The sequence below is a fragment of the Centruroides vittatus genome, unplaced genomic scaffold, assembly GCF_030686945.1.
Source record: "Centruroides vittatus isolate TY-2023 unplaced genomic scaffold, ASM3068694v2 contig_15, whole genome shotgun sequence".
Classification (NCBI taxonomy): Eukaryota; Metazoa; Arthropoda; class Arachnida; order Scorpiones; family Buthidae; genus Centruroides; species Centruroides vittatus.
The window spans coordinates 1-119,553 of record NW_027120927.1 but is presented as its reverse complement, the minus strand read 5'-3'; the positions used below and the strand labels follow the sequence as shown (position 1 = coordinate 119,553).

The following is a 119,553-nucleotide window of genomic DNA, read 5'->3' as shown; positions in this document are numbered from 1 at the left end:
GGATGCGCGGGACAAGTTGGAAGAATGGCAAATAATAAGATACCTGGAATGAATGCTAAGAGAATGGAAGAGGAAGAGATCATCCTATCATCTTCTTTACTGTTTTCTTCTCTAGAGGGAATCGACGTCATCTCCAGCATCAGGATTCATATCCTGCATTGAATAATTATAACTGCTGCTGATAATGACGATTCTTAATTTTCGTTTAATACATATCTTTTATTTCATTTATTTATTTTTGTTTTGAATTGTTCTGCACGTGCGTTTGATTCGAAATCTTTCTCAAAAACTGGTTATAATCTTTCAACCCGACTGTCGAACCTTTCCTTCAAAATGTAGCACAAGTTCACTGAACTTGGAAACATTTCCATGTTTGAGTGTTGACTCCATTACTTTCTACTATAAAATAAGTACATATTTTGTATAAAATTTAAATAATTATAGACTATAAGGTAAGTAAACAATGAATTTTGTAAGTGCTATGTAAAGCAGGAAGTGTTCAAACGGGAGAGCTTACCTACCTTAGTTATTTAGTTATGTTATATGTAACAGGTGTATAGCCACAAAGTCTATCACAGTCGGTCAGTTGATCGTGTTAAAAGCAGTTTTAGTAACGATCAGTGCCGTAACTAGGATTTGGACGCCTATGGCAAAAAATAAAAATGGCGCCTTTTTTAATTTTTGTTATTAAATAAAAATAAAAATGGCGGTTTATTTTTGAAATATATGTTCGTAGAAATTACAGATCATAAATACTATATAAATATAAATATAGACGTTTTTTTGTGTTATTAATTTCGAATACATATTATTCCGAAACCTCGTCGGCGTCTTTATTAAATCGGCGCCTATGGCGGGGGCCACGTCGGCCATACCCTAGTTACGGCTCCGGTAACGATGTATTCTGTGAGAAAATGTGTGGCTATGCTTTGTTTCGAATTGCAGTAGAAGGAAACAGTGTAAGCTGATACTGTACAAAGAACACGAGGAACTGGAACGTGTTCTTTACATGGATGGTAGACAAATTGAAGCCCGAGGCTTAAAAATCAAAAACTCGGCTCTACTTGCTGTTTGAATTAAAATGTACAGATGGAATGATTGAATAACTGAATTAAGTATAAGTGTAAAGAATATATTTAATTAAAAATAACAGAAATTTAGGAATTGTTGTTTTTATAACAAAAGAGTGTTTGTTCTATGCATACTCTACCATCACTTCGACGCCATCTTTGAAATAGAAAGCTCAACTGTTTACAATGCGCGCTTCTGTCAATATTTATGTTCAATTGAATTAGGAAAATGTGTATTTTATGAAACAGCGATAGTAACAGAAAACAATTATGTATTGGCAGTAAACTGCTGCAATAATATGGCAGACGTAATAGCTTTTCTTCTACAAACATGGCGTCGAAATGACGGTAGTGAATGTATTAAGACACTATAAACCAGAGGTCGCCAAACTTTTTGATCTCACGGACCAGTAAATTCATAATTTAAATCCCGCGGACCACTAATAGGATTTTTTAAGTGTTAAATATATTTATAAAAAAAAATTGCGATCTATGAACACACAAAATGTACCTAGTTAATAAAATGAAACTATTAATTGTAACCAGATTATGAAAGCTTTATTAATAAACCGTAATAAAATAAACAAAAACTGTAAAGAAAACAATTAAGAAATGGTTTAAGTATATCAAACTTTTAGCATTATACATTCCTAGTGTGACGGATGTTCCTGCTTACTCGAAATAAGATTATGGATATTTGGATCCAATGTTGTTACTGCATGACGGAGAAGTGCATTTATTTCAAGCCGAGATCGGTACCGTGTTTTGATGGCTGTGACAGATGAAAAGGCCTTTTCACATAAATAAGTTGTGGCGAATTGAATCAGAATTTTCATCGCTTGTTCACTAAGAAAAGGGTACTGTATTCGCTTTTTACGAAAAGCCAAAACTGAGATCTTGATAAGGATGAATGAAATTTAAATTTGAGAGTTTCGTCGGACGATAGGTCGACGAGGCTTTCTTTTAGATGCACGCTTAAATCATTATCCTGAATTTTCGCTGCAAACGGATCTATTATCCACATATTACCACGTCTGCGATCTTCATTCTTTGGGTAATAACGAGCAAAAGATTCTGTGATTCCAAGTGCTTTTTAACTAGGGTTACTACTTGCTGGTTAACACCATTCTTCTTCGGGTATTCATCAAAATTAGAAAACATTTGCAGATCGTCTTCAACCAACCGCGTTTGCCGCAGTAATATTTTCTTTTGAAACGCATCCATTTTACTTCGTAGTGTGAACGCGTCCTTAAGTTGTCCTCGCAAGGATATGTTTAGTTCATTTAACAGGAAAAAGATATCTGCCAGGTATGCAAGCTTTGCTAGCCATTCATTGTCGGACAAGAATTTTTGCAATTTCGGTTTATTTTGTTCCTAGAAAAATAATTTGACTTCTTCCCGCAAGGCGAATAGTCGGGTCAGTATTTCGTCCTTCGACAGCCATCTCACCTCGGCACGACGAAGAAGATGAGTATACTCGGAACCCATTTCTTCACAAACTGTCTCAAATATTCGAGAATTGAGTGCTTTGTGTTGAGTTTCCTTTATAATTTCAATGACATTTGATAATACTTCGCGTAGTTCTGGGGACATTTTTTCGCTGCAAGTTGTTCTCGATGTATAATGCAGTGTGTAGATAAAATGTCTGGGTGACCAACCTTCTTCACCTTCGCAACAATTCCCGAAAGATGTCCAGTCATATTTGCGGCACCGTCTGTGCATATCCCAATACATTTTTTCCGGTCAATTTCATGTTCCCGGAAATAACTATAAAGAGCTTTAAAAATCTTAGAGCTGGTTGTTCTACCCGGCAAATTAAGCGAACAAAGTAGTTCTTCATATAACTCTCCTTCATACTCGAACCTTACAAAACAAAGAAGGAGTGCTTTGTTTGTAATGTCCGTAGATTCGCCTAGTTGTATTGAATAAATTGATGAATTTTTCACCATTTTTATTACCTGATTTTCAATGTCTTCGGCCATATCTTCGATTCTTCGCTTGATAGTATTAGCAGATAGGAATTACTTTCAATTTCTGAACAGCCTGCATTCCCAAAATCTGTTTACAGGCTTTTAACATGCAAGGCTTAATTAATTCTTCTGCAATCGTGTACGGCTTTTTGCATTTCGCGATCTGATTTGCCAAGAGATAGGAAGCCTTTGGTAATGATTTATCTTCCATGGTCATTTTTCTTAAAACAGTAACTTGCTTTTGCATATTTTTATGAATTCTTTTAAAATATTCTAGCGGTGTTTTTGCTAAATCCGGGTTTTTAAATTCGAGTGTCTTTCAGGTTTGGAAGGCTACAATGCATCGTTAGATAAGCTTTTAGAACATACAGCACAGAGAGGCCGTGGATCCAGCTCACTGTCAGGTTCTTCAATGAATCCAAATTTTAAGTAGTAGGAATGATATTTTCTTGATACTTTGCGTTTATTCTTCTCTCCATCTCCCGTTCCAACGTTTCTCCTAATGGTGCCTGATGAAGACTGTGAAGAGTCTGATTTATTGATCAGTTCACGGTTAGGTGAAGTACTATTAATGTTTTTATTATCGTTGTCAATACTTTTTGAATTACTAAAGAAATGCGGAATATTCTTTTGCTTTTTTTCACTCGTTATGGGTTTAATTTATTTGAATCTAAAATAAAAAAAGAGAAGAAATTTAGAAAAGTCAAACTAATTTTATCTCAATAAATATCAAATAAAAGAAAATATGCACATGGTTAAGATTTAAGATCACACCTGTCTTAAAAAACACCGATATACAAAAGAAAATACACAACAACTTCCTTAATAAACCAACTAATATATCGAATATATTTTATATTGAACTCGATACGTCCGTAAGCCCACCTTTAAATGCTTCAACTGATATACATAAGCGACATACAGGAGAGTGAAACATTAGAAGAGTGCGAAACGAGACGAGACAGAACATGTAACTAAAACAATGCAGCTACAGCGGTACGACTTATTTACCGTGGCGTTATTCTACGCGACAGAGATGGAAGACCGCTCATCCAATGGCCCGTGTGTACAGTATTTATAACGAAAGTTTTATACTTTTCACGTATTGTTACGAATTGAATTATGTTTCGATGCATATTAAAACATAACGCGATGAGTAAGTATATTCCGCATTTTTCTGCGGACCACCACTTTGGCGACCTCTGCTATAAACAATTGATCTTACTTTTTTGTTGATTTATAAGAATATCGTCGAGATATTTGAATATTAAAAATATAAGTATAGAAGTATACGAAATGACTCAAAACGAAGATGAAAGTGGACCATAAGTATACCACGTGACTATGGATGTTACACAACTGCCCTTAGCGACTTTTAAGCGCGCCACTTATTCCGCGCATTCTTTTATTCAGCAGTGTGCTGAGCAGTTGCTACCGGAAGTGACGTTTTTGCTGCTGACGGTCGAAAACACTTTTGCTGGAGAGAAAGCTATCTCAAAATGGCCGATGTAAACGATGATTCTCTTACTGCTATATTTACGCGCGTTTGTTCAGTATTATTAGAAGAAAAGCCATTAAGTTCGATGTTTTTTATAAGAAAACGTAGAAATGATGATTTATTTGTGTCATTGGCGTTGACTGATTCTATTAACACTTTATGTATTTTTAAATGATTTAATGATGATAAGTCTACTTCAGAAGGCAAAATTTTATTCTCTCTCAAATATTGCAGTAAATTGCTAGAATCTGTAAATAAAAATTAGAAACAGTATTTCATAAACCAACTTTTAACGGTAGGTTTGACTTCATAAACAAAGACAATAATAATAGATTCTTATATTTCGTTTTGTTGTTATACATTTCACATTTATTAAAAAGATACTTGAAGCAAAGGAGTTAAAAATCTGCTCATTTAATGTAGCAAAAAAACTGTTTATCGTTTGGTAATCGAAAAAGATACTTCTTCACGGAGGCGTCCATCTTGTAAGCAGTATTTTTAGCGTGGTCGAGAGGTGCTGCCAGTGCGCTGAAAGCGCAGCTTAAGCGCGCTGGCAGTAGGCTTAATAATTGAACACATGCGCTAAAAGCGCTGCAAGCGCGCTGAATAAAAGAATGCGCAGTCTTATAACTCGAGCCGCACCTAAGCGGAACTTGTGTCGCCATCTGTTAGATAAATTGTAAACCAACCTATTCTTGTTGTTATAAATAAGTTCGATAGAAAATTAGTACAAGTTGGAGAAATTTTAACGTCGAATTAATAATTATATTATAAGTCAAATAGGTGAAAAAAGATATAATTAGTTGTAAATCAAGAGCATTTATTATTTATATAACTATTATGAAAATGTTTTGTCACTCGTACCATTTTTCTACTGACCCATTTATAAAAACATCTGAAAAAACAGTTAACTTTGCGTCTTGAAAACGAGTTTACGAAATAATCTTTGAAAATTCAACCTGATTTTGACTGACGTAAGATATTCTGTAAGGTTTAAGAAATATTATTCTCAGTTTAAGATATTTTCTCCAAATGAACATCCAGGACGTAACTTCGGAGTCGTAGATCGACCGATTCTAAGAACTGATTATTTTTAATTCTAAAATGACTTTTTTTCACTTTGTAGCAAATTTTTAATACGGAAGAAAGAAAAGACGAGGAAATGTCGTCAAGATCCGAAGAACTTGCTTCTTGCGTGTTGAAAATGCCAGAAATTGTTCTCGGCATATTTAAATACATGAGTGACGTAGACTTACAGCAGTGTGGCCAAGTATGCGCCTACTGGAAAGAGGTTGTCGATGGCATGTTATATAAGAGAATAGCAGTGTTTCGTAAGGTAATTATCCGCTTTTTATTCTTCTAAATTTATTACATTTTTAACTCTTATGTACGGACAGCTCGCTTAACTTTAGTTATAGCAATTGAATTGTATAAGTAACACGTAAGCGATCCTAAGAGATTTTTACGGAGTAGGCCTATATGTTTTATATATTCTATTAAAATTTAATGAGAGTATGAAACCTTGTATATATTCACTTAAGAATGTATGAGGAGAGCAATGAATACTGCACGTGTGTACAGTATTAAATGCTTTCTTCATACATACATAACGTCTTCAGAGCTATCCAGCTGTACTTAAAATAAATGTCGTAGACTGTTAGCAACTTAGAGGTTTTCCCCTAGATTAGATCGGAAGAATTAAATATCGAACTTCATCAGTGTAGTAAGATTAAGTGCAATATTATCATTCATTTTTAAAAAACCTTTTTGTAAAACTGTTCGGACATTTTTTCTTCTGTAAACGAAGCGAACAGAAGAAAAAAGGGTTCCTTGCCAGCGACTTAAGTTGACGAATCGCTGAAAAAACATTTTGCCAAGCAGTGACTCGACCAATTTAAACGAAAGCTTGCGTATTAATAAAAGTAATAAAATGGCGTGTCGCGACTGTGACCGCATTTTAAAATTTGACGTAGGACGGGGGATAGGTATGGGGCTTAAATGTCATCCTCGTGTTAAGTTAATTGAAAAATTTTGTTCTTAAAGCGTAAATATTTATGACCAGCGGATGAGCCCGGCGTTACTCGGGCAAAAAGTAACGATAGATTAAGATTATTAGATTTTAGCCGATCTTACCCGTTTTTACTAGGTGTAAGAATTAGGTTCTCCTCTTCCGAGACTAATTAAAGAATTTTAGATAGGTCTAAAAATATGTTCGATTTCTCGCAAAACCGCATCTAAAATTGTATAGTAGAAGCCAAGTTTTTCAGGGTATCCAAATCCTCTCCCTCTCTCCCGCGGGGGGGATTTCGAAAAATCACTTCTTAGTGTAACTATGTACGAAATTTCAATTTTTAACTAACCGTTTGGGCTCTGCGATTATTATTATTATTATTATTATCAACCCATCTCGATTATATTATAATATTTGCATTATAACAATGATGATGCTTTTAAATTGTTGAAAATATTACAATGAACCATCAAGATATAGTATTAAGAAACAAATTAAATAAACGAAATAAAATTAAAATATATAAATATAAAAGTAGTAGGATAGAAAGAAAAAATGAGTTTTTAAATGATAACAAATTAAAGTTAATTAAAGCTGATAAAACTAAACAAATAATAATTCGATAGTAGACGAGACGTTAAATAATAATATTTATGAAAAACTTAATAATAACCCGTTAAAAAAAGTTAATAAATAAGGTTAAGTCTAAAATTCAAATGTTAAAGATAAATAATATATATTATCATTTATCTTGAAATCCGAAATTTACATCGAGGGCTAAAACCCATAAAAAACTGATTAAATATAGACCCTTACTTGACCCTTACTTGAGTATTATCTCTTGTAAAATTTAGAATTTATTTGTTAAAAGTAAATTGAATTTACATGATAATTCTAAGTATAATATAAACAGTACAAATGTATTGTATCGGGGATTGAAGACGATAAAAATGCGTAAAAGTGTTACGATGATATCATTAGACATCAAGAATATGCACTGATCGATAACATGCAGGTTAATAAAATTAAAGATTGCTTAAAACGTATGAACTGTCCAGGTTGGCTTTTAAAATTTGTTTCATATAATACCGAAAGGGGAAATTTTGAAATTGAGATGCCCAGACTGTTTATAAAATTCTGGGCACACCGATGGGAAGTTGTATTGGCACAAAATTGGCCGAGTTAATTATTCTTTAGGTCGAGAATAAGACAGTAGAATTTAAAGGAGTGACAGAATATTTCTGTTGTGTTAATGATTCGTATTTTTTGGGCTGCAATTTCAAAAGATTGTAGACCTGTAAATTTCCACTGTCTGTCTGCCTTTCCTTAATCTCGAGAATGGAGTTAGATACACGAAGGATAAGACCAGATGTAGAAACGATAGAGGTAGGAGGCCCAGATTAACAGTTTACTATCTTCCGATGCGAGCCGGAAGGCACGTTATTTGAATTTAAAAATTTTGCCCCGAAAGGTGACAGATGACTGGCACGAGTCCGTCGGTAAAGGAAAAATACGATGTACAGAGGCGAGCCACTACTAATTTGAGGAGGAGAGCAAATACGAGGTATTTTAAATGAAATAAATTAAAAATACAATTAAAAATTGCAGCCCGGCATTGTGACGATGTCACAATAAATAATTGCTCGTTGATAATACGGTATCATAATTAATGAATATAATTTATTACAGTTAATTAATAAATAAAACGGATAAGCAAATTCAATTCTAACTAGAAAGTGAAAAAATGTCAAAACCGCTGTTTTTATACATAATATTCTGGTGGGTCAAAGATATATAAAAAGTTATAAATTTTTATTCTAGTGCCTCATTACGTAAAGAAAAACACTAAGATGTATAATACCACATCGTAGTTTGAATGTTTTAAATTAGTCGAAAGTATTTCTGACAACAAGTAATCCATGTTTACGTATATTTTTAGTATTCACCCTTACACTGTGTCTGCCATATTAGACTAAACAGGGGATTGAATTCTGGTCTCTCCCGAAACGCATACCGCAGTATTATGAAATTGTAGGAATTGGTTTTGTTAATGAAATTATTAACAGCAACATTAGAATTTAAAAGTCTTTTCATTGGGATACGACAAGTCCTAAATATTTAAGCAAAAAGATGAGCTTAAAGAAAAATAGTTATGTAAAGATTAGAAGCTTATAGAAAGGGGAAGTTTTGGATTGTAAAAACGCAAGCGAAAGAGTAGGCGATACACGACGTTCGAAATTTGTGATGCTCTTTCCACTTTTTCAAGTTCATCAACCAGTTCCATTTGTACGTTATGTGTTGTTCACTAAGTGAAAGTGGGTTTAGAAAGGCGAGAGTGCAGTTTTCTTCTTTAGCAAAATCACGAAAACGACTTTCAAATGTCCCTCGCAATATCTTGATTTTTTCGATATATTTGATCAAATTGCTATTACCCTCAGCACATTCACTCTGCTCTTTCCAGCATGCATATTGACTCAAATCCTCGTTTTCTAACTGAGAGATGAACAGTTTTAATTTCGTTTCAAATGAACCGATGCTATTTACTAAGCTAGGAAATAATTTAATCTTGCCTCGTAGTTTTAAGTTTAGATCATTGAGATGGCTCGTAATATCGACTAAAAATGCCAAATCAAATAGCCAGTTCTTGTCAAATAATAGGATTTTTCATTAGGTAGTTCATTTTCCTGTTTTAAAAAATTAAAAACGGCATTTTTCAATTTCCAACATCTACTCGGATCCTGTCCTCTAGAAAGCCAGCGCCCTTCGCAATGAAAGTTAAGATCACCGTAGTCCAAATCTAACAATTCACGATATTCTCTGAATTCTCGTCTGTTTAATGCTCTTGCTCGAATTTTATTTACACATTTCACAACCGGTAACGTAACATGTTGCTCATTTAAAGTTTTGGTACACAGTGCCTCTTGGTGTATAATTGTGAGGTTTGCCGATTGGGTGAAAAGATGTCGCGACAGTCGAGCGGTCAACACTGCCGTGTGGGAGTGGAAGAATTTCACAGAGACAGGTTTTCCATCTCAAAACCGTTTAATAAAATAAAAATTTCTTACAATATTTCCTTGAACAAAGGGGTAAAACAGCACAAAGCACGAGAATTAAGTCCAAATAAAGTTCGAATGTTCGGGATTTCTTTTCCTACAGTTCGGCGTGGACGGTGAAATGATCGTAGACCCCGAGGCGTTGGGCACGACTTCAGGTGATTTTCTCCGAGGAACCTGGATGGCACTAGGCGACACGACAGAGAGGTTGTTTCCACGATGTCCGAAAAGTTCCCTCCTACTTTTACGGAAGTACACACGTCCAAGATAGGACGAACCAAGAACTGAGAGAACTAATAACCGAGAACGTCATCACCTCTTTTTCTTCGGGTTTTATAACTTTCCTTCGAGTCCCAGATCGAACATTCCGATAGGCCAATGCCGACTTGCCTCCGCTCTCTAATTGGTCCCCCCTTCGCTACGAATTGTAACGAGATCGGAACCCAGGTCGTTGGATGAGTCAACATCGACTGACAATTCGATTCCTATCGAAGATGTTCGATCTAAGTACTCAAATTTATCTATTGTTTTAATCTGAGAAGTCCGACTTTCTTGGAAATCTCTACAGACATGCTCTTTTATGGACATAAAACATTCATTTTTCGTTTTTCCCTTTTTTCTTGTTGATGGTTTTTTAACATAAATTTATAATAATAATTATTATTATTATTGGCTTCTATTCCAAAACAACGAAAAAAAAAATTTCTTTTCCCCTTTTTGCACAAATTCTAGACCTATTTCCGAAGCTTCATATAATGCAATGATATTTTAGTATAGAACGATTTTTAAAATTTTCGAGCAAAGTTACAGCGCTATTGACTTTATTTATCATCGGCGCTGCGTCAGTACACACACTGACGAGTTTGCTGCAATCTAATTTTAAATTTTCTAGGCACGATTTTACTTTTTCAAATATGTCCGATCCTCTTGTATTACCACGCAATGGCTCCGGACTGGCAAGTTCTTTAAAGACGTTGAAATTATCATCAATTCCTCTTATAAAAATGTTTAACTGCGCAACATCGGATACGTTCGTCGATTCGTCCAAAGCTAGAGAAAAAGTACAAGAGTGGACGAGGTCTTCCAATTGCTGGGATACATCCCGAGAGAGTTCCTCGATACGTCTCGTAACTGTCTGCCTTAATATAGCAATTTCGTCCGCTTTCCTTTCAATACCATTATTGTCAAGATGGCGTGCAAATATTCGGAGACAAGGCTTAACAATTTCTTCTCCGTCAGAAAAAGGTTTCTTTTTTTCGCCAATGGTAGAACAATTTCGTACGACGCTTCTGCCATTGCTAAGTCTTTACAACTTACTTTAGCAAATATATTTTGTCTTCTTCCGATTTCTTCCTTTTTCTTAGTCACGTAATTTTTTCGCAACTCAGACCCAAGAACAAACTTCATTTTTTCTTCTATGTAAGTCTGATGCTGTGTTTTATAGTGTCTATTAAGATCATATCTTCTATTATGTAAAAAAAGTACTTTCACAAACAACACAAAACGGTTTTCCTGATAAATTTGCTACGAATAATAACTCATTTTCCCACTGTTCATTAAATTCACGCATACTATCACTTTCTGCTCTTCTTTTGGTCATTTTATTTTGTACTGTAATGGATAAAAGGAATTAAAAAAACATAGAAAAGTACAAAACTCTAAAAAATGTTGAAAAAACAAATAGATCGCAGTTACGTACATCGTATCGCACAAACTAAAAAAAACACACAAACACACAAAACGCTCTCGACACCACTTTGGCCGCAGGAGTGGCCAAAACGTGTATATGGCCACTCCCGTGTAAATACGTGTATATGTAAATGGTGTATATGTTTGGCCACCCGTGGCCTAACGTATACACCATATATACTTTTAAAATATGAAAATGTTCCTAATTTTTTGCTATTATGTGAACATTGTAATAATCTTATAGTTGATTTATTTTCTTTTCCTTTCACTTTCGCATATCGAATAGCTTTTGCTATTTTTCTATAGTACGTACGAATTTTTGGAGGATTTCGACGTTTACTGTATCATCGACATCGTTTATAAATTATGTAAGTTAAGAAAGATTTAGAACAAAGTTAAGAATTGTGTTAATTGTCAATAATAAAAGCATCGAGAACGAAACATAATCGTAAATTCAAAAATATATTTGTTCTTACGAAGATTTAAAAACCAACAAAAAATTTCGTTTAATTATGCCTTTGCGTCCTCTATCGCAATTTCAAATTTATCTTGTACACTAGTACTTTTTCTTTTATCAATTGACGGGACTTATTATACTGGAATTATGGGTGCAGATATTTAGTCTTACAGATCAGAAATAATATTTTTTATTTAGTTCACCCGAACAAAGACTTTAAACTCGTGTGTCGGACTTGTTCGTCCCTCCTTATTTAGATATAACCATTGAAAGAAAAAATAATAGATTAATTTATAAGAAAGAAGTTAAACCCATACAAATACCCAAAATAATTAATCATAAATCTGTTATCCCGGTTAGTATGAAATATAATATATTTAAAATGTATATGAATAAAATAGGACAAAGAAGAAGAAATAATTAAAATGTTTATTTTAAATGATTACCCAAAATGTCCATTAAAGAAATGGATTGAAAAACTAGATAATGACAAACAATCAAAATCAACGGATAAAGAGAAAGAATTTGTTAAATTAAGACATGTTCCAAAATTATTTGAAAGAATTAAAAAAGTTGTAAGAAGTAGAATTAATTTAATACCTGAAACAATAAATTCAACTAATAATATTTGTGTTATAGAAAAGAAGAAAAATATGATATAACGGAGGAAAAAGGTGTAGTGTATTCATTTAATTCTAATTGTAACCCAAAGAAAACATATATTGGAGAAACAAAAAGAAAATTAAAAATAAGATTAAGTGAACATATCCGAGCAATTAAAGGAAAATGTGCAAATTCGGCAGTGGCTGAACATTGTAATACAGAAGGATGCGAAATTGATTTAAATTCGGTGAAAATAAGGAAAAAAGAAGAAAACAATTATATGAACACACAAATATAATTAAACAAACTGATAGAATAAATAACATCGGAAGGGGAGATCCACCAATCACGGAGAAGCATTATAGAAGGGGAGAGAGGGAGAGGTATAGAAAGAGAGATGGGAATGAATTGGAATATAGGCACTTCGGAGGAAAGGCGAATCGCGGCTAGAACCTCCGTATGAACCTGAGAGGAGGAGAAAGAGAGAAAGAATTGGAATTAGGCCCACCAGTGGCCGAGTGGTCTCCGTTGCCGCTCATCGATGGTGACCAGACCCCGAACACGGAAGTTCGGTCGTGGGTTCGCGCCGCGACTCGGACAGGCTGGCTGCTAGGAGTTTTCCGGGTTTTCTCCTAGCCAATAACGACTGAATAGGAGGCTAGTTCTCCATAAAAGTCCTCCCGGAAGGCACTATTTCCCGCGCGTGCGTTTAGGCCGTTCTGTATACAGCTGGCTCTTCGGTCGCGTAGCGATCATATATACATGTCTAGTCGGAGAAAGAGCCTATCTGAGCTAAAATCTCCGTATCAAACACCTGTAGAAGAGGAAGAATTGGAATGTAGCCGAGTGGACTCCGTCTCCGCTCGTAACGGCGGTGACCAGACCCTAAACACCGGAGTTCGATCGGGGGTTCGCGCCTCACTCGGACGAGCTGGCAGCGGCAGTTTTTTCCGGGTTTTCCTCCTTGTCAATGACGTTTGAATAGGGGCCAGCTTTCCCCAAGTCCTCCCGGAAGGCATTTCTATCTCCTCTTCTCGCGGTGGCCGTCTCCTATAAGGCCGGATTCGCGTCCGTCTTCCCGGATTGGCTGCGCGATCATCTCTTGTTTCTTCTGGAGTATAAAGCCACGTGTGAGCTACAGACTCCTCTCGCATACCAATGAAGTGAAGCAAATTGGAATATAGATTAAGTGAAAAAGAATAATCAAAGATGTAAGTTCTAAATAAAAATTAAATTCATAGATTTAATCTGATTAATTATGATGTATAAGAAAATAGGAATACGTATCAAGTTATATGGTTAATGTGGATCACGAGTTTATTTGGAATTGTGAAGAAGTTCGGAAATATAGAATCTGTAAGAATTTTATTATTTTATTGTCGGGAAATTATTGTGATTAAATTAGTTTTTTAATTATAATTGTACCAAAAAACTTTTAATTGTTAATTGTAGAAAGTGTCTTTTGAAGAGGGACAAACAAGTTTAAAGTGTATGTGTTCAGGTAAATTAAATCACAAATATTTCTGATCTGCACTCATAATTCCAGTACAATAAGTCCCGTCAATTGATAAAAACGTACTAGTATACGAGATAAATTTTAGATGATGTGATTTCTTGTCCAGATTATTTTGGATCTTCTTGTTTCTGTAGTGATCTGAATCTTTCCCTGAATTTCCACTTGTGACATGTTTTTCGAAGTACAGTTCTTGTTATGTTTCCAATTAGAGATTGTCCTGAAATTATTATTTCTAGCACAGGATATTGTTAACCTGGAGATAATCGAACCTTAGGAAAACACCAGTTTAAGAAATACTACATCTTTATTTTCTGCTATTCCCTGACTGAAGTTTAATATTTCTTTAATTATAAATGCAACCAGCAGACTGAACTGATATTAGCAGTAAGTTTTTTACACCAATAAAAATCGCATACTAAAAATCACTTTATTCCGAAAAGAAGTGCATAGGCTTTTCCGGACTGCAATAAGGATCCATAAAACACACACACACAAATAGAAAAATAATATATAATTAATTAAATTATCGACAACCGTGAGGCAGATAATAGTGAGGGCTTATCAGACCAATGATGGGCACAAACGCTCAGGGATCGAGTGAAAACAATTTAATGAACACAAAAAAATTACTACATAAGTACGGAAACGAAAACCCAAAATGCATTTCGGACTATCCCTCGTCAGTTGGTACGAACTAAGGGTAAAGCTATATTAAAAATTATACCATAACCTTTAGATAATACCGATTGATGATGCTTACTACTCATACTGTTACAGTGGTGTTTTCATCTTTATATTGTATAGCATATTTTTAAGTTGATTGTTACCTTGTATAATTTTTAATATAGCTTTACCCTTAGTTCGTACCAACTGACGAGGGATAGTCCGAAATGCATTTTGGGTTTTCGTTTCCGTACTTATGTAGTAATTTTTTTGTGTTCATTAAATTGTTTTCACTCGATCCCTGAGCGTTTGCGCCCATCATTGGTCTGATAAGCCCTCACTATTATCTGCCTCACGGTTGTCGATAATTTAATTAATTATATATTATACCAAGGGCTAGAAGCGACCTTTGTAATAATTTCAGAAAAATAACAGCTTACATTTAATACTAACAAAAACATGCATTGTTGATTTTTGTGAAACCGTGTTGTATTATTCTTCGAAGTATCAAAAAAATTTTTCTGGATTCTGTCTCAACATAAACGAGCCAAAAGTGCTCGAACGACCTTTGAAAATGTACTGTGTATTAACCATCTACTAAGAAGTACAAGAGAACAACAAAGAAAGAACTTGTCCCAGTTTTATTCACAGTTAATGTAAATTTATTGTTATACTAAATAGTTGTACTTTTTAACTCAAAACAGATGTAAAAGAATTTTATAACTTTTATCCTCGAGTTTGTAATGTCCAAACTTACCGTGTACAAGTGCCATACTGGGGGAGGAACTGTTGACTGATGAGGGGCATAAGGCCCGAAACGTGTACCGTATCAACTAAATAAAGGTGGAAAAAAGCCAAGTGGTTGTTATTAACACGGATTTGTGTTTGATACTTCAAAAACATGCATATTAAAATTGCTCTTTTTACTGTCTTTAATCCATTTAAACTATTTAGCTATTTGAACAAAAAACGTACTTTTGGAGTGATAAATATACCAGTTTTTTGGTGTGGTAAAATATATGAATAGAAAGAACTTTTGTCTAATTAATTTGTCATTTTTTTGACAGAAAATACCAATTTCAATGCTGAACACTTTAGCAGACAATTCCGAAAAACTACGTTCTTTGGTCGGGTATAGTGATAACTTTCACTTTCAATGGTTCTATTTGAAACCACGTATCGTTTGCCATTCTATGTGTCCACGTTGTCCCAAATACTTAATTCCACGGACAGACGATGAATTATTCGATGCAGTTACCTTCTTCAAAGAAAATAAAAACAGTAAGTACTTGCGTTTTTCACAACTATCGCTTCTATAATGAACAGTATTCGTGTTTAACCATTTATTTAATTATAAAAGAAAACGTCCGACTACCATTTAATGTGCACCCATCGACAGAAGATGAAATCGATCTAAATATTGCGATGTTTCCATCAGTTTCGGGCTTTAATATTCGTCATTTTTCATTTACAATCGAAGAAAGAAATACAATTAATAGAGAAAAAATGCCTTATGTATCAAAGCTACTTAAGATACCAGAAGAAGAACTGAAGTGTGTCGTCGGAATTAAGGATTATGGGATCCATTTCTACGACGATGGAACCGGTGCACACACTACTTACACGCTGGAAAGGGAAATAAGAAGGGGCATTGCCTTTTACGGCGAGAGAGTTCAGGCAGTTTCTTTATATATCGAAGCCGACGAATGCGATTATTATAGGGTCAAACAAAAGTTAGAGAGACTGAAGGTTTTGAAATCCAACATGGTGCAAGAGAGATGTTTCGCATACATTTTTCGTAGGATATGCAAAAAACGATTGGGTCCTACGCTCGAAGCTTTCAAAGCAACATTTCCTTTCGCTACCTTCGTCGATTATATCTTTTCTCCTCAATTTGAAGTGTTGAATCCACTGGAAAATTACAATTTTGATTGCATTAAAGATGCTTGTCCGTGTACGCACGTTGCAAGAATGGTTTTTATATGGTACGATTAAAATGTTCTAAGAAATGCAATATTCTAACTCCCGAATGAAATTAAACGATACTGCAACGATCTTCTATGTGAAAACGTAGTAATAAAATGCAATATTTTTCATCTGGAAGCAAATTAAATCACGTTGCAACATAGTACATTCTTCTGTATTGGGCTAAATTAATATTTTGCCCAATACATTTGTTCGATATAGAAATGAAGAGTGTGATAGGAGTAAAAACCTTTAGGGAGATCTCAGCATTTATTTGATTAGCGTTTCTAAACAGCGACATCAATGAAAATTTAGCTTGGAAATAATAAATTATAAAATATTATTCGACGATGACTCGGGATATCTTCTATTTGAAGTTAAGACCATTTACAAAAATAAAATAGTTCGGAGTGTTTTCTTTATCTTTTTACACAACCACAGATGTAACAGTTAAAACTTCATTAAAATGACAAACAATAACAGATAATAAAAATTGATATCAAACGTTAGCCTTTTATTAGAGGATCTGACGTTTTTCACATTAAAAACAAAGGTTATATTTTCTCACCTTAGCCTATTTATGACTGGTTCTCGCCCTCTAGTGGTGGACATAACAGTAATTGTGAAAAAATGTAACCTTTGTTTTTAATGTAAAAAGCGTCAGATCCTCTAATAAAAGACCGATGCTCGATAATATCAAATTTTAACTTTGTGTGAATTTTTATCTATTATTATTTGTCATTTTAATAAAGTTTTTTCCTTCGAGCCGTTTTAACTGTCACTTCTGCGCTTGTGTAAAAGAGTAAAGAAAAGACTCGAAGATATTCTATTTTTTGTAAATGGTCTTAACTTCAAATATAAACTATTAGTTGTTAATTAAAGTTAAATTTTATAAATGTAAAGTAAGATTGAAAAATTATTTAAGAATTAAAATTATAATCTTAAAATTGGTACTTTACTGTATCTTTTATCCGAACTTTTGTGGGTGGCAGGATTACCATTTCGGAATTTAAAAACCAAATTCGTGTTGAAAATCTCTTTATTCATTAGTAAATTCTTCGTCTGAAGTTTCTGCCGACAGTTGACAGTAAATAAGTGCTACCGTGTAAACTGTAAACTTTCAGATTTTTTCATTTACGAATTTAAATTTATTTTTTGAAAATAAATAAAGCTGCTTTTTACTATGATGTGAAAAACTCTTTATTAATTTAACAAATCTTGTTCAAAAAGCAGATAACTATAGTAAAGATTAAATTCTTAATTATAATTATTGCAAAAATTGTTGAAAATGACCCATTTTAATGTTTAATAAACGAATTACAGTAACTTGAAATCATAATATTATGCAATGCTTCAAAATATAGTAACTTTTGGTACTCTACTTGATTAAGCATCGCTTTTCGTGCGTCAGAAAGTGTTTTGTTTCTGATTCAAAGCAACTGCGCCATCGTTAAACATGATTTTTCTTTTTCCGACTGTTATATATAACAGACGGAAAGTATGACCTCACCCTAGATTTTCACATTTTTGGACTCAGAAACCTCGAAACGTCGAGAAATGCAAAAATGCAAAATTTCGTTCATCCTTTTTGAAGCTAAATAACTCCTGCGCTTTTTATCGAAAATTTCTGAAATTTTTCAGACAGGTTTGTTTATTAGGGTGATTAAAGATCAAGGGAGTGGAGATATAAGGGGATCGTGTGTATCGTAGTATGGTCGGATATAATGATTTCACTCGTTATTAGCATTTGCAACTTTTTATAAAACCCATCCCTATACTCAAAATTAAGGTTTTTGCCGTTTTATAATAGTTAAAAATAAAATATCGGGTAACAGATGGTGCCACACACGCAGTTATAAATGTTGTTAGGAAAGTTAGCGACTCGCTGCTGGATTTCTTACGGATATACACAACTCGACAAAGCTGATGTAGAAGACGGAAATTTGAAATTTCGCCTTTATACGAGGGTAATCCCAAAAGTAAGGTCTCCTATTTTATTTTCAATAATGTTCACATTATTTTAAAGCTTGAACATTTATCTATTTTTCTAAGTAATCGGGCATATAAAAATTGAACAGCGCCTACAAAAATGCATCGACAGAAATGGCGATTACGTAAAAAAATAGATAAATATTCACGCTTCAAAATTATACGAAGAAACGTTTATTTTCGATAATGTTTATATTTTTTTAAAAGTAAGAGACTTTACTTTTGTGATTACCCTCGTAGATATTGCGGGTAAAATTAATGTAAACTCCACGAGGGGATGACAGCTGTAAGCTCATCGCGCGATACATGTCAATCGAGATAACAATTGCCGTTAATTAAGCCGAACTCTTCATAAGTCAGGTTATGTTTTGTCTGTGATAGGAGTTTAATCCTGTCTCTCGGGGGAATTTCGAAAAAATCCTTTCTTAGTGTACATTCTCTCGACGTACCCTGTTAAAAAGCAATCAAAAACGCAAAAAACCGCATATAAAATAGAAGCCGAGTTCTTTACGGTAAGCCTTAATCCTGTCCCTCTCCCCTGCGGGGGGACTTTTGACATTTATATTATATAAAAACACGCGCGTATTCGAATGCAATGTTATGTCAAAATTTCAAAGCAATCGGTGAAGAACTTTCGGAGATTAGCTGTTAGGAACAAACGAACATTTACATTTTTATGTCTGTAGATTAAAGTTCGTAGAAAGCAACTGCGTTGAATAAATTTAAGTAAGAATTTATTCAACACTACGAACTCTAAATTTGCATTAACATATTTTACATATCGGATATTCATAATATTAATTCGTAATATATAAAATTTTAAAGATAGAGAAGGTTTCGAGATTACGTAGTTGGTTATTGGGTCTTTAATGCGGCAAAATTGAAAAACGTAAAATGACGCGCGTATTCTCTGCTCTTGTAGAACTTTTTATTGGTTCCATGCAGAAAGTCCAATATTCCTAACGCTCCATAATTCTGATTAAACCTAGAAAATAAACAGCGTATTGAATTGCACAATAACAATATTTAACTTTAAATTCTTCTGCACCTACTTTAAATGATGATAATTATGGGCTTCCGGCGACGGAAAGAATGGAAAATGGTAACCGGAATGAGCATTTAGAGTAGTAATAAGACAAATTATAAACCATATCCACATCACTGATACGTGCGATCCCATAAAAATGGGGCCCAAATAAGGTGGAATTACATTGCTGACAACGTGCTCTATGGGATGGCAATACAATGCTCCGATGGCAAAAGGTGATATTAACTCGTGGTGCCTTTTATGTATATACTTATATAGTTTCGGATGATGCAGAAGTCTGTATAAAATCACGGATTTGTGTCAACATTTTATTAACAATAGTATATGTAGAATGATGATTAAAAGACAGAAATAATTTCATACCTATGACTATAATAAAACGCTACTTCTTCTAACAGAAGAAATATTAGAAGTTCAAACAAAAATCTGGAAAATGACGGTAGTTGAAGCCTATTGTCGTAACACCTCCACTTCAGTACATCATACCCAATGATGGCAATTGGAGTACTAATGAAGATTTGATTAAACAATACTTGTTTTGCAACATGAAAATATTGTGAAATTTGTATCTGAAAGGAAATTGCAAAATTTCAGTTTTGCGCTATAATTTTTATTATTTAAGAAGAATGCATAAGAAACAGCTATAGAAACAAAAGAGAGGTTGAGGCGCATGTACAAACGTTAAACTTGTAAGGCAAGCAGAAGTACACGTTCGACGTTTGAAGTTTAAGTAAAAGACCTCGCGGCGTTCGTTCAAATCACGTCGCGCATTGACTCACGGGAAATTTGTTGAAAAATGGCGGATACATTTAACATGAAGGGTTACCAGCGAAGATAAATAAACAAATTAAACTGTTTAAAAGTATTTATAGGATGTTTAATTACACTAAATAATTATTTTAAATTCTTTTACCGTACGATCGCACGATAGGACTACCTCATAGTTTTGTCGAGAGAAGTAGTGGCTTATGTAAATTCGAAAGCAGCTCGGAAAATTAATGTTTAGAAAATTTACAAACCTATTACGCCGTTGATGGTAGAAGATGCTGTGAAAGAACAAACCTACCTTAAGATCAGCTATTATGAAGACAAATATATGTAAATTCTATAGGCACTTCGCATCACTGGCTAAAAAATCGAATAATTAAATAATTTCTGGATTAAAATCGTCTGAAACATAAATGCTTAAACAATTATTATTTTAATAAAATAGGGCATAATTTTAACCACAAACACAAAAGAATGAAGAAGTTTATGCCGATCGTCTACTCGCTATTCTAGACGTAGCAAACGCCATTATCGACCGTATAGAATTGCCTGATGGCGGCGCTCGCCTGTCCGCCGTTCACGTTTTGGGCTGAATACGTGCGCCTCAACCTCTCTAATAAACTTCACAATTGTTATAGGTTATATTTCTCGGAAGAACACTTAGATTCTAAAAACTATATAGTTTATATATCAATTGATTTATGATTTGTGTGCCTTGTCCTCGGTTTAGTTACATGGCAAAATGCGCAACCAAAAAATAATCCTGTATGTTCAATGTTACCTAGAATCGTACAGTAAGTAAATGCTGTTTCTTCGAGGTACAGAAAAACTAGTTATCTGAATTAATTGGGTTTTCGAACGGTCCGGATATGGACAATATTCAGATAATTGGAACGTTGCCTTAAAATAGCTATTGTTTTTTATTCACACACTCTGTTAACAAAATATTATATGTGAAAATTCACCTAAAAACAAATGTAATTAACTTCCTGCATTTAGGAAAAGTTATTTTTTGTGTATATACAACATTTATACATATGTACAGTGCATGCCTGGTAATTTTCAACGAAGTCGAAGGGCAATCCAGATAATCAGATCCTGAAAAATTGGAATTGTACTGTATTAGTAGTGAATTTATTCACTGATCTTTAAGAGATTTTGTAAACAGTACACTGTCAACAGCGGACAGTTCACAACTGGAATTGATCAGTAATTCCATTAATAAACGGTGAACGAATGGCAGTTTAAATCTTTCCATTAGTGGAAATTATTAATTTCGTGAAATACTTTGCTAAATAAAAAATATTCTTGATAAATTAAATTTTTTACAATATAATTCTTAATGTTTAGTCACGACAATTTACTTACCGGGTAAGATTTCACATCTTGTATTTTATAACGAAGTAAAAGCTCGGGTTTTCCAGTTAAGTCTATTAACGAATAAATCAGACCTACGCCCCAATATACCGAGAACGTAATAACAACAGTACCTATAATAAGTTACGTATATATATTGAACTATATGACACAAAATAAAAAATGCAATAATGGAAACTTACCCCAAACGGCGAGAGAGAATTCGTCATCAAGAATGTTAACTACTTCATTCCATAGATTTTGAAAAATATTATCCGAATCGAGAACGATAGAAAGATTTCTGTAAATTAATTTTATTAAAATCATCTAAAGTATATGCATTAAAGTAAAGATTCATCATTACTGTTTCTCTAACATGGTTTAGATATTCAAGCGAAGGAAGTTTCTGTTACATCTTCCTGCATATTATTAAGTGAAGTAATTTGTATATTCTTTCATAGTATTGCGTGTAATCATATTTACAGTTTATACGTAACTTTGCAACAACATTATAAATTATTGTATAGTTTGCTTTAAAATGTTAACACTAATACGGAGGTAACTTGTTACGTTTGATTTTTAGTGGCAGGTAAACCTCTGTATATTTTCCATATGTGCAAGATGTCAAGACTCGATTGCGTTTTTAAAAGTAATACCCTACCTCTCTTGACACAGCGACTGCCAACCTTTTCCTACAAGTTTAAAAAGTTTTTTGAAGCATCCTGTTTATTTAAACCTGTATTAATTGGTACAAGATTGTCTGAAAATTTACTTTAACCTTTACATTTATTTTTAAAATAAACTATAATAGGAAACAAAAGTTATGTACAGTACATATTCTTTTTCGTATACAGGTAGTTATATGTTTGTATCTTTTTATACGAGTATATGAGGTCAAGTATGTATATAAGAATCCTTCTTCATAGAGTACATTTAGTTCCTAGCATTAATTCACTATTTATATTTATGGATGTATAGAAAATTAATGATAAAGTTCACTTAAATAAGTTATATATGAAAAATAATGAGATAAAAATAAAGACGAGTTGTTATCACATATAAAACTAGTTTTACCGAAAAATTTAAGAGTAGGCGTACATACATAAATAAATAAGGGTTTGCAAAGATTTTATGATCTATATAGTGTCCTAAATCTCGGTAGTTTTGGAACCGCCAGTGTTGCTTATTTATATGCATTACCATTATAACTTCATTCAAAATAATTGAATGCATCTTAGAAACGAAATCAAAATTAATTTTAAGAAAAGTTCTATTATTCATAAAAACAATGAAATGCTTATGTTGCTGTGTTCAGAATGACAGCACCGCTCGACTCTTGAACGAAAAGTGTAGCAAATGTTTGAATACTTCGTGATGAACGGAAAAGGTATGGAAGTTAGATAATCGAAAACAAAAATTAAGTTATAGTATCTCATACATAGCATTATTCTAAAGAAATTTAAAGATATCTGCTTGCAAAATTTTTTAAACAACTGCCTTTCTAGGCAGTTATTTAAAAAATTTTGAATCGTCTCTGTACAAACAACGTTTAAATTAAGAAAGTGTTGATTTTAAATGAAATTTAGCAGTCATCACAGATTATTCCGTGTACCAGAGATTGGAAGACAATGTACTAAAAAAATCAAATTTTGGAAGAAGTATGACTCAGTTTACGTGACTGCGATAGTTGCTAGTTTATACGCATATGACCACATAACGCAAAGGCATAACCGACGGAGTTTGATAAAGGCCGCATCGAAGACTGGTTTGCATATAAATAAAGTTTCGAAAAATTGTTATTATCAACGATTTATAATGAAATCTTATATAATAATAAATTTACTTAATGGGTATGAAAATAGTAATCATATGCGCATCAAATTTTGTAATAACTTACATATAAAACTGTGAAAATCGAACAACATAAAGGAAAACAACCGAATGATGATTTCATCTGAAACTAGTATATGTCAACTTTCTGACCCGAGAGAGTGTCAACTTAGGTTTACTCACAGTCGATAGTGACACCTTATGACACCTTTCTCTCGACTTTTAGTCATCTCTGGGAAATTTGCACCTTTGAATATGACTAAGAACGAAGATTTGAGTTAGTCGTCGCCCGTTCTTACAGCTGTTAGGATTAGTGTTTGTGTGCCTTTTCATTCAATTGTTGGGAATTGTATTTGGGTGCTGCATCTGCGTGTCTGCTTGGGTGCTATTCAACGAGGAATATGCCTTCTGAATTCGAAGCTCTACTTCGTCGAGAACCGTTTTCCTGTGTTTTCCAACGTGGGAAATATTTGTCAGAATTCGTAAGGAACAAAAATTTGTAATTTGTGTCCCTCCGAGATAATAACGTGCATAACTGCGACTACTACGTGTTACTTAGATATAGACTATTACTGTACGAAGTTTCGTACTGTCTAATATATGTTTAAGTGTAATTAATTGTTTTGAGTGACTTCCTCCAACTGAGTATTGTCATTTCCTACTCCATCCTTTTACCCCCCGTCTCACAGACAAGACCAGGTTATTGCCATGTAGAAAAACGCCCAAACACGCGAGAAGTAAACGTAATCTATTTGGTGTCATAAATTTCCGAGTGTAATCGCTTACATTCGGCGATAACGAGGCTCTAAAGGCCTCAGAACTTTAAAATAGGCGTGAATTTGGCCATCCTGGTTACCACAAATTTATAACAATAAAACTATCAGATGGTTAAATGGATTACGGGAAAAATGGTAGATATATAATAATCTTTGTTCAAATTATACCTTATCATATGCTGAAGCGTAAACAATGACAGGTAAAGAAGAAAAAAATTCAACCGTTAAGAGTAAATTTTATGGAGATCGTATAGGATTTCATTAAAAATAGAATAAGAAATGAAAAAAGTAAAGATGTGATAAATATAAATGAAATTATTTCAGCAACGGTATAGAAAAAACAACGAATACGGTATGTGTATCTATAGAAAAGGACAATGCAGCTTCCAAAAATTGATAAGGAGACAAAGCTAAAAGAAAAAAGAAGAAAGAAAGACTAAAAAAACAAAATGCGGTGTTATAAGTGGCAGGATAATAATAACGTGAGAACAAAAGGTTAAGAAAAGTGCGTGGATTTATTGGTTTGGCTCATAAACCCGCGTGTTTTCAAAATCGCAAGAGGATGGCGATGAAGTGAAATAGATAGCATGTTTTACATATATCAATTAACGATATAATCAAAAAATTTTAAATAGATAACTAACTTTATACTTACTCTACACGGTGTGTCATTATTACATTATATCATAAACTACCCGAAAGATCTTTTGACATTTTCTACCAACATTACATTTTATAGTATAACTACAAGGTCAATCCAGTAGCTATATTTGTATAATTGACACTTAAAAGTTTTCTAAAAAATAAAGAATATCATTAAGGACATCGGAAATGACAGTTTGCGATATCCTTGATGTTATCGGAGAATCAACAATATCGAAAACTCTGAAGGAAATTCATTCGAGTGTACATTCAATTAAATTTCTTTCAAAAATACCTTTATTACTTTAAAAAAATTAAAACTTAATATTTTCCGAATTTTAAAAATATTTATTATGAAGTCTAATCTTGTTTAGACACGTAATGGCAGAATGAATTTTCATTTCGACATCGATATTTGTCCCAGTTATATTATAACTAGCGGGTGGGCCCGGCGATACGGAAGACTAAGATTATTACCTTACCCGTTTTCACAGAATGCGAGAATTGGGTCCCTTTGTTTCCAGACTGAGATACGAAATAATTAGAGAATTTTTAGATGTGTGTAAAAATATGTTCGATTTCCCACAAAAACGAAAACAACTGCACCTGCGTCTTGCACGTCGCTTTCTCTTAACAATTCCATTGTTACGTAACACTTTCATTGTTGACAATTCCATTGTTACCTATCACTTCCATTGTTGACACTACCATTGTTACTTAACACTTCCATTGTTGATGGAAGTGTTAAGTAGTCCCTCTTCCCCGTGGGGAGGAATTTCGAAAAATCCCTTCTTAGTGTGCATTCTCGTGACGGACCCTAACTGTGTACTAAATTTTAACTTTCAACTCCTAACCGTTTGGGCTCTGCGCTGATTATTATTATTATTATTATTAACTCGTCTCGATTATATATATACTAGCAGGTAGGCCCGGCGTTGCTCGGGCAAAAGTAATGATAGCGAAGATTAAGATTATTACGTTATAGTCACAAAAGAAAAAGAGTAATTTCATCAACGGACTAAGTATTTCTAAAGAAAGGTCGAATTTGAAAATCGAATGTTCTAATACTGTTCGATTTTCACGACGTGTTCTGATTATATCGTTCGATTGTCATCGAATGTTCTAAAGAAGAAAAGTCGAGAAAAACCGAATCAATCTGTTTAAATTTGAAAATCAAATATGTTCTAACATATTACTTTTTTTTTTTTTCCTCCAGCGCCCGTGAATCTTGCACGTCGCTTTCTCTTGTTCTCCATTGTTACTTAACACTTCTATTGATACTTAACACTTCCATTGTTGATGGAAGTGTTAAGCCTCAATCCTGTCCCTCTCCCCGTGGGGAGAAATTTCAAAAAATCCCTTCTTAGTGTGCGTTTTTGTGACGTACCGTAACTATGTACCAAATTTCAACTTTTAACTCTTAACCGTTTGGGCTCTTAACATTTTCATTGTTACGTAACACTTCCATTGTTAACACTTCCATTGTTGACACTTCCATTATTACTTCACACTTCCATTGTTACGTAACAATTCCATTGTTGATGGAAGTGTTAAGACTTAATTCTATCCCTCTCCCCCGTGGGGAAAAATTTCGAAAAATCCCTTCTTAGTGTGCGTTCTCGTAACATACCCTAACTGCGTACCAAATTTCAACTTTCAACTCCTAACCGTTTAGGCACGTCTCGATAATGTATATAGAAGCTTTAATCCTGTCCCTCTCCCCCGTGGAGAAGAATTTCGAAAAATCCCTTCTTAGTGTGCGTTTTCGTGACGTACCCTAACTGTGTACCAAATTTCAACTTTCAACTCCTGACCGTTTGGGCTCTGCGCTGATTATTATTATTATTATTATTATTATCAACTCGTCTCGATTATATATATAGATAGATAGTTCTGTCTCAATCATTGAATTCACTGTGTAAACTTCATTCATTTCGTTATATAATTTCCTACACCGTACTTTAAATAATTTTATTATATGGAGGAAATTTACATTTATACATGAATTTTAGGCTGTTTTATATTTTGTTTCTCCTATATTTTAAAGCAGAGAATAAAGCAGAGAAAGCACAGATACAAATAAGACATCGATATAACACTGTACAATGAATTGAATTAAAAAAGTATTTTAAGAAAGATAGCGAGACATTTTTTGTTTAAAGTGTTTTAAAAGAAACATTACACTTGTTGTTAATGCGAGAATTACATGGATAATTTCTTCCTCAGCTTTTTCTAATCCTGCTGCAGCAAAACAGTTTTGGATTGCTTTAGGATAGACTTCGAGGCATCTTTAATCATGCCTTGATTAAGACGTTGGAACTTGCTACTCGCATTTGCAAGCATAATTCTAATCTGTTTTTCAAAGAAACACTCTTCTGGTATGCTGGGCAATTATCAACGAGCAGAAGTACCCGGCGAAAACAATTTTCCCAAGCTTGAAGTCATTGAATAAACTATATAGTCATTCAAGCACGTTTTCGTAAATGTAGTCACAGAGTAATGACTCTATCTTACTTGTTAGTTTGGCAGCTTTTCCAATAACTAAAGAACTTAGCTTGTCAGAATGGTCACTGTTAGGCATTCTTTACTCAGTTTACTCCGTTCACTTTTCGGTGTTTTATACGTGTTCAAAGGAAATACTTCATTAAAATTTCTTTTAAATCTTCATACTTTCCACATTTCACTTTCTTCCTTTTTACTACTTCTGAAGCAACGTTTAATTCTATTTCCTTTATAATCTCGAGTATTGTTCGCAATATAAATGGCGTGTTCTCAATAACACCACAATTTTTTTTCGAATCACACACTGTATTCTCGTTGAACTAATGTATAATTGATCTTTTTTTCTTTTACGGTAAATGTCTTCCGAGTTCCAGGCTCTGTCGCAAAACTCAAGTCTCAAAATGGACACAGTTTTTTGGGTCCGATATCAGTAATACGTGAAATACCAAGATTAAACCGAAACACTCGACGTTGCGGTTAAATGCACATTATTTTTATTGTGCACGTGATTTTTCTTGTGTATGTGCACAGAAAAAGTCGTGTTTACCGTTCTTGTTTTCCAACGAGAAGAGCAACGATCCGTAACGATTTTCAGAGGAAGTGGAGAAGTGCTGTAGTGTTATAAATAGGAGAAACATTTCGTGGGACTGAAAAAACGTAGAGCGTTATATGCCTGAAAATATACTGCGGTTTCCAATGAAAACGAACAAACAACTAGGAAACAGCGCGTTAATTGCAATATTGAAATATTTTCCAAATTTCTAATTAATACATCAAATTATGTTACGATATGAAACAAATATCTTGCAAAATGTCTTCGAACAGTTTACAGTAAAATATTAACAATTAAATATATAAATTAATCATCAATCATACAATAAATTATCAGGAAAAATATTTAATATTCTCGGCAAATTATCGCGTAATTTATATACTTTAAGTTAAGAATTGCATTATCTTTTGAATTATTTTTTAAAGTCTATTTTTACATAAAAATGGAAAATTTCTTTTGAAATAATTAAATTAAATATACATATATTTTTTTTCTCTTAGGGTAGTGTTTGGAATAGGAAAATCATTAATATGGCTCAACCGTGAAATCAATCAGATATAATCAGTTTAAAATGTCTTAATAAATATAAGACGGGCGAACATAACTTCCTTTACTTTTGTTTCTAGGTCATTACTCAATAAAAAATTTCTTATTTCCTTATAGAAAAACATGTCTATAATTTAATTCTAAGCTTGAAAGTTATAAATAAAGATCTAATTACTTAGAGAAAACAGCAAAGAAGCGATATTAATTTTATTTTTCAGGCGAAAACTTTCAATTTTTCTTTTTTCTTCATTTCTACAGTAAAATTTTCCCCGTATTTTTAGAAATTTAAAATAAAAATTATACGTAATAACATCTCCGATATCAGACAGAATAAATGAAAATTAAAAAGATAACCTGTTATTAATGACAGGTTATATTTTAATTAAAGCGAAAGCATTAGAATATTCACGTAAATGAATTTTGAATTAATATAATAATGTTAATTTATATTGTCATTAATGTGATTATAACTGCGTTAATTACGAGTTGTATATGACTATCCATTTGATGTATTTATTTACATTAATTACAATACAACATCATCTATACTATTATTATAATAAATACAATATGTCAGTGTACTTATTCGTAAGTCGTAAGTTCATAAATTTATTTCTTTTCTTATCGGGTTATATATAGCCTATACATAATCACAACATAGATATTATTTTATCTACGCTGCGGTTAATAACACAAAAAAGTGGTTACGTATAATTTTATTTTCAAAATTATATGTTAAAAGTCAAATTTTAATATATTACACAATACTAAGAAATTTAAAAATTGCTTGTAAAATTATAAAAGTTTTTAAATTCATTTTGAATAATTTAAGATTAAAATTTATAACAAATTTGCTGTTACAGTTATAATTTTCATGCCTAATTATCTTATTTGTAATTATGCGTTTGTTGTAGTATAGTAAATTATGTTCTACATTCACGAATTTGCAATAGTAAATTGCCATAATTAAACATTATTCACTGATCTCGACATTATAAAATTTTCGGCCATTCGTTCTGAATAATTTTATTTTATCTCTTGGGTTTTCGGGAACTTTTCTCTGTTTTTCAATTCAAACACCCGAAATAATTAATTGATTTTTTATTAAGTACAGAGAAATTCACGACATCCTTCCAAAGAGTTTCTTCTCTAAGGAATTTTATACAGTTTCAAGTTACAATTGTAATTATGATTAATATTCTATAATGACTATAATATTCTGCGATATTCTGTAAAGTTGCGTGTTATCTACACTCTTGCGTGTATAAATCGTGTGATAGATAGTATACGATAAATGTTAAAGAAATAAGATGAATAAGATATAAAGACTAGTCGCGGGTCAATGATACTAATCTATTTAAAATGTAAATTATTCCGAAATGGAAGTCACCTCTCCAAACATAGTTGTAAGTTGTTTACAATAACAACTTTTCACATCCATAACTTCAGTTTTATAAATCACTGCCATTATGAACGATGCAAAATTTTACTGTATATATTACTGTATTTAAATGCGATATCTTTTTGTGTTCTTTTCAGTGAGATATTATAAGCTTTGGCTGATTTACCAAGGATGAAATCTGAATATAAGACATTGAACTTGTGGAAAAATAGGACGGCTCGCTTAACCACGTGTTAGGTCGTAATGGCGAGGGATATTATATTGTATTATTAAGATATGGTTGAATAATTTAAAAATAACTGTAAAAACAATTTAAAGTGATGTAGTTTCACAAATGACTTCTTTTTGTCTCTTAATTTTCAGAAAATGCATTTGATGAATGTTGAGACAAAGATATTTTTAGCGCAGGGTGATTTAGACGAGAAAAGAGAAAAATTTAAAAAGGAATAATTAAAACTAGTTTAGTGATAAAAAATTAAAAGCGCTGATTTTATAAATTTATTTGCTGGGAGAAGTTCGTGAATTTATTCTTTTAGCCTGTCATCTTCCTTATCAATTCTTTTCTGACGTGTTAATATCAAAGTTATGTTTGTTACGCGTGTAACAACAAGAAATCATTTAAAAGTATCGTTTACCTTTCTTTCAATTATTAACTTTGTCTGAGGATATTTTTAATTGATGTTATTTCTCATCGACTGTAACATCTCTGATATACAATATAAGCGTTTCTTAATGCAGTATCCATTAAAATAGGAATTAGTTAACTAATTACATTACTCTATTGAAAATGTATTGCTTTTAATTGATCTAAATTTGTCACAACATTTTATTTGTGTCTATTATTAATGTAGTAAGCAATTTTTATGGAATGAAACAGGTTGAATGATGTAGAAAAACTTGTCGTGGATCAGTGCTGAAAACGTAATTAAAACATAAATTGCTGTTAAGTAACTTCGGTTTCTGAATTTGTTAATAAGTTTGAGTTGTTACAAAATTTCATTAATTTTTGTAATTAATAAATGTATATTACAGCAATTTAATTGTCTTCAAAGAATGATATTTTCAAGGAGTTAACATTTAAAATTAACGTAGCAGACCCCCCTTTTTACGTTTTAATTGTTAAATGAAAAATCGTCGTTAACGAGTGATGCAAACTATGTATTGTAAAATCAGTTTTCTATGTTAGGGCGCCATTTTGGAGTACAGTTTCAGCTTATTATACTATAATAGATTTAATGCTTGCATGCCATATTATAGAAAAAATAAGTCATAAACTTTATGATTATTTAATAAATTGTAATTGAAACTATACCAGTAGTAGAAGTGGTGTTGTAAAATAAGTGGCAAAGCAATGTCTCTATACTTACAGTCGAAATTCATTATCACCAGTAAAACTACAATAATATTTCTTAATGTACAAAGCGATAATACCTCGTAATAACGATATTAACATAAATTATGAAACAGTAATTATGATTACAGCGGATATTAATGTATTAAATACCTTAATTCAGTGTTCCGCAAAGTGTGTGCCGCGGCACACTGGTGTACCGTGGTCAATAGTTGGTGTGCCGCGGAAAAATGTCAAGTTTTGTGAAGATAATGCACCTACACATAGTTGAGAGTTATGCGAGCGAAGCGCTTCGTTGCACGAGGAGCGGGACAGCCCACCCGCGCGCCGCACGCACGCGCGTGTCAATGTGATATTGTAACGCCGCGCCCCGCTTAGTCATCGTTGTGCGCTTTTGTAAACTGAAACAAATCGCTTTTCGCCAGTAACTAGCCGCTAGTTTGTGAATGTGTCGTCGCGAACGTAATTGACTTTTTTATTACAAATAAATAGACCCTAATACACGTATGCGTATATAATGGTGTATATATGTATGTGTATATAAATTCCTTAAACCTACCGCAAGTTCGTCAAGTGAAACTAATGATTCCCAAGAAGCAGAGTCAACGAAGAAAAAACCTAAGCTTGTTAATCGAAAATATGATGAGAGCTATGTACAGTACGTTATGGCTTTATATATTGCGGAGACAAACCATGCCCAATCCCAAAATGGAGTAACTTTGGGTAATGATTCGATGGTGCCCAGTAAACTTTAACGACATTTAACTACTAAACACCCATCGGTGGCTCAAAAAGACAAAGCCTTTTTTCAACGTTTGAAAGACCAGTCTAAGAAACAGGTAACTCTTACGAGTTCGTCTTTCGAAACATCAGACAAAGCGCAGAAAGCGAGCTACGTGATCGCTAATATGCTCGTTAAATCCAAGAAGCCTCATTCTCTCGCTGAAACTTTAATTTTACCTGTCTGCAAAGACGTTGTCAAGATTACGATTAGCCAAGAAGCCGCTAAGAAAATCGAAAAAATACCTGCGTCGGCAGATACGATCTCACGTCGAATTAATGATATTTCTAGCGACATTCAATCAACGTTAATTGAAAAATTAAGGCTTAGTGGAGTTTTTGCGATTCAAGTCGACCAGGCTACCGATATCAGTGGTCACGCGCATCTCGTATCAAATGTGAGGTACACTGACGAATACGAAATAAAAGAGGACTTTTTATTTTGTCTGCCACTACCTGGTTATACCACTGCGGAAGAAATATTCAAAGTAACAGAACAGTACTTCGGCGAGTATAATTTGGAATGGCGCAACTGCGTAAGCATTTGCACGGACGGAACAGCAGCTATGACGGGAAAAATTAGGGAATTTATAACCAGGGCTTCTGAAAAAACCCTAATATTAAAAATGTAAATTGCTTTTTACACAGGGAAGCACTGATGGCGAAGTCTCTGCCTGATGAATTATTGTCTGTCCTACAAGAAGTCGTCAAAATTGTCAATTACATCGAGTCGCGACCGCCGAACTCTCGTCTGTTTAATGCAGTGTGTCGGGAAATGGGAGCAGATCATCAGTCATTTCTGTCTCATACAGAAGTACGATGGCTTTCTCGCGGAAAAGTGCTTTCTCGAATTTACGAGCTAAAAAATGAGACCCAGACGTTTTTAGAGGCCTAGGGTTCAGATTTTACTTTTCTGTTTAAAGAAGAAGAATGGGTAGCAAAACTTGCATATCTGGCGGATATATTCCCCAATTTAAATGAGCTCAACAAAAAACTGCGAGGCAGGAATTCTAATATTTTAACGTTATCGGACAAGATTGAAAGCTTTTGCGCTAAGTTGGTGTTATGGATCGGCCACGCTACCGATGGTAGTAACGAAATGTTCCCAAATGTCGTGGCTGCCGATTCAGAAAAAAGTGCAGGCTTTGATAGTGAAACACTCGGAACTATTAGGAGAAAAAATGAACTCTTATTTTCTTAAGTGTGACCCGCAACTTATGGACTGGGTACGAAATCTATTTTCGGATAACATTTGCATTGGACACCTACCGATAAACGAGCAGGAAGAATTCGTGGAGCTATAAACTGATCGGACATTAAAACTAGAATTTTCCGAAACAGAGCTAGAACATTTTTGGCTGCATATAAAAAATGAGTATCCACTGCTTTCAAAGCGTGCTATTGCAATTCTCTTACCATTTGCCACGACCTTCTTACGCGAATTGGGGTTTTCGACTCTCACTACGATTAAATCGAGAAAAAGAGAACTCCCGAGGACGATCGACCTCGGGATGAGAGCAGCCTCATCAACGATTGTTCCAAATTTTGATCGCCTGAGCTCAGTTAAGCAGGCTCACATTTCTCATTAAACATTGTACTGATTTTTATAATAAATAAATATTAAATAAACATTGGTTTTTCCTTTGGTGTACCCCTAAAATTTGATTTGGTAGTTGTACCTTAAACACAAAAAGTTTGTGGAACACTGCCTTAATTAATTTGATCTCGAATCAACAGTTTATTGTTTATATTGATTTTAATTATTCTTTTTTAATAAAAAAAATAAAGGATATAAACATACCATACTTTATGAAGTAAATTTTATTTTAACTAAATTAAATTACGCACAATAATTATTTCTTGACATAGGTATGTTCTTGGTATACAGGAACATTGTACGTTGGAATATTTTCACGTTTTTCTTCTTCATCGAAGCATTTCTAGAATGATTGAAAATTATTAGAATTTATGGTAATAAAGTAAATAAAGTTCATTTACTAAATTAGTAATGAAGGAAGAACATCATTAAGTCTACGAAGTATATATACAGTGAAATCCTCCTGTAAATGGCTACCCATCACGGTGGTTGCAAAGTAGGTGTTTTACTGTATACACATTTTTAAAAAAGATAATTGAAATTTATCATAATTTTATAAATTTAATCAAATTTACAGACGATAGTCATATCTATTTTTAATGATAAATATTAAACGTCATGTTATCACTTACCAGTTTAACTGGTAAAACGGCTGGATTATCCTTATTAGCAGCCGTTAAAGCGGGATAGAAACACTCTTCAAACCGTGTTAGTTCCTTCAAAGAGTAAAGTCATTTTTAATAATTAAGTAAAAAATTACAGTATCTAAATTTATATTTGTAAATATTTGTGAATAAATTTAGAATTACCTCTTCTGTCCTGGTGAAGCAAATAAAATGATCTACTTCTTCCCAAGTTTGATAAAATTTGATTTGTTGAACACAGTTTTTATATATATCACGTTATCCTAGAAAATTGCGTAATATAGAAATAAGCATTTGCTATATATTCTAAATAAAACAAATAAGAAAAACTGGAAAAAATCTTACAACGTCAGCTCCATTTTCCTTCAAGCAATACCGAAAATCATTACGTCTCTTAAAGGCTAAATTGAAAGAGATTAAGTTAATTAAAGCGGCATTATCTCCATAACAAATATATTAGAATACAAACACATAAAATTTCGGCTTACAGCAGTAACGACGATTTAAATCATCCAACCAAAGTTTAGCACTCTTCGTGAGTTTAGTAGAACCATTCGCACAGTCCATAGAAGACAAGCTTATGATTAGTGAAAGTACACACACAGAGAGTTTCATATCGATCGATTGTGCTAACGTTGCCACACGTATATCAGTTTATATACGTTTTCAAGAAGTTATAGGTCAATATCCATTCGCTAAAATTAGTAATCGAAAGGGAATTTAACCCAATTTTTTGAGTACGAAAGCTTTTTCTAAATACTTGATAATTATTATCGGTAGTTTCTGATAGCATGCAAATTGATTGCGCTGATGATAATTATCGGCTGTGAAAAAAGAACAAAATTTCTAGACAGGAATTAAATATAATATTTTTCTTAAAAATAACTTGATAAACAAAAGATAAAATTTTAAGTAAAAATTATTTATTTTAATCTTTTAATAACTTTCAAACTGTAGACTGAAACTTGTAACGTGTGCTCATCATTATATACACTTCTTAATATTGGGTACAGGTACTTCAACTCCATTTAGTGTTAATTCGAGAGGCGAACAAATAGAAATACTGGCGCTAAACCCATGTTTCACTATATGTAAATCATAAGATATGATTATAAACCGATCGATATGGGGGAAGTTTTAATTTGTCCTTTGCTTTCGTTCTTACACTGTCTTCGATTTTGGTGATAAAAGAAAAACAATCGTCTAAGATGTAAAAAATTACGTCAAGTAAACATTTATTAGAAATTATATGATAGTTAAATTTTTTTCTTATAAGTTTTTCTTTGGTAAAAATAAGCTTGGCATTCACCAGACTTTTATCTGTAGCGTATTAATGATTCTAACATTTCGCTTTAAAGTGTAGCTAGGTAGCTCTACTGGAACCCCCGTGAACTTTGAGCCGTAGACTCGGAAGTTTCGTGAGCACGTTACAGATTACGAGAGAAGCTTAAGTTTAAAATTTCTACACTCCTGTACTTTTCTCTCTGGGAGCGACTGCAGCGTCGAGTGAAAAAATACATCTCTTTCACGATTTTTGCACTTTTCAATTGCTCATATTTCAGCAATCTTTTTACAGAAAAATCTGAAATTTTGCACACTACCTAACAAAGCAATTATGTTTCGAACGAGATATTCAGAATTTCTTTAGAATACTGATTCCTGCATATATAGTCAGTCAGTTTTTACCTTTTACTTGTCGTGGAGTTATTACCGTGATTAGCGATTCTTCGTGACAAATCTAGCAGTTATATAGAATACTCTCTCATAAATTATGATTTTATTGCCGGTAACTCGATATAACGTGGTCGTGAGATGAACATATGATGCCACATTATAAGAAGAAATCTTTCCGCTGCCACGTGTAAAGACAACCCGTGCCACATGGCAGCCAGTGTGTATCAATTACCGTTTATTTTGTTTCGACACTACTTATTTTCTATTAGGTATCACTACACTAAAAATTAAAATGTTCGTGCAATGGCAAGTACAAAGCATAGGCATGGCCGGAAAAGTATTGACAATTAAACAACTGAATTTGAACTGTGTTTAATTTAATTTTAATGTGATGCGTGATTTTCTAACGTTTTCTGCTGTTCGCGCATTCTTCCTCGAGATACAACACAAAATAGAAATGGTGTTTAATGTAACTTTAAAATTGAACAATCTATTTCTGTTCTGTTTTCTATCCTTATGAAGGCAGCGTGAACAGCCGAAAACGAAAGAAAATAAAAAGATTCTTATAGTAAAGGGTTATTTTTTTGGACTTTTTACAAATGATGTAAACCAGTTTTTGAATTTCAACCCACAGTAATATGGAATAAAAGCAGAAGGATCTAAAGAACTGAACGATAAAATTGAAATCTACAGGCTGTTCACGTCGTATCGAAGCGCATTATATCGTGTCACCAGTGTATCAAATGCAACTTTACTTTGTGCGGAAAATACTTGTTACCAAAATTTTGATTTCCTTATTACAAGATACGTGTTCTTGCTATGGAGTAAATGCAAATAAAAACATATATAATTGTGCAAATTATTTATGTATTTTAAAAATTTTATATGGCTTCCGTATTAGAATAGTACTTATGCGAGACTATATAATATTTACATACTTAAATTATTTAATTTGTTGTATAATTCAAGAACTATAATAATTGATGACCTACATTTACACAAAATAGAAATGAATGGTGTAATATAAACATCCGATACTCGTACAAAATATTTGCAAGTTATTATAAGCAATTAAATGTTAAGTTAGATTAAGCAATATGTAAAAAATATAAGTTTACGTCAAGGAGATTATGAAATTCAACCATTAGATATCTTGAATCATTAATAAACGTATAGAGTAATTTTTGTGATTAATTAATTCTTGAATATAGTTCATAGTCAAAAATATTTTACTCTAGAAACTTAATTAAAATTTTAAAATTAGCATTTATATTTAACATTTAAAGTTCAAATCAACATTAATTTTAAATTCACATTAATTTAGCATTAGTGTTAATGTTACAGTTATTGTTACTGTTACTGTTACTGTTAATGTAATATGTCAAATAATTCTTCTGTAAGCGCATAGTCCAAAATACCATTATTGTGTCCCGTTACTGGCACAATTTTTTCTTTGCCGTCAACTTGAATAACATTATACTTTCTTAGTCGACAACAGTCAACATTTCCTTTTTTCTGCTTTGCTTGAGCCTGTTTAACGTTCTGTATAATAACGCCGTATTTGTCTCTGGTGAGGATCCCGCTATTATTTGCTTTTTCTTGCAGCAACGCATTCAAAGTATCCGAAAACCTGATTTTCATATCAAATGTTGGTTCCGCATTTACACGTTGTCCAACGTCACCCATCATATTCGTCCCTTCAGAAGTAGCCAGGGAGAGCCTATGGAATAACAAATATGAATACTTGAAATTGAAATATCGTTATATGGGATAAATAGTGTATAAATTGTGTATGTTGCTAATTTAGCACGTTCCTTTAAAGGAAAACGTGTCGTAGCAAACATTCCTTTATTAACCTCAGAATAACTACTGTATGCTCCTTCCAGCAATATGTGTCATCACACGTACCCCACAACACATATACGTGCCTTTCGACTTAACCTTTGAACTAAAAGCATTCATATAGAATACTATAGAAATACGAGGAATACAGTATTCACAATTAAACCGCTATGTCAGAATAATAAGAACAAGTCAAAGGCAGGATCTTCTCCGAAAAGTAGCAGACATACGGAATATTTTCGTCACAACATGGCACCTTCCTTGCTAACACACGCAAGGTCACCTTTACACCGCAAGAGAAAGATGTGCCGCCCACCTGATAGTCTTGCACATCAAATTTTGACCAGGAATTTTCCGCCACTTGGCGAAATGCACTGCCAAAGTAGAATATACATTGGCTATTTCAAGTACATCGGACTTGAAATAGCCACAACTCTCGGCCAAAGTCCGATGTACTTTTAGGCCAGTTCCCAAATGGCCAGCCAATTTGGTAACTGACTGAACTTCGGGCTTTGGCCGTGACATATATATAACAAGGGAAAGTAATGAAATCGTCAAATTTGACCCTCAGAGTTTTTCTTTTCAAATCTCCATGTTTTAAGACCTAAACCCAAGAACGTCAAATAAACTTACAAAAAAAAACCCGTAGATATATATATATGTGTGTGTGTGTGTGTGTGTGTATGTAGGTGTGTTGGCATCTATTTCGTCTAATATCTCATAATAGGGTAAAGATTAAGGAACGAAATTTAGCACGGCAGCTTGCGTATAAAGGGAATTGCTGCTATTAAATTTTGGTGGTAAAGGTGAAGGGGGTAAAGAGATAGAGAGGTGTCATCTGTCATATCTGGAGAGAGGTCGGACTTAATGAAGCTGTTATATTATTAATATTTACAATTTTTTATGGAACTGATGACTACCCTCAAAATTAAGCTTTTTGAAAATTCGATAATAATTGAAAATTTAAAAATTTCTTATATCAGTAAAAAAATCTCATAACAAATGACGCCGCACAGTTTTATTTATCATTATATTGTAATTAGAAATATGAAAGTTATTTTTTAAATAAAATCTCATAACAGCCGGGAAAGTTATTTAACTCGTTGCTGAACTTTTTAATGATGATTTCACTCGGTCATTAGAAGTCAAAAAATTAACTAAAGCGAAAACATCGTTCCTGAATTGGCAGATAAACTAAACTTGAAACGTTTGCGAAAAATTTATAGGTTTTCAATTTCCTGCCTTAACAACTGCATTAAATTTACAAAATGGCATTTAATTTACCAATATCAAAACTTACATAAAACATTTTTTAAGAAGTACGCAGCATATCTTTATTGGAAAAAGTAGCTCATAATCAAATTATCTCGGACGAATTCATTAAATATTAAGTACATTAGATATGAAAATATTTCTACGACATAATAATTAAGTTCTCAAACTTTACGTGAATTTTAAGACTTTCTAAATGGCAACACAATTTCGTGTATTCTACCGTTAGTTGTGATAACTTGTTCTTCTGTATTCTTTAGTAACTATAGATCTTGTTAATTACAATTTACATCTATGGAACTTTTATTTGATATTAAAAGGTCACTAAAATAGCGTAGGGTGCATCGAAATCAGCCGAAACTAATATATACGGTGTATTTTGCTTTCAGTATTTACAAATTTTAAACTGCCGAGGTTACTAATTTGTTTTGTGATGAAATTTAGGCTAGTATTGTTAACAAAAAAGTACCTGTTAAATTTACATTTATAATATTAATAATTATGGTTAGTTCAAATGTATAAAAATTTATTTTCTCTTTTCGTACTATTCCTCCTAATACTGTACTTTCTTTAGAAAAGACAGATACCTTCTTGGTGTCACCTTGATCAAGCAATTTACTGGATAGTTCTGTTATAATCTAACATTTTTTGTTAAAGTCATGTATTCGTAATTCTCAAAATATCTGGCGAATATCACCAAAATTGGACATAAGTAATTAAGTGAATTTTTTTGTTAACTTTGTTCAAATAAAATAAAAAAAAAACTCCGAAATCTCAACTACAATAACTTAAATTACGATCAATATTCGTTTAAACATCATTATGAAAGAACATTTTTATTTACTACGATAAGTCAATTGACTTGACTAAAACACGCTGACACGAGTAACGACCATTCTCTCTCTCTCTCTCTCTCTCTCTCTATATATATATATACATATGTTACAGTAAAACCAGCTCTTAGTTAGAACGCGTTTTAACTAGTTGAAACTAGTTTATACTAGATATCTTTGTTATAACTTAAATTTACTGCTATAAAAAATGAATTTGAGTGAAAACTAGTTTTAACTAGTCAAAACAGGTTTGAACAGAGACATCCAGTATAAACTAGTTTCAACTAGTTAAAACGCGTCCTAACTAAAAACTGGGTTTGACTGCAACATATATATGTACAAAGTTTGCGTAATGTGACAAGAGAGCTGTGACTGGTTTTCATCCTGTTGCCAATATGTACGAAGTAGTTCCCGATGAAGCTTCTAAGGCTCTTAAGCAAAGCCTGATTACTAATAAGTGCCTGTGCGGAGCAGGGCCAGTTGACTCCTTTGGAATTTGCCATTATCCTGATTTCCAGGTGGGATTTTTCCATAATTGGGCACTCATAAAAGTAACGAATAGAACCATCCTCCTCCCCACATAGTACGCAATCCCTGTCGCCCTGAATATCAGACCGGCACAGACAGCTGAAAAAACAACAATGCCCAGTGATAAATTGAATTTCCTTGTGAGAGAGAATGCCTTTTTGCAGGTGCCTTACCGAGTCTACTGTTGGGAAAAAGAGACGAGTGATTTCTCCAGTGCCCTCACCTTTCCACATTCTTTGCTACAGATGGTAATTGTGAGTATTTATCCGAAATATCATGGAGCTAAGTGGCCGAGCACTTTAGATACAATCGCACAAAAACATGCCTGCTGCCTCGTTAGCAAGTTTATCTGCTCCGTCATTGCCATTATTCCTTTCGTGACCTGTAATACACGTCAAAGAATACTGATTGTTGGAATTAATGGTGCACCAATTTATCCTGTTAACAATGCAATGAGTATTCCTGTCATCGTTTAGTGCAAAAACAGAGGTAGCTAAGTCAGTATAGATGTTAATGCATCGTCGATGATAGTAATTATTGCATCATTCGACAGCACAGAGGATAGCAGACAATTCAGCCTGAAAAACAGCGCAGCTATGCTGAAGATGCCTTTGCCGGAAGGTAATCTCCAAGTAGTCGGTATATGCCTTAGAAGGACAGCCAACCCTGCCAACCGGTTTTTAGTTAGGACGCGTTTTAACTAGTTGAAACTAGTTTATACTAGATGTCTTTGTTATAACTAGAATTTAATGCTGGTCGAAAATGAATTTGAGTTAAAACTAGTTTTAACTAGACAAAACGGGCTGTAACAAAGGCATCTAGTATAAACTAGTTTCAACTACTTAAAACGCGTTCTAACTAAAAACTGGATTTTACTGTAACATATGCGTATATAGCCTATATATATATATATATATATATATATTAATATCAGTGGCGTGCCGTGACATTTGACGATAGGGAAGCCGTGTTTCTGTAAGAAGCCGACTTACAGGGGCAATCGAATTAATTGCGCGTCAGGACCCATTCGTATTCATTTGTTCGATAAGCCAGTAAAAACCGTATACTTCTTTAAACGTATTTTTAATAGATTATCCGACGTACTTAATAAATAAGAAAGTTCAATATAATTACCTCCGTTATTAAATTCAATAAATTCCTTACGCCCTCTAAATGCCAATTCTCGCTTCGAGAAAAAACATATAACATCTATTCATTTAGATGTATCTATTAATCGTAATTATCTGGTTATAATTTTCAATATTTATTTTATATCGTCTACCAATGTTAAATTCTATTCCTCTTCGATTTCCAAATTGCTTCAATTTTACGAAAGAATCGTCATTCGTCATAAATTTTATCGTCAAAATGTCGAAATTTTTTGTCGACGTATTTATATTTAATTTAGGATAAGTCTAAGGATTCTTCTTTAATTTAGGACGTCTAAGGATTCTTAATGCCTCTGGCATGAGAAAATGCAAAATTGGATTCTGGTATGACGTTGATGTAGATTGTATATTTATATATTTATATTTTTGTTTTTAAAAGTAATGTCTAACTAATTTTTAATTATTTTAATTATTTTTTATTCTTTTCATATAATTAATTTATGATTATTCCTCGCTTATTAGGCGATGCAAGTTGGCTTTTTTTCACTTTTACTAAGTAATCAGAAACTTGTGAAAACAGTCTAGCTATAAAATTCCGGGAAATATCCTGCCCCCTCGGAAATGATCTTGGTAATCGAATTTACACAATCGCTATAAATTCTTTTGTTTTAATCGCGTTATGAGCTATAAATTGCTAATTAAATGTTCGACAGTGTTCAGATGTGTAAACATTAAGGAATTAGATATAAGGAAAATAATTACAACTACGCGACAATCATATCGCATAGCTATAATTATTCTATAATCTAATAATCCAGATTAATCTGATAAAAATATTTTTAATTATAATCTGCTTTTATTATTTATTCATTTTTCATCGCGGCACAACAAAACAAACCTAAAAAGTTAGCCCGATCTACGTAACAAGTAATTATGAATGAAATCGCTGCCTTTGATCGCGTAGCGACACAAAGCGCGACAAAAAAACTCAAAACTAAATTATGATAATACAAATTGTGAAAATTATAAAATTTTTGATAATTGCATTTTGATAACATTCAGATATTGATATGGATGCCTTTTTAAAGTTTTATTATGTGAATTTTTTATATTATAAAAAAAACAAATTACAGAATCGAGAACATGTCATTAATTGCAAAATTTTTGATGGTCCTCTCATTATTTTTTCGATCGATTCATTTCGTGCAGAGAAAACATTTATATCTAAACTATCGACAAAGAATTTTGATAGATTGAATAATATTTTGACCGATGTCAATTTTTGAATTAGGTGATCGAGTTAAGCCTAACACACGACTATATCACATTAAAAATTAAAAATAAAATTCATGTGTAAAAATCTAACAGAACTATCTGTTAAATCTTGAAGAAGACATTCTAATGAGTAAAACAAAATAGAACAGTTGTCAATTAGTCGATTTGAAACCCAGAAAAAACATTTTTTAATAAAGCCATAAAACAATTAATGTTTATTGACTCTCGCGATAGGGGGTAACGCGAGGTCTATTATAAAAATTTTTAGCAGTAGTACTGAATTTCTACTGACTTCACACGAATGAGTGATCTTTCTTCCCCATTTGCAAACAAACCCGATGACGATCGGTAAAACGTCAGATAACTTACAGCGAGTTGAAATTTGATATGTTTATTATTTTGTGTTTTTTTCATCAAATTACGTAAAAATAAATATTGAAAAGACAATTTTGTCAATACAAAAGTAATTTATACTACTAAATAGAAAACAAAGCGTAGAATTTAACGGAAATTTGTAGTTCTTCTACGCGATAGAAAAAATTTATTAATTTCAAAATAAAAATGGCGGGTCTGACAGACCCATGCGACCTAAGTAAGAGAACGATTCCTAGCGATTCACACAGGGTTAACGATTAAGCGGGTTGAATTCCTGTGCAAAATGAACTTCAGAGCAAGCGGCTCTCAAACTACCACGCCCGTCACTGGTCGAGTGGATGACACCATCGAACACCAGTATTGTTCGCCACTCACGTGCTTCCGTGTTGTTTAACCACGTGGAATTTTCCGGGTTTCACGTATCAAATATCTACATAGGAACCAATTTCTTATAGAAAGTTCTTCCGATAGGCATCTCTTATTGGATGATGGTCCAGGCGTCACGTTGCCTTATCCCATTAATAGAATCGCTTGTAAGGAGCTAATCGTATAAGGCAATCGGTTGCACTTATACTTAATTCTATGAGAGGAAAATAAATTAATAAATAGAACAAACCATGGAAAGTTTTCCACGAGCATTGACAACTTTCATTAAAATTTGACAATGACTTGACAATTAACGGCTGTTTGACCCAAAAACGATAAAATTTGCAGAATTAAAATAGAAAATATATTTTTAATTTTAAGGAATATTTTATAATTCCAAATTTTTCTTAAATATTCTTTAATCTAAGATTACCGCCACACTCGGAAGTAATATTTTCTTTCAGTACAGTTCATCTTTGTCACTTTAAAATATGTTTTAAATGATATAAATTCAAAAGAATTTTAAATTAAGTCAGTTCATCTTTTTTATTGATGATAAATTAAATTAATGGATGCACAGAAAGTAAAAAATGGGGTAGTGTTATCGAGAGACAAATTATTTTCTATAATTTGAAATCGTGTAGTTAGATAACGCTTAAAAATGATTGAGGATTACCACCTATATATTAATAAATGGGTGTCCATGCGTGTATATAAACATCATATTTTCTGAAAAATTTGTTTATATTAATAAGTATATTTTTAAGCAAAAATGCACATTACCGATCTGAGAACCTCCAAGATTTTTTTGTATTTAATTTTATAATAAAATTATCATTTTTGAGCGTCCATTAATACTATTTTTGTGTTTATATTTTCTATTTTAACTCTCCAAATTTTATCGTTTTTGGGTCAGACAGCCGTTAACTGTCAAGTCATTGTCAAATTTTAATGAAAGTTGTCAATGCACGTGGAAAACTTTCCATGGTTTGTTCTATTTATTAATTTATTTTTCTATCATAAAATTAAGTATAAGTGCAACCGATTGCCTTATACGATTAGCTCCTTACAAGAGATTCTATTAATGGGATAAGGCAACGTGACGCCTGGATTATTTGCCAATAAGAAATGCCTGTCAGAAGGACTTTCTATAGGAAATTGTTTCCTATTTATATATTAGATTCGTGAATAAAACTTGAAAACCAGTGGCGTGCCGTGACATTTGATGATAGGGAAGCCGTGTTTCTGTAAGAAGCCGACTTACAGAGGCAATCAATTAATTGCGCGTCGGGGCCCGTTTGTATTCGTTTGTTCGATAAGCCAGTAAAAACCGTATACTTCTTTAAACGTATTTTTAATAGATTATCCGACGTACTTAATAAATAAGAAAGTTCAATATAATTACTTCCGTTATTAGATTCAATAAATTCCCTACGCCCTGTAAATGCCAATTCTCGCTTCGAGAAAAAACACATAACTTCTATTAATTTAGATGTATCTATTAATCGTAATTATCTTGTTATAATTTTCAATATTTATTTTATATCGTCTACCAATGTTATATTCTATTACACTTTGATTTTCAAATTGCTTCAATTTTACGAAAGAATCGTCATTCGTCATAAATTTTATCGTCAAAATGTCGAAATTTTTTGTCCACGTATTTATATTTAATTTAGGCATCGGTCTTTCTCTTTTAATAACGTTTTCTTTTTCATTATACGGTCTCGAGCCGAAACTTTTTAAAAATAAATTTTTGAATCACTAGCCACGATATAAGGGCTAAAATTAAAATTATAAAAAAAAACTTACTTAGTGAAACAAAATGTGTGACGAATATACATGCTTAATAAAAAAAAATTTTCAATTGTGCGAATATACTTTTAAAGAAAGTTATAATTAAATATAACTTTGTGAAGAAACGTACATAAAAATGACAAAATATTCTTTACTTTTTAAATCTTAAAACAATCCACTTAGCGAAATAGCTCTCTACGAGTGGCTAATGAATGGAATCTGAGACGGTCCATGTAGGTGTGTGCGTGCCAAATCTCGAGGGTGCCGATACCGGTCGATGTCAAATGCCCTTTTTGTCGCATTGCTAGTATATCTCAAAGGACGCGACAGGGTTGTTGTAGATTTTAAACGTTTCTCACCGTAGCCGTAAAAATCTAGATATGTCAAACTTAACAGATTGTCTGTCGTTCGTTTTCTAACTAATAATTTTTAGGACGGAGTGTTTGCGGAAATTTCCAAAATTTACGACTTTACGGTCATTTTCGTTGAACTGGAAAAATTTCTGTCTTTATTACATCTAATATTACGAAGAGATCAGACCCCGCTGTACTCGGCAAGAGATTGGTTCGGTTAAGCTTCCGTTTAAGTAAAATTTCGGCTCTTTCATCAGGGCTTTATATATGTTTCTAATTCCCTAATCGATTAATTATTTAACTACTACTTAAGTAGAAATAAGTCGAAACCGGTTACTTTGTACCTGAATATCTGTAGTCTTGGGAAAACAGTGGAAAGACAAATTTTTATGACAACGGATATATAAATCGTAAATTTAAGGAAAATAAATTCTGGAGCTTTTTTTGTACCATTGTACGTCTCATTCGTTAAATTTGGTTGTAAATGATGCTGCCAAAGTAACAGTTAATTTTTTAACACTGTACTAGAATTGTACACGTTTTTTCTGCATCCCCTTACAGATCGGGCGTACTAAATCGTAATATCACCGGTTTAACATCGAAATCCGAAAGTAATATAAGACGGGAGAGCGGAATAAACGCAGAATAAATATATCAAATATTTTAATGGATTTTTTTTAAACTCCTGTCAACTATACAGACTATCGTAAAAACATTCCAGTAAACTCCTATCGGTTGGGTTAAGTTATAAATCTAGTCTAGGGTGGACAACCGTTTTTATAACACGGACCAGAATAAATTTTACGTTTTTTTCCGCGGGCCGTAGTAGTTAATTGACGCCTTCTTGTGACTCGTAATTTTTTAAGTCTGCAAATATGAAATAAATAAATAAAAAGTTAATTACTACATTTATTTTTCTTATCGTTTTCGAAAATTACAAAGAATTGGAAAAATTACTATTTTTCCAGTTTAATAATCTATTAAAGATCTCGCGGGCTGGATAGAAACTTTTCGGGAGCCGTAGCTGGCCCGCGGGCCTGGGGTTGCTCGCCGTTGATCTAGTCTACTCGTGATTCACATAATCGGACGAGGGCAGCCGAATATCTAGCAGGCAGGCGGCTAACAGCCCACAACCGCTCCGGGATATAAAGTCGGACTCTTTACGCGTGTCGCTTCTACCAGCTACACCGGGTGACGTCGGTGCTCTGTAAAGCGCATGCGCCAATGCCTATAATCTGGCTGCTTGGAAGTTGACAGGCAGGCGGCTAACAGCTCAGAACCGGTCCGGGGTATAAAATTGGACGCTTTATGCCTGTTTCGCTTCTACCCGCTAAACCGGGTGAGGTTGGTGCTCTGTAAACCGCATGTGCCAATGCCTTTATAATCTGGCTGATTGGAAACTGACCCGGTTTCGACATTCCTTCCGCCACTGAATTATTCGAATATACAATAGCAAGTTTCTATACTACATGTGAAAAAAACGATAAATGTGTAAAAGATACATATTGCAGTTATAATAAAATATTAATTTTAATTAATGCAAAGTACGTTATAATATGAACATTTATATTTTATAAAATACAAGGGAAGGTCATTGAAAGGTGGAATCGGCGCTTCCATCGCTTCCAATGACGGCACGCCATTGATATATATATATATATATAGAGAGAGATATTATACATATATAATTTCTCAATATAAATATATATATATATATATATATATATACACATGTAGATTTTCTATTGAGTTTACAAACTATTTTTACAGACAATTAGTTGTTATATTTTATGTTTTGTATAAAATTCGAATACTGAAATTAAATATAATTTGGGTAGAGGAGACGTTAATATTTTATCTTTGGAATATCGTTACTTCTTTCAAGAAAAGAACACAGGAAATTGTGATATAGAATACGAATTTGTTTGTTTTTCTCCTTTCAGGGATAATTATGATTATATAAATTGTTTTCCATACTTTATTTCTGTAAATATGGATGATATCAAAGCATTTATTAACAATAATTATAATGAGATTATAAGTATTTCTGCAAAGTATTACTGTGGCAAGAAACTAACACAAAAATTATAGCTGAAATAATTTTATACAATTTCAATATGTGTTGTCTACTTTTGCTGAATATCTTAAAAACTGAATATCAATTACTGCTATATTTCTTTGTTTAAATTAATTTTTCTGAATTATTTCAGAGAAACGTAGGAAATTTCTTGCTATGAAACTGTGAATAATCGATAATTGACATCACGAAAATTTAAGACGCTGTTTTAAACATATTATGCCTATTTTATTCACAGATAATATACCAAAGAACATGATAAAAATAAAATAACTAATACTGCAAATGTTGTTACTGTTTATTTAGAAAAAGAATGAAAAAAACATTAGACTCTTATTTATCCTCTTGGTTTTCTCGAATCGGCAAATTTGTCGGTGAATATCCTCAACATTGCATCGCTGCCACCTTGATGATCTTGATTTTAGGGACTGGATTTCTCAAGCTTACTATGATCAAAGATTTGTAGTATCTGTACAGTCCGCGAAACGGAAGAGTTTTAGAAGATAGAAAAGTCATCGAGTCTCTATTCTCCAATAACAGCTTGCTCGAAGGCAATTCATTGAGGATCTTCACATACAAAACTACAATTTATGTCTTTGCCACGGCCAAGGAAAACGGATTCGGGAAGACACCTCTTCCATAGAAGATTTAATCGAGATGGATGCCATCGTCCGCAACATCAGCATCATATTATCGTAACGAATGTTCAGAAAATTTCGTTTCTTCCTCGAAATACACGATGCAACATCCCGGAAAGTTTTCACGAGGTAACTTCATCTTTGTAAACAATAAAATGCAATTACTTCAAACTTTGCAATTTCTAATATTTTTAATCATTATATTGTTAGGATTGGGTTGGTGAGATACGTGTCCGGAAAGGAGTGTATCCGGGAAAAGATTTTCAGTGGGAAACTTGCTTTTTTATAGGTATTACAAACGTGAGAGAAATCCCGAAATATTACATGTGGCCAGTCCGATGTTCGGACCTGTGGCCAACTACTACGTCGTTGGTATCTATTCGACTACTGGTGGGCGATATCGTTAGGTATGACACTTAAAATAAAACTTAACTAAAAGCATACAAAGTTGATAAGAAATTAAAATTTTAGTGTTAGAAAACCAGAACTCACGCGTATAACGGACAGTAAGCGTATTCGATCTACTTAAATTCTCCGATAACAGATTGTGAATACGAGAAAAAGTTTACAAAAGTACGCGAAGCATCCTACCTACCTCTTTCCCTTTTCCGTGATCAAGGAGGATTACGAGAGGAGCCGGTGATCCTCTTCCTGCAGCTCGATCGGGAGAAGTTGATTCCAAGGAACGATCGCCCCGAAGTAGGGACGAGTCGTCCTTTTATTCTCTTTAGGCCTGGGAAAATGATCAGGTGATCGAGGTTTTGGGAGACGAAGGTTTATTTTGCAGGTGTGTACCCGGGGAGACAATAAGAAGTCGTCGAAATGGGACATATAGTGTAATCTTTGGTTGGTGAAATGTTAGATTCATTCTGTTTATTCGGGTGAATGTTGACATTCTCATTTTTTAACAATAGATTGTCATACTTTCTTAGCGTTTGTTGATGAGAAGGATGACATTCAATACTTTTTCTGTGCGATGTTCTCTTAACGATCGCGTTAGAGAAATATGTTAAAAATTCCCTTATAATACAGCAAAATCAGATGTTTAACCTCACAAATAACTTAATCTATTTTATTTTCTTTTACATTTACACGTCGCGGCTTGTTTTCGCTATTGTTCCCGTACTTGTGTAACCTTTTGTTAGCTTTTAGTTATTCGTTAAAATTTACATTTTAAGTTGTTAATGGTGTTCGTTACTCGTGTATCGCCCGCGCTTTATCGACGACCCCTCTCACCCTTCCACTCGACCTGACAAGCCGATCCTGAAACGCGGGAAAACGCGCAAAGAAGAAACAGACAACGTGAGCGGTTTTCGCCAAACTTCACCGGTCAACGGGTTAACTCCGGCTCCTCACATATTTCTGTTATAATGGACCGGTTAAAATAGATTCGTAATTACTTAAACTGTGGCGCTATTATGCGCCATTTTTTGTATTCAATTAAAACTAACCAAACACTCTGAGACTTTTTGTAGTATAGAGATATACGAATTCAATTGTCACTCGCATAGCTATAATAGACATTGTTACTAATTTTCAGGTAACATTAATTTCGTTGTACTTTAATGCATATATGTAAATTTTAGAATTGTAATCCAGAAACTTTTAATGTTTTAACCGGATACGTATTAATCTAAAAAGACTGATGAGAGATGTATGGTCCGAAATGCATTTCCTTCGTAGTTAATAAAGCCTGTAAAATTTACCATCGTTGTGTTCCTACGGGATTAGTTTACCGTAGTCTGCAATGCTAACAGCAGGGTTTCTCATTTCCCGATCTTTTGCTTGTCCCGAGATTTCGAAAAAAGTGAAATATTTTCTGATTTAACGTCCGATACTTTTTAAAACAAGTCATACGACTGGTTTAAAAAAATATATTGTAGAGATGCTAGAATAATTGCTTTTATGCGATAATAAATTTTTCTAAATTTTGGCAGCAGATTGTGTAAACTATGCTGAAAGTGTGTTTTCGTAAATATTGCGGTTATGGAAAAATTGTTGAACGGCAATTTGAAAAAATTGTAGACCTATAAATTGTCACTGTCCTCAGCTATCTATCCGTTCTTCCTTAATCTCGAGAAAAAATTGATGAAAGTCGAGACCAGATGTGGGAAGCTTAGGACAGGTGGCCCAGATTAACTATAAACAAACTTCCGGTTTAGAACGGAAGTAACGTTACTTTAATTCAAAAATTTTCCCCAAACGGAGTTAGATATACGACCGACACGACTATATTGCTAACAGGAAAATTTGACGTGACCACCACTAAATGAATTGAGAACATTGTGACGAATAGTTGCAGCCTGGCATTGTGAACAAAGTCACAATAAATAATCGCTTGTTAGAATTGATTTTGGTTATTTAGTTACGGCAATGCGACACGTCAGCGATCTGCCAAAGAGGATGTTTCTCAGAAAGACGCTTATGTAAAGTTGGCCCCAATTGAAGTGTTACTAACGCGAAGAAAACCCAGAAAACTCGACGTCGCCAGTCCTTTGGCCATGCGCGGACCCACGACCGACTAACAGATGTTCGCTGGTTTTATCCACTCGGTTACTGGACTGCACTTATTGGACTGCAATTTAAAAAACTGCAGTGCTATAATTCTCCGTTGTCCGTCTGTCTCTGACCTTCCTTAATTTCGAGATCGGAGTTACATCTATCTAACTTCGATCTCGATCAGACATGGAAATCGTAAGAGAAAAGAACCACATTACATATATATAAACTTCAGATTTGTACCGCAAGTCACGTTATTTCAATACAAATATTTTTCCCCGAACGGAGTGAGATACGTAACCGGCACGACTCGTTTGCTAACAGGAAAAGTATCATGTACAGAAGCAAAACACTACACTCCACGCAGGCAAGTGCTATGTGCTACTAGACGCAGTAATAGCGTAATGGCGCATCTATTTCGCGCTATATCATTGTCGCAGTAATTCAATGAATATAATATATAGATTTTAAAACTATATCCTTTTTTGTAAGAATTACTCTACACTACTCCTTGCCATTACATCCCATGAAGGGCCTTAGCCTCTCTGACAACGGCAACCCAATCTTCAGGATTTTCTGCATGTTTCCTCCGATCACCGATCCCATATTCTTCAAATCATCCTCCACATCATCGCCATGGCTTCCGTGGTCTTCCTCTACGTGGTCTTGCCAGCGGATTTCCTCTATAGATCTTCTTGGCAGCTCTATCATCTGACATTTGCTCAATATGCCCCAACCATCTTACTCCGTTGCTCTTTATTTCCACAATTATATCAGTATAACCATACAGTTCTATTAATTCACAGCTTTTCAGCATCCTATATTGCTTCGCCTCACACACTTCTCTTTAGAATTTTCCTCTCCCATCTTCTCAAGAGTTCCTCCACAGCCACAGTCATTGTCCATGTTTCCGAAACACACATCACTACCGGTCTAATAACTGCAATAAACTGCCATCTTCAATCTTCTACTCAGACTACAGGATTTAAGAATTCTGATCAGGGTCCAGTAAGACGTATTCCCCGCTGCAATCCTCGCCTTCATCTCTTCTTTTAAGTTATTATAACTAGTAACCAGTACTCCCAGGTACTTGAAATTCTCACATAGTTGACACCGTTTAACTTGATGACTCGCAGCAACTTTCCTAGACAAAAGCATTTTACTGTGGTTCACACGAAGCCCCAATTTCTCCGCCTCACATTCCAATCTACCCAATTTTTCCTCCAGTTCTCCCAGGCTACGGGATAGCATACCAAACTCATCGTCATAAGCTGAATTTTGGCTAACACAGTTGAACAGATTGCCAGTTGGTAAATTGCCCCTCTCATCACTCTCTCTGGAACTATGTTAAACAGCAGTGTGGATGACACATTACCTTTCTTCAACATTGATTAATTTCAACTACTTTAGTGAGATTTCCCTCTACTTTGGTTCGACATTTCGTGCTGATGAAAGTCATTTGCACCAATGTGATTAATTTAGATGGAAACACCATATCTATCAAAATCTGGTACAAGGATCTATCCTAAGCCTGCTGAAAACCCACATAGAGCTGGTGAACATCCACATTAAACTCATAGCACTTTTCCATTATTTGCTTTATAGTGAAGATGTGATCCGTCGTTGATCTATCTTGCCTAAATCCACACTGGTAGTCATCCACTCGTTCTTCTACTAGCGGAGTGAGTCTCCTCGCCATGACCTTAGCTAAAACATTATACACAGTACTAAGTAAAGATATACCACGATAGTTTTCACATATTGTTCTGTCCCCCTTCTTATGAATCGGCACACAACGGCCAGCCTCCACTGACCCAGCATCTTTTCCAAGGGCGTCGCCAGAGGGGGGCAGAGGGGCAGTTACCCCTCCCTAGACATGCGAAAAAAATTATTTAAATGCTAAGTCATTTATTGCCCGATTTATAATTCCCGCGCGAAAAACCCAAGAAGATTATGTTTTAATTAAAATAATCTTCTTAAGCTTTTTAAAATTTATGAATCGTTTTTATTTTACCTACATACAATTCATAACCTCTATCAATTTATATCATCTTGCCCCCCCTGGCCCATTGGCTGGCGACGTCCTTGATCTTTTCTCTTCCTTTTCCCAAATTTCCACTATCAACTGGTGAACAAGCAGCGTCAACATTTCACCCCATACTTAATCATCTCTGCTGTAATATTAATGCTCCCTAGTGCCCTATTATTCTTCAGGCCCTTAATTGCCAGTCTAACTTCCTCTACCGTTGGCGTGGGTATTGGTGTAACATCACAGCCAGCAATCATCCGCTGTTGCTCATACTCAGTTTCATCTTGTGCTGGTGTTATAGTTTCTGCAATAGTATTCATCAATTCACTAAAATATTCAACCCACCGATCCAGGATCCGTCCTAGTCCCTCTGTTGATTTCCGTATTTATCTCTGCAAGACACAGCGTGAGGCTGAAAACCTTTCTTTTGTTCCTGTATTGTTTTATAAAACTTCTTTACTTCCTAGTCATTGTATTCTTCCACTATCTCTGTAAACCATTTCTTCTGCAGGCTCTGTCTACATCTTTTCTTTTCTTCGGGAATTCTTCTGTGTTAATACTTGATGCCCTATTTAACATTTTTTTCTGACCATTTCTCTCCGTTATTACCCTTTTACAATTGTCATCAAACCATCCTGGTCTTTTCATCCCTTCTTCCATCCCCAAAACCTTATTTGCTGTTTCCTGTAGTCTTCTTCATTATACATTATTTTCCCTCAATATTTTTCAAAGCCCAGTTTTGTTTAGCCTCAAACTTCTCCTTTAATTCAGCCTCGTACTTCTGCGCAGTTTCCCTACCTTTTAATTTTGAAGCATTATATCTTCTTGGAACTTTTCTTTTCCCTCCGGATTTTTGTAAAAATTATATTTAGTTAATTATTTTGTTAACTTTTTGCCGATACATGGCAGTACGCGTAATTCAGAAAATCGAATGTAAATAAAAATTAATTGATGTATAGAAGTGCATCGATATTTTGGGGTTGGATGTGCGACATGATCTAAGTTAGAAATATGTGAACGTAACTGCCGAGTTTCGTAGCAATCGGTCCAACGGTCTACGCGTGCTTAGCAATTGCGGGGTCCCGGACATGTTTGAACTGTCACTAAATTCGCGAGAAAACAGTTAATTTGGAGAAAAATTTAATTGTTTTAAAAAGGCAAGAAAAAACAGTGGTTGTAGTCCGATACCTTTTGTTTATGTCAAACTGCGACGCAGAAACCATAAGTCGTAGAAGAAAAGTCGTCTTTTGATCGATGAGAGATCGAATTCAGCTTTAATTTTGACCTCTCTCGCGTTCCAACTAAGGAATTCCGTTACTTCGTAACAAGGAACCAGCCACTCGGAAAGCGTGATTGAGGGAGAACGACCAATCAGAAGGGACGAAATGAAGAACGGAGATTGATATAATTCCCCATCTTCAAGGACATACTCACCTTCCATAAACTGTGAAAATTATGCACTTGCACAGTTTTCACGGTTAGTCAACGCACGTAAAACGCAGTTTTCCGTCTTTGTGCCATCCCGAGAGCCGTGTCACCGAGCCAACCAACAGATTATTAACTGATTTCCCCTAAAAGTCGGCTACTTACACAAACAATAAACAAACAAACATTATCATTTATATATTTACTAGAAATTCCCGTTAAGCATGACGGAATACTTTTTGTGAGAAAGTAGAGATTGAAGCTAACGGGTGCCTTAGATCGTTACCTCCGAATGAATAATAGAAAGTCACGTGGTCACTATGGAAGGAATTTTTTAAAATGGGTATAGAAGCGAAACGATGCGGCTATCTTTTTTTAAAGTTTAAATTTTAAATTTAATAAAGCATGGTTAAAATATACCATTTGCTAAAATATTTAAAAATGCAATTTAATGTAAATTCCGTCGTCAAGCATGAACTAAATGCAGTCGCTGCAGTAAATGCAATGATCCTAAATCTATATAACGTTTATTCCATAGCTAATATTTGCGATAATAAGTAGCCTATACTTTCTGTCAGAACATAAAACGAATATAACCATCTGGATTAGACAAAAACTGTACGAATTATAAGGAATTCATACACACGCACAAGACTGTTTTATATTAGTAGGCCTAATTACATAAAAGAATTTATTATTTTTAATAATCAAAAAAGGTGAAACATTTTTAATACTTTCTGCTTGTCTGACTTTTTAACAAAATTAAGGAATTGATTAAGTACTGTAATATACTCTAGAAGAAAAGAAATTAAGTAACTTTAACTATAAACAATATAATGTACTGTACATACATCATCTCGATCACTCTAATTTCTTTTTTATAGTTTGTATTAATTTTATATTTTTTGGAATAATAAATATCTGTAAGCATTTGTTGTGAAAATAAAGTTAATGATATTTATATATTAAACAAGCAATTATTTATTGTGACCTGGTCACAATGCCTGGCTACAATTTTTAATCATATTTTTAATAATATTCTAATTTAAAATATTTGATCTCTGCCTCAAATTAGTAGTGTCTTGTCCCTGTACATCATATTTTTTCATTAGCAATGAAGTGTGCATTAGCATCTATCTAACTTCTTTCGGGGAAAATGTTTAATTCAAATCACTCGATAACTATACAAGAAGTTCCGGTCTGAAACGGAAGATTTTACATAATTATCTGAGCCTCTTGCTCCAAGGGTTTCAATATCTGGTCTCTGCATTCATCTATATAATTTCTTTCTTGAGATGAAGGAGGGACAGGCAGACGGACGGAAGGACACGGGACAACAGTAGGAATTTATAGGTCTACAGTTTTTTCAAATTGCAGCCCAATAAGAAATTTATATAACGCATTGTTATATTTTAAAATTTCTTATGCTTTTATTAAATTATTAAAAAATAATAATACATAAAGTATTAAAAATATTTTATTCTTATTAATAAGATCTCTCTGAAAATCTTTATTTGTCATTAACAAATACGTTATGTATAATATAAATTTATTCTCACCGTATATAAATATTTCACTTTAAAAAATAAGGTGTTTTTGTCATACAATCTTTAGTATTTATTTTTAACATGAAATAATTTCTTTTAACTGTCTTTTAATGCCTGTTGATAAGCACTTCCTTAAAAGAATCTCAACTTTTAAAACTTGTTATAAGTTGTACACTGAAATTTAATATTTTCTCTTTTAATATTTCGATATTTCAGCTTAAATATATTTATTACAGTAATATTCTTATTTTACATTATGCCAACTCCCTACTTTGTTGTAGTAAGTTTCCTTTTACTATTTTTCTCTAATTCTTTCTTCATCTTCACTTTGTGCTCTATTACTGAAATAATGTAATGTATTTTCATTAATATATCAATTATAGCATAAACCCTTTTCGATATTTAGATAAGTAACTGCATTTAAATTATACGGTGGTTACGTTACTGTTAATCTAAATTATATTGAAAGTTTAACCACCTGTTTTGTAGAAATCATTTTTAAAACAGTTTTTATTGTCGCATAGTGATTTCCTTTTATTTTTTATTAATTTTGTGGATATGAAAAGCAAACCTGTTTTTATAGATTAAAAAATGGCGGTGTTTATCCGGATAGGATAAGTATATTTTAAACGTGGCTTGTGATTTAACGCGAATCCAAGGTGCAATGTGCTGCTATCGATTATTACATGCTGTAAAAAACGAAATAAAACATGATACAATAGCGAGGTTGAGGCCGAAGTTTTAAACGCGAAAACGTGGATGTCGGACGTTCAGCGCCGCTTTCCTGTAAGCCTAGAAGTTTAAGAATGGCGTTTGGAATATCGAGCACGACATCCAAATTTACACGGACGGTTCGAAGACCGATTGTAGGGTGGGCTGTGCTTTTGTGGCATACCAGAATGATCAAGAGATACACTACAACAAAAACAAGCTATCTAACTATTACTCCGCTTTTCAGGCAGAGCTTACAGCTATCAATACGAGAATCAGCTGGGCCATGCAACATTATGACCACACCGACATTGCTATCGTGATGATAACAATGTTAGTGACCTCTCTGACCGACTGCCTCTCTACTATTCCCATCATCAACAGTAATAAACAACATCCAATCGCATCCAATATCAGAGACAACCTAAGCAACACCACTTACCTCTTCTATATTACTTGGACACGTGGCCTTCAGGGCAACATCGGTAACTAGAGGGCCGATCTTCTCGTCAAAGCGGCAGCTACCAATGACACCTTGGACAATGTCTATGACAAAATCAGTCACTCCACTGTCAAAAAACTGCTATATGAAGATGTAGTACACTCCTGGCAATGCGACTGGACAAGGAACCACAACACTACTACATATAATTACATCCCGAACATCAAAGATTACTACAAGTACAACTGGATTAAGCCCAGCAGCCACCTCTGCCAATTTCTTACCAACCACGGGAAATTCTCCTCCTATCTCCACAGGTATGCAATTAAAAGTACCCCCTGTGTGACACTTGTAACCTGGAGGACAACGCCGACCATAGACTTTATAGCTGTGTGTGTCTGGAACATGAAAGGTTAAACATCAAACTCTTTGCCTGGAAACACAACATCCCCTGCCCGTGTCACCACAAAGACTTTCCGGAAAACAAAGAACTATATACAATCTTCGAAGCTCTGATCAAAAGACACTGTGTTCTTGTTACCAGCATCTCCAGCCAATAACTTGCTCATGTTGTCAACGATAGATTTGTTAAGCTTCATGTACTGTACATTTATGTAATCCACTGTCACCTCTGCAGCCTCTAGCTGCACTTGCACTGTATATATGTATTGTTCTTACGCATTTATTTTATAATTATCTTCACTGTCTTGTTTATAGTTTATTATTGTACTCTTATCGCATTTATATTTTATTTTCCATTTTATTGTATTATATCGTATTTATTATTGTACTCCATTTTACTTACTTGTACTCAAAACCTCTGTATATACGTTACTTTATCTGTTCTTTAGAAGCCAATGTATATTGGATCTTGATATTTGTTCCGTTATGATTTACTTTTGTATTTACTACTTTTAATATCTTATCTTTTGTTTTCTCTGCTTCACATTTTGTTACCGCGATACAATTGTCATTTTACTGTATATATTTAACTCGGCAATGCTCCGTGATACCGAGTATGTACGTTGTACCTGAATAAAATTATTGATTGATTGTCGAGCATGATTCCACTGACTTTCCAAACGCCATTGTCAAACTTCTAGGCTTACAGGAAGGCAGCGCTGAACGTCCGACATACGCGCTTTCGCGTTTAAAACGTTGGCCTCAATCTCGCTAATAGCTCAGAGAAAGCGTGGAGTTTCAGAATGAACATATATTTATTATAATTTGTAACACGTTGGGTATTGTAAATAAGAATAGACATAAAATGAAGGGCAAAGCAAATTTAGTATAAATTTTGTCAATTTGGATTTTCCAGACATTTAGCAAAACAGGTGTTATACTTAATTAAGTAACTTGCAGATTACAGAATAATATGGAATTGAAATTTTATATCGACCGTGACAAATTCCCCGTCCTTTGCATACATCCTGCGTTGTTAAAACAGTTATTTATCATAATAGCCAGTAGACATCATAAGACGGACAAGTTTGTACAATATTATACATTATTAATATGTAATAAAATAACTTTCAAACAGAAGAATATCTTCATAAAAATAATTCATATATTGAAAAATCCATAACAATTTCTTACTTGACAATGGTATCGTTCAAACGAACACTTTTGGTTTCTGGCAAAGGCAAAATACACATCCCACACAAAATAGTCAATACGCCAACAATAACAAAGGGAATGCTCCAATTAACCTTTTCACTCTGATCAATAAGATAATATTATATTGTATGATACTATAAATAAATTAACTAGCATTAAAGGGACGACTTACAAGATCCTTCATAAAAGGTGCAGCAATGGCTCCAATTCTGCCAACTGTAGAACACGATCCGATACCAACGTTACGAACTACAGTCGGATACAATTCTAAAGTAAATCCATATATTGTGTTTGATGCAATCGATATACAAAATCTGCATAACACCACGAAGACAATCCTCAACCATAGAAGACCTTAAGTAAAAATAGTAAAAAATAAACATGGCCGCTGGTTACTACAATTAATAAATACTGTATACAATAAATATAAATACGACTTTTTCACAAAGATAAAACCTTTGCTTCTGTTTTTCTTCCGTCGTTTTTGTGAATTTTTATGGACTGCTGATGGCGCGAAACGACAGAAGAGAAACAGAAGCAAAGGTTTTGTCTTTGTGAAAAAATTGTATTTATATTTATTGTACACTTATTACATATAAGACCTGTCTAGAAAAGACCATAATATTCAGAATTAAAATAAAATTACAAAATGATACGACATTTAATACGAAGTTACGTTGTTTTTTGAACATTAACATTACATTAATTCCTATTGTTCAGAATAAAAGTAAATTTAATGATTTTTATTTTTGACTAGCAGTCTCGCCACGCGTTGCTGTGGCTCAAAACGTATTTATTATAAATGTATAACACTTCCCGCGGAGGGGGAATAATTTCGAAAAATCCCTTTTCAGTGTACATTCTCTTGACGTACCCTATTAAAACGCAATCGAAACGCAAAAAACCGCATCTAATATAGTATAATAGAAGCCGAGTTCTTCACGGTAAGCCTTAATCCCTCTCTCCCGCGGGGTGGGAGGAGAATTTCGACGTGTATATTATATAAAAACACGCGCGTATTCGAATTCAACGTTGTGTCAAAATTTCAAAGCAATCAGTGAAGAACTTTCGGAGTTAGCTATTAGGAACAAACGAACATTTACATTTTCATTTATATAGAATTTATAGATTTACCTTTTGGGACAACTGTAATGAGCAACGAAATGATGCCAACCGAAAAATATCCAAACATCAAAATGTGTCTTCTTCCGAAGCGAGGTAGAACGATGTTCAACACTCCAGAAACGCAAGAAGTTAATAAAGAAAATAATACAAAAAGAAGAAAGATATTCCCTCCTGTGATATCCGCATTCAAAGATAATGAGTAGACGTCAAATACTATCACTAACCTGAAAGTAACGAAAGAGGTTCCATATGTGTAAATAATGAAGAGAAATCGCAAGAAAGAAGTAGCATCAGTTGATGTATGTTCACTTTATTTTTGTAAAGTGTAAAGCTTCAAAAATACACTAGATAATTTTATAAGTTAAAACTACAAGTAGATACTGTAGTTATATTGTAATTTACTAAATTTCGTTTTTCATAGTTACATTATTACTAACAGATGTACAATAATTTATTACTTTTATAAATGTGAAAAATAAACAGAATTCGCTCTTATAAATGTGAAAAACTTCTCCTTACCTCAACATTAAATAATCTCATAAATAGTGCTTACCATAAGATATACATAATGAAAGTGATCTTGCGTAACTCTTTCTTTCGGATCAGGTGTATAAAGGTAAGTTTTCTTTTCTTCTCATTCTGTGACAATAAAATCACATACAATAATGAAAATCGTATCTAGTAAAGAAAATTCTTCGTAACTTATATATATTAGTCTTATATTTTTTTACAGATTTTATGATTCGTTTAAAAGTATAAATTCAATCTTTTTGAAGTTAAATAGTCACATATAACAACTTAATCCGAAAGATTTTTCAAATATATTTTCCAGTTTACTAACGGGATATACGCATTTTTTATTCTTGACTTTTTTTAACCTGTAAGCAATAAGAACGATCCTTTTGGATCCGTAGTAAGTTCAACTAAGCTCAAAATTAGAGGCAAGGAGGTCGAAAATTAGCCATATATGTGGCCGCACACGAAAAATTGATCGGGTAGACCTACGATCATCCAGTATTCGGGATTCCCAGGATGATAGGACGACGCCTTTATCACCTCGGTTATCTTGTTGGCGCCATCTAAGTTATGATGGTATCGTTACCAAATAATAGCAAAACTGTTTTGTGTATCGGAGACGACAGAAGCGAAATTGCATGAAATTTTACATTTGCCAGAAAATATTTTATTTAAACATTTTAGAGATTCACCATTCAATGTTAAGCTTCAAACACTTATTATAAAATATTAAAATGAATTTACCGTTTTAATTTTCCAATGAAGTTCTTCAATAATTTCGGTTAAATCATTGACGTGTCTTTTATTTTTATTCATTATGTTTTGTATAACATCTTCGGCTTTATGTAATCTTCCATGAGTTAGCAGCCATCTCGGAGACTCTGGTATCAAACTAGTTGAAAATCGTATTTTAATAACACAGAAAGACAATTAAAATAATAAATAAACATTACCCGATGAATACGAGTGACATAATTGAAGGAAAAGTGCAGCACAATTGAATATGAGACCAATCTCTCAAGAACCAAGATACTCCGGTAAGTAGAAGCATTCCCAATGAATAAGAGAAGCATTGAATTACGATGACTCTTTCTCTGGACGTTGGTCCGACCACTTCCATAACTAAGAACAAAGATTATTTAGTATTATTAATTAAAAAAAACTAAGTGACACTACATTTAGGAAAACATTGTATCAAATGTTCTGTTTTTCGTTTTATTCTGTATCATTAGAAGAAAACTATTATTGAAAAGTAGCATTAAACCTAGCATTAATCATACATTATTAATATGTTGCAAAATGAATTCAAATGATTACTTACCATACACAAATAACGTTAAATGAGTGGCAGTGACTCCTACAGATAATAAGAAACGAGATGCAACGAACATCCAATAATAAGGAGAAAATGAGCAAAGAATCCCAAAAGTTATATGAATCACGAGACCCGATAATATTACTGGTTTTCTGCCACACCTATGTAAATATAATTAATATGCTAGTTAAGATAATAAAACATTTTAATGAAAATGAAAATTCTCACACCTATCGGAAATCTGTCCAGATACAACGGCGGATACGAAAAATCCCAGGAAATAAGCAGAGCCAGCGAGTGAACTCAACCAAGAACTTTCACAAACTAAATTCCACTGAAAATTTCAAATAAAATTAAACTCGGAATTGCAATTTAGTAAATTCGCTCTATTCTTACCTTTTCGATGACGCTACTTTTATATCGCGAATGATCGTATTCCCACGAATGACATCGAATCTTCGGAAAATTCTTTCCATGTTTATCATCGTTAATATCGTAAGTTATACATCGACTAGATGAAGTTTTTCCTTCTCTTGTCTCCAGTGGAGCGCTGATATTTTTCCACTCTTTCACGGTCAAGTTGATATATTTCGGTGTTCTCTCACACCAATAATCTACCTTGTATGCCAAGAAAGGCCAATTCAAATTGTTTAACGCAAAAACAATAACGGACCACGCTAATATCCAGATTAAATTCTTTTGCCATCTTCCAAATTCACCGATAACATCTGTAAAGTCTTTAAACTTTTCCGTCGTTTCCTATCATAACATATAGCCTAGTTAAAGTATTATTGAGATGACACGTGTTACACAATGTAGTATTATTATAAATGAACAATTTCAATCACAATAAATATATTTTGTAACCCTAATATAGTGTGTTCCATAACGGCTTGACAAAGTCATTCTGAAACATACTGTATGCATGTGTTCGTATCTTACACTCTTGGTTTAAATAAGGTAAACGTTTTCACATCCATTCCAATGTAACGTTTAATTTTGGAAACTTGTCTGTTCTTCGTGTTAAACTTATGATCACTTTTACTAGTTCTTGGTTATACATAATCATATTTAAGTATTTAATGTTTATCGAGTTTGTATATCGGCTTCTAGAATGAGGACTTATCACACCTTATGGTGACAAGTCCGGAAGGTTTGATAAGTCTTCTCTTTGTCAGTCAACCAAATATCTAATATATCTTTAGAAATGGACTCAGATAAAACCAATTAAAATGAAAATGTAATAAGAATAATAAAAAACAAGAATGTATATTTAATGTATAGTCTTCAGAAATGTGTAAAAGTAGTTGTAACCAGAAAGTATCCGCTTTAAAAAAAGAACATACTATCCGAAAAATATATTTAAAGTAAAGTAGAACTGCCAAAAACTGTCTTTTGGTATCCAAGTAAAAATATCCCAAAACAGGTAGGACAAGTCCTCAGAATAGAAGCGAATATGGAAGCTTCATAACCATTAAATTTTAAAAGGACAAGGAGCAAATTTTTATCACATTTATGTAACGTTCGATGCATTACTTTTATGTATATTTCTAATTTACAAATGTTCCGTGCATGCACTTCTGTGAAATATTCAAATGTGAAGAATTTATCGGTATAATTTCTGTGATTGCTTTAACGAAATCACCAGAAATCGCTCAATCTCTTAACGCTGTGAAATTACTTATACAAGATAGATAAGCTGTAAAATAAAAGACAACGAAAGCAAAGGCGTGCTTTGTATCTACAAAAACAGTAGTAAATATGTAAATAGATGTATCTTTGTGTACCGTGAGTTCTAGTAAATCCTTATTGAAAGATTTTTCTCCGGTTTTGCTTTAGGCGATAACAAGAAAAGGGTACATTTGTGATTTAGGTAGGACACACTAAATCTATGTATAAATTTATAAATAAAATATAATTATTATTTTGTGAAATCTGACGTTCTCTGTACTGCGAGACCCGACATCACGTTGGAGAAGATTCTGTCGCTGTAGTCTTGACCCTGGAAGTTCCGCTTTATTCTTTGACAAGACTAGATCTTGAATGAGATCACTCAATTTCGCTTAATTCAGTCTGCGGTGTATCATCTTTTATCTCAAAATCAGGGTCATGGAATGTGGAACGCTTGTTGGGTTCTTCTTCTCCCACACTTTCTTCATTTTCTACTTCAAGCTCATAATGTTGGAATGGAGTAGGAACTGGTAAACTATGTGAATGTGAAATAGGTCGAATTGCGGATGGAATATTTGGGTATTAAACTGTTTCTTTTTTCTTCATTGACAATCCTGCCTTTATAAGTGGAGTCGAGCAGGAATAGCAGTCATCCGTATGGTTTGAAGGTTCCCGCCAAACCTTAGGCACAGCAAAAGCCATAGATCATTTTTTATTTTTCAGTCATTCTCGTAGTATAACTGAACAAGAGTTGCAACGTGGAGCCCATGACTTATCCTGCCCCTACCTTTATACCCAAATAATGGTGATAGGCAGTCTTCAGAAGAGGCGTCAGATTGTGTTTCTGTGACGAAAATGTCATTTCACTACGAATATAACAAAAATTGTTCACTAAATTTACACATTTTCGTGGCATTTTGGTATATCCAGTATTACGCTTCAAAAGTTCTCCAAAACCAGAAATTTTAACCAAGAAAAACAGAAGCAATATTAAACTCAAAGTCACAGCTACATTTATTATGTTTATAACCTACAAACATATGGAGAACGTTTTGCTATTCAGTGTGAGAGGTGTGACAACTCCCAAAAAATAAATTTTCTCCAAAATACAAATGCAGACTCTAAAAAATAACATATCACTGTATCTCCAAAGCAAGAGCTAATCGGTCATTTTTATGGAGATTTTTGAATTCAGCCGATGAAAATACATAAGAATATGCTAATTTTGAGCCCGAAACAAAATCATTGTTGTTTAGTGTTATTTATAATTCCTACTGATACGTTCCTTTTCAAAAATAATGAAATTTACTTTCTACCGTTTTCGTTTATAAAAATTTTATTTTGTTAATCAGTACAAAAAGTCTGCGATAATTCTTAAATATATAATTAAATTTACATGATTAATATTATCGAATTCTCCTTGCTTTCGCAATTCAATGTAATGAAAACACCATACTGAAAATTAAAGGATATATTTTTCATTTTTATAAGAGAAATTGTGTCAAAATAACTTTATGTATTCTTAATTATTAATACTTATTAGCTATGGAAATTAAGTAAAATTTTCAAAAGTAGAGTATAAAAACCTTTCGTCTGTTAATGTATTGAAAAAATATAAATGGTGTACGAAATCTCAGTCGTTACATAAAAGTTTCATATATCAAAATAATAATTAATATTAAAATTGAAATAAATTTGCTATTCATAGAGCCAATAAGTCTCACCTCAACCTCATCCGATTCTGATCCGAGATTTTTCATTGTGAAGACAGAATTCATTCAATTTATGTCGTAGACACCTTTGAAATAAATAGTAATAATAATGACCTATTTCTCAACTTCGATTTACACAATAAAAACGATATTTTGTTACTCAATGTCGCAATACCGCAATACGCTGAGTAATGAACAGAAATATTGCCAATATGGAAATATAATGTGTTGTAAAAGTATTTATAATGGAGTATTTTAAGGAAAAATATTGCATTTGTTTTATTTACTGTAAGAAAATTTAATACACATTACTAACGTAAAAAACAGTCGCGTGTGTGAAAGAAAGTAAAAATGTAATCCCTGTGTGCTAAGTCACCAAGACATATTTTATATTACACCAGCTTCACATTTTTTTTGGTCATAGGTCACCGTTTTGTTTGGTCTGCTACGTCTCTGTGTGGCACGGTGTCTCCCCTCGTCCAGCTTTTATTCGTGCTACATATAACTGTATATTTCTGTGCATAGTTGTTTTTTTATTTGTGGTTTAAGGCCCTTTACCACTCAAAGAGAGTACAAAAAGGCCCCTAATAGTGACAGCAGCACCCGGTATTCCCAGGTCGTCTTCGTCCCAAGTACTGACCGGGCCCGACGCTGCTTGACTTCGGTGATCGGACGAGAACCGGTATTTTCAGCGTGGTATAGTTAGATTCGTTTATATGCTTCATTTCCTGACAGTGTATTTGTACACAATTTTTATACTCAGGGTGAAAAAATGGCAGCCACAAATTTATTTTCTTCTACTTTCGGAAGCAATACAATATTCGCCGTTAAGTGAAAGAACGAACACGTTACACTGTGTATGAAGAAGAATAGAATACATATGTAAGAAACAAAAAAATAATTGTTAGTTGCTTGTTTCTCCTATTGATCTTTACAAAGAAATATGTGCTGCTTACTGCAATCATTTGACAATTAAACTATCTTTAAGTATTTAATACTTCCGGACTTGTCCTGTACATCATTATGTAGATTTTCTTTCCTGTTGCATACACAAGGTGAATGCAATAGAAAAAAGTTCTATTTGAATATTTGATTTTTTAATCACATTCTTTACAGAACAACACTTATAGAATCCCCTTACTAATTTCAATTTTTTCAAATTGAGAGTAATAACTAATTGAAATGTTTTGTCTGTGTAATCTAATACAAACACACTCTTTAATAAGCATCATTCACTTAATTGGATTATTCCTTCACATTTAAATGTCTGACTTCTGCTTTGAATTAACAGACAATTTCCTCTCAAACATTTGTCTTGTGAAACACTGTACTCTGTAAAATGCTTCTTCTCTGCGTACGCCATATCAGATTCCTGACGGCGGCGACACCTGGCGTAGATTAGCAAGTACTTAGTAAATACGCCGAGGTGTTTCTAGGGAAAGTTACAGCCAGAGTGGTTTCCCGTTGCCTTCTCGGGCGCGACGTTACGCGAGGGGAAGTGCCTTCCAGGAGGTATTTTAAAGGAAACTTGCCCCTATTCAGGTGTTACGAACGTAGAGAGAACCCGGAAAATTCCATGTGGCCAGCCCGTCCGAGCGCGGCGCGAACCCGCGAACGAACTCCCAGTGTTTAGCTACAGAACCGCTCGGCTACTGGTGGGCTTTAAAATGCTACTTTAATATAATTTACACCAAAAATAATATATAGTTATTATAAATGACACAAGTAACGTTTCAAAATAATTTTATGGTTATATCTATTACGATACTTTAAGATTATCACTTGGAAATAATTTTTATAATTAACCTATTTCAGGTCTCCTTTCTAAATGTAGGTCAACAGATTATAAATTTATACTCAGTTAATAAACGATTAATTTTTTTATAATAGCATAATTCGATTATTAACGATAATAAAAAATTAATAAAAATGAATATTTTAACAAAAAGTTTTGATGAAATAACCAACGCTCGCCTGTAAGATCGGGCTAAAATTTGGCTAATTAAATGGTTATTTCATTATATATTTATCGGGCTTCAAGATGTTTATTATATATATATATATATATAAAGTTTTGTTCGAATATTTATAATTTTTAAAATGTATTCATTAGAAATTTTCGAAGAAAGAATTTATTTGTCTAATGTAAGTAAATTACTTTATCAATTTACAGTAGAATCTATATACATATAATCGAGACGAGTTGATGATGATGATAATAACGTTACGATGATGATAATAACGTTGATGATGATAATAATAATAATAATAATAATAATAATAATAATAACAACAACAACAACAACAACAACTCTCCCGTAGTCACCACCTGGTCCTGGTGGGAGAGCCCAGTAATTTTACTGATCCATAGGGCAATGCAGGCTGAAGCATAAGCTCCTGGTAGGAACACCCATGCCAGTAAGGTCTATGGGGAGAAATGAAGCTAAGAGTGACCACACCCACATTCTGTGGAGATATTTATTATGGTAATAACCAGATCAAAGTGTGATACCGGCTCGGACGTCGCCCGAGTTAACAAGGTCCGCGTTCGTGGGTTAGGCAGAGGCTCACGTTCGAAAAATAGGTCACAGTCTCCCTTGGTTACCGGTGGAGAAAGCAGCACCGGCCCAAGCATGGCTACTGCAGTGCCCTCAACGGATGTGAGGAACCAACCCAGCCTTGGTGTTTCTGTGGCAATGCATCCACAGACCACAAAGGCTAAAAAACCACGCCAACGGATGAAATGGACAGTAGAAATGAACGAGTTTATCATTCGTACTTACTACACGATCACAAAACTCGAAACAAACATGACAGCATACAGACAACTACAGCATAGATTCACACAACAATATCCTCACCTCACTGTCACCAAACAAAGGGTTGTTGATAAAAAAAGAACAATTATCCACAACAACCTTATTCCACAAACAACACTTGAACTTATCAAACAACAGGTTTCTGATCAAATACAACAACAGATAGAAACATCTAACATTAATGAAGATCATGTAACCTGTAAAAATAATCCAGCAACAAGCATTGATAATAACACACATACAACAATTACCACTAATGATACTACAGACACTTCCTCATCCATCACTGATAACATAGACATGGATTTAGTTAATACGCTCTCACTTATATTTCAGGAAACACTCACTAAATACAGTCAAACCTGCTTTTATGCGGTCTTTTTTGTGCGATTTTTTATTTGTGCGGTATAGACGGCGATTAGTCTCATGCGTTTTGTCATGTCTCACGTTGACTTATTATAGCTAAATAAACTTATTATAGCATAAATGAACTTATTATAGGAATATTATTTCATGAATATGCGAAAAATGAAATAATTTATTTTTTAAGTCAACAAAACACCACCTGGACAAAAATATGTAAAACAGACGATAGACGAGACGATGCAGTCAAGTGCTGACATCTGTTGTCAATAAATTCTACGTCTGTTTTAATTACGTTAATTAAACCTTCAAAGTGCTTTCACATTCCTGGACCATTAAGATAAGATTCATTTCAAAGCGTAAATTGAAGGTAAATATACTGTATTATTTACGTATTTTCTAAATCAGATTCCAAAAGGTTTGGCGAGATTCCAAGTAGCTGCCAAGCCTCGTCGTAATTTCGTTTAAAAAAGCAATTCCTAGTTATTTCGAACGGTTTTGAGTTATTTTCTATGTGAGACTTTTTTTATGCGGTCCCTATTGACCACATAAAAAATATTTTTTTAATTGTGTTGCGAAAACTATCTTTTATAGCCACTCGTGAAGTTTCGTGCGATTTTTTTTATGCGTTTTTTTATGCGGTTCCTATCCACCGCATAAAAACAGGTGTGACTGTATACAGGTACAGATCCCACACGACGACAACGAATACCAAAAATCAACACATCAAATGAAGTAGGAAAAAAACACTAAATTATGTAAACACTCACTTACTACCACACTACATTCATTCAATTTCTACACTCGCATACATTCATACATTAGTTTATGCTGGGGCAGTCACAGTAGTGACACACCATGGACTGAAAGTACAATCACAAACAAATACGCAGAAAACAAAATTCTATCACAAGCCTGCCTGGCAGAAAAGAATAGAAACACAAATAAATGACATTAGACAGCAATTAGGCAGGCTGACACATTACACTAAAAACAACATAACACCCAAATTAAAGAAACAGCTCAAAAACACATACAAGAAAATAAAAACACACACGAAACATGAACATCACAACACACACATTACAGAATACATTGATACACTAAAACAAAAACTTGCTGCCAAAGCACGTAGACTCAAACGATACAGAACATGTACACTACGAAAACAACAAAATAAATTATTTACAATGAAAAACTCTTTTACAGACAAATTAATAACAAAGCAAACACTGATACACAGCACAGTGGCACACCAACAGAAGAAGAACTCACAACATATTGGTCTTCTCTTTGGTTCAGTGCTGTCACGCACAATGCTGATGCAGGCTGGATCGAGGAGGAGAACAGAAACTTGCACAACATACCAACTATGCCCTGTGCTGAAATAAACATACATGATTTCCAATACACTGTTAACAGAACACACAACTGGAAGACACCTGTAGACGACATTCACAATTTCTAATACAAAAAGTTTACATCACTGCACCAGAAACTAGCTAAACACCTAACACACATCATTATCAATCCACAAGACATGCCAAATTTTTTTACTCAGGGCATCACCTACATGAAACCTAAAAACAACAATACCACAGACCCCACACAATACAGACCAATTACATGTCTTCCAACACTCTACAAATTATTGACATCCTGTATCGCAAACAAAATATACAAACATGTTGAAGAACACGACATTCTAACGGAACAACAAAAAGGTTGCCGTAGAAATCATAGGGGATGCAAAGAACAGTTACTCATAGATTCAGTCATTCTACGGCAAGCACACAAACAACACAGAAACATACACACGGCATATATAGACTACAGAAAAGCATTCGACAGTGTTCCACACAGTTGGCTGCTACATATTCTACACATGTACAAAATACATCCATCACTCATTGCATTCTTCCAAAACACTATGCAGCACTGGAGAACAACACTACATCTCAGGATTCATAACACTTCCATACAAACAAACCAAATTTTTATTAGGCGAGGAATTTTTCAAGGAGATTCCTTGAGTCCTCTCTGGTTCTGCTTAGCCCTGAATCCATTATCCAACATGAACAACACGCAATATGGTTACAATATCAGACATGAAAAAACAACACGTGACCACATCTCATGTACATGGACGACATAAAACTTTATGCATCCACACAAAAACAACATCAACTCCAACAAATCACACATTCATACACCAAGGACATACAAATGGAATTTGGCCTAGATAAATGCAAAACACTTCACATAGAAAAAGGAATTCTGAAGAAAGAAGATTTTGCACTTGGAAATGGAGACGTTATTGAATCCATGGAAGAGGGCGAGTTCTACAAGTATTTAGGATTCCAACAGGCCAAACTAACAGAACATACACAAATAAAGCAAAAGATTAATTAAAGAATACCAAAGTAGGTTAAATGCTATTCTCAGAACACAGTTAAATGCAAAACACACAGTTAAAGCAATAAACACATATGTTTTCCCAGTACTCACATATTCTTTTGGAGTTATTCATTGGACTCACACAGATCTCGAGCAACTCCAAAGGAAAACAAGAACTACACTTACTAAGCATAAACAACATCATCCTAAATCTGCCACAGAAAGATTAACCCTTCCACGTAAAGATGGCGGACGTGGCCTGATTGACATAGTTAACCTTCACTACAAACAAATACAGTCACTGCGAGAGTTTTTCTATAAAAAACAAGAAACATCACAATTACATAAAGCAGTAACTCTAGCAGACTCAAATAACACACCATTAAACTTACACTCACATCATATGGACACAACACAACATATAAAAAGCATAGACATTATTAAGAAATCGTGGGCTCGAAAAACACTCCATGGCAGGCATCCTTATGATCTGGCCCAGGATTTTGTTGACAAAACTGCGTCAAACAGCTGGTTAGCTCGGGGATGCCTCTTTGGGGAGACGGAAGGATTCATGATCGCCATACAGGATCAGGTCATAAATACTATAAACTACAGAAAACACATACTCAAAGATGCAACACTCACAAATGACACATGCAGAAAATGTCACATTATGCCAGAAACTATACAACACATCACCAAGAGCTTGCAAAGAAACACTAATTAGTAGACATCCACGAACCATACTACAAATACATTCCACAGACAGTATTGGAAAACAACACGCACAAAATGTACTACGACAGAGCCATAATCACAGATAAAACAATTTACCACAACAGACCAGACATCACACTCATTGACAAACACAATAAAATCACATACATTATAGACATATCCATTCCAAACACTCACAATATACAAAACGCATGCACTGAAAAAATTAGCAAGTACACAGAACTCGCCTAGGAAATAAGGCATCTGTGGAGGATGGATAGGGTGCTTATTGTACCTGTTTTTCTCTCCTCTACAGGTGTCATACCACACACACTACACAAAAGCCTGGGCACATTACAATTGAACAGAAACACACACATCACACTACAGAAGGCCACTATATTGAATACATGCCATATTGTGAGAAAATTCCTGAATACAGACACACATTGATACACTTCTTTAATTTCTGTTTTGGTTACTATGCCTTGACTTTGGTCCGGCAAAGTACTTGTACAATACACAGCCACCGGTGTTAACCCAGTATATCTTACTTAACCCATAATAATAATAATCGGTGCAGAGCCCAAACGGTAAAGAGTGGAAAGTTGAAATTTGGTACACAGTTAGGGTACGTAACGAGGACGCGGTCGAAATTCCTCCCCACGGGGGAGAGGGACAGGATTAAGTCTTAACACTTCCATCAACAATGGAGGTGTTAAGTAACAATGGAAGTGTCAACAATGGAAGCGTTAAGAATGGAAGAGTCAACAATGGAAGTGTTACATAACAATGGAAATGTTAAGAGCCCAAACGGTTAGGAGTTGAAAGTTGAAATTTGGTACGCAGTTAGGGTACGTCACGAGGACGTACACTAAAAAGGGATTTTTCGAAATTCCCCCCCCCCACGGGGTAGAGGGAGAGGATTAAGGCTTAACACTTTCATTTTTGATGGATGTGTTACGTAACAATGAAATTGTTAAGAGAAAACGACGTGTAAGATGCAGATTAGTTTTTTTCGTTTTTGCGGGAAATAAAACATACCTTTAGACCCATCTAAAAATTCTCTAATTAGACTGGAAACAGGTGGACGTAATTCTTGCATTCTGTGAAAACGGGTAAGATTGGCTATTGGCTATAATGTAATAATTTTAATCTTCGCTATCGTTACTTTTTGCCCGAGCAACGCCGGTTTATCTGCTAGTTATTAATAAAAGGAAAAAAAGTACTTTAAAAAACTTTGTATTTACGAGTGAGTGTAGTCTATCTAAGAGTGAGCGTAAATGATAAAGGTAATTTATCATTTACACTCACTCTTCACTTCTCTTTCTGCAAACAGATTTGATCTCATCCCTAAAACCGATTGAAGAAATATAAGTTGAAGTTCGTCTTCAACTTATATTTCTTCAATTTTCACTTACAGTTATCAATTTTTTAATATTTATAAAACATTTTTCTGACATACAGTAATAAATAAATTTCATTTCTTTTTATTTTCGAAGTAATGTATAATAAATAAAGTTATTTTTACCAGTCAATGACATGGAGCATGACATTCGTGTTGCTAATTACTGAGTTAACTTTCTAAATTATATCATTATATTTAGAAATATACTAAATCCTTGTTTTAAATTTAAATTTGCTCCAAAGATCTCACAAATTATTTAGTTATTTTCATAAATATAAATAAGAACGATGCTAGAAAACTAAAAAATAACATGATTTTAAAATCAAAGCCTTATTTAAAATTGATTTAATTTGACTTTTAGTAATACAAAATGAAAACAGTTTTCTTGTTATTTCCTATATAACAACTTTTCTTTAAAAATCATTATTTCAAAAATTTATTCAAAAATTATTTGAAAATTAGATTAAACTGCAGCCTGGCCAAACCCACTATAAGCCCAAAAAGGCTCTCTTAATGCCAACAAGGCTGTACGAGTAAAAAAGGCTTTGACTAATCTAATCTAACAAATTATTCAAACAAGCAATGTACCTATTGTGACGTTAAGAAATTCAGTTAATTAATGATATCTTAAACTAATTGTTAAAACAGTATTAGAATAACTCGATATCGTTGCTAATATTTCATCATTTTAAAATAATATAGAATCTATATTATAGATTTGTAAATAGTGATATTCAGAAATAATTATTTTCTTCGTTATTAAATAGTAACTACACAATGAGAAAGAAATCAGGGAGATCTAAATTATACTTTTTATAGTTTAAATTATTCTAATTTCTTTTTATAGTGTTCTATTATTTTTATTTTTTTTCAAATAATAAATATTTATTGTAAAAATAAAGTTCCTGTCATATTTATATACTAAATAAACAACACAAATACTGTATGTATTGTTTTATTTAAAAATCTTTTTCTGTTTCAGATGAAATTAATATAAAAAATTATAAAAGTAAGAAGTATTAAAAATATTTTAGTATCTTAGTCACTAAAAGTAATGAATAACGCAAAATAATTTCGTATCAAGCATTTCACCAGTGCAAATAATGTGATTTCTGTGACCTATTTCATTAACCTCTTTACAAATATCACGAATCACTTGTATTAAATAATTTTACCTAAATGCGAACGTATTTCTAATTACAAATTTATGTTTTTTCTAATTATTTTACAAATGATTCGATTACTAAAAGTATATAGGACCACAAAATTAATGGGTTATAATATGTGAAAAAATATTGGCAAAAGTAACAAAAGCACGTAACAAATGTTTCAAATAAGTTGAAATAATCGGCCAACTGTTATGGATTTCATTTCACATAATGTAGAACCTCCGATGATACGCATCCTTCCCTATTGTGTATGCTACAACGAGGAATGTACAAATAAATCCTTTACGCTTTAATTACCTTACACTTTACATTTTTACACTCACTATCTTTTACACTTTAGTATTCATTGCAGAGTTTAGTACCAAATTTGATTCCCAATCTTTTCTGCAAAATGTCAGCTTACTTACTTAACCAAGTAGTAATGATGCAGTTTATAACTTACCAAAAGAGCAACAAGTGGGCATTACAGGAGTTCGTGTCTTCGTGATGGACACCCTTGTATTCAATGACGCCATATTTAATAACTACGCGGGTTAACTAGTGATACTCTTTATTATAAAACTTTCAACATAACATACAGATAAAGTTAATTAAATGATCAAACAAATTTGCAAAAAAACACAAAAAACAAAAAAGAAATCACACTTCTGAAACCCAATAAAGAACAGAGGGTAAATATTAATTAAATCATTAATTTCTCAACGGGATAAACAAAGTGGATTGAAAAAATACGTAATATTCTTTAAACAGATATTAAACATCATTCTACACTATAAAAGTTTTTTTCATATTGACTTATATCATCTTAATTTAAGGCAGAATAGAAAAAATGTTTAATTAGCCAAAAATTTTAGCTGTTCTGTAATTACAAAATAAATATAATTACATAAATCTAATAAATGTTGTGTAGATGTATAGTACATATCACCTCGTATAATTGTATTCTGCGAGTTTTCATTGTATTGGCGTATTTCGTCACAAATGCGACATATTTACACGTCACAGAGTTCTTTATTTACGAAAAAGATTTATAATGATAAAATTTTACTTAAACTTTGGAATGAAATATGACATTTTCACTCTCTACATGTTTTAAGAGCACGTAGATAAAGAGAATAACGAATTTGAATTATGACGTTAACATATCATAAGGAAAAAGTGGCTATTAATATGCCGGCTCCGCATTTTCCGTCATTAATTGAAAATTAATGAGAAAATTAATATATGAAAAAATATTGAAAAATTTTTTTACAATTCTTTTCATCTTCATGCATTGCTACATATCAATTTAAAATTATTTTGCTATATAATCATATTTAATTATTTATGAAAAGTTTCGTCAGATGGATCGGCGATTTATTAAATAGACAAAGTGTTTCCGTTAATGAACTAAGTACAAAGCATATCAATTACGAAACATTTTTATTCTATCCGTTTGAATCGTTACGTACATTTTTAGTATCATTTACAGATTGCAACCAGAATGAAAAAAACAATTTTTCTTTTATTAATTCGTGGGTATATTTCATGCATTATTACCCAAAAATATAATTTGCTTAGAACCCTGGTTAACATATACCACGAGATAAGTCTATACAGTGATAAACAACATCTAATACTTATTTCCTGTATATGTTATTAAAAATTCTGCGCAGTAGTAAGTTTTCTATTATCGTGAATTACATTTAAAATATAAATTACATATATACATGCAAATGTGAATAATTCTGTAATATGTAATAAATAATAAGCGGATTTCGATAATACAATGTAAAAAGTCGCTTTATTCTGATATCGAATATTTATAAACTACTCCATAAGTCATGAAAATCAAGAGATATTGTATTTACTCTAATAAACAACGCGATGCCTATAACAATTTTCAGTTCGCAACTTTCTCATTATGAGTGAATTAAGTTATTTCTGTTCATTGTGAATTGGGTGAAACTATTATACATGGAAAAAATTAACGAAAATGAATATAGCAATTTTTTAAATTTTATTACCTCAGCAGAAATGATAGTAATAATTTTTACGCTTTGAGCATATAACAAATGTGACGATGCTAGGAATGAGCTGTCTCTTGATTAAAGAGACAACAGGTATCATTATAACTTTCTCGGCTGTAATATACGAGTATAATAGAGAAAAAATATGGCTATCGTACGAAACGACCCCACTCCCCAGAATTTTACATTTTTGAACTCGGAAAAACTTCAAACCTCGAGAAATGCAAAACAGAAGTTTTTTCTGAATGTATTCGTGTTAGTGTGTCTATTTTAGTTAACACATCAGAATTGGGTAGAGATTGAACTCGGCATAAACGTTTTTGACGACGAATATATCAGGACAATTTATAAAACTGAAATCAGAAAAAACTATCCCAGAAACACTTAAATGTGTCAAAATCGTCGGTTTTCTTACAATTAGCGAAACGCTTTTTTATAATCTTTGATAATATTCAATTCTTAATTGAAAAAATTAAAATCAGTATACGAGGCTTTTAAAGTGCATTGTCTTAGGAAATCTTATAAAACTAAAATGTACAAAAAATTTCAAAGTATGTTTAAATTTTGTATCAAACTCGTAAAGTTCTACTGATAGAAAAAGTACTTTTTATAGACCATATCCGTCTCGAAATTCAGAAAACTAAACGCTGTATACAATAATTTTGACGTGCTTTGTCTCGAAACATTTTAGTAAACCAAACTCTACCAATAAAGTTTCGAAAAATCTCTAAATCGGGTGTCCAGACGCGTTGGTAATTCTTCAATTTGCGTTACGCATTCTATGGTATTTAAACGATATTCGCGTAATAATTTTATAAAATTTCATTTCGAGTACATCGAGTTAAACCGTATTTTGAGTTTTCTGGCTATTCTTCGATTATCTGAAAAACTTATTTATCGAGAATTAATTTTTAGACGGTTCTATTTTCGAAACAATAGCCTGCATTAGAAATAACCAAGAAATTCTATGAAAACGTGTACCTTCTTCGTCTAGACACGATCGGACATCGAGAATATTCAGTAAAACAATATTCCGATTTTTGTGGCTATTATCTGATTATCTGAAAAAATCAGAAATCGGCGATAGGTTTCTTGACGTTCCTACGTTCCAAACAATAGCCTTCATTAGAATTCACGAAGAAATTGTATGGAAATGTTTAAATTTTTCGTCTGGACGCGTAGTACAGTACAGTTTGTTATGTAACAACTGTGTAACAACTGAATAGGAATGATATGAGTTCAAAATGCATTTTGTTAAAAGTACTTAAAAAAGAATAAAAAGAGCTATAACAAACAGAAGTTGTCATAAGTTCGAGGAAAACAGCACTACGAGGTTGCTGAAATAATAATCTAAGTGAAATGTTTATGATTGAGGGAAAATAGAGTTATCGTGCACAAGAATCTCAATAAAGGGAAGGTGCCATGTTAGAAGACGAAAGATCGAGTGTAGCTAGCGAGATAGCTCGGGCGGAACACAGTCAACTGGGCAATGGTAAGTGGGCGAAGGACAACTGGGCTACTGCTAACTGAGCATCAGACATCTGAGAGACAGAATAGGAGATAAATAGTACACAAAATATAAAATTTGTTTTATAAAAATCAGCGTTCTTTTCTATTAATTTACTATATCATAAATTTCAATAATATTTTTTTAAGAAACAAGTTAAAAAAACAATTTTGTAATTAACAAACATATTTATACGTGTTACATACATTATTTATTTTTAAGAGTAAATAGAAGTCTCAAAGGACAGTTGATATCTACCCAAAATTAACAAATATACACAAAAACAAAGACAAGAACTACATAAAATTAAAAATATTGATACATTACATTATACATTGAATAGAATAGAAATTAAGACAAAAAAGTATAAATGTTCTTCGAAAGAATCTGTTTTCAAAGAACCGCTTTTCCTCTTTTCTTTGATGTACAGTACAATAATTAATGATGCTATGGTACATTGTTCCAAAACATTTGCTTTTCCTAAGTTGAAAGTAACTCTTAACTCGTAGTTTTTAACTTAATCATCCAACCACCAGCCAAATTAATCAAGAATTATTACGCTATACTCTTTTCTTCCAGACTGTTCTAAAATCATATTCAATTTATAGTTCTTGCTTTCGATAAGAGATGGCACCTAATGTCTATCCGTAATTTCTAATTCTTAATTGTAGCGTAATATTGCCTGATGGTTGGATTATTTAATAATACATCGGGTTATTGACATGTTTATATGTTTATAACTTATAACTCGTACCTCATAAGTCTTAACCATATTTATATATATTTACCAATATTTACAAAAAAATACATAAATAAAAAATATCCACAATTTTTGTCGGAACGAAGTGACGACTAATACTTGACTTCATGCATTCCTTGTCAACAAAATAACTCTAGAATGAGTTGTCCGATCTTGATGAAATTTTCTAGGAAGACTCACTATCACCCATGGATGAACTGATTAAAATTTCAACTCTCAAAAATGATAGAAGCGTCATCTAGTGGTCCGAAAGTATGACAAGCGTTAAAACGGTAATTTTGAAAGGTAAGTGTTATCGCTAACTAGATACACAATAACAAATATAAAGAATCTTTATAGAATAATAAGTTTAAAAAGTTTTTTTTTTAAACGTGGAGCAGCAGCGATCAATATTGATGGCTTCACGATCCATTCACTCCTTCGTCTTCCTATCGTTAATAGGGAATTTCAATCTCTAAATGGAAAAACTACGCAGAGATTCCAGATTGAGATAAAGTCGCTCAAATTCGTCGTCATCGATGAAATGTCAATAATTGGTGCAAGAATGCTTTACGTGATCGAGAGAAGATTGAGGGAGATAAACCCCGAGAAAGATGAGCCTTTTGGTGGATTCTTTATCTATTTGTTTGGTGATTTGGTGTTTGGTGTTCGTCAGCTTTCTCCTGTTAAAGATATTCCTCTCTACTCGAGTGTTTTTTACGATGCAATGTCCCAACAAGGTAGATTCGCATTTGATTCTTTTGAGAAGTTCATTGAACTTAGTAATTCTCAGCGACAAAATAGCGCAGATAGTTCCTTTACAGATGTCTTACAACATCTAGCTTCGGGTGATTTCTCTGATACAGATCTGAACACTCTAACGACAAGAAATCGAGCCTATTTATCCAGAGATAAACTCGATCAGTTCCAAACGGTAGTACAGCTATATCCAACAAACGAACGAGTTAAACAAAGCAACGAAGACTACTCGCAGTCAACTGGATGCCCTCTTGCTTATATAGCATCTGAAAACACTCCAGATATTGCCCCCCTTCGTCCAAAGATGACTCGGCTCTTTGTCTCTCCAAGTATTTGAATCTCTCAGTTAATGCCAGAATCGTGCCGAGAGTCAACTTACGGGTGCAAGAAGGTCTCGTCAATGGTTCGCTAGGAACTATACGCTACATTATATACGCTCCTAATACTCGCCCTCCAGCTCTTCCTCTGTTATTTTACTGGAATTCGATAATTATCAGGAACCTTTCATCTATGGTAATCTGTTTCCAATAATCCCCATAACACGCTCTTCGAACGATGTCAGTATATTGCGATCTCGTAGACAGTTTTCCCTTAACTTAGCATACTCGATGACTATACATAATTCACAGGGTCTTCCAAACAATTTTTCCAAAAATCAAAGTAGATATAGGAAAGAAGAGACATCTATCTATCTTACCTATCGGTCTTACCTATGTTACATTGAGTCGAGTGAAAAAAATAACTGACTCAGTATTTTTAAAGAGTTACAATAAAGATCGCTACGAGTCAATCTGTAAGTCTAAGGCCCATAGTGATAGATAGAATTTCGTGAGACGTTGGCATAGCAATTAATTAATGGTTTATTTTGACCTTATATTTATACCTTTAAATGATCCAATGGAAATCAAGTATATTGTTGAGAACAAATGATTCTTTGTTTCTTTTTTCTCCCATAATCTAGAAAATAAAGGTGCGAGCAGCTTCGTTCCGACTACACGCTGATATAGCGTTACTTAACTAGTTAAGTTTTTGTCATCCAGATGACGGTTCTCCAGTTAACTGTCATCCACTTGACTATTGCCTGTTATTGCGCAGTTGTCACATACCTGCTCCGGCGGAGCTGAGACTGTCACCTTCGTTAAAAGTAGGTATTAAAGGTATGAATAATCAATAGGTTTAGATAGCTGCACAGCTAGATAAAATAAGACCAGTAGTTCAGGAAGCAGCATTTTGCCAGTAATAGGATCAGAGGCTGCAGTCACATATAACACGTCCAAGCTCCGTGACAATGAGAAAAGGCCTGACTGTTATAAAAACTAGAGCCTGGATTCACGACAGCATCACATCATAATGTTCACCAAAAGATGCAACACGACAAAAATTTGTATTTACAAAACTTGCTAAACCAAAAATGTTGTAAGCAAGCATTGTTATATTATGAGAGTGGATTGTCCTAAGTCAAGGCAATTCAAAATGGTAACCAAATATTAAGCTCTCTTGATCAACGAATTACACAATTCATCAAAAATTTATCATTTACCTTGTCTATCAATCAAAGACATTTTGCTAACAGAATTAATCTTACTATCGAATGTCGAGAGAAACAATTTTAGTTTAATCGAAGAACCAAAATCTCATTTGGAAAGACGTACACGTGTATAGCGTAATATTCTCTTAATCGTGTTAAAATTATAAATAGAATTGTTATAATGAATTACATAGAAATTTTACTAACGTTTTTCTTTGAAACATCTTTGTAATCTCTCCATTTATGTCAAATATCATCTATGCTTCTATGTACATTAATTTGTGAAGTGGCAAAGTGTTAGTAATCTCCAACAATTTTTCTTTTTTGCAAAAACTAATTGGACATGGTAGCGTAGTGCAATGTCATTCCAAGTTCGTTGATAGCACGTTTTAAAAATCCACTCAAGCAATCACGAGTGAAACAACTCAACACTTATTCTGCAGGCAAGATTGATGTGTAAGACAAAGTTGCAAGGACTTGTAAAGTTGGTAAATGCCAAATGAACATAACATTTCTAGTTGTCAATAGAAATGTTATAACCTGAGTAGATATGCAGACGTCTAAGCTGGATTAACAAAGTGAGTATTTATAGTAGGGTCGATACCCGAAGAGTGTTTAGGGGGTTTGAGAGAATAAGGAACTTTGTAAAACTGGATTTTTAACAAAGTCTGTGTCATATTCAACTTATCTACCAAGAAGAATACCTCACACATTGTGACCACTAGTGAAACAGGAAATAGACATGGGCGTAATCAGTCCTATCACAGACCCAACACCTGTAGTCAACCGTATCATGACTGTTTCATCAAAAAGACAAGATTCGCATATGTATTGATCTGACCGACTTGAAAAACCAAATTCTGAGATGTCTGTACTCCCTGAAGAATATTGAAAAAATTGCAGTTAGGATTCGTCATTGTAGATACTTCGCATTGTTGGATTGATGGATTACTTAGTCACAACCATAAAGTGAGAGATAATGCCGATCTACTCGAAAACGACAAATACAGCATTCACCTAATCTAACCGATGTCAGAGAGAGCATTAGTCAAGCTGGAAAAGTCAAATAATTAATACTTATACAACAACTGTAACAAGGGTGGACTTTCAAAGCAGAAATAACACATCTGTTGAAAAAATTCTCTACTTATACAGATGAACTATCATATTATGACTGGTTGGTCATTTTTTATAATACTGTCATACCTGTTTCATTACGTAAGAAATATTTACAATAAATACATCACGGTCATCCGGGATTACAAAGCAGTCGGAATCATGCTATAGTAGTAGTTTTCTCGCCAAATGTAACAGCCAACATCAGGATTTATATTAAGTAACTTTGTATTTTTAACAATATCGTGTTACAGAATCAAATGTCTTACATTTACAATGAACGCCGCCATCTTGGAATTTGAGATATTCGCTAAGAGTGGAAAGCAATCGTTTCTTTTTTATTTTGATAATTTTCATATTTATTTCAATAAAAATTGACGGCGTCACGCAAGTAACTTTGTATTTCTAATCATATGCTACTACAGAATCGAATTTCTTACATTTACAATGGGCGCCGCCGTCTTAAAATATAAGAAATTTCGCTGAAATTCAAAAGTAATTGTTTCTTCTTTATTTTGATAATTTTTATCTCATTTTCGAAACGTTAGTGACTTAGCATTTTTTATGATACGGTATTACAGATTTGAAGTTGTTACATTTACGATGTGCGCCGCCATTTTCGAATTTGAAATATTCGCTGAAAATGGAAAGCAATCGTTACTCGTTCATTTTGGTAATTTTTATGGAATATTTCTTCTTCATTTTGGGAACTAATTTTAATGGACCATCGATAATGAAAAAAGAAGATTTTGCGGTGTTCACTGAGCATCTACTATGGAAAATACCCGAGGAAGAAAGAGAAGTAGCAAGGAAAAGTATGCAAACCATCATAAAAAATCAAAAACTAAAAACGAAAACGATAGATAAAGTACAAAATTATAAAAGACTTTTAAATAACGTTAAAAATTTTTTAATAGAAAATAAATTAGAATTACTCCAAGGTGATAATACAAAACAAACAATAATCATAGAGTCAGGAAAGAAGAATGAAATTATAACAAAATTAATACAAGGAGGTGGATATAAATTATTAGCAAAGGACCCAAGAAAAAGTATGTAAAATGGCTTAAATAAAGAAATAGAAGATATAAAAAACGAAATCTGATGACCGATAAAGAATTTTGAAAAATTAAAAGCGAAAACAATCGTATACCTAAATTTAATATTAGGGTAAAAACACATAAAAATCCAGTTAAGTACAGACCTTTAATTGATGTTAAAAATTATGTATATTACAATTTAGAAAAATTTTTAAAAAATAAGCTTTAAAAAATAAGCTTAGAAAAATTAATAAATATATGAAATTGTTATCTTTAGATGTAAAAAACATGTACCCTAGTATAACAAAAAGTAACATTGAAAAATCTTTACAGAAAATTAACGCACCTAATTGGATTATTAAATTGTGTTTGTTAATAATGGAAAACAATCGTTTCAAGTACGGTGATAACTTTTACAGTCAGACTGAAGGGATACCAATGGGAACATGCGTAGGCCCAAGACTTGCCGAAAACTTTATGATAGACATAGATAAAAAAATTAAAGATATAAAAGGAATAATATTTTATAATAGGTATGTAGATGATTGTATTATTTTATTCGATAGTAGAAAGACTAGTGAAGATAAAATTTTAAAACAGGCAAACTCGATAGAAACAAACATACAATTTGAAGCCGAAACAGAATGTAATAATAGTTTAAATTATTTAGATATAACCATCGATAGAACTGACAATAAATTAGAATTCAGAAAATTTACAAAGCCTATGCAAATACCAAAAGTTCTAAATTACAAAACCAACGTTCCACAAGCTATGAAATTTAACATATTTAAAATGTACATAGAAAAAAATTAAAAACAGAACTAGTAAAATAGAAACTGAAGAAACAGAAATAGAACAAGTCATAAAAATGTTCTTACTAAATAGTTACCCCAAAAAATATTAGAAAAATGGTTAAACTGGACTAATAATAATGATAATAAAAATAGAAATTTTCAAAAACATAAAAAAATGTGTAAATTTGATGTATGTATCTAAAATATTTAAAAGAGTTAAAAATATACTAAATGGAAAAGTGAATTTAATACCCGAAAAAATAATTTTATTAAAAAGATATTTATATCATAGGTCAGATAAAAAATTAGATTTAATGAAAGAAAAAGAAATTGTGTATTCATTCCATTGCAGCTGTGATCCGGCCAAAACTTATATAGGAGAAACAAAAAAAAAAAAAATTAAGCGCAGAGAATAAAAAAGCACATACGTGCAATAAGGAGTAATTATGCAAATTCTGCAGTCGCGGAACACTGCAATAGTTATAGGTGCCAAATCGACAAAAATACTATAAAAATTAAGAAAAAAGAATCAAATAATTACAAACGTCAATTATAAGAACATTTAAACACAAAGAAAGAAAGAAATAGAATAAACAATAATTTGGGTCGTATAATCTACCAATCCTGGAGCACCATACTCGATGACGTTTATAAAAAAGCGTAGTTAATGGTCTCCTTATCATAACGCCGTTGAATGGTGGCAAACGAAACCTCGATGTGAGTTTTTTAATGGAATTTTTTACACGATGTTGTTAGATTTTAATAATTTACTGTCTTTATTTACTTTGTTTATTTAATTTTAATTATACAGCGAAATGTTTAATTGTAAAACGAGAAATATCCAGTTATACTCGGGATTGGAATATGTATTTACAGTAAGTTTTAAAATTGCATTTTATTGCTAAGAAATTTTAAGTTATACAGTAACTTATTTGTTTTGTTATTGTTACTTTTTAGTGTTTGGTAGTAATACTGCTGATAAGGGGCATGCTAGCTTGAAACACGTATAATATGTGTACAGAAATTATTACTACAGTTGATGTAATAAAGAAATTTTGTTCTTTCCTGAACTAACTCTCATTACTGTGCCAATGTCTAAACACCAGTATAAAGTCGTATTAATAAGTAAAGTCTAAGTAGACGATTAACAATAATATTTGTAATTTTTATATTTATTTCAATAGAAATTGACTGCGTAACGTAAGTAACTTACAATTTTTATAATATCGTATTACAAAATCGAATTTCTTACTTCGACTAAGGGCGACATCATCTTGGAATTTGAGATATTCGCTGACAATCGAAAGCAATCGTTTCCTGTTGATTCGATAATTTTTCATATTTATTTTAATGTAAATTGACGGCGTCACGCAAGTAACTTTGTATTTTTAATAATATCCCACTAAAGGATTGAATTTCTTACATTTACAATAAGCGCCGCCATCTAGGAATATAAGGAATTTCGCCGAAATTCGAAGGTGATAGTTTTTTATTTTCAAAATATCTAGATTAATTTCGATAGCGATAAAATGCAATACGTTAGTAACTTAGTATTTTTAGTGATATGGTATTACAGATTTGTAGTTGTTACATTTACGATGGGCGCCGCCATTTTAAAATATGATATATTTGCTGAAAATCAAAAGCAATCGTTTTATTTTAATTTTGATATTTTTTATATTTATTTCAATGACAATTGACTGCGTAACGTAAGTAACTTAGTATATTTTATGTTATCGTACTACAGAATCGAATTTCTTACATTTCCAATAAGCGCCGCCATCTTGAATTTTAAAATATTCGCTTGGAATTATAATTTTAATAGTAACTTTCCTTTATGTAGTTCTGATACAATTTTCAATAGTAATAGACAACGCAGAGTAGAAAACTCAGTATTTTTAAACATATGTTACTACAGAATATGATTTCTTACATTTACAATAAGCGTTGCCGTCAATGATTTTGAATTATTCGCTTAAAATTATACATCATTGATGGCAGCGCTTGTTGTAAATGTGAGAAATCATATTCTGTAGTAACATATGTTTAAAAATACTGAGTTACTTACGTTACGCTGTTTATTTCTATTCATAATTGTAACGTAAATAACTCGGTATTTTTAATAATATCGAACTGAAAAATCGAATTAATTACAATTAAAATAAGCTCAGCCATCTTGGATTTTGAGATACTCCATTACAACGCTTACAACGATACGCAAGAAAGAGTACCGAAAAATTCTCTGTATATATGTAACTTTTTCTCGTAGACGCGATCGACTCCCGAAAAGCAGAAAAAAAGATATCCAAATTTTTCTGATGTTTGAGTAAGTTTTCGAAATATAACGACAAACAACATCATAGTCTTAATGTTTCCAAATTCGAAACGAAAATCCGCATCCAATGATACCAAGAATTTTTCTCTAAATATGTAACTTTTTTTCGTAGACGCGATATAGCACCGAAAAATAAAATAAAAATTTCCGATTTTTCCTGATGTTTGTCATTATATCTCGATAACTTACTAAGACATTATCATGATTTTAATGTTTCCAAATTTGGTACAAAACCCAGCGTGCAATGCTACAAAAGAATTTTCGATATATACGTAAATTATTTTTGGTAGACGCTATAGACCCTTGAAAGATTTAAACAATAATTTTCCGACTTCTTCTGATATTTCTTCTTATATTTCGAAAACTCACTAACCCAGAAATCTAATTTTGGTGTTTCCGGATTTGTAGATATACCCCGCGTTAAACCGTACCAAGGTATTTTTCCTGTATATGTAAATTTTTTTCGTATACGCGATAGACCCTCGAAAAGTTGAAACACAAGTTTTCCGACTTTTTCTGACATTTCTCATTATATTTAGAAAACTTATTAATCCAAGAATCTAATTTTGCAGTTTCCCGATTTGGAGCGATACCCCGCGTTAAACCGTACCAAGGAATTTTTTTTATATATGTAAATTTTTTTCGTAGACGGAATAGACCCTCGAAAAGTTGAAACACAAATTTTCCGACTTCTTCTGATATTTTTTCTTATATTTCGAATACTTACTAATCCCAGGAATCTAATTTTGGTGTTTCCGGATTTGTTGCAATACCTCGCGTTAAACCGTACCAAGGTACTTTTACTATATATGTAAATTTTTTTCGTAGACGCGATAGACCATGGAAAAGTTGAAACACAAGTTTTCCGATTTTTTCTGATATTTCTCGTTATATTTCGAAAACTTACTAATCCAGGGATCTAATTTTGGTGTTTTCGCATTAGTAGCAATATTCCGCGTTAAACCGTACTTAAAAATTGTTTTTATATATGTAAATTTTTTTTTGTAGACGCGATAGACTGTCGAAAAGTTAAAATACAAGTTTTCCGATTTTTTCTGATATTTTTCGTTATATTTCGAAAACTTACTAATCCAGAAATCTAATTTAATTGTTTCCGGATTTGTAGCTATATTCAGCGTTAAACCGTACCAAGAAATTTTTACTATATATGTAAATATTTTTCGTATACGCAATAGACCTTGAAAAAGTTTATACACTATTTTTCCGACTTTTTCTGATATATATCGTTATATTTCGAAAACTTACTAATCCAAATCTATAATTATATTGTTGCCGATTCTGTAAAATATTTCGCGATAAATGGCGAAAATAAATTTACTTTGGATATGTAAATTGTGTTCGTAGACGGGATATAATTTGAAAAAGTCGAAACACAAATTTTCCGACTTTTCCTAACGGCTGTCGTTATATTTCGAAAACTTACTAATCGAAATTTATAATTTTAATATTCCCGAGTTCAGAACAACAGCTTGCGTTAAACCGTATTAAAGTATTTATACTATATATGTGAATTTTTGTTGTAGACGCGATAGAACATCGAAAAGTTGAAACTCGAGTTTTTTGACTTATTCTGATACTTCCCGTAATATTTCGAAAACTTACTTATAGAGATATATAGTTTTAGTACTCCCGAGTTTGAAACGACATTTTGCGTTAAATTTTATTAAAGTATTTATAGCATATATGTAAATTTTTGTTGTAGACGCGATAGAACATCGAAAAGTTGAAACTCGAGTTTTTTGACATTTTCTGATACTTTTTGTAATATTCCGAAAATTTACTAATGCAGTTCTAAAATTTTAGTAATCCCGACTATATAAAAACAGCTTGCGTTAAACCCTATTAAAGTATTTATACTATATATGTTAATTCTTGTTGTAGACGCGATAGAACATCGAAAAGTTTAATCTCGAGTTTTTTCACTTTTTCTGATACTCCTCGTAAAATATCGAAACTTTACTAATAGAAATCTATAATTTTGGTATTGCCGAATTCACAACAATAGCCTGCGTTGAACCTTATCAAGGTATTTATACTATATATCTAAATTATTGTTGTGGACGCAATAAAACATCGAAAGATGAAATTCGAGTTTTTTGACTTTTTCTGACACTTCTCGTGAAAATTAAAAAAACGTACTAATTTAGATATAAAATTTTGATATCCCTTAGTTCAGAACATTAACCAGCGTTAAACCATATTGAGGTTTTTATTTCATATATGTAAATTTTTATTGTGGACGCGATAGAACATCGAAAAGTTGAAACTCGAGTTTTTTCACTTTTTTTAATACTTCTCGAATTATTTTGAAAACTTACTACCCAACATTTATAATTTTGGTATTTTCGAGTTTAGAACAAGAGCCTGCGTTAAACCGTACAAAGGTATATATATATATATGTAAATTTTTGTTGTAGACGCGATAGAACATCGAAAATTTTAAACTCGATTTTTTGACTTTTTCTGATACCTCTCGTAATATTTCGAAAACTTACTAATCCAGATCTATAATTTTAATATGGCCGAATTTAGAAAATGATCCTGCGTTAAACGTTATCAAAGTTTTTATACTCTATATGTAAATTTTTGTTGTAGACGCAATAAAACATGATAAAGTTGAAACTCGATTTTTTTGACTTTTCCTGATACTCTTCGTAATATTTCGAAAACTTACTATTCCAGATCTATAACTATGGTATTACCGAGTTTAGAACAACAGCCTGCGTTAAAACGTATAAAAGTATTTATACTATATATGTAAATTTTCATTGTAGACGCGATAGAACATCGAAAAGTTGAAATTCGAGTTTTTTGACTTTTTCTGATACTTTTTGAAATATTTTGAAAACTTACTAATCCAGGTCTATAGTTTCGGTATTACCGAGTTTAGAACAACAAATTGCGTTAAATTTTATTAAGGTATTTATTTTATATATGTAAATTGTTACTGTAGACGCGATAGAACATCGAAAAGTTGAAACTCGAATTTTTCGATTTTTTCTGATACTTCTTGTAATATTTTCAAAACTTACTAATCCAGGTCTATAGTTTCGGTATTACCGAGTTTAGAACAACAAATTGCGTTAAACTTTCTAAGGTATTTATTTTATATATGTAAATTTTACTGTAGACGCGATAGAACATCGAAAAGTTGAAACTCGAGTTTTTCGACTTTTTCTGATACTTCTCGTAATATTTTGAAAACTTACTAATCCAGATCTATAGTTTTGGTATTCACTGAGTTTAGAACAACAAATTGCGTTAAACCTTACCAAGGTATTTATTTTATATATGTAAATTTTTACTGTAGACGCGATAGAACATCGAAAAGTTGAAACACGAGTTTTTCGACTTTTTCTGATACTTCTCAAAATATTTTGAAAACTAACTAATCTAGATCTATAAATTTGCTTTCATTTGAATTATAAGAATAACTTGCGTTAAACCGTACTAAGGTATTTAATTTATTTATGTAAATTTTTACTGTAGACGCGATAGAACATCGAAAAGTTGAAACACGAGTTTTTCGACTTTTTCTGATACTTCTCGAAATATTTTGAAAACTTACTAATCTAGATCTATAGATTTGGTATCACTGAGTTAGAACAACAAATTGCGTTAAACTTTACTAAGGTATTTATTTTATATATGTAAATTTTTACTGTAGACGCGATAGAACATCGAAAAGTTGAAACTCGAGTTTTTCGACTTTTTCTGATACTTCTTGTAATATTTTCAAAACTTACTAATCCAGGTCTATAGTTTAGAAATCACCGAGTTTAGAACAACAAATTGCGTTAAAGAATACCAAGGTATTTATTTTATATATGTAAATTATTACTGTAGACGCGATAACACATCGGAAAGGTGAACGTCGAGTTTTTCGACTCTTTCTGATACTTCTCGTAATATTTTGAAAACTTGCTAATGCAGGTTTATAGTTTTGGTATCACCGAGTTTAGAACAACGAATTGCGTTAAACCTTATTAAAGTATTTATTTTATATATGTAAATTTTTACTGTAGACGCGATAGAACAACGAAAAGTTGAAACTCGAGTTTTTTGACTTTTTCTGATACTTCTTGTAATATTTCGAACACTTACTAATCCAGGTCTATAGTTTTAAAATTACCGAGTTCAGAAAAACAAATTGCGTTAAAGAATACCAAGGTATTTATTTTATTAATGTAAATTTTTACTGTAGACGCGATAGAACATCGAAAAGTTGAACGTCGAGTTTTTCGACTTTTTCTGTTACTTTTTGAAATATTTTGAAAACTTACTAATTTAAATCTATAGTTTTAATATCACCGAGTTTAGAACAACGAATTGCGTTAAAACTTTACAAGGTATTTATTTAATATATGTAAATTTTTAGTGTAGACTCGATAGAACATCGAAAAGTTGAAAGTCGAGTGTTCGACATTTTCTGATACTTTTTGAAATATTTTTAAAACTTACTAATCCACGTGTATAGTTTTGGTATCACCGAGGTTAGAACAACAAATTGCGGTAAAGCTTACCGAGGTATTTATTTTATATATGTAAATTTTTACTGTAGACGCGATAGAACATCGAAAAGTTGAAGACTCGAGTTTTTCGACTTTTTCTGATACTTCTCGTAATATTTTAAAAACTTACGAATCCAGGTCTATAGTTTTTATATCACCGAGTTTTAACAAATTGCGTTAAACCTTACCGAAATATTTATTTTATATATGTAAATTTTTACTGTATACGCGATAGAATATTGAAAAGTTGAAGATCGAGTTTTTCGACATTTTCTGATACTTTTTGAAATATTTTGAGAACTTACTAATCCAGGTCTATAGTTTTGGTATCACCGAGTTTAGAACAACAAATTGCGTTAAAGAATACCAAGGTATTTATTTTATATATGTAAATATTTACTGTAGACGCGATAGAACTTCGAAAAGTATAAAGTCGAGTTTTTCGACTCTTTCTGATACTTCTCGTAATATTTTGAAAACTTGCTACTGCAAATTTATAGTTTTGGTATCACCGAGTTTAGAAGAACGAATTGCGTTAAACAATACCAATGTATTTGTTTTATATATGTAAATTTTTACTGTAGACGCGATAAAACATCGTAAAGGTGAAAGTCAAGTTTTTTGATTTTTCTGATACTTGTTGAAATATTTTGAAAACTTACTAATCCAGGTTGATAGTTTTAAAATCACCGAGTATAGAACAACAAATTGCGTTAAACCTTACCGAGGTATTTATTTTGTATATGTAAATTTTTACTGTAGACGCGATAGAACATGGAAAAGTTTAATGTCGAGTTTTTCGACTTTTTCTGATACTTTTCGTAATATTTTGAAAACTTACTAATCTAAGTCTATAGTTTTAGTTTAACCGAGTTTAGAACAAGAAATTGCGTTAAACCTCACCGAGGTATTTATTTTATATATGTAAATTTTTACTGTATACGCGATAGAACATCGAAAAGTTTAATGTCGAGTTTTTCGATTTTTTCTGATACCTCTCGTAATATTTTGAAAAATTACTAATCCAGGTCTATAGTTTTGGTAACCCCGAGTTTAGAAAAACAAATTGCGTTAAACCTCATCAAGGTATTTATTTTATATATGTAAATTTTTACTGTAGACCTAATAGAACATCGAAAAGTTGAAAGTCGAGTTTTTCGACTTTTTCTGATACTTTTTGAAATATTTTGAAAACTTACTAATTCAAATCTATAGTTTTAGTATCACCGAGTTAGGAACAACGAATTGCGTTAAACCTTACCAAGGTATTTATTTTATATATGTAAATTTTTACTGTAGACGCGATAGAACATCGAAAAGTTGAAACACAAGTTTTTCGACTTTTTTTGATACTTTTTGTGATATTTTGAAAACTTACTAATCCAGGAATATAGTTTTAGTTTAACCGAGTTACAGAACAACAAATTGCGTTAAACTTCACCGAGGTATTTATTTTATATATGTAAATTTTTACTGTAGACGCGATAGAACATCGAAAAGTTGAAACACAAGTTTTTCGACTTTTTTTGATACTTTTTGTGATATTTCGAGTCAATGCAAGTCGGTGCAAGTCGCTGCAGGTCAATGTAAGTCAATGCAAGTCAATGCAAGTCAGTGCAAGTTTTTGCAAGTTAATGCAAGTCAATGCTAGTCGGTGCCAGTGAGTGCAAGTTAGTGCAAGTCAGTGCAAGTTGGTTCAAGTCCATGCATATTGGTGCAAATCGGTGCAAGTCTACGCAAGTCGGTGACAGTCTGTTCAAGTCAAGGCAAGTCATTGCAAGTCAGCACAAGTCAATGCAAATCAATGTAAGTTGATGCAGGTTGGTGTTAGTCAATGCCAGTTAGTGCAAATCAATGCAAGTCGGTGCGAGTCGATGCTTGTCTGTGCAAGTCGGTGCAAGTCTATGCAAATCATTGCAAGTCGGTACAAGTTGGTGCAAGTCGGTGCAAGTCAATGGAAGGGGATGAGAGTATATGCAAATCGAAGCAAGTCGATGAAGTCGGTGCAAGTCTATGCAAATCAATGCAAGTCGGTGCAAATCTATGCAAGTCGATGCAAGTCAATACGAGTCGGTGCAAGTCCATACGAATCAATGCAAGTCGGTGCAAGTCCGTGCAAGTCGACTTTATTACTTCTTGTAATATTTCGAAAACTTACTAATCCAGCACTATAATTTGAATGTTGCAAAGTTAAAAACAACAACCCGCGTTAAAACTTATAAAGGTATTTATTCTATATATGTAAACTTTTTACGTAGACGTCATAAAACATCGAAACGTTCAAAACACATGTTTTTCGACTTTTTCTAATACTTTCTGTTATATTTCTAAAACTTACTTATTAAGCAATATAGTTTTTTTGCAGTTGATTTTAAAACAACACCCTGTGTCAAACCTTACCAATGTATTTATCTTGTATATGAAAATTTTAAACGTAGACGCGATAGAACATCAAAAATTAAAACACAAGTTTTTCCACTTTATCTGATACTTATTGTAATATTTCGAAAACTTACTAATACAGCACGATAATTTTGCTATAGCCGAGTTTAAAACAAAATCCTGCGTCGAATTTTTTTAACGTATTTATTCTGTATGTGTTATTTTTTTACGTAGACGAGATAAAAAATCAAAAAGTCAAAACACAAGTTTTTAAACTTTTGATACTTTTTGTAATATTTCGAAAACCTACTAATCCAACAGTATAGTTTTGATGTAGCCGAGTTCAAAAAAACCCCTGGTGTCAAACCTCACTGAAATATTACTCTTGTATATGTAAATTTTTTACGTAGACGCGATAAAACATCGAAAAGTTTAAACACAAGTTTTTCGACTATTTTTGATACTACTTGTGATATTTCGAGTCAATGGAAGTCGGTGCAAGTCAATGCAAGAGGATGAGAGTATATGCAAATTGATGCAAGTCGATGAAGTTGGTGCAAGTCTATGCAAGTCGGTTCACATCGGTGCAAGTCTATGTAAGTCATTGCAAGTTGGTACAAGTCGGTGAAAGTCGGTGCAAGTCAGTGCAAATCAATAAAAGTCTGTGCAAGTCAGTGCAAGTTTCTGCAAGTTGATGCAAGTCAATGCAAGTCAGTGCAAGTCGGTGCGAGTTGGTGCAAGTTTATGCTAATCAATGCAAATTGGTTCAAGTCTATAAAAGTCGGTGCAAGTTAGGGCAAGTCTATGCAAGTCATTGCAGATCGGTAAGTCGGTGCAAGTCGATGCAAGTCGGTGTTAGTAAATGCAAGTCGGCGCAGGTCAATGCAAGTCAGTGCAAGTCGATGCAAATCGATGCAAGTCAATGCAAATTAATGCGAGTCAGTGCAAGTCGATGTTAGTCGATGTGCAAGTCATTGTTAGTTTGTGCAAGTCGATGCAAGTTTGTAATATCAGTGCAAGTCTATGCAAGTCGATGCAAGTCAGCACAAGTCAGTGCAAGTCGATGCAAGTCCATACGAATCGGTTTCAAGTCGGTGCAAGTCAGTGCAAGTCAATGCTACTCAGTGCAAGTCGTTGCAAGTTGGTGCAAGTGGATGCATATCAGTGCAAGTTTATGCAAGTAGATGCAAGTCATGGCCAATCAATGCAAGTCAGTTCAAGTCTATGCAAGTTGATGCAAGTCGGTAAAGTCGATGCAAGTCTATGGAAGTCAATGCAAGTAGAGACAAGTCAGTGCAAGTCATTGCACAGTCTATACGAATTAGTGCCAGTCGACTTTCTCTGATACTTCTTGTAATATTTTGAAAACTTACTAATCCAGGTCTATAGTTTTGGTATCACCGAGTTTAGAACGACGAATTGCGTTAAAGCTTACAAAGGTATTTATTTTATATATGTAAATTTCTACTGTAGACGCGATAGAACATCGAAAAGTTGAAAGTCGAGTTTTTTGACTTTTTCTGATACTTGTTGAAATATTTTGAAAACTTACTAATCCACGTTAATAGTTTTTGTATCACCAAGTTTAGAACAACGAATTGCGTTAAAGCTTACTAAGGTATTTATTTTATATATGTAAATTATTACTGTAGACACGATAGAACATCGAAAAGTTGAACGTCGAGTTTTTCGACTATTTCTGATACTTTTTGAAATATTTTGAAAACTTACTAATCCAGGTTTATAGTTTTGGTATTAACGAGTTTACAACAACAAATTGCGTTAAACCTTATCAAGGTATTTATTTTATATATGTGAATTTTTACTGTAGACGCGATAGAACTTCAAAAAGTATAAAGTCGAGTTTTTCGATTTTTTCTGATACTTCTCGTAATATTTTGAAAACTTACTAATCCAGGTCTATAGTTTTAAAATCACCAAGTTAATAACAACAAATTGCGTTAAACCTTACCGAGGTATTTATTTTGTATATGTGAATTTTTACCGTAGACGCGATAAAACATGGAAAAGTATAAAGTCGAGTTTTTCGACTTTTTCTGATACTTTTCGTAATATTTTAAAAACTTACTAATCTAAGTCTATAGTTTCAGTTTAACCGAGTTTAGAACAACAAATTGCGTTAATCCTCATTGAGGTATTTATTTTATATATGTAAATTTTTAATGTATACGCGATAGAACATCGAAAAGTTTAAAGTCGAGTTTTTCGATTTTTTCTGATACTTTTCGTAATATTTTGAAAACTTACTAATCCAGGTTTATAGTTTTGGTATCACCAAGTTTAGAACAACGAATCGCGTTAAAACTTAACAAGGTATTTATCCTGTACATGTAAATTTCTTACGAAGACACGACAGAACATCGAAAAGTTCAAACACAAATTTTTCGACTTATTCTGACACTTATTGTAATATTTCGAAAACTTACTAATCCAGCACTATAGTTTTGATGTAGCCAAGTTTAAAAAAACATTGTGTCAAACCTTATTGAAATATTAATCTTGTATATGTAAATTTTTTTCGTAGACGCGATAAAACATCGAAAAGTTGAAACACAAGTTTTTCGACTTTTTTTGATACTTTTTGTGATATTTCGAGTCAATGCAAGTCGCTGCAAGTCGCTGCAGGTCAATGTAAGTCAGTGCAAATTAATGCAAGTCAATGCAAGTCAGTGCAAGTTTTTGCAAGTTAATGCAAGTCAATGCTAGTCGGTGCAAGTGAGTGCAAGTTAGTTCAAGTCAGTGCAAATTGGTTAAAGTCCATGCATATTAGTGCAAGTCGATGCAAGTCGGTACGAGTCGGTGCAAGTCCATACGAATCAATGCAAGTCGGTGCAAGTCCGTACAAGTTGACTTTCTTTATTACTTTTTGTAATATTTCGAAAACTTACTAATCCAGCACTATAATTTAAATGTTGCAAAATTTAAAACAACAACCCGCGTTAAAACTTATAAAAATATTTATTCTATATATGTAAACTTTTTACGTAGACGTTATAAAACATCGAAACGTTCAAAACACATGTTTTTCGACTTTTTTTAATACTTTCTGTTATATTTCTAAAACTTACTTATTAAGCACTATAGTTTTTATGTAGTTGATTTTAAAACAACACTTTGTGTCAAACCTTACCAAGGTATTTATTTTGTATATAAAAATTTTATACGTAGACGCGATAGAACATCAAAAAGTTAAAACACAAGTTTTTCCACTTTTTCTGATACTTATTGTAATATTTCAAAAACTTACTCATACAGCACGATAATTTTGCTGTAGCCAAGTTTGAAACAAAATCCTTCGTCGAATTTTTCTAACGTATTTATTTTGTATATGTTAGTTTTTTACGTAGACAAGATATAACATCAAAAAGTTAAAACACAAGTTTTTAAACTTCTGATACTTTTTGTAATATTTCGAAAACCTACTAATCCAACACTATAGTTTTGATGTAGCCGAGTTCAAAAGAACACCTGGTGTCAAATTTCACTGAAATATTAATCTTGTATATGTAAATTTTTTACGTAGACGCGATAAAACATCGAAAAGTAAAAACACTAGTTGTTCGATATTTTTTGATACTTCTTGTGATATTTCGAGTCAATGCAAGTCGGTGCAAGTCAATGCAAGGGGATAAGAGTATATGCAAATCGATGCAAGTCGATAAAGTCGGTGCAAGTCTATGCAAGTCGGTGCACATCGGTGCAAGTCTATGCAAGTCATTGCAAGTCGGTACAAGTCAATGAGAGTCGGTGCAAGTCAGTGCAAATCAATAAAAGTCTGTGCAAGTCGGTGCAAGTTTATGCTAATCAATGCAAATTGGTTCAAGTCTATAAAAGTCGGTGCAAGTTAGTGCAAGTCTATGCAAGTCATTGCAAGTCGGTACAAGTCGATGCAAGTCGATGCAAGTCGGTGTTAGTAAATGCAAGTCGGCGCAGGTCGATGCAAGTCAGTGCAAGTCGATGCAAATCAATGCAAGTCAATGCAAATTAATGCGAATCAGTGCAAGTCGATGTTAGTCTGTGCAAATCGATGTTAGTCTGTGCAAGTCGATGCAAGTTTGTAAAGTCAGTGCAAGTCTATGCAAGTCGATGCAAGTCAGCACAACTCAGTGCAAGTCAATGCAAGTTTATACGAATCTGTTCAAGTCGGTGCAAGTCAGTGCAAGTTGGTGCTACTTGGTGCAAGTCGTTGCAAGTTGGTGCCAGTTGATGCATAGCAGTGCAAGTTTATGAGGGTAGATGCAAGTCATGGCAGATGCAAGTCATGGCATGCAAGTCAGTTCAAGTCTATGCAAGTTGATGCAAGTCGGTAAAGTCGATGCAAGTCTATGGAAGTCAATGCAAGTAGAGACAAATCAGTGCAAGTCAATGCACATCTATACGAATTAGTGCCAGTCGACTTTCTCTGATACTTCTTGTAATACTTTAAAAACTTACTAATCCAGGTTTATAGTTTTAATATCACCGAGATTAGAACAACAAATTGGGTTAGACCTTACCGAGGTATTTATTTTATATATGTAAATTTTTACTGTAGACGCGATAGAACATCGAAAAGTAAAAAGTCGTTTTTTTCGACTTTTTTTAATACTTTTTGTAATATTTTGAAAACTCACTAATCCAGGTCTATAGTTTTGGTATTACTGAATTTAGAACAACAAATTGCGTTAAACCTTACCGAGGTATTTATTTTATATATGAAAATTTTTACTGTAGACGCGATAGAATATCGAAAAGTTGAAACTCGAGCTTTTTGACTTTTTTTGATACTTCTCAAATTATTTTGAAAACTTACTAATCCAGGTCTATAGTTTTAAAATTACCGAGTTTAGAACAACAAATTGCGTTAAAGAATACCAAGGTATTTATTATATATATGTAAATTTTTACTGTAGACGAAATAAAACATCGTAAAAGTAAAAGTCGAGTTTTTTGACTTTTTCTGATACTTGTTGAAATATTTTGAAAACTTACTAATCCATGTTAATAGTTTTTGTATCACCAAGTTTAGAACAACGAATTGCGTTAAAGCTTACTAAGGTATTTATTTTATATATGTGAATTTTTACTGTAGACGCGATAGAACATCGAAAAGTATAAAGTCGAGTTTTTCGATTTTTTCTGATACTTCTCGTGAAATTTTAAAAACTTACTAATCCAAGTATATAGATTTGGTATCACCGAGTTCAGAACAACAAATTGCGTTAAACCTTACCAAGGTATTTATTTTATATATGTAAATTTTTACTGTAGACGCGATAGAACATCGAAAAGTATAAAGTCGAGTTTTTCGATTTTTTCTGATACTTCTCGTGATATTTTGAAAACTTACTAATCCAGGTTTATAGTTTTTATATTACCGAGTTTAAAAAAACAACTTGCGTTAAACCTTACCGAAATATTTATTTTATATATGTAAATTTTTAGTGTAGACGCGATAGAACATCGAAAAGTTAAAACTCTAGTTTTTTTACTTTTTATGATACTTGTACAGAATCTGTTGTACAGAATCCGGCGATAGATTTTTGAAAAACAGGAAAAATAATGTTTCGATTGTTTCTAATGTTTCTGGTAATATCTTAAGAACTTAATAAAATAGGATGATAATTTTAGTGTCCCCGGATTCTGTGCAACGTTCCGCGTCCAAACGTATATAGCACTTTACCCTACATATGTAACTTTTTTCCGTACATGCGATAGATTCTTAAATAACAAGAAAAATAATTTTCTGATTTTTTCTAATGTTTCTGGTAATATCTTAAAAACTTAATAAGATAGATTTATAATTTTAATATCACCAGATTCTGTACAATGTCCCGCGTCCAACCGTATATAGCAGTTGACCCTATATGAGTAACTTTTTTTCGTAGATGCGATAGATTTTTGAAAGATAGGAAAAATAATGTACCGATTTTTTCTAATGTTTCTGGTAATATCTTAAAAACTTAATAAGATAGATTTATAATTTTAATATCACCAGATTCTGTACAACGTCCCGCGTCCAACCGTATATAGCAGTTGACCATACAAATGTGACTTTTTACCGTAGATGCAATAAATTTTTGAAAAACAAAAAAAATAATGTTCCGATTTTTTCTAATGTTTCTAGTAATATTTTAAAAACTTAATAAGAGGGATTGATAATTTCGGTGTCGCCGGATTTTGAACAACGTCCCGCGTTTAACCGTATATAACAGTTGACCCTACAAATGTAACTTTTTTCCGTAGATGCGATAGATTTTTGAAAGACAGGAAAAATAATGTTTCAATTTTTTCTAATGTTTCTGGTAATATCTTAAAAACTTAATAAAATATGATAATAATTTTGGTGTCGCCGGATTTTGAACAACGTCCCGCGTCCAACCGTATATAACAGTTGATTCTACAAATGTAACTTTTTTCCGAAGATGCGATAGATTTTCGATAAACAGGAAAAATAATGTTTCGATTTTTTCTAATGTTTTTGGTAATATCTTAAAAACTAAATAAAAGAAAATAATAATTTTGGTGTCCCCGGATTCTGTCCCACGTCCCGCGTCCAACCGTATATAGCAGTTGACCTTACATATGTAACTTTTTTCTGTAGATGCGATAGATTTTTTAAAAACAGGAAAAATAATGTTCTGATTATTTCTAATGTTTCTAGTAATATCTAAAAAACTTAATAAAATAGATTCATAATTTTAATGTCATTAGATTCTTTACAATGTCCCGCGTCCAACCGTATTAAGCAGTTCATTGTACATATGAAACTTTCTTCCGTACATGCGATAGGTTTTTGAAAAACAAAAAAAATAATATTCCGATTTGTTCTAATGTTTCTGGTAATATCTTAAAAATTTAATAAAATAGGATGATAATTTCGGTGTCACCGTATTCTGCACAATGTCTCGCGTCCAAATGTATATAGCAGTCGACGCTACATATGTAACTTTTTTTCGTAGATGCGATAGACCCTTGAATAACAGGAAAAATAAATTTCCGATTTTTTCTAATTTTTCTTGTAATATCTTAAAAACTTAATAAAATAGGATGATGACTTTGGTGTCACCAGATTCTGCACAATGTCCCACGTCTAACAGTATATAGCAGTTGACCCTACATATGTAACTTTTTTTCGTAGACGCGATAGACCCTTAGATAACATAAAAAATTATTTTTCGATTTTTTCAAATGTTTTTGGTAATATCTTAAAAACTTTATAACATAGATTCAGAATTTTAGTGTCCCCGGATTCTGCACAATGTCCCGCGTCCAAGCGTATATAGCAGTTGATCCTACATATGTAACTTTTTTTCGTAGATGCGATAGACCCTTCAATAACAGGAAAAATAAATTTTCGATTTTTTCTAATGTTTCTTGTAATATCTTAAAAACTTAATAAGACAGGATGATGACTTTGGTGTCACCAGATTCTACACAATGTCCCACGTCTAACAGTATATAGCAGTTGACCCTACATATGTAACTTTTTTTCGTAAATGCGATAGACCCTTGAATAACAGGAGAAATAAATTTTCGATTTTTTCTAATGTTTCTGGTAATATCTTAAAAACTTAATAACATAGATTCATAATTTTGGTGTCACCAGATTCTGCACAATGTCCCGCGTCTAACCGTATATAGCAGTTGACCCTACATATGTAACTTTTTTTCGTAGATGCGATAGACCCTTAAATAACAGGAAAAATAATTTTCCGATTCTTTCTAATGTTTTTGGTAATATCTTAAAAACTTAATAAAATAGATTCATAATTTTGGTGTCCCGGATTCTGCACAATGTCCCGCGTCCAACCGTATATAGCAGTTGACCCTACATATGTAACTTTTTTTCGTAGATGCGATAGACCCTTAAATAACAGGAAAAATAATTTTCCGATTTTTTTTAATGTTTTTGGTAATATCTTAAAAACTTCATAAGATAGATTCATAATTTTGGTGTCCCCAAATTCTGCACAATGTCCCGCGTCTAACCGTATATGGCAGTTGACCCTACATATGTAACTTTTTTTCGTAGATGCGATTGATTTTTGAATAACAAAAAAAATAATTTTCCGATTTTTTCTAATGTTTTTAGTAATATCTTAAAAACTTAATAAGATAGATTCATAATTTTAATGTCCTCGTATTCTGCACAATGTCCCGCGTCCAACCGTATATAGCAGTTGACCCTACATATGTAACTTTTTTTCGTAGATGCGATTGATTTTTGAAAAACAGGAAAAATAATGTTCCGATTTTTTCTAATGTTTCTGGTAATATCTTAAAACTTCATAAGATAGATTCATAATTTTGGTGTCACCGGATTCTGCACAATGTCCCGCGTCCAACCGTATATAGCAGTTGACCCTACATATGTAACTTTTTTTCGTAGATGCGATAGACCCTTAAATAACAGGAAAAATAATTTTCCGATTTTTTCTAATGTTTTTGGTAATATCTTAAAAACTTAATAAGATAGATTCATAATTTTTGTGTCCCCGGATTCTGCACAATGTCCAGCGTCCAACCGTATATAGCAGTTGACCCTACATATGTAACTTTTTTTCGTAGATGCGATAGACCCTTAAATAACAGGAAAAATAATTTTCCGATTTTTTTTAATGTTTTTGGTAATATCTTAAAAACTTAATAAGATAGATTCATAATTTTGGTGTCCCCAGATTCTGCACAATGTCTCGCGTCCAACCGTATATAGCAGTTGACCCTACATATGTAACTTTTTTTCGTAGATGCGATAGACCTTTAAATAACAGAAAAAATAATTTTCCGATTTTTTCTAATGTTTTTAGAAATATCTTAAAAACTTAATAAGATAGATTCATAATTTTAATGTCCTCGTATTCTGCACAATGTCCCGCGTCCAACCGTATATAGCAGTTGACCCTACATATGTAACTTTTTTTCGTAGATGCGATTGATTTTTGAATAACAGGAAAAATAATTTTCCGATTTTTTTTAATGTTTTTAGTAATATCTTAAAAACTTAATAAGATAGATTTATAATTTTAATGTCGCCGGATTCTGCACAATGTCCCGCGTCTAACGGTATATGGCAGTTGACCCTACATATGAAACTTTTTTTCGTAGATGCGATTGATTTTTGAAAAACAGGAAAAATAATGTTCCGATTTTTTCTAATGTTTCTGGTAATATCCTAAAACTTCATAAGATAGATTCATAATTTTGGTGTCACCGGATTCTGCACAATGTCCCGCGTCCAACCGTATATAGCAGTTGACCCTACATATGTAACTTTTTTTCGTAAATGCGATAGACCCTTAAATAACAGGAAAAATAATTTTCCGATTTTTTCTAATGTTTTTGGTAATATCTTAAAAACTTAATAAGATAGATTCATAATTTTGGTGTCCCCGGATTCTGCACAATGTCCCGCGTCCAACCGTATATAGCAGTTGACCCTACATATGTAACTTTTTTTCGTAGATGCGATAGACCCTTAAATAACAGGAAAAATAATTTTCCGATTTTTTTTAATGTTTTTGGTAATATCTTAAAAACTTCATAAGATAGATTCATAATTTTGGTGTCCCCGAATTCTGCACAATGTCCCGCGTCCAACCGTATATAGCAGTTGACCCTACATATGTAACTTTTTTTCGTAGATGCGATTGATTTTTAATAACAAGAAAAATAATTTTCCGATTTTTTCTAATGTTTTTGGTAATATCTTAAAAACTTAATAAGATAGATTCATAATTTTGGTGTCCCCGGATTCTGCACAATGTCCCGCGTCTATCCGTATATAGCAGTTGACCCTACATATGTAACTTTTTTTCGTAAATGCGATTGATTTTTGAAAAACAGGAAAAATAATGTTCCGAATTTTCTAATGTTTCTGGTAATATCCTTAAAACTTCATAAGATAGATTCACAATTTTGGTGTCCCCGGATTCTGCACAATGTCCCGCGTCCAACCGTATATTGCAGTTGACCCTACATATGTAACTTTTTTTCGTAGATGCGATAGACCCTTAAATAACAGGAAAAATAATTTTCCGATTTTTTCTAATGTTTTTAATAATATCTTAAAAACTTAATAAAATAGATGCATAATTTTTGTGTCCCCGGATTCTGCACAATGTCCCGCGTCCAACCGTATATAGCAGTTGACCCTACATATGTAACTTTTCTTCGTAGATGCGATAGACCCTTAAATAACAGGAAAAATAACTTTTCCGATTTTTTTTAATGTTTTTGGTAATATCTTAAAAACTTAATAAAATAGATTCATAATTTTAATGTCGTCGTATTCTGCAAAATCTCCCGCGTCCATCCGTATATAGCAGTTGACCCTACATATGTAACTTTTTTTCGTAGATGCGATAGACCCTAAAATAACAGAAAAAATAATTTTCCGATTTTTTCTAATGTTTTTAGTAATATCTTAAAAACTTAATAAGATAGATTCATAATTTTAATTTCTTCGTATTCTGAACAATGTCCCGCGTCCAACCGTATATAGCAGTTGACCCTACATATGTAACTTTTTTTCGTAGATGCGATTGATTTTTGAATAACAGAAAAAATAATGTTCCGATTTTTTTTAATGTTTCTGGTAATATCTTAAAAACTTCATAAGATAGATTCATAATTTTGGTGTCGCCGGATTCTGCACAATGTCCCGCGTCTAATCCGTATATAGCAGTTGACCCTACATATGTAACTTTTTTTCGTAGATGCGATAGACCCTTAAATAACAGGAAAAATAATTTTCCGATTCTTTCTAATGTTTTTGGTAATATCTTAAAAACTTAATAAAATAGATTCATAATTTTGGTGTCCTCGGATTCTGCACAATGTCCCGCGTCCAACCGTATATAGCAGTTGACCCTACATATGTAACTTTTTTTCGTAGATGCGATAGACCCTTAAATAACAGGAAAAATAATTTTCCGATTTTTTTTAATGTTTTTGGTAATATTTTAAAAACTTCATAAGATAGATTCATAATTTTGGTGTCCCCAAATTCTGCACAATGTCCCGCGTCTAACCGTATATGGCAGTTGACCCTACATATGTAACTTTTTTCGTAGATGCGATTGATTTTTGAATAACAAAAAAAATAATTTTCCGATTTTTTCTAATTTTTTTAGTAATATCTTAAAAACTTAATAAGATAGATTCATAATTTTAATGTCCTCGTATTCTGCACAATGTCCCGCGTCCAACCGTATATAGCAGTTGACCCTACATATGTAACTTTTTTTCGTAGATGCGATTGATTTTTGAAAAACAGGAAAAATAATGTTCCGATTTTTTCTAATGTTTCTGGTAATATCCTTAAAAACTTCATAAGATAGATTCATAATTTTGGTGTCACCGGATTCTGCACAATGTCCCGCGTCCAACCGTATATAGCAGTTGACCCTACATATGTAACTTTTTTTCGTAGATGCGATAGACCCTTAAATAACAGGAAAAATAATTTTCCGATTTTTTCTAATGTTTTTGGTAATATCTTAAAAACTTAATAAAATAGATTCATAATTTTTGTGTCCCCGGATTCTGCACAATGTCCAGCGTCCAACCGTATATAGCAGTTGACCCTACATATGTAACTTTTTTTCGTAGATGCGATAGACCTTTAAATAACAGGAAAAATAATTTTCCGATTTTTTCTAATGTTTTTAGTAATATCTTAAAAACTTAATAAGATAGATTCATAATTTTAATGTCACTCGTATTCTGCACAATGTCCCGCGTCCAACCGTATATAGCAGTTGACCCTACATATGTAACTTTTTTTCGTAGATGCGATAGACCCTTGAATAACAGGAAAAATAATTTCCGATTTTTTCTAATGTTTCTTGTAATATCTTAAAAACTTAATAAGATAGATTATAATTTTGGTGTCACCGGATTCTGCACAATGTCCCGCGTCAACCGTATATAGCAGTTGACCCTACATATGTAACTTTTTTTCGTAGATGCGATAGACCCTTAAATAACAGGAAAAAATAATTTTCCGATTTTTTCTAATGTTTCTTGTAATATCTTAAAAACTTAATAAGATAGATTCATAATTTTGATGTCCTCGGATTCTGCACAATGTCCCGCGTCCAACCGTATATAGCAGTTGACCCTACATATGTAACTTTTTTTCGTAGATGCGATAGACCCTTGAATAACAGGAAAAATAATTTCCGATTTTTTCTAATGTTTTTGGTAATATCTTAAAAACTTAATAAGATAGATTCATAATTTTAGTGTCCCCGGATTCTGCACAATGTCCCGCGTCCAACCGTATATAGCAGTTGACCCTACATATGTAACTTTTTTTCGTAGATGCGATAGACCTTTGAATAACAGAAAAAATAATTTTCCGATTTTTTCTAATGTTTTTAGAAATATCTTAAAAACTTAATAAGATAGATTCATAATTTTAATGTCCTCGTATTCTGCACAATGTCCCGCGTCCAACCGTATATAGCAGTTGACCCTACATATGTAACTTTTTTTCGTAGATGCGATTGATTTTTGAATAACAGGAAAAATAATTTTCCCATTTTTTTTAATGTTTTTAGTAATATCTTAAAAACTTAATAAGATAGATTTATAATTTTAATGTCGCCGGATTCTGCACAATGTCCCGCGTCTAACGGTATATGGCAGTTGACCCTACATATGAAACTTTTTTTCGTAGATGCGATTGATTTTTGAAAAACAGGAAAAATAATGTTCCGATTTTTTCTAATGTTTCTGGTAATATCCCTAAAACTTCATAAGATAGATTCATAATTTTGGTGTCACCGGATTCTGCACAATGTCCCGCGTCCAACCGTATATAGCAGTTGACCCTACATATGTAACTTTTTTTCGTAAATGCGATAGACCCTTAAATAACAGGAAAAATAATTTTCCGATTTTTTCTAATGTTTTTGGTAATATCTTAAAAACTTAATAAGATAGATTCATAATTTTGGTGTCCCCGGATTCTGCACAATGTCCCGCGTCCAACCGTATATAGCAGTTGACCCTACATATGTAACTTTTTTTCGTAGATGCGATAGACCCTTAAATAACAGGAAAAATAATTTTCCGATTTTTTTTAATGTTTTTGGTAATATCTTAAAAACTTCATAAGATAGATTCATAATTTTGGTGTCCCCAAATTCTGCACAATGTCCCGCGTCCAACCGTATATAGCAGTTGACCCTACATATGTAACTTTTTTTCGTAGATGCGATTGATTTTTTAATAACAAGAAAAATAATTTTCCGATTTTTTCTAATGTTTTTGGTAATATCTTAAAAACTTAATAAGATAGATTCATAATTTTGGTGTCCCCGGATTCTGCACAATGTCCCGCGTCTATCCGTATATAGCAGTTGACCCTACATATGTAACTTTTTTTCGTAAATGCGATTGATTTTTGAAAAACAGGAAAAATAATGTTCCGAATTTTCTAATGTTTCTGGTAATATCCTTAAAACTTCATAAGATAGATTCACAATTTTGGTGTCCCCGGATTCTGCACAATGTCCCGCGTCCAACCGTATATTGCAGTTGACCCTACATATGTAACTTTTTTTCGTAGATGCGATAGACCCTTAAATAACAGGAAAAATAATTTTCCGATTTTTTCTAATGTTTTTAATAATATCTTAAAAACTTAATAAAATAGATGCATAATTTTTGTGTCCCCGGATTCTGCACAATGTCCCGCGTCCAACCGTATATAGCAGTTGACCCTACATATGTAACTTTTCTTCGTAGATGCGATAGACCCTTAAATAACAGGAAAAATAACTTTTCCGATTTTTTTTAATGTTTTTGGTAATATCTTAAAAACTTAATAAAATAGATTCATAATTTTAATGTCGTCGTATTCTGCAAAATCTCCCGCGTCCATCCGTATATAGCAGTTGACCCTACATATGTAACTTTTTTTCGTAGATGCGATAGACCCTAAAATAACAGAAAAAATAATTTTCCGATTTTTTCTAATGTTTTTAGTAATATCTTAAAAACTTAATAAGATAGATTCATAATTTTAATTTCTTCGTATTCTGAACAATGTCCCGCGTCCAACCGTATATAGCAGTTGACCCTACATATGTAACTTTTTTTCGTAGATGCGATTGATTTTTGAATAACAGAAAAAATAATGTTCCGATTTTTTTAATGTTTCTGGTAATATCTTAAAAACTTCATAAGATAGATTCATAATTTTGGTGTCGCCGGATTCTGCACAATGTCCCGCGTCTATCCGTATATAGCAGTTGACCCTACATATGTAACTTTTTTTCGTAGATGCGATAGACCCTTAAATAACAGGAAAAATAATTTTCCGATTCTTTCTAATGTTTTTGGTAATATCTTAAAAACTTAATAAAATAGATTCATAATTTTGGTGTCCTCGGATTCTGCACAATGTCCCGCGTCCAACCGTATATAGCAGTTGACCCTACATATGTAACTTTTTTTCGTAGATGCGATAGACCCTTAAATAACAGGAAAAATAATTTTCCGATTTTTTTTAATGTTTTTGGTAATATTTTAAAAACTTCATAAGATAGATTCATAATTTTGGTGTCCCCAAATTCTGCACAATGTCCCGCGTCTAACCGTATATGGCAGTTGACCCTACATATGTAACTTTTTTCGTAGATGCGATTGATTTTTGAATAACAAAAAAAATAATTTTCCGATTTTTTCTAATTTTTTTAGTAATATCTTAAAAACTTAATAAGATAGATTCATAATTTTAATGTCCTCGTATTCTGCACAATGTCCCGCGTCCAACCGTATATAGCAGTTGACCCTACATATGTAACTTTTTTTCGTAGATGCGATTGATTTTTGAAAAACAGGAAAAATAATGTTCCGATTTTTTCTAATGTTTCTGGTAATATCCTTAAAACTTCATAAGATAGATTCATAATTTTGGTGTCACCGGATTCTGCACAATGTCCCGCGTCCAACCGTATATAGCAGTTGACCCTACATATGTAACTTTTTTTCGTAAATGCGATAGACCCTTAAATAACAGGAAAAATAATTTTCCGATTTTTTCTAATGTTTTTGGTAATATCTTAAAAACTTAATAAAATAGATTCATAATTTTTGTGTCCCCGGATTCTGCACAATGTCCAGCGTCCAACCGTATATAGCAGTTGACCCTACATATGTAACTTTTTTTCGTAGATGCGATAGACCTTTAAATAACAGAAAAAATAATTTTCCGATTTTTTCTAATGTTTTTAGTAATATCTTAAAAACTTAATAAGATAGATTCATAATTTTAATGTCCTCGTATTCTGCACAATGTCCCGCGTCCAACCGTATATAGCAGTTGACCCTACATATGTAACTTTTTTTCGTAGATGCGATTGATTTTTGAATAACAGGAAAAATAATTTTCCCATTTTTTTTAATGTTTTTAGTAATATCTTAAAAACTTAATAAGATAGATTCATAATTTTGGTGTCCCCGGATTCTGCACAATGTCCCGCGTCTAACCGTATATGGCAGTTGACCCTACATATGTAACTTTTTTTCGTAGATGCGATAGACCTTTAAATAACAGAAAAAATAATTTTCCGATTTTTTCTAATGTTTTTAGTAATATCTTAAAAACTTAATAAGATAGATTCATAATTTTAATGTCCTCGTATTCTGCACAATGTCCCGCGTCCAACCGTATATAGCAGTTGACCCTACATATGTAACTTTTTTTCGTAGATGCGATTGATTTTTGAATAACAGGAAAAATAATTTTCCCATTTTTTCTAATGTTTTTAGTAATATCTTAAAAACTTAATAAGATAGATTTATAATTTTAATGTCGCCGGATTCTGCACAATGTCCCGCGTCTAACGGTATATGGCAGTTGACCCTACATATGAAACTTTTTTTCGTAGATGCGATTGATTTTTGAAAAACAGGAAAAATAATGTTCCGATTTTTTCTAATGTTTCTGGTAATATCCTTAAAACTTCATAAGATAGATTCATAATTTTGGTGTCACCGGATTCTGCACAATGTCCCGCGTCCAACCGTATATAGCAGTTGACCCTACATATGTAACTTTTTTTCGTAAATGCGATAGACCCTTAAATAACAGGAAAAATAATTTTCCGATTTTTTCTAATGTTTTTGGTAATATCTTAAAAACTTAATAAGATAGATTCATAATTTTGGTGTCCCCGGATTCTGCACAATGTCCCGCGTCCAACCGTATATAGCAGTTGACCCTACATATGTAACTTTTTTTCGTAGATGCGATAGACCCTTAAATAACAGGAAAAATAATTTTCCGATTTTTTTAATGTTTTTGGTAATATCTTAAAAACTTCATAAGATAGATTCATAATTTTGGTGTCCCCAAATTCTGCACAATGTCCCGCGTCCAACCGTATATAGCAGTTGACCCTACATATGTAACTTTTTTTCGTAGATGCGATTGATTTTTTAATAACAAGAAAAATAATTTTCCGATTTTTTCTAATGTTTTTGGTAATATCTTAAAAACTTAATAAGATAGATTCATAATTTTGGTGTCCCCGGATTCTGCACAATGTCCCGCGTCTATCCGTATATAGCAGTTGACCCTACATATGTAACTTTTTTTCGTAAATGCGATTGATTTTTGAAAAACAGGAAAAATAATGTTCCGAATTTTCTAATGTTTCTGGTAATATCCTTAAAACTTCATAAGATAGATTCACAATTTTGGTGTCCCCGGATTCTGCACAATGTCCCGCGTCCAACCGTATATTGCAGTTGACCCTACATATGTAACTTTTTTTCGTAGATGCGATAGACCCTTAAATAACAGGAAAAATAATTTTCCGATTTTTTCTAATGTTTTTAATAATATCTTAAAAACTTAATAAAATAGATGCATAATTTTTGTGTCCCCGGATTCTGCACAATGTCCCGCGTCCAACCGTATATAGCAGTTGACCCTACATATGTAACTTTTCTTCGTAGATGCGATAGACCCTTAAATAACAGGAAAAATAACTTTTCCGATTTTTTTTAATGTTTTTGGTAATATCTTAAAAACTTAATAAAATAGATTCATAATTTTAATGTCGTCGTATTCTGCAAAATCTCCCGCGTCCATCCGTATATAGCAGTTGACCCTACATATGTAACTTTTTTTCGTAGATGCGATAGACCCTAAAATAACAGAAAAAATAATTTTCCGATTTTTTCTAATGTTTTTAGTAATATCTTAAAAACTTAATAAGATAGATTCATAATTTTAATTTCTTCGTATTCTGAACAATGTCCCGCGTCCAACCGTATATAGCAGTTGACCCTACATATGTAACTTTTTTTCGTAGATGCGATTGATTTTTGAATAACAGAAAAAATAATGTTCCGATTTTTTTAATGTTTCTGGTAATATCTTAAAAACTTCATAAGATAGATTCATAATTTTGGTGTCGCCGGATTCTGCACAATGTCCCGCGTCTATCCGTATATAGCAGTTGACCCTACATATGTAACTTTTTTTCGTAGATGCGATAGACCCTTAAATAACAGGAAAAATAATTTTCCGATTCTTTCTAATGTTTTTGGTAATATCTTAAAAACTTAATAAAATAGATTCATAATTTTGGTGTCCTCGGATTCTGCACAATGTCCCGCGTCCAACCGTATATAGCAGTTGACCCTACATATGTAACTTTTTTTCGTAGATGCGATAGACCCTTAAATAACAGGAAAAATAATTTTCCGATTTTTTTTAATGTTTTTGGTAATATTTTAAAAACTTCATAAGATAGATTCATAATTTTGGTGTCCCCAAATTCTGCACAATGTCCCGCGTCTAACCGTATATGGCAGTTGACCCTACATATGTAACTTTTTTCGTAGATGCGATTGATTTTTGAATAACAAAAAAAATAATTTTCCGATTTTTTCTAATTTTTTTAGTAATATCTTAAAAACTTAATAAGATAGATTCATAATTTTAATGTCCTCGTATTCTGCACAATGTCCCGCGTCCAACCGTATATAGCAGTTGACCCTACATATGTAACTTTTTTTCGTAGATGCGATTGATTTTTGAAAAACAGGAAAAATAATGTTCCGATTTTTTCTAATGTTTCTGGTAATATCCTTAAAACTTCATAAGATAGATTCATAATTTTGGTGTCACCGGATTCTGCACAATGTCCCGCGTCCAACCGTATATAGCAGTTGACCCTACATATGTAACTTTTTTTCGTAAATGCGATAGACCCTTAAATAACAGGAAAAATAATTTTCCGATTTTTTCTAATGTTTTTGGTAATATCTTAAAAACTTAATAAAATAGATTCATAATTTTTGTGTCCCCGGATTCTGCACAATGTCCAGCGTCCAACCGTATATAGCAGTTGACCCTACATATGTAACTTTTTTTCGTAGATGCGATAGACCCTTAAATAACAGGAAAAATAATTTTCCGATTTTTTTTAATGTTTTTGGTAATATCTTAAAAACTTCATAAGATAGATTCATAATTTTGGTGTCCCCAAATTTTGCACAATGTCTCGCGTCCAACCGTATATAGCAGTTGACCCTACATATGTAACTTTTTTTCGTAGATGCGATAGACCTTTAAATAACAGAAAAAATAATTTTCCGATTTTTTCTAATGTTTTTAGAAATATCTTAAAAACTTAATAAGATAGATTCATAATTTTAATGTCCTCGTATTCTGCACAATGTCCCGCGTCCAACCGTATATAGCAGTTGACCCTACATATGTAACTTTTTTTCGTAGATGCGATTGATTTTTGAATAACAGGAAAAATAATTTTCCCATTTTTTTTAATGTTTTTAGTAATATCTTAAAAACTTAATAAGATAGATTTATAATTTTAATGTCGCCGGATTCTGCACAATGTCCCGCGTCTAACGGTATATGGCAGTTGACCCTACATATGAAACTTTTTTTCGTAGATGCGATTGATTTTTGAAAAACAGGAAAAATAATGTTTCGATTTTTTCTAATGTTTCTGGTAATATCCCTAAAACTTCATAAGATAGATTCATAATTTTGGTGTCACCGGATTCTGCACAATGTCCCGCGTCCAACCGTATATAGCAGTTGACCCTACATATGTAACTTTTTTTCGTAAATGCGATAGACCCTTAAATAACAGGAAAAATAATTTTCCGATTTTTTCTAATGTTTTTGGTAATATCTTAAAAACTTAATAAAATAGATTCATAATTTTGGTGTCCCCGGATTCTGCACAATGTCCCGCGTCCAACCGTATATAGCAGTTGACCCTACATATGTAACTTTTTTTCGTAGATGCGATAGACCCTTAAATAACAGGAAAAATAATTTTCCGATTTTTTTTAATGTTTTTGGTAATATCTTAAAAACTTCATAAGATAGATTCATAATTTTGGTGTCCCCAAATTCTGCACAATGTCCCGCGTCTAACCGTATATAGCAGTTGACCCTACATATGTAACTTTTTTTCGTAGATGCGATTGATTTTTGAATAACAAAAAAAATAATTTTCCGATTTTTTCTAATGTTTTTAGTAATATCTTAAAAACTTAATAAGATAGATTCATAATTTTAATGTCCTCGTATTCTGCACAATGTCCCGCGTCCAACCGTATATAGCAGTTGACCCTACATATGTAACTTTTTTTCGTAGATGCGATTGATTTTTGAAAAACAGGAAAAATAATGTTCCGATTTTTTCTAATGTTTCTGGTAATATCCTTAAAACTTCATAAGATAGATTCATAATTTTGGTGTCACCGGATTCTGCACAATGTCCCGCGTCCAACCGTATATAGCAGTTGACCCTACATATGTAACTTTTTTTCGTAGATGCGATAGACCCTTAAATAACAGGAAAAATAATTTTCCGATTTTTTCTAATGTTTTTGGTAATATCTTAAAAACTTAATAAAATAGATTCATAATTTTTGTGTCCCCGGATTCTGCACAATGTCCAGCGTCCAACCGTATATAGCAGTTGACCCTACATATGTAACTTTTTTTCGTAGATGCGATAGACCCTTAAATAACAGGAAAAATAATTTTCCGATTTTTTTTAATGTTTTTGGTAATATCTTAAAAACTTCATAAGATAGATTCATAATTTTGGTGTCCCCGAATTCTGCACAATGTCCCGCGTCCAACCGTATATAGCAGTTGACCCTACATATGTAACTTTTTTTCGTAGATGCGATAGACCCTTAAATAACAGAAAAAATAATTTTCCGATTTTTTCTAATGTTTTTAGAAATATCTTAAAAACTTAATAAGATAGATTCATAATTTTAATGTCCTCGTATTCTGCACAATGTCCCGCGTCCAACCGTATATAGCAGTTGACCCTACATATGTAACTTTTTTTCGTAGATGCGATTGATTTTTGAATAACAGAAAAAATAATTTTCCTATTTTTTTTAATGTTTTTAGTAATATCTTAAAAACTTAATAAGATAGATTTACAATTTTAATGTCGCCGGATTCTGCACAATGTCCCGCGTCTAACGGTATATGGCAGTTGACCCTACATATGAAACTTTTTTTCGTAGATGCGATTGATTTTTGAAAAACAGGAAAAATAATGTTCCGATTTTTTCTAATGTTTCTGGTAATATCCTAAAACTTCATAAGATAGATTCATAATTTTGGTGTCACCGGATTCTGCACAATGTCCCGCGTCCAACCGTATATAGCAGTTGACCCTACATATGTAACTTTTTTTCGTAAATGCGATAGACCCTTAAATAACAGGAAAAATAATTTTCCGATTTTTTCTAATGTTTTTGGTAATATCTTAAAAACTTAATGAAATAGATTCATAATTTTGTGTCCCCGGATTCTGCACAATGTCCAGCGTCCAACCGTATATAGCAGTTGACCCTACATATGTAACTTTTTTTCGTAGATGCGATAGACCCTTAAATAACAGGAAAAATAATTTTCCGATTTTTTTTAATGTTTTTGGTAATATCTTAAAAACTTCATAAGATAGATTCATAATTTTGGTGTCCCCAAATTCTGCACAATGTCCCGCGTCCAACCGTATATAGCAGTTGACCCTACATATGTAACTTTTTTTCGTAGATGCGATTGATTTTTTAATAACAAGAAAAATAATTTTCCGATTTTTTCTAATGTTTTTGGTAATATCTTAAAAACTTAATAAGATAGATTCATAATTTTGGTGTCCCCGGATTCTGCACAATGTCCCGCGTCTATCCGTATATAGCAGTTGACCCTACATATGTAACTTTTTTTCGTAAATGCGATTGATTTTTGAAAAACAGGAAAAATAATGTTCCGAATTTTCTAATGTTTCTGGTAATATCCTTAAAACTTCATAAGATAGATTCACAATTTTGGTGTCCCCGGATTCTGCACAATGTCCCGCGTCCAACCGTATATTGCAGTTGACCCTACATATGTAACTTTTTTTCGTAGATGCGATAGACCCTTAAATAACAGGAAAAATAATTTTCCGATTTTTTCTAATGTTTTTAATAATATCTTAAAAACTTAATAAAATAGATGCATAATTTTTGTGTCCCCGGATTCTGCACAATGTCCCGCGTCCAACCGTATATAGCAGTTGACCCTACATATGTAACTTTTCTTCGTAGATGCGATAGACCCTTAAATAACAGGAAAAATAACTTTTCCGATTTTTTTTAATGTTTTTGGTAATATCTTAAAAACTTAATAAAATAGATTCATAATTTTAATGTCGTCGTATTCTGCAAAATCTCCCGCGTCCATCCGTATATAGCAGTTGACCCTACATATGTAACTTTTTTTCGTAGATGCGATAGACCCTAAAATAACAGAAAAAATAATTTTCCGATTTTTTCTAATGTTTTTAGTAATATCTTAAAAACTTAATAAGATAGATTCATAATTTTAATTTCTTCGTATTCTGAACAATGTCCCGCGTCCAACCGTATATAGCAGTTGACCCTACATATGTAACTTTTTTTCGTAGATGCGATTGATTTTTGAATAACAGAAAAAATAATGTTCCGATTTTTTTAATGTTTCTGGTAATATCTTAAAAACTTCATAAGATAGATTCATAATTTTGGTGTCGCCGGATTCTGCACAATGTCCCGCGTCTATCCGTATATAGCAGTTGACCCTACATATGTAACTTTTTTTCGTAGATGCGATAGACCCTTAAATAACAGGAAAAATAATTTTCCGATTCTTTCTAATGTTTTTGGTAATATCTTAAAAACTTAATAAAATAGATTCATAATTTTGGTGTCCTCGGATTCTGCACAATGTCCCGCGTCCAACCGTATATAGCAGTTGACCCTACATATGTAACTTTTTTTCGTAGATGCGATAGACCCTTAAATAACAGGAAAAATAATTTTCCGATTTTTTTTAATGTTTTTGGTAATATTTTAAAAACTTCATAAGATAGATTCATAATTTTGGTGTCCCCAAATTCTGCACAATGTCCCGCGTCTAACCGTATATGGCAGTTGACCCTACATATGTAACTTTTTTCGTAGATGCGATTGATTTTTGAATAACAAAAAAAATAATTTTCCGATTTTTTCTAATTTTTTTAGTAATATCTTAAAAACTTAATAAGATAGATTCATAATTTTAATGTCCTCGTATTCTGCACAATGTCCCGCGTCCAACCGTATATAGCAGTTGACCCTACATATGTAACTTTTTTTCGTAGATGCGATTGATTTTTGAAAAACAGGAAAAATAATGTTCCGATTTTTTCTAATGTTTCTGGTAATATCCTTAAAACTTCATAAGATAGATTCATAATTTTGGTGTCACCGGATTCTGCACAATGTCCCGCGTCCAACCGTATATAGCAGTTGACCCTACATATGTAACTTTTTTTCGTAAATGCGATAGACCCTTAAATAACAGGAAAAATAATTTTCCGATTTTTTCTAATGTTTTTGGTAATATCTTAAAAACTTAATAAAATAGATTCATAATTTTTGTGTCCCCGGATTCTGCACAATGTCCAGCGTCCAACCGTATATAGCAGTTGACCCTACATATGTAACTTTTTTTCGTAGATGCGATAGACCCTTAAATAACAGGAAAAAATAATTTTCCGATTTTTTCTAATGTTTCTGGTAATATCTTAAAAACTTAATAAGATAGATTGATAATTTTGGTGTCGGCGGATTCTGCACAATGTCCCGCGTCCAACCGTATATAGCAGTTGACCCTACATATGTAACTTTTTTTCGTAGATGCGATAGACCCTTGAATAACAGGAAAAATAATTTTCCGATTTTTTCTAATGTTTCTTGTAATATCTTAAAAACTTAATAAGATAGGATGATAATTTTTGTGTCCCCGGATTCTGCACAATGTCCCGCGTCCAACCGTATATAGCAGTTGACCCTACATATGTAACTTTTTTTCGTAGATGCGATAGACCTTTAAATAACAGAAAAAATAATTTTCCGATTTTTTCTAATGTTTTTAGAAATATCTTAAAAACTTAATAAGATAGATTCATAATTTTAATGTCCTCGTATTCTGCACAATGTCCCGCGTCCAACCGTATATAGCAGTTGACCCTACATATGTAACTTTTTTTCGTAGATGCGATTGATTTTTGAATAACAGGAAAAATAATTTTCCCATTTTTTTTAATGTTTTTAGTAATATCTTAAAAACTTAATAAGATAGATTTATAATTTTAATGTCGCCGGATTCTGCACAATGTCCCGCGTCTAACGGTATATGGCAGTTGACCCTACATATGAAACTTTTTTTCGTAGATGCGATTGATTTTTGAAAAACAGGAAAAATAATGTTCCGATTTTTTCTAATGTTTCTGGTAATATCCCTAAAACTTCATAAGATAGATTCATAATTTTGGTGTCACCGGATTCTGCACAATGTCCCGCGTCCAACCGTATATAGCAGTTGACCCTACATATGTAACTTTTTTTCGTAAATGCGATAGACCCTTAAATAACAGGAAAAATAATTTTCCGATTTTTTCTAATGTTTTTGGTAATATCTTAAAAACTTAATAAAATAGATTCATAATTTTTGTGTCCCCGGATTCTGCACAATGTCCAGCGTCCAACCGTATATAGCAGTTGACCCTACATATGTAACTTTTTTTCGTAGATGCGATAGACCCTTAAATAACAGGAAAAATAATTTTCCGATTTTTTTTAATGTTTTTGGTAATATCTTAAAAACTTCATAAGATAGATTCATAATTTTGGTGTCCCCAAATTCTGCACAATGTCCCGCGTCCAACCGTATATAGCAGTTGACCCTACATATGTAACTTTTTTTCGTAGATGCGATTGATTTTTTAATAACAAGAAAAATAATTTTCCGATTTTTTCTAATGTTTTTGGTAATATCTTAAAAACTTAATAAGATAGATTCATAATTTTGGTGTCCCCGGATTCTGCACAATGTCCCGCGTCTATCCGTATATAGCAGTTGACCCTACATATGTAACTTTTTTTCGTAAATGCGATTGATTTTTGAAAAACAGGAAAAATAATGTTCCGAATTTTCTAATGTTTCTGGTAATATCCTTAAAACTTCATAAGATAGATTCACAATTTTGGTGTCCCCGGATTCTGCACAATGTCCCGCGTCCAACCGTATATTGCAGTTGACCCTACATATGTAACTTTTTTTCGTAGATGCGATAGACCCTTAAATAACAGGAAAAATAATTTTCCGATTTTTTCTAATGTTTTTAATAATATCTTAAAAACTTAATAAAATAGATGCATAATTTTTGTGTCCCCGGATTCTGCACAATGTCCCGCGTCCAACCGTATATAGCAGTTGACCCTACATATGTAACTTTTCTTCGTAGATGCGATAGACCCTTAAATAACAGGAAAAATAACTTTTCCGATTTTTTTTAATGTTTTTGGTAATATCTTAAAAACTTAATAAAATAGATTCATAATTTTAATGTCGTCGTATTCTGCAAAATCTCCCGCGTCCATCCGTATATAGCAGTTGACCCTACATATGTAACTTTTTTTCGTAGATGCGATAGACCCTAAAATAACAGAAAAAATAATTTTCCGATTTTTTCTAATGTTTTTAGTAATATCTTAAAAACTTAATAAGATAGATTCATAATTTTAATTTCTTCGTATTCTGAACAATGTCCCGCGTCCAACCGTATATAGCAGTTGACCCTACATATGTAACTTTTTTTCGTAGATGCGATTGATTTTTGAATAACAGAAAAAATAATGTTCCGATTTTTTTAATGTTTCTGGTAATATCTTAAAAACTTCATAAGATAGATTCATAATTTTGGTGTCGCCGGATTCTGCACAATGTCCCGCGTCTATCCGTATATAGCAGTTGACCCTACATATGTAACTTTTTTTCGTAGATGCGATAGACCCTTAAATAACAGGAAAAATAATTTTCCGATTCTTTCTAATGTTTTTGGTAATATCTTAAAAACTTAATAAAATAGATTCATAATTTTGGTGTCCTCGGATTCTGCACAATGTCCCGCGTCCAACCGTATATAGCAGTTGACCCTACATATGTAACTTTTTTTCGTAGATGCGATAGACCCTTAAATAACAGGAAAAATAATTTTCCGATTTTTTTTAATGTTTTTGGTAATATTTTAAAAACTTCATAAGATAGATTCATAATTTTGGTGTCCCCAAATTCTGCACAATGTCCCGCGTCTAACCGTATATGGCAGTTGACCCTACATATGTAACTTTTTTCGTAGATGCGATTGATTTTTGAATAACAAAAAAAATAATTTTCCGATTTTTTCTAATTTTTTTAGTAATATCTTAAAAACTTAATAAGATAGATTCATAATTTTAATGTCCTCGTATTCTGCACAATGTCCCGCGTCCAACCGTATATAGCAGTTGACCCTACATATGTAACTTTTTTTCGTAGATGCGATTGATTTTTGAAAAACAGGAAAAATAATGTTCCGATTTTTTCTAATGTTTCTGGTAATATCCTTAAAACTTCATAAGATAGATTCATAATTTTGGTGTCACCGGATTCTGCACAATGTCCCGCGTCCAACCGTATATAGCAGTTGACCCTACATATGTAACTTTTTTTCGTAAATGCGATAGACCCTTAAATAACAGGAAAAATAATTTTCCGATTTTTTCTAATGTTTTTGGTAATATCTTAAAAACTTAATAAAATAGATTCATAATTTTTGTGTCCCCGGATTCTGCACAATGTCCAGCGTCCAACCGTATATAGCAGTTGACCCTACATATGTAACTTTTTTTCGTAGATGCGATAGACCTTTAAATAACAGAAAAAATAATTTTCCGATTTTTTCTAATGTTTTTAGAAATATCTTAAAAACTTAATAAGATAGATTCATAATTTTAATGTCCTCGTATTCTGCACAATGTCCCGCGTCCAACCGTATATAGCAGTTGACCCTACATATGTAACTTTTTTTCGTAGATGCGATTGATTTTTGAATAACAGGAAAAATAATTTTCCCATTTTTTTTAATGTTTTTAGTAATATCTTAAAAACTTAATAAGATAGATTTATAATTTTAATGTCGCCGGATTCTGCACAATGTCCCGCGTCTAACGGTATATGGCAGTTGACCCTACATATGAAACTTTTTTTCGTAGATGCGATTGATTTTTGAAAAACAGGAAAAATAATGTTCCGATTTTTTCTAATGTTTCTGGTAATATCCCTAAAACTTCATAAGATAGATTCATAATTTTGGTGTCACCGGATTCTGCACAATGTCCCGCGTCCAACCGTATATAGCAGTTGACCCTACATATGTAACTTTTTTTCGTAAATGCGATAGACCCTTAAATAACAGGAAAAATAATTTTCCGATTTTTTCTAATGTTTTTGGTAATATCTTAAAAACTTAATAAAATAGATTCAT

The 119,553-nt window shown here is 32.7% G+C and overlaps 2 protein-coding genes, 1 long non-coding RNA gene and 1 pseudogene across 3 annotated transcripts; all 4 read right to left on the bottom strand.

The window, feature by feature from the left end:
• Positions 1 to 19,339: 19,339 nt before the first annotated feature.
• LOC136968575 (fatty acid hydroxylase domain-containing protein 2-like) lies at positions 19,340 to 22,034 on the bottom strand. The gene is made up of 6 exons (XM_067262573.1): positions 22,021 to 22,034; positions 21,860 to 21,957; positions 21,669 to 21,790; positions 19,896 to 20,101; positions 19,537 to 19,809; positions 19,340 to 19,469 (listed from the first exon to the last, which is right to left on the bottom strand). Exons 1-6 carry the CDS (start codon positions 22,032 to 22,034, stop codon positions 19,340 to 19,342), a joined length of 843 nt encoding a protein of 280 aa, XP_067118674.1.
• Positions 22,035 to 33,882: 11,848 nt separating this feature from the next.
• LOC136968585 (uncharacterized) lies at positions 33,883 to 34,531 on the bottom strand. Its single transcript, XR_010879672.1, has 3 exons — positions 34,445 to 34,531; positions 34,268 to 34,351; positions 33,883 to 33,978 (listed from the first exon to the last, which is right to left on the bottom strand). It is a non-coding gene; the product is annotated as an uncharacterized lncRNA (long non-coding RNA).
• Positions 34,532 to 37,321: 2,790 nt separating this feature from the next.
• On the bottom strand, positions 37,322 to 62,120 carry LOC136968574 (organic cation transporter protein-like). The gene is made up of 9 exons (XM_067262572.1): positions 62,058 to 62,120; positions 61,875 to 61,978; positions 61,651 to 61,805; positions 61,283 to 61,451; positions 61,074 to 61,221; positions 59,291 to 59,294; positions 58,861 to 59,042; positions 58,668 to 58,789; positions 37,322 to 37,673 (listed from the first exon to the last, which is right to left on the bottom strand). Exons 1-9 carry the CDS (start codon positions 62,118 to 62,120, stop codon positions 37,322 to 37,324), a joined length of 1,299 nt encoding a protein of 432 aa, XP_067118673.1.
• Positions 62,121 to 65,618: 3,498 nt separating this feature from the next.
• On the bottom strand, positions 65,619 to 65,737 carry LOC136968613 (5S ribosomal RNA; annotated as a pseudogene).
• Between the last annotated feature and the right edge of the window lie 53,816 nt (positions 65,738 to 119,553).

Coding starts and splice junctions, on each gene's coding strand:
- LOC136968574 (XM_067262572.1), bottom strand. CDS start 62,120: ATGGAAAGAATTTTCCGAAGATTCGATGTCATTCGTGGGAATACGATC. Junction 61,806..61,874: donor TCTGGACAGATTTCCGATAG/GTGTGAGAATTT, acceptor ATATTTACATAG/GTGTGGCAGAAAACCAGTAA. Junction 61,222..61,282: donor ATGTCACTCGTATTCATCGG/GTAATGTTTATT, acceptor ATTTTCAACTAG/TTTGATACCAGAGTCTCCGA.
- LOC136968575 (XM_067262573.1), bottom strand. Junction 20,102..21,668: donor AAGATGTGAAATCTTACCCG/GTAAGTAAATTG, acceptor ATTTCCTTTCAG/ATACAAATTTCACAATATTT. Junction 19,470..19,536: donor CATAATTATCATCATTTAAA/GTAGGTGCAGAA, acceptor TTTATTTTCTAG/GTTTAATCAGAATTATGGAG.